Genomic DNA, 101,716 nt, shown 5'->3' with positions numbered 1-101,716 from the left:
GTTTTTCCCTTACACACTCCCACGCCTTGTCCCGTCATAAGTATCGTGGAGCCTGAACGGAACAACACTTTTTGTTCATATTTAAAAAGAATATATCTGTCCTCGAGGCACAGTTGCAAAAAATGCAAAAAATGTTGAATTTGATTCTTAAAATGTTGGTAAATAGAACATGTTGACACAATCATAGTTGTTGTTTTATTTTATACAATTAATTGAAATGGAAATAATCTGGTCCCGAGTCAATATAGTGCTTTGAGTCTGGTTGCCGTTACCATGACAACCAAAGCAGTCAACACAGAAGCTATTTCACTCGTGGAAGCAACGCTTTATGAGCACATGTGTTTTGAAAAAAGCTATACTTTGGATCCATAAAAATTTATTTTTTTCAGCTAATTTTATTCAATTCTTAAAAGTAAAAAAAAAAAATACAAAGGACAAATCTTTTTTTCTGATGTTACATATTCTCATGAAATAACTAAGATAACACCACCTGGATAATTTTTATAGTGGTTAACTTTTCTCTGAACGTTGCCACTGGGAGTTGCTCTCTGATGCTTCTCACATTCCTCCGAGACACTTGGAAAGGATGGGGACATCCCAGATGACAGGACAAGGACGGGACGCAGTGTAATTAGCAAATGGGAAACAGGAACAGTTTGAACAACACACTTTTACATCACACTCAAAGCATCATGTTGAATATTAACATATTAAGTTATGTCATGTCTACGCTACACTTTGAAATGACAACATAGAATTTGGAAGGCCTGTTTATCATGAGTAGAAAGCATTTGAGTTTCAAGCATGTGGGCAGAGTCAGGTGTTAACGTTTGTTGGCTAGCCATAAAACGGGAAACCCGACTCATTCCTGCTCTCAAGAAATTCACTGCTGCCCAATCCCAATTGACATAAAATAACTGTGCTTGAGGATTCCATTTTTTCTTTCTTTCTAAAAAAAAAAAAAGCCTATTCACTGAATCTTGCTGCTTTAATATGTCTCCAAGAAAACAACAACAAAAAAAACCCGAAAACACAACAACAACAAAAACGAGTGCGTTATCGGGTAAGGTTAGCTAATGGACTCGGCGAAGTGACTTTTTTCCCCATGTTTGATGTGTTCCATTCAGCCTTTTATCTTTGCTGCACTTGCCACATTTTTGACGGCATAACAGCATCCAAATGGCATGTCAGACTGGCATCAAAGATGATGATCATGATTGCATCTGGAGAGAACGCGTACGTCCCGGCTCTTTGTCCCACTTGTTTTTATTCCCCCCGTCTCCTTGTGGTGTCATCTTCGCCCTCGCCGTCTTCCCGCCACCTGCTCCCCCGCCCTCCGCCTAACAACAAGTGTCTTATATTTCCAAGATCATAAATCTTGATCACACTGCTGGCTGTTCCGTTTGGCTGGAATAGGAAACTCGAGCAGGAGAGCGGGAGGAGACCATGCGGGATGAGGAATGACTCTCGTTCACCAGCTTGTCCTTTTTTGCTGGCCTTTTTCATTTGGGGCGTGTCGTCAGGGAGTGTTCGCTCTCGTGTGGTGAGAGCACACTCACTATTACGAACCCCAATATTGTTTGTAATAACGTCCACATTTCTTCAGCCATCCTTCATATTTGTCCTTCAAACTTCTGAAAGATGTGAGAGCTTGTTTTGAAGTTGAGTTTTAACATTGTCATGTAATTATACAGTAATACCATAGTAACAATGTCATGTCAATATTTTAATCGTGTAATGCCATTGATACACTCACGGGTCCAATTTAGAGCGTTCAATTAACCTACCACGCATGATGGTGGAATGTCGAAGGAAATCGGAGTACCCGGAGAAAACCCACACAAGCTCGGAGAGAACATGTAAACTTCTCACAGGAAGGCCGAAGCAGGAATCGAACCGTGTACCTCTGAACTGTGAGGCGGCCGTGCTAGCCGGTCGTCCGCCGTGCCACTCGAGTCACGACCTATAATAATTAAATAAATTAAAAAAAAAACCTTAAAGAATCCTGACTATGAGTACAGTTGTAATTTAACGAAATGGAGCATTTTTGCGTGAATATAGTCATGTATTGTGTGTCTTGTTCAGAGGGAACACAATATAAACCACACACAGCACATGTTCATTGTTGTGCTATTGTATAGACATACACCCACACCCACACACTCAGCCATCCTCCCCATGGTGTGGCTGATGTGACCCACAGGTGCACGGGGCCTGTTGAAACCTTAATAAGCACGTGTTGTTCCTTTGACGATGATGACTGGATAATTGTAGCTGGCGTCATTAGAAAGCATCTGCCCCACTCTCTTGCCTCGTTATGTGTGTGTGTTCTTCCTGCCATCAACAGTTTTTCTTCCCCACAGCTGTCGCATCTTTCAGGATGAGACGACCAATGTGGAACTAAAGCAACGCCAAGCTATAGTTAGCAGCAAGGCATCAATGAATGCCAAGTCCCACATCAAGATCCGAAAAACAAGTCTGGACAAAGATCTGCACTGTTCACATCATGTCACCAACAGAATTGGAACTACAATGCCGATGACGTTTTATTCATTTATTCTCTTTCACTTATCCGAGTTTGGCTAGGCGGGGGCAACAGCTTGAGCAGAGAGGCCCAGACTTCTCCTCCCCAAGCCACTTCATCTCGCTCCTCCCAGGTTGTTTCCACAATCCCAGTGGGATGTGCTCAGAAGACCCCACCAGGGGAGGCATTCAGGTGCTAACAAGATACCCAAGACGCCTCATCTGTGGAGGAGCAGGTCCTAAGGGAAAGGCCGGAGACCTTGCGGAGGAAACTCATTTTAGCTACTTGGACCAGGGATCTTGTTCTTTTGGTCACAACCCACAGCTTGTGACCATAGCTGAACGTAGGAACGTAGATCAAATGATCGATTGAAACCGTAAAAATGTCAAATGAAATTAATGATAGTCTGGTATTAAATCATCATGTCCTCTTTTGTGTTTTTACATGTGCGTGAAGAGTTGCAGGGACCTGCTTGCAATTCACACGTTAGTTGTCATCATTTGGATATTTACACTTTTTCACTTCCCAGTAAAAATAAGCACGTCTTTCCTCACCACACAGTTGGTGGTTTGCCACTTCAAAAGAGGAGCGCTGAGGTGGAAACTGTGATAACCATAGGGCACTGAACGCATCAGACAGAATGTAGGCAGTTTCAGAAAGTAAATTTAAACCCTTAACATTTTCATGACACCCTGGCTTGAAATATTACTTTGAAACACTAACTCTGGATAGGAAAAAAATCTGTCCAAAACTATTTAAAAAAAACAACCACATAATATGTAACATTTGCTAAAATTTTTCCATACGTTAAGCACAGCCCTGGGAGGACTTGATCAAAACTGGAATGGCTCCACCTGATAGCAAAAAAAAAAGGTTCCCTGCCGTCGTTTATCAAAGCAGACATTCATCCATCTGCGGTGCAGGAAGCATTGAAGCTCAAAGATAATCTTAAACACGACCTTTGTGGTATTTGCGCTCCGTTAACTAACGCTGTCATGTAAAGGTTGCGAAAGACGAGGTGATTAAGGGATATGGATCAGGACACATGGAGGCATCATCGCTTGTCTCGGGAGTAAACTTCAGTCTGTTCACATTACGTGAGGCTGTACGCGCCAGGCTTGTCTTTTGACTTGCATTTTGAAATTCAGTGAGGAGTAGTACATTTTTAGAGCTGGTTCATTGATTTCTATGTCTCTTCTATTAATTTAAGAAGGCTAATTTTATTCTAGATGAGATTAAGGCTCCTTTTCCGTTGAAGCGGTTCTAGCCCGATAGCCTGTGTGGTCGCTTTTCCAATAGACTTTTTTGAGGCCGTGCGTTTACCATGGAACTGTTCATCAGAACCTTTTCCAACCTTGTTCTAGAACGCAGGCCGAGTGGGGCCATGAAGTCACTGTCATTTGATTGGCCGACAAATATCGTCGTTTCTTTAAGGAATTCCACTGCACACTTATATTTCCTGGTTTATAGCGAGCTGCGCGACCAATTCATAAAAATACATCTTATACAGTAGACATAAATAGTGTTTCACAACAATACTATATTCTCAGTTTCATATGTACCAAAGGATGAAATTGTGAAGCTTTTACTTGAATGGACCCGGTGATATGTGTGCCGTGCCGCTCGTAACATTTTTTTTTTTTTTTTACCCCAGCATGAGATGGATTGTCGAAAGAATACTTTCCATATTTAGCATGTTCACAATATCTTACCGAGCTTTATGGTGAATACAAGTTCTTCTTTTACAGCCGACGTCACTTTACAGTGCAAATAAATGTAGATTTATATGCTACTATAGTATATCATATTGCAGATATATGTCCAAAAAGGCTTTAATAAAGCAGTGCAGCCACCATATCAATGCTCCGCCAGGAGGTCGTTTGTCATGAAATGGTGATCAGTGACAACAAATCAATTCTACCCCCCCCCCCCCCCACACACACACACACGAGGTCAAGGCTGTCCTTATGAGAATTTAGAAAGATTATGCACAGACATCAATACGCACATTGCACGCATCTCCAAAGCCCCAAAAGTGGTATGTTTGTGGAACATTGCATCAGCAAAGATCGCTGGATAATCTCACCCATGTGAACACTGACCAATAGTATTGATTTGTGAATAAAAAAATGAAATTGACCATATTTGGACACTAGATGTTTATGACAGACAGTGACGATACGCCGTATGTTGCAAACAAAAACTCGACTTGGAAATGATAAATATTGCATTATTAGGCTTTATATATATTTTTTAATGTTCTGTCATTTTTGTCCAAAATTGTAAGAGTGTTTCTTTTATATATTATTTTTTTTTGTTTTATGTTGCACTTTGAAGCTTTAAAAATAACCACAATTATTTATAAAAGGATATAAATGTACAGTAATGTATCTCTTTATATATTACATTTTTAATTGGTAAGATAAAAAAACTGAAAAACAATTTAAAAAAATCACCATTTCATCGTGTCGAAAGTAAAAACTAATAATTTTGAGTCTGCGTATGTTCATGGGAAAATTTGAATTCACAATCAGTTCATAGCTTCCTCAATAAGTAATATTTGTATAATTGTGAAACAAACTGTAAAACAACTATTCCGTATGTAACGTATTTAAGTTTTTCTGTTAACTGTGATTGACAAAAACATAATTAGTCTGTAATGTAACGACAGAGTACAAATAGTTTTTTCTGTAATTAAGTAAGAATTTCACATATTCTATGTTTCTGGTAATGTTCAATTTGACTGTAGAATGTTTGCTGTGAAGAAATTTGAGCATTTGAAGTTATAACAAAGCAAAGCAGAAGTCTAATCAATAGTCAGGATTATAAGATACAGTAAAAAAGAAGATAATTGTACTTTATCTCATGTATGGTTGTTCTACTTACTGTACTCCTTTGAAAAGGTGTATAAAAAAATCCAGATAAAAAGCTCGTGTGGATTTTTTAACTCAATTTTCAAAAAAGGAAAACTCCATTTGTCATGATGCGTTCACATTATGAAGCTCCACTTTTCTTCTTCAATTCCCATGAGCTCAAATGGCTGAAGGCATGTGGTTTTGTGTTCTTAGCGTATTGTGGTGCGATTGAAAAAGGACATGGCAACACAAAGTCAGACACAGTGAGCAGCTCTTTGTTTCTTTCAGCAGCTTATTCACATTTATACACGTGTTTCTTGTTCATACCTGCCACTTTGACTTTCTCTTTTACAAAAAGCAAGAAGAAAAAGAAGCACTTCTAGAGACATACACGTACATTATAGGCAGCATAGAAGAGGAATGGTACAGTAGGTCACTTGAAGAAGAGAGAAAGTCCAAAGTCGTTGATTGTCACTCCCTCTTTTCATAGAGTAGTTTGATCTCCTCTACGTTTGCCTTGACTCAAAATGACACCACTGTCCACCTTGTCCATCGGGTAGAAACGATTTGATTGTTAAAAACAAATCAAACCAGAATGTCACACAGTAGAGCACAGACCTCCGCCAAGGCTGGCCGTTAACAAAAGTCAAAGAGAGGAGGAGAAAAAAAATTTCCTGGAGCGCCGCATTTGTGAGTTGTTCATTCTTAGGCTAGCAGGCTACTTCCTGGTTCAGGACAAGAGCGGGTCATTTCTCTTTTCCAAGGGCACAGGGAAACAGTTCCAACGTGACTCCACCAACAAAAAGTAAATTCCTCTCGGAATAGTAAAAAAACAAAAAAAACAACAATCTAGCGAACATATATTAATTTATATCTTGAGCGGGCTCCTTTCCGGACCATATTTTTTTTTGAGAGGGAGAAACACTTGGCAAAAATACAAATTAATTCCTTAACAAAGTGAAAACGTTGAAGTGTTCCGTATTAGTTTTTGTTTGTCAATTGTGAGGCTAATTCATGAATGGGAGATGATGGGACTGTACCATTTTTATAGGGGAAGTCAACTCAAAATTGTTCTTTGCAAGAATATGTTCTATGCAGGCCCACGAGTTGAAACATGACATTTTATTCAATATTATGTTTGTGGAATATGAGTTAAGCAGTAAAATCCATGTTTTTAGCCATCTCAGGGGGCGGCCATTTTGTCACCTCGGTTGACTGAAAATGACATCACAGTTGCTCAGGGCTCAGTTTACGACCAATCATGGCTCAGCTTCACAAAACAGGTGAGTTGTGATTGTTCATTACCCGATCTCTGAGCGACTGTGAGTCGACAGAAGTAGCAAAATGGCCGCCCCCCTGAGATGGCTAAAAACAAGAACAATTTTGCACCTTAATTCATATTCATATTCATTGATGGTGAGGTGGCACATTTGTGTGTGGGTTGCCGCTCAGTGACGGTGTCTATGTGTGCCCTGTGACTGGCTGGCGACCAGTCCAAGGTGTAGTCTGGCTTTTGCCCAAAGTCAGCTGGGATGCACTCCTGTGACCCTGCTCAGCATAAGTGGTGTTGAAAACAGAACACATAATACATGAAATAAAAAGTGCGAAAACAAAATCTGGGATTTTGTTAGAAACAAAATTTCCTGGTTCCTAGAAAACAGTGTCAAATTTGGACTTAACCATTTTCTTTGTGGGGAACAGTACATTGTAACTCGACAAAAGGACCAGAATGGGAAAATCAATTCCTCCATCCACAATTTCACAGGAATTAGCACCAAAACCTTGGTGACCAACACAAAAATAATCAAAACACTACCCCTAGACTTTACACTTTTACACTTGGGGCAAGTAACAAAGCAGTGGCGTCTGACTTTTCTTTTTGTGAAAAGCTGGGTGAGATTTGTTGTTGTAGTTTTTTTGTTGTTTTTTTTTTAACCAGCATGCACTCTGCCTTCTGCATTATTGCCCAGAGTGCTCGTGTGCTAATGCTGTGATAGGCCGGGGATTATCTTTTATCACTTGACCACCTCGGAAAGCATTCAAAGTCTTCATCAGTTTTTACAGCTGCAAAAGGCAACCATGAAAAACAAAATGTACAAAACGCCTCGGACTATTCAATATACTACAGTTTACTGTACAGTAGACCGTATAGCAAATGATTACAAATCAACCCAGTGAAACAATTCATCGAGACAAGTCCACAAACATCAATACCATCAAGTGCTGTTGTCATTAAATGAAGTTTAAGATCTATATTTCCACATTATAGAATCACCATTATCATCATTGTTATTATAATTATTACATGAAGGTTTCCGGACACAAAATGGCTGAGGATATGAATAGATGCTTTTTTTGCCCTTTATAGTAACAAAATTCAAATGAAAATCCTTTCATGCATGTTTTATTTACAATGTGTGGTTGTAACATGCACGTGACTGTATTTGGATGTGGATGTTGATGTGTTTTTTGCCCTTTTTTTAATAATAAGATTTTTTTAATAAACTAAATAATAAAATGTTAAATATTTTGGGAAATTGTTAATTTGGCTTCACATTTTTAATCCGTTTTGCTGACTTTTTTTGGGGAGTGTGGGGAGAGGGACTGACGGACTAACGGAATGTGTTTTGCAATCATGGTTGGTGAAGTATTCACAGTTTACAGGCAATTAGAATTTTTTTGAAGGGGCAAGTGAAATTCTAATAGTTTTTCGCTACTGGAAGAAGAGCTCGCCAGCGTTTACTGTAGATTTTCACGGATCTGATCAGCAGATATTTTGCATTTTATTTAAAATCTGTGATTGGTTGGAACGTCATTATTTGCCGCTTGATCAATAATCAGATCGGCAAAATAAGACATTACAGAAAGCACAATTTTGTTTACTCCAGACATCGCTGACATCGTTATTAATCCAAGGTTTTTCAGCATGTACAGTTGTATTTTTTTTTTCAATTATTTTCCATTATTTTGTAATAATTTTTTGTTTTGGTGGGGTGCAGTTTTTCCCACCCAATTTCCATAAATCTAATTTAGCACCATTTATGGTAGACTTTTTAGGATTTAATTGTGATTATTTTTTTCCCATTTTTTTAAAACCTGTTCAGATTCTTTGTAGTAGGGAATCGAAACCGGTAATATTGTTTTGTTGTTTGTTGAAATAAATGTACATTTGTTTCATGAAAAAATAAATAAATTAATAATTACTTTGAAAGCTGAGTTTGCTATGTATCAAACTCCTCTGTAGCATTACAAAACAGTTCCAGCATAAAGCAACTGAAAAAGACATGATAAATCCTTTGCCCACTCATGGTGCGTAGTGAGTGTGCTGCCACATGATGGATGCTCACTCTCACCGACTCCCCGAGGACGCTCACTAACCCGCGGCGACACCCCACCCTTACTCCTCCACTCCACCGTCACGCCTTCAACCTTTTCCTCCCAACCTCTTGACTCCACTTCTCCATTGCCCCACCACATCTCCTCATCCCTCTCCGTCGCCCTTTCCCCCTGCGCCATAAAACAATAAGTCTTGAATGTCTGCGAGGAGGCCCGCGCTAATGGAGCCCATTAGGCCCCGTAATGAAATATACATTACACCATTACAGAGGACTGCAGCGCTCAAATAATAAAACATGCACAATTCAATTTCCTTCTCGGACCGTCGTGAGTGTCTTTCAGCGAGTGTGTGCGTGCACGCGTGTGTGTAAAGACGGAGGGACAGCAAGAGAAGGTAAACAATTTGTGTAACACACACACTCACAGTTTTGAAGCATGTCTGAGAGCTAAGAGGCCTGAGCATTTAATATGAGTTGACCAGAAGAACCGCACCTGCCACGTATCTGACCCCACATTTGTGTGAGAGTGGGGTGGAGAAGCTTCGTTAGAAAGTCAAATAGAAAGCGGGCAAAAAAAAAAAAAAAACAACCTTTAAATGAATTAAAGACTTCATCTACAGTATTGTTGTGCTGTAGAACACAATTAACAAATCTTTTCTGCTATTTGGGTTGCCATAAAGATGGGAAATGCACATAAACTAGCGGGATCTGTGTTACATTTTGAAGTTTGTAAAAAAATAGAAAGATGAATGGAAAGTGAAGGTGTGATTTGTTTCAGCTACTCGTCACCAAGCAGCTGTCAATCGTTAATTAGAGCGATTAAATTTACAAGAGAAACTATCAGCATTAAGAGGTTGAGCTCTGAACCTCAGTATTTTTTCTCCACTTTTTAAGATATGCAATATTTACTTGCTAATAGGCGAAATTAATGAGGAGTTCAGTGACAATTCGTCCTATTCCCTCTCCTATACAATCGGAGCATTTCCACTCAGGCTTTGTCTTAAGAATTGGTTCCCAACATCTGATCTAAAACCTCCCCATGCTTCAAGCTTCCCCGCCGTCTCCAACGACCCCTTTCACCCTAATAGCCATGAACGTGGTGCAGCCGTGGCCACGTCAATCAATCGACCCCCGACACCAGCAGAAGTGAAACATCTGTTGCCTTTTAAAGTGTGGGTGAGGGGAAGCTTTCGACAGTTGTCATGTTACCCATTATTAAAAAAAAAAAAAAAAAACGCTGAGCAGTTTAGTCACGCTTTTAAAAGATCAACTATTGGAGATGTCCATAAATCCATCTATGGTATTCTATTTTATTCAAGCTTGCTATAGAGACTGTATTATGGAATGTTTTCTTATCTCCAAAAAAAAAGAAATCAACATCAAACCTATAATATTGGGTGAACATAGAACTAGATTGCTGGCTGGTAGAAAACAAATGGAGTGAGGATCAACGGGCTCGCGGATATACTGTAGCATGTTTTTAACAACTCAACTGCTTTCACACTTCGACAAGCTCTTACTTCATCAAGAAGAGTCCCAAGTATGCGGTTTAGTTCCTATTTTGTCTTGTCAGCCTTCGCAAAAGGTGGTCCAGGGTTGAATTTTTGCATATAACTTCATTTTGGATAGGCTTTTCAGTGATGTTTATTCAGGAATTTCTGATTCCATTAAGAAAATCAAAAAATAAAACAAAAAATTAAATTAAATATAAATCAAATAAATACAAAATGAAAAAAAATACTTGCCAAATTGTTTCCATGTTCAAGCCTAATAAATGGGTACTGGTCAACAATGTTTTACACGTTTTTAATCAGAGATGCAAGTACAATTTTCTATATTATTTTTTGTGTTGGTTCCAAACCGGAAGAAGAAGAATAAGAGCAATTATATATTATATAATATAGCAATATAGTCAGTAGTATTTATAAATTAAGGGTTTTTTTTCCCTCTGAAATGTCATTGCAGTAAACGACAACGCATGGTAAAATCTGGATTGTTCAATCTTTTCAAACTTTTAAACAAAAAAAATTTAAATATCACAAAAACTTAAAGTGCTAGAAAAAAAAAGGAAACATTTTTTTTCTTTAAAACTCCGAATCAAAATTATGTTCGGGGACACATAAAGCCACCTCTGTTTACTGTTGACCAGTTATTTCTTTTTCTTTCTGTTATTTCATTCAGCACATGAGGAATTAAATAAATTAAATTAATTAAATGCATAAAAAATAGATACAATTTAAAATATTAACACTGTTTTTGTATTGATATAATTCAATAAATAAAAAACGTTACTTCGACTAAGGATATTTGCTGGAATCTCCATCTGTAATTATCCGTTCCTTGTGGGATGACGTTGAACGATGGAACTATATTAGTGTGTGTGTATGTGCGTGTGTGTCTGTGTCGTGGAGTAAATGAATGGAGAGGATGCGGAAAGAGTGTCATTTGGGCTCAATAACGCATGGAGCCAAAGCCTCGCCTCAAAAAAAAAATATAAAAAAAACAACCGTCATACAGTTTCCTATTTACATGAAAAAGCTCCAAGAAGCATTCCCATTTGAAATGAGTCACTCTGTTAAGTCCAGCAAAGTGTTCCAAAAGCTTTTCCCTCTTTTTTCAGGAAAGATGAGAAGGGAAATAGGGGAAGGAGGTGTTTGGGGGATTCTTTTTTTTTTTTTGATTGCCTTTAGAAGTTGTTTTCACATCCTGTACTGCGCTCTCCTCCTCGTTCATCCCAGTATATCCAAGTAGACGGGCGAAGCTTTGGCCAGGTTGAGAAGCAGGCCGTGGATCTCCTTGATGTTGAGTCTCATGTGGGGCTCCCTCTGCCAGCAGCCCAGCATAAGATCGTAGACCTCTTTGGGACAGGTCCTGGGGCGCTGGAGCACCCGGCCCTGGGTGATGCACTCAATCACCTAGGGAGAGCGGTGGGGGGTGGTTAGGCGGGAGACAAACATGGGTGGAGAACACTCGCAGGAGGCGATGGAGCATCCGCTTCACCTCGCGGCGCAGGGATGGCGTAGAAAAATGTCAGCATCCATGAATTATTAACCGGCGTGATGAAGTCAGACGCTATCAGAACTGACAAGCACACGGATCCGACGTCGCTTCTCGGCGCCGGTACGAGATAGAAAAAAAAAATGTTCAAAGATGCTTTGAAATCAGACACTTCATTTGGTACAGCTACACTGTCTAATTCTTAGAGATGGATCAAACAAATTCGCTATTTGCCACAGATTGTTACTGCCGCAATTCTCTGACAGTGTCAATTAAAAATTTCCATTCTTGCAAAGCCGGTGTCAGTACTAAATGTGGACATTTTTTTTGGGGGGGGGGTTATATTCCCGAGAACATGACACTTGTGGACGGTCCCTAACTCAGACGGTCAGAGCAAATGTCGAACGTCAAGCCAACTTTTCTTGCTTGGCATGTCTGCTGGTTATAGTAAGCATTTTGTTAATGCACAAAAAAAGAAAGACGCATAAAATACATATATGATTTATTTGATGCAATTTCACTTCTGATTTTTTATCTGATTTCGCAATGAAAGGAAAAACGCAGATTACGTGGGACATTCAAGCAACAACTTTTTTAATTTTATTTTTTTATTCTTTTAAGGGTAAGAGCTGGACTTTACAGGATGCATAGGTACAGTGTTGCATTTTAGTGAGAACAGTGCTTTTTAACAAAAAAAAATGGACATACGAGTCATCTTATGTTTGTCACTAATAAGATAATTGTAAGTTTCAGTGCTTATTTTTGTTAATATTGAGTTTGTTTCAGCATTTCATATATAACAAGTAATATAAATGTAATTAGATTGGAAATACGAAACATACTGGTAAAGTAATTTTATTATTACTATTATTATTATTATTTTATAGTTATTATTAATTAAAAAGTAAAACAGTGATTGATGGAACTATGGCCACATCTCAGGACTGGTTTAAGTTTCATGACAAATGAATTATTTTTTACAATTCAATTCAATCTTCAAATTTTCAGTTGAAGGAAGGTAAAAGAAGAACGTTTGCGGCTGTGCACGTGACAGCATTTCCTTCAGACTTTGATGGAGTGCGTGTTGCGTAATAGTTTATGTCAACGTTTAACGGCTATGTTTAACAAATATTAAAAGTTCAATGATAAGCATTTACCATTACGTTGTCAGATGATGTGACTGACGTGTCATCAGTTGAGCATTGTGACAAACCTCATCACTTCCTGTGCACATCCCTTCCAGGTCAAGAGTTGAAAGGATGGATGTAAAAGGGAAGGTGGAGGCCGAAAGGTTAAACGTGGATGTAACCAGAGTGACTTGGAGAGGCAGGAAAATGACTTTCGAGGTCAGAAATGTTGAAGGGCAGGCTGAAGGGCTTCGAGATGGAAGCCTTTCCCCGAAACTGGGCCGAGGCCCAAGAAAAGGCAGATTTGTACATCCTATTAAATATTCAAAAGCCCCTCAATATGTGGTCATAAATTGAGCATGTGAGCTTTTTGCACGTTATCTTGGAATGCCCTTTCGAAGTCAAATGGTAACCACAAGAAAAGCAAATGAATCCAAAATGGAAACAGGCAATTCTACAAAAGCGCTGTTATTACATTTGCACTGGATTAGCTTTTTCGAGCAAGCGATTTAAGGAGAGAGTGATGGAAAGAGAGATAGAGAACGAGACGCCCGTGGGAGTTAATCAGACTATGTATATTGTATATTAGCATAAGCTAATTTATATGACACCATATGGAAAGCGCTTTGTTCCAGCTCCAGCTGTTGTGAAATGCATTATTTAAAAAAAGTTGTATTGCATTGCGCGTAAGATGGTCAATAAGTTAGCAGGGAATCGTATAAAAGAACTTATTCTGATTTTGATGAAACTGGACTATTATGAAGTGTGCCTGTATGACCTAATAAAATAAAAAGTTGAAAGACATCAACTAATTCATACATAGAATGATGAGAAAATTGTATAAAACGACAAACACTATGTTTAAACTGAGCAATTATCGAGAGTGACACATTTTCCACACACACAAAAAACTCCTGTTTACCTGTGTGGACTAACTAGGCAACAAATTTTATCCCAAAAATTTGTAGAGAATATTTTTGTATTATTATTCTTCCCTCATGTAACTAAAACGACAATTTCAAGACATTTCCTGAAAAGCTTTTGTGTTTTAGAACTATTTCCAGACAACGTTAGCACCAGTGCACCAGTAAACGTTGCCAAGATAATTAAAAAACATTTATTTCAATCATCAAAGCTATCAGGGTTTAGTTAGGGCTTGTCCACTGTGGATTCAATACGGTTCTTTCATTTCAATCTAAATTCCTGTTTGGTCGAACTCTGCCCAAAGCATGATGCCAGGATGGCCGAGTGGTCTAAGGCGCCGCGTTCGGGACCCAATCTCCCCAGGAGGCCTGGGTTCGAATCTCAAATTTCCCCATTGTGGGACTAATAAAGGGTAAATTATTAATATTATTAGAAATAAGAATGGGTCACTGTACCTCATTATTGGACAACTGGTACCAGGGTTGTTTGCCGTACGTGAAGATCTCCCAGAGGACCACACCCAGACTCCATACATCACTCTCTGTGGTGAACTTCCTGTACATGATGCTCTCGGGGGGCATCCAGCGGATTGGCAACATGGTGTGACCTCCCACCTAAATTCACACACGCACACACACACAAGGGGAATGAAGAGGAAGAGTATGATGAGATGCAGAGGAAATAGATTGGGAGAGTTTGCAAATACAATTTGCACAGACATCAATTTAAATGTGAATCTGTCAACTGGATGAGTGCATTTTCAACAAGGCTGCAGAATGTTTCACTCCTTCAAAGTGCGAATTGACAATTTTAAGGAAGTGGAATTGGATGGTCTTCATGATTATTGCAAACCTTGCACGGGATCCAAATCAAACTCAAGTACATTTCAGTTCGGCTCCGGAGTACAATTTTAAAATGTTCTCACAAAAATGTAGTAGAAAATAAGCACAAGTTAGTATGTTTATCCCGTAACTCCACATTCTGATTTATGACTTGATTCTAATTGGATTCTCTGTGTTCTCTCACATGTTCTGATAAAAGTAAATTGCCAAATAACCAATTAAAAATGCTTTACTGACAAGAAGGCAATCGCTATTTGTTGCCAGAACTGACCTTTAAAACTCATATTTCTGCAAAGACACACACGGCAAACTAAAACTAAAACCGCCACTTAGTTTTAATGAGCCGAGTGTCACCAACATTTCTGATGAATGCAATGTTTTCAGCAGATGATTGACAATAAAAGTATATTGATAAAAACTGGCCGGTCAAATTTGCCGTTAAATATGCTAGGTGCTAGATAACAGCGTGTGCGTGTTTCTGTGTCTTCGCAAAACATTTGCGTCAATAGCAGTTTAATTGGGTTGTCTCAGGTTAGCAGCGTAAATAATCCAATTATGATTTATTGTCACTGGTGACATCCAGCAGCAGCGTCAGCAAAGCCAGAGCAGCAATCAAGGGCTAATCACAAACTCAGACGGACTTTTGCTCTTTTCATTAAACTCTAATCACAAATGGAGAACATCTTTGCTCTGCGAGCGTGACTGTCACACAGTAGCGCTTGCCCTTACTATACTTAGGAGGGCATAATAATTGCTTACGGGTTTTGTCCATTGTGTGGAATTGATTGCTAAATGACGCCCCCGATTCATCACGACGTAGGCCAAATTGAGTAAAAATCTTTAAAAAGGCTAAGATTCGGTTTAAAAATAATGTTACGTTTGGTGCGGTTGCAGCATTCTCGCTGCCGCTTTCGGTTGGGAATAGGAAGTTGGCTGTGGCGCATGTTTCTCCGTTAGTCCCTTTGATTTTCATCCGTCCATCCATTTTCTATAGCGCTTGTCCTCATTAGGGTCACTGGCAAGCTGGAGTGTATCCCAGCTGACTGGATAGTGGGGAACACCACGGACCAGTGGCCAGCCAATGAGAGACAAACAAGCATTCACACTCACATTCAAAGTGACCGACAATTGAAACTCTTCAATGAAACTAACCGTATGGATTGAGAAGAAAAAAAAAAAACCTCAACAACAACAAGCACACAGGAGTGTTGGGAGATTTTCATTCCAGCCCTCCTGCAGCCACCGAGGTGCCACCACACCCATTCACCAGGTGCGCCATAATAGCGGAAGAGGGAGAGACTTGAGGGAAAGCCAATGAAGACCTTGATAGAAAATATGCGTGAGTCTGGTTGCCATTTTGTAAAATTGCGGTCACTGAAGGTCCAGGTCCGAAATGCACCGCCCACCACTGTTGCTAAACCCTGTTATTAAAAATGGAGTCATATTTTACAATCTTCGTGACACCCGTTTCAATGCATTTTTTTTTGCGCCATTTCCACACAGACAGCATTTAATAGTTTATTCATTTCAGCGTGCGCTATATGAAGACGCAGCACGAGTCTTTCCTCTTCTTCAACCTGCACAAAAGTGAATTAAACCTCGCCTCGTATGAGGCGTCTCCTCTATTGCTCTGAGCGAGCATGAATCTCGCCGGCGATTCTCGCTCCGTCGCACCCCACCGATAGGACAGTCCATTTTCCGAGGTTTATGTCCGTTATTAATGGCCTGCGCAGCGCACTTGGCCCGATTCTGTGCTAGTCAGCGGCTTATTTAATGGCGTCGTAAAATGCGGACGGTCACATAGATAGCCATCAGGTTCTGCTTCCATCTCTGAAGCGCTAAGTCTTCACCAGCAAACCTTTCTTCTTCTTCTCGTGTCAAGTCTCTTTTTTGTTGTTTTTTTTCCCTCGTCGTAATGCGGAGCTTTTTTTTTTTCTTTTCTTTTTTTTTATTATGCGTCCCGGCTGGTTGGTTTACTTCTGCAGTTAGTCTGCTGCTAACAACTGTCTAGCTTGGACGCCAACGTGGATATAATATGCTGCAGCTTTTCTTTATCTTGGGGTAGCATCGGAATAAGTTGTTCGAAGTTTCATCGTCAAGTACAAACTTGCTTCTCTTACTCTTGTTCTCAAACATCGTACATTCACTTACTGTCCATGTCTCAACCTGGTCATACCCATTAGAAGTTTTGTTTTATTCATCATGGCTGATCATTTTCCCTGAAGGTCTGAAATATTAATAACTCAAGTGCTCAGCCACCTTGTTTTATTGTTTGTTACGCCTGTGTTTGGTTTCAATGTTTGTTTGTATGTTACCAGCATCACAGCACGGATTTCCAGTCAATTTCGAGAAGGGGTGTGGCATGGCACAACGAAGAAACCATTACCGTTTGGTGCCAATCCAGTACTTTTTTTTTAATGCATCATACATTATTGAGAAAATTCCACTGTAATGGATAACAGTAACCAAAATGCCAGATCTTTTGGTCTACATCTGAGACGTGTTCATTATGTGATGTTTTTATGCTGTTTTGAGGGAAAATTGGGAAATGGCGAAATTTGGTATCACTGTTTCAAAAGGCAAACAGCACAACGTGTCTGCCTCACAGTTCTGAGGTTCTCGGATTGAATCTCGGCTCACGTTTTTCCCTCTCCATCCCAAAACATGCATGTGAAAACTCCAAATTGGCTGTCGTGTAAATGAATTTTTATTTTTATATAGGTACCCTGCAATGGTGAAATTAATAAAATATTCATATTATTATTATTATTTCCCCCAAATGTGAAAAATGTAATAATGAGTATTTCCACCTTAAAATTTATTCTAAAAAAACAACAACATTTGAATTCAATAAAGAATCAAAACGCACAGCCTTGGCCCCTTCTCCCCTGTGAGAACCGACGCGCTACCAAGTGGTTGTTGGCGGTTCCTCTTCTTCCTTTATACTGAAACGCAAAACACTAATTACATATTTGTCAACTATGGCGATGTTGTTTACTGTGTCTGTCGCATTTTTAAGACCTTAGAACAGCGATTTTAGGGATTAAGTATCATTTTGAGGGATAATTAAGACTTAATTAAGCCTTAATAATGGAAAATCAAATCAGCATCCACAAACACATTGCAGTTGACTGTGTGTGTGCCGTTTAGGCTCATCTTCATATTTTATTTTATTTTTTTTTTATATTTCAAAACCTCTATTTCTTTATAGAACATTTGGTAAGGTACAGAGTTGTATTGCATTCCCATTCAGAAAATATTAGTTAAGGTGCAGGAAGTGTAACGGCCTGCTGCTCAAGCAACAAGCTTCTCCGTAAACAAATACAGTGCCGCTCAAGCGCTGGTTAATGGATATCACGGCAAGCAATGTACTTCTAAAACTCATTCACGAAAGTGAATATCAACACAGCACAAAAACAAACTAGTGCAGCTGAAATGTCGCCTCGCATCATATTTAAACAACTTCTCCCGGGGCTCTCCGGATGAAGCCAAAGCAATAAAAAAAAAAATGCTGTTGGTGTTTTGACAGTATAATCATTCCACCTATTCAAATTCTTCCTGCTTCACTTGTCTGCATTGAGCTTTTCCTAACAAGAAGTCATACTATTGATCGGAATAAATATTTATCCTTTTTCTTTTAATTGTATACACACCGGCTTTGGTTTATTTGCAAATCTTTCGTTTACGGGCAAATTCACTGATAGCAATTTTTTTATGTTTGGCATTATTTTCTTTAATGAAGTGATTCTCAATGACTGTGTCGTGAGGCAATTATACAACCTCCCTTAATAGGTCCATTTGTTTGCTACAAATAATGTGTCATTTATCTATGTTAGCGACGTACAGTATTAATAGACTAAGTACAACTTGGGAGTAAATTGAGAGGCGTGTGTTTGTGGCGTATTTGTTCGGCAGTGTGCCCTGTTGCGAATGTGAAATGAGCCATTTCAAAACCAATATATGTATCACACCCTAATTTTTGGCCTCGCATCAAACGCCCACTACTGTATATCTTTCTTTCTATTATTCCCCGCCTTGCCATATATATCCATCTCTTCTGGTCCCTATCCATTCATCCATCCATCATTGATCCATCTTTACTGTTACTTCTACCCATCAATCTATGCATCCATTAAGAGTCCTCCATTTCTGACGTTCCTGTCTCTCCTTTGTCCTCTCCCTCCCTCTCGTCGCCATTCCGTCTGTCTCTCCCCCCCCGGCTTCGTGAATATGCATCTTTACAGCCTGACGGCTGCCTAAATGTTCCAGGCATGACTAAAGTAAAATGATTTTTGTCACTCAGTGGTGACCACATAGAGGCTAGCGTATCTATGGCAACTAGGACAGTAGAACGATGCAGTGTGGGTGGGGCTTTTGTGATAAACTCCACCCACTCCTTGATACACAGGAACCTTAATTGGCCTTGTAGTTTCCATGGAAACAAAAACGAGAGATTTTTTTGAAAGGTGCACATGTGCCAATGTGTGTTTCTTTATCCTCTGGAGATGGAAATAAGTTGCCCTCCTGATGCTCTCAATTAATATATTGTGATTACGCTTTAGTGATGGAAAAAAAAATCTTATGTAACAGCCAGTCGAAGATTAAATACGCTATTTTAATGAGAGTAAATCTCCCAATTAAAACCTACCCACACACAATTATCATACAGTAGATAAAACACCAAACATAATTAGTTTAATCTCAGGAAGCTTTGTAAAATGTTTTGCTTAACACATGTTTAAGTATCGTCATGGTGTTAATCTGTCATGTGTCGGACAGCTTTCTACACTCTTCTTCGGGAGGGAGAAGAGCTGTTTTCTTTCCACTCAGCTTCTTCATTAAGATGCGGTTTGTTTGCCTTGAAAAGCCATAAATAAATGTAAAAATAAAAAGGGCTCTGTCTTTTCTTTGTTACCTGCAAGAGGCAATGCAACCAAAGCAGACGGTTCATTTTATTGCTCATTTTTATGTGTGATGCCATTCGGGGAGCAAAGTCATTCAAATGACTGTTTTAAAGCTTTTTGGATTTGTTCTCGGAAATTGTTTGTTGAGAATGAAGGCGGTATACAGGGATGTTTAGTATATTCTCAGATGAATAAAATGTATTGCTAAAAATAACTCGTAATAGTAACAACTCAGCACCATTAACCCAAACTTTCTTTCATGGACTTTTCTCCTCTCCACTTGCTCGTCTCGTCCACACCCACAAGGATGCTCAGAATAAACCATTCGATTGGCTGAGTCGTGTTATGTGAGAGGAGTTCTAATGGATGTATGAATCTTCTGTGTGTATAAACTGTCAAAAAATGGCGCTGGTTAAAAAGTTAAAACAGTAAATCCCTCAAAAAATGTCCTGCTTAAAATCAGACATCTTCAACTTCACCCAAATTTGTCCAAGACTGCCAACAACCATACCACAAAAGAAGTGTTAGTTTAATTATGGCTAATGTAAATCCCGCCCCAAATTGTGCATTTAAAAATTACTCTAGCCGAAATCCTGCAAGTTAAAATAAGACTACCAAAAATTGAATGTTGAATTGAGACTACTGCAAATCCCCTAAAGCCACCAAAAGTTGTGCTGAAAAAAATCTAAATAATCAAAACCATCAAATAAAAATTCTTGATCTGTGCGGAACAGTATCGAGGTCAGGTCACCTTAAGCTCGTCAAGCATTTGGAGCACCCGGCTGGTTGGCAAGGTGAGTCCATGAATAAAGCCGACATTGGAGGCATCCGAAGCGTTTGCCAGCTTTTTTTGTGTAAGCGGATGCTATGACGTTAAAACAGCCTCGTCAGTCCTACGCTTTTGCCTCTATTTTTTCCAAAATACACGCATACGTGCGCAGGCGCGCACACACACTGAGGTAGGCTGCTGATTCCTTTATGAGTCATCTTGGCTTTCTGACGTAAGAGCATGACTGAACACGCTTACCCACCCACACGCACACACACACACGCACATGCACAACACATGTCCCACTGACTCTTCTGAGTGGCAAATCACGATTATATTCTTGCACCTTTTCTTCCTCCTTTGTTATTTGTGACAGATGTATTCCTATTTTTTTTTTTTTGCCCTGTTCTCTTTTATTTCTCTCCGGCTATGTTGTCCATTGCCCCCGTCTGATTCTTTATCCTTCCATCACGGACTGCTTTCTCTGCTGGTGTATATTTATTTGTTTTTTGTTTTCATCCCCTCCTTCGCCATTGGACGCCCCCCCCCACCCCGCTCAACACATACTACCCTCCTCCTCCATCTCCAGCGCTGCACCAAGCATACTAAACACAAGTTCCCTGATTACTTTTCTTCAGAGAAAACGTTGGATACAACTCAGCGGCTCACCGGCGCTGCCTTTGTGCGTTGCCATGGCGACAGCCTCAGCACACTTAGCTCTATTGAAGAGAAGAGGGGATGTGAGGGGAGTAGTGGAACAAGGGGGGTGGGGAGATTTGTGGGGAACGATAGTTTGCCGTCACAGTGTGCAATAGAAAGCCAAAGGGGGAATCACCTTTCATTCCACGCAAAACTGAAATTCCACATTTAATTGGGACAACATTTAGACAATGTAAACAAGTAGACTGGCGGTGTAAACTGGGTATTCAGACCTCCTGTCGTTCATGGCGCATTTATTTTTGCACATTACAGTGTAAAACATTCAAGTGTCTGCGTTTGAATGATCTCGTTAAACAGTTTAAATAATTCCGATTGAGTAGAATTCGTTCATTCTCCTCGTACATATTGTGAAAGAATAAAGAGAGGACAATACATTTGTTGGCATGTACTTCTCTCAATTCTTCCATTACAATTGCAGTAAACTGGGGCATGGCCGCTATTCGAGCGGAGGCCAATACGTGACGACATTGGAAACAGCTCGTCCCGTGAAGCAGTGAAATTTTACTTCTACAAACTACAGGCAGAATAAAAATTTTTTTTTTATGTTTAATTAAAAATTCCAATTCAGTGTTCATAAAACTGGCTGTCAAGTTTATGCTACGTTGCTGGCATATGTGGACTAGAACTAAAAACGTAACTTGTAATCTAATTTTGTTACTTTTCAAATCAAGCAATGAGGAACTTAAAGTTGCTTTTTCAAGGTAGCCGTGGCAACACTGATCCTGCACTCAAACAAAGTGTCTTACTGTACCTGCATCGGTCATGCCCATGCAGGTTGGGGGAGCAAAGTGGGGGGCCTCATGCAGCGGGGAGGGAGAGTTGCTGGGGCGAGGAGGGCGGAAAAGTGGAAAAGAAATAAAGTTGGACACATACACCTACCCTGTAGTAGTCAGTGCTGTAGACATCTCTGGACATGCCAAAGTCCCCGATTTTTACCAGCAGGTTTTCGCCCACCAGGCAGTTCCTGATTGATGGCAGACAAAACAAGTCAGGCGAGAAACGCTGTGTGTCAGATAGTCATGTATTGATTTGAAGCTTGGAGGTTGTAGTGTAACTTTTACTTCAATTTTGTTCAAAGGTAGAATGATCTGCATTTTATTGATTAGCCATGGCGTCCACCCTGAATTGTGGGAACAGCTCTTTTAGGGATTTTTTTAGGGAACATTTTAGGGAAGCAGGAAAAAAAAGTCATATTTTGTACTGAGCAGGATTGAACATTTGTTTCCTTCCATCCATTTTCTGCACTGCTTATCCTCATTTATTATGATTATGTCTGTTAAAATTGATTTTCATACAAATAATTCTGATAAAAATACATTTGAAAATGGACTGTTTTTCATGATCCTACTAAATCAGGGGTGCGCAAACTATTTGATTGGTGGGCCACAATGGGTTCTAAAATTTGACAGAGGAGTGCAAGTGCAGATGGATGAAGTGTTTTGGTAACCTCACCGCATCGGAGAAAAAAAAAACATTTAATTTGAAATTAAAGTGAACAAAAGCATGAAAACAAAATATCTATATTTGACACACCACAATATTTAGAAAATAAAACATTACCAAGGTTTATTCATTTAATTTTTCTCAAGTTGGTCGGGCCGGATTAAAACGTTTTAACGGGCCACATGCGGCCCCCGGGCCGTAGTTTGTCCACCCTACATGTGAATATCAAATGCTCCAAACATGATTTCTTGACATATGCTTGGGCTATGATAATACAGTAGGACAATTAGTGGACTTATTCAATATATTGAAATCACTGGATTGAAGACAATTTCGCTGAATTTGGAGTTCTTAACTGAATTCACTCTTTTGATTTGATATAAATCAACTATTAACACATGATGCAGCTCATGTGTTAGATAGTCTTGAGATAAGTGACAAACCTGGTGGCCAGGTCGCGGTGCACAAAGTGTTGTGACGCCAAGTAGACCATTCCGGACGCTATCTGCTGGGCAATGTGCAGCATCTGTGACTGAGTCAGCTCCACTGGTCTGGTGGTTTGCCCTTCTGCCATCAAAACTGCATCCGGACCGTGAGCCCTAAGTGAGGGTGCATGTGGACAGTCCTGTTAGGTTTGTCCTGTCTTTAATGTTGCAAATGATTATTTGGACAAAATTATTATAGTGGGACACTTGGCGTTCAGGATGGGTAAGTAGAAGAAAATTTGGAGTTGTTCTCTTTCTAGCAGCTAGAACAGCATTGAATTTACTGGGCAGGATTTCTACAAGACAAACAGTATGGGGGGGGGAAGAAGATTCATGCCTGAGAAACTTGTTGAGGTCTCCGTGTTTCATGTACTCAAACACCATGATGAGCGGGTCACTCTCCACACACACGCCGTAGAAGGTGACGATGTGCTCGTGCTGAAGGTTGGTCAGCAGCTCAGCCTCACGATGGAAGTCCTTGCGGGCATTTTCACTGGCCTCTTTAAGAGTCTGACACACACACGCACACAGGGTGACATTTTATTAAACTGACAAATGGAAAAACATTATGCCACACCACAAAGAACAATTAGTCATGTCTACTGAATGGCTAAAAAATTGTCCTGCCTTGTAAAAGTGAGTTACGGTAAATTAGACCTCGCAAGGATTGATTACAAGAAGAAATTACAGCTGCGAGCGACGATGAATAGTTATCTGAGAGTTGTGGTCAATGTGAGTAGACAGAGGAAATCAGAGTATCAGGGATGGGGTTATGCAGCTATACATTTCCGTCATTAAGGAGCGCCTTCAAAGTGGGACCTCCATCAAGCACCGGACGTTTTTTGAAGCCGTGACCTTGTGTTGCTGAATTAGTAGCGGCTCTTGTTTTGTGAGCGAGTCATCCAACTTCACTCGCATGCTCTGCTGACATGCATTGACAAATTGCGAAAATGAACAATTTAGCATTGTCCTTAGGTCACATTTGATGGCAATCTGACAAAATAACAAAGGTAAAAAAATACTGTGTGTATTTTTCATTTTTTGTTTGCGTTTGAAACGTTTTTGTAGTTCTACTCATAATACACCCAGTAATCAGAATTCATACTAAGCTAAGTAAAACTGTCTTGAATTTTTTTTTTTCAGCGGGAGTTTTGTTTTTAAAGTACTATATGAATAAAGTTGAGTTGATTTGACCTGAGTTGCCACCTGTCTTGTCCATATTGTTAAAATTTGCAATTATTTTTTTGCAAATGAGTTCTTGAGCCTTTTTTGTGTTTAACTCATCACACCAGTAATCAAAAAGAATCTGGTCCGGTCCCACATCACCTCCTGTTTTCCCTTCAGACTCAACCATCACCACTTTGCTTTAAGGCCTAACAGGTCTACAGAGAACGACATCTCCGCCGTCCTCAACTCAGTGTTGACACACCAGGAGCAGTGCTGCTGCTCTTTGTGGCTTTCAGCTCTGCATTCAACACCATAGTCCCCAACAGACTTGGGTCAGTTTTGTCCAAAAATTCGTCTGCGTCTGTATCACAGGAACTTCCGAATAAACTGCCTCCAGAAGGTAAGAATATACCCTTATGTCTCCACAGGCATCAATCAGGGAGGACAGGAAAACTCGACAGAGGAAGGCCGGAGTCGATCCCCCGATCTCTCCACAGGGGCATTTGTGCAATTTAAAAAAAAATAAAATGAAGACATTTTTGGAAGGTATGAAATTATGGTCAGGGGCCGCCAGTTGCCAATCCCTGCGTTTTACCTTCGCCTGCCCCCCCACTGATGAGTCCGCATACCAGTACAACGTGGAGTGGCTGTCAGCGTGGGGAAAACCGGCCAATGGACACCAACAAAACAAAGGAGGCCATAACAGACTTCACAAGGCAAAAAAAAACAAAACAAATCAGACATCCAGCATCTTGTCATTGCTGGCGACTACGTGGCGAGCGTCTCCAATTTCCAGTTCCAAGACGTACACGCTGAAGAGGATCTGACCTGCCGCGCCAACACCAAAGCCCTCATCAAAAAGGCACAGCAAAGACGTTAGCTCCTGAGGAGTTTCGGAAACAACAAGAGAAATTGCTTGCATCCTTTTACCGCCGCTCCACTGAGAGCATCCTAACATACTGCATCAACAGACAGGAAGACAGGAAAGCATTTCAACGGGTTGTCACCTCGGCCCAGAGGATCACTTGCTACTCCCTTTCTTCCGTGGCGGAACTCTACGATTCTCGCTGCACGGGGGAGGCGAGCTGTGATTGCACTTGAACAATATCAAATTGCCATTATCTGAAGAAAAATTCCCACTTTTCATACTCTTCGTTTCAGCTTAGTGGTCTCTGAGAATTTCTATTGACACGCAGGATCCTCTTGAGTCATTTATGTGTCACTTTTTATTATTATTGTGCGAAACACTTTGAAAGTTTTGTTACAACACCTTTGGAGAGAGCACCTTCAACTTTGTTGTACCTGTCACAATGACAAAAAAATCACTCTTAAGCTTATTCATATGTTGCTGAGTGAAAGTGCCTTCGGGGTTTGAATTAAAAAATATAGATATAAATAAGTATGGAAAACCCCTTAAAATTGTAATTTAGTTAGCCCAAGAATAACAACCATAAAGAAATAAAGCAATTTGAAGAGGGTCTGCATGCTCAGACCCTCATATATGCTGATTACATCCAGACCTTCCCGTGAATCCAATCTGTCATCATTCCCATCAGCCGAGTTACATAACACTTGCGCTTGTGACAGAGCGAAAATACCTGAAATACGCGAGACACGGGAAATGAAAATGATACGGGCTATGTATGCATCTCGCATCCGAGCAGCAAAAATATATGCAATCGCTTTTGCCCTACATGAATAATAGATAGTCTTCCTACTGTAAATGCCACGCATATACGTTCGCCTTTGCACGAAGAAACAAACACAAGCTCTCGTTACAAATATAGGTCCGGGGCACAAGGACAAGTTGCTAAAAAAGCTCCAGGGGGCGGAAAAAAATGACACGGTGACCTCGTGGCAGCTGGAATGCTGAGATGCCAGAAAATGAGATGGACTGTAACCCCGCCCCCACCTGTTATCAACCAATCCAGTCCCGCCTGAGACCATTACAGGCTGTAATGTGAGCTGTCGTGACAACGGAGATAATTACAGTGCAAAAGATTGAAACACAATATTGAGCATTTTTGGAAAATCTGGGTGTGGGGTTGAATATCCTTAGAACGGGGGGGTGTCTAAAGGTTGGAGCAGGGGGACATTTGCACGCCAAAGCATTTTTTGTGTGTGTGTGTGTGTGTGCGTGGGAGGGGGGGTGCAAATTATATTCTATATACTATTGATACAACATATTAATTAGAGCTATGCAATTAGTATCTATATTGATTTTTTTTTTCCAAGTAGGTGCACTAGTTCAAAGCAGACCCCGCTGATGTCCACTTCTTAGACTGCAAATGTATTTTATTTTTGCACTTCAATTCAAAAAGTGAAAATCATATTGAAATATATTGGGGTTGAATATTTGAATCTAATTATGATTACTGTTTGGCTCAGAGCTAACTTAGACCCCTAATTCATCACCACAAGAAAATTTCAAGGGAACTCAGATTTTAACAAATCAGGATTTTAACAAATGGCCGGTTTAATGATTATTAATCTATTTAATATCCATGTTTCAATTGAACTACTGAAATATTTTTTCCATGATCTTCTAATTCATTGTCATGCACCTGTATATTCTACCTTGATTTAAATAAAACTTCATGAAACACTTACATCATAGTCAAGGATGGCCGAGTGGTCTAAGGCGCCACGTTCAGGACCCAGTCTCCCCAGGAGACCTGGGTTCGAATCTGGCTGCCAGGATGGCCCAGTGGTCTAAGGCGCCGCGTTCAGGACCCAGTCTCCCCAGGAGGCCTGGGTTCGAATCTCGAATTTCCCCATTGTGGGACTAATAAAGGCAATATTATTATTATTATAAAAGGTAAGCAGAGCTGCGCGCAAAACATCAGCATTAGGCAACAAGTACTTAAATACTTAAACTTTGATAAAGAAAATGTCCTTTCTATTTTGTTTCTTTCCTATGAGGCAAAATGGTAACAGCAATTACAATCTTCAAGATTCAGCTGTAAAATAAACACAATAGTAAATGTATTCATGTAATAACGGCCTTTTTGTTTTTCCGATTGCGCCCCATTGGTTTCTTAATTAATAACCAAACCGAGCTCGCGTTTCATGATGAGAAATCTTGAACGGCAACTCGGAAACCACTAATGTGCTTTGCGTTAAGAGCATAAAACATTCATGAAAGTGTAAAACATGATTTATTAAATAGTGCGGTGTTGCGGGCTGCACTTGTGTGTTTATTGCTACGACGCATCGGTCCACCGAGGCCGGAGCTATGATGCAGTGAAAAGTAAACTGTGGGATACAAAAATCTGATTTTATGAATTTCCCTTCCAGTAAACATTGTTCCTTTCGCCGTCGGCCATTGATGTGATAACGGTGTGAAACGAGAAGTGAAAAAGAGCTATTGCTTCATGTCGACAATAATAGTGTATGCAAAGTTACGGTAGCGACTACGCAAGGTGACAGCAATCAAACGTGATGACGTCCTGAATGCACCGTCCTAGCCTCCATGCACTGAATACAATACAAGTCATGCGCTCGTGGTGCATTTAGGTCCCGCGACAAATAAAAGCAATCAACATCCTCGGGCTGGGGGGAATGTAGCGACACGCATTTACATGTGTTGAAGGAAGCATTATTGAAAGTGTTCATGACTGATGAGCCGCAGATAGGGAAGCGTGTGTGTGTGAATCTGCATGCTGTTAAAGAGCGCCTGTGATCAGTGGCACCTCACAGGATACTGTATAATACAGGACAAGTCAAACTTGCTTTCTCGTTACGGGCCAGTGGTTGATTGATAGCCAAGTCTTAAATCGGGATTACAAAACTCTGCTGTGGTGTGTTTGTTATTGTGATGTGCTCAACTTGTTTCTGAAGTAGAGCATACATGACAGAGTGTTGTGGTAATTGCAGTAAGTTTGTACTCATGAGGGATGGGCAGTGTTTATAGAAGGGAAAGGACATCGCAACGAATGCAAAAAAAAAATGCAATAAATGCGAATATAACGATGGGATTCATTTCCTATCACCATGGCGATTTTAAAGTCACATTAAGTCACCCAGCTATTTGCTGAAAAAAAAAAACTATCTATTCTGTGTTATTTCTGAAACGCCCTAACAGGCCACAAGATGGCACCAAAGCCTTGTCTCAATAGGAAAGCAGTAAAATAATTAGTCCAAGGGATTAGGGTGAAGTGATAAATCATGTCAGAAAGGAGTTAAGATCATCCTCGGTTGTTGTGGAAAGTCTTGGCCACATGTGCTTGCACAAGCGCACACTTTCTGAATCAATCATTAATCCATAATTAAGGGCAAGGATTGTAATTTGTTGTATCGTTACCGTTTCAACTATTAGGCAATTACCCGTAAACATTTTTTCACTGTCACTGACTCATGTTTTTTTTAATTATTTATGGTGCAGTTCAGTTAATATCCCTGAAAATAGTCATGTAATTACTGAATTATACTTTTATTTCCCATGCGTTTTATTGTTTTTATACGGGGTCGTGTCGTGATCTTAAACAAGCAACGAATGCCCTGGCTTCCGTTTTCCAGCCACTTTGTCAAACCTCTCCCGGGGGGGTTCCTGAGGGGTTCCAAGGTCAGCTGGGAAACATAATAGTTTGTTCAGCATGCCCTCCAATTCATACGTTCATCAATTTACTCATACACAATCTACTGTATATCACTGGCAGACCAGCATGGAAACTTTTCATCCGATATCATTGAAGAGATTAGCTTGGTGTTAAGCGTCACTATTTAATAGCATCAGTCATTTTATGAACAAAAGTAGAAATGTTTAAAATATGACGAAAGACTTACTTAAAAACATCTTCATTTAGTTGAATTGAACTATTTGTTGGTCTGTTTACTACTTTTATTCTCTTGTCTGCACCCAGTTCCCTGGCTTGGGAATTAGGTGACGGCGACCGATTTGGAAGAAACTGTTTTGATTCTACAGCAACTGACCGGTACAAGATCGAAGGCTGCGTTCAGCACCTACACAAAAGAGGGAAGCCTGGAGCAAAGAAAATACACATTCCTTATTGTTGCTTTCAAGTGGTCAAGAAAAAGAATCTGAAATAATGCATTCACTCCAAAACGCGGGAAGGCCGTGCCCCCAATTAGATGGTATTAAAAAAAAAAGTGTTGCTTGAAGCAACCTTAAGGAAATGGGATTAAGTGGCTAATTAGCATTAAATCAGCCTAACATTTTTGAAAATCCCCTCCAATAGTGGCTTGCGCTCTGACAAACGCCAAGCCCCAATTAATCACCAGGTATGGCAGCCACTCTAACAAACACCATGCCCTCATTAATTGCTAGGTGTGTTATCTACAAAGAAAAATGGTGTTGGTTTACGGACCTTACGGTATGTGATTTAAGGGCTAATTAACACAGGGCTCGAACAAATCTAAAATCTCAAAACACATTGCCTTAAATAGTAACCTTATCTTTAAAAGAAGCCATGCCCCAATTACTCACTGGTGTCTCATAGACCAAGAAGAACATTTCTTCAAGGACCCTCCGGAATGTCACTGAATTGCTAATTAGCGTCCTGCCAGATCAAATCAAGTCAAATTCAAGATTTCCTCAAACTGAGGCCTTCTCTCCGTTACACGCCCTAATTACACAAGGTGCATCATCAAGGAAAAAGTGATGCTGTTAGGTGGCTTCCAGTCTATGATGGAACAACCAGAACACCTAAAATGTTAAACAACACATTTCCTCAAATCATACCAGTCATTCAAATATAATCAATGCCTCTATTAATCATTAGGTGAGTCATCACTGAGGCAAAAAAAGAACAACGTTTTCTGGTGGTGTTGCTTCAAGCGTTACTCTCGAATGTGATTAATTGTCTAGTAGTGGCTTGGCCCGAATAGACACTTGGTACCTTCTGCAGTTGAGTAAATAAATACCGTCGAGCTACTAACAGTGCTGTATTGTACTTTGTTTACTCAGCAACGCTACTAGCACCTTGACTTCACATTTCAATGCCAAAACGGTTCATTTGATTGACAATTACATCTCTTGGTTAAAGCCATTTCATCTATTTCCGACAGCCTCGGAATGGTTGATGCAGCAAAAAGGGAGGAGGAGGAGGAGGAGGAACCCTGGTGAGAAATGGTGACTCACAGCATTCCAGCAAAGAGTGGAGAAAGGAGAGAGAGCGAGAAAATGCTACATTAACTAAGTGGATTTAAAAAAAAAAAATCTCAGTGGAGTCCAATCAATGGACGTACTGTAATTATATAATGATGAATGCACATCAGTGAAGCAGCAGTTTTAAGAGCATAACATTGGGTACACCTGCATTTTCCTCATTGAAATGATTCACAATTCAAAAAATCTGTTCACCTTTCAAAAAATATAAATAAAATAAATCAATAAATTTAAGCTTTGCACTGTAAAATCTAAAAATACAAACACAATAAAAACTAATGTTAATAAATTGGTTTTATGTTGTGCAAAGAACCTGTAAGTTACAGACTTCAGCACGAAAGATCTGAAAGCGCATCTGTGACTGTTACACACCTTTTTTCCCACTTCTCTTGAGCGGTGGTTTGAGAGACGTTATTATAATTAATGATCATCAACAAAATAACTAAAACTTCCAAATTAAAAAAACAATTTTAATAATAATTAATCATTTTCCGATGGGTAAAAGTAACTGTAATTATAGCATAAATGTCCTTTGTTAATTAATTAAGTAAATAATAATCATAAAAACAACAAAAAATATTAAAAATGATGATAAAATGATTATAAAATTTTGTCTGGCAACACCAAAGTAAAGCACTGCCCAAGCATCGCCTTGCAACTCAAACACCTTCTAAATTGCGACATTAAAGATTAAGGTTGCACAGTGCTGCTGTCAAAATATAACAATATGTTTTTGGGACTGAAGAAGTAAAGGTAATGCAGGTGAAGAGGAAGTGGAGGATGTCAACTGGATGTGGCGGGGTCTCTTACAGGACATGTATTGTTAATGAGAAGTCTCTCCCAATCAGATTGAGTTTCACTTCCCTGATGGAGCGATGGATGAACGGATACGTGAGGATTTGAAGGGAAGCAAACTGGCTCAATTGGACTCGGAAGTCTGCGGATTAGGTTCTAATTCGACTGGCTGCTGGCGACCAATTGCCATGCGAGGATGTGTACTGGGACAATTGGAAAGCAGAGTAAGGATTACAACGTATTTTTGAATACCTGAAGTACAGTATGCAGTGAAGCACCTTCTCCACTCACCCTTATGTGTGCGGTTCGGCATTCGTAAATGGTTTGTTTGAAACTCATCCTCCGTTGCGCTGTGAAAAATTCACATATTTGCTGTTTTTTATTTATTCATATTTATTATTCTGGGGTGAGGGGGGATTAGTGCCAAGGTTCTATGTTTAAGTAAGTTGAATTTTTTCATTTTGACAAAAGTAGTCCTTTGCCGCTATCTAGCATATGGTATCTATAGGGATATATAAACACTTCTTGGGGGGCTGCATCATTTACAAATTTTCCATAATCGCTACAGAGCTAATTAGTTTCTACCTCCTTGCGAAATGGGAGGCATTCATTTGAGGAGGTGTTTATTCATCTTGGCGACTAACTGGGGCACAGCGGACGGACTTAACTTCTTTTTCATTCAGTTGTTTTATATATTAACGGCCCAAAGGTTAGAGCTATATATATATATATATATATATATATATATATATATATATATATATATATATATATATAAATATGACTTAAGATCTGAGTTAGCAAAATTTAGTGATGGAATTAAGCGAGTTCCGACTTTTCCAGCAACGGAAGTATTTGTGAACATACACTGAATGTGCAAATTTCTCAGGAGACTCAATGTTAAATTCTGTGCAACACTATTTGATATTCCCCAACATGCTGCGAGAATGCAGTTCTGCTGCAAAAATATTGTCGAGCTCTCAATAACTTCCCCCGTCGATAACAACATTACGGGCATTATTTATGTACCAAGAGTCGGCTTCTATCACCGGCTTAATTTGACATGCAGATCTCTTCAATTCCCGGGCTATAAAGACAATAAACAGAATGGATGGTCGGCAGGTCTGAATATTAAACACACGACAAGCAATCCACTTCTAAATTTAATCTTCTCCATGTCCTTGACGTTACCTTGACAGCCACCAGTATCTTCTCCTGGTCGGGCGACAGGTTGTAACATTCGGCGAGGAAGACTTTGCCGAAGGCCCCCTCTCCCAGTTCCCTCTTCAGCACGATGTTGTGTCTCTTGATGTGCTGGACGACTACAGGAGGGGGACAAAAAAGTCCTCTTAGTGAAGAAACAATATTAGCAGGGATGAGTGGATTGTGGGATAGCAAAGGTCGTGGCAAGACGTTTCATACAGAATGTTGTGTCTTCTTCAGACAGCAACCTAGTCGAGAGTTATAGTTGTGCAATTACACAGCATTTTGCCGAAAAAAAATAAAAATCTTTTTCAACATTTTTATTGCGGCCATTACTATTCCTTAGCTTGGGAAAGGCATTATTTTATCTCACTCGGGAGTCTTTTTTGTGTGCGTGATCCTTCACTGACTTCTGCTCGCCCACAGCTGAAACACTCCACAAAACCGCTTTCTGTTGCTTGGCAACCGACGACTCCACGTCAGGCAATTTTGAGAACATTTAATATCTCAGCCTGGTGATGTGTGTTTCCCTTCATTCTGCACAGCACGTAAGAACGTGGCAATGTTGCTGTAACTTCGTCTAGCCAGATGTGTAAGTGGCTGCTTGCAAGTGCAACACCCCACGCGAACACCTCCCCAACACATATGCGCGGAGATTTATCTGTGATGTGATTAGGAAGCACATTTGAAGAAAAGCTGTCCACTCAGAATATCGCATTAAGATCCAGCCGGTCTCTTAGAAGCCGCATCGATTTACACTGAGGGCGAGTGAGAGCGAAAGAGAGAGAGCGAAGCCCCTTCCAGCTATGTGCAAAAGTCACAATTCTAGCACCGTTCTGACGTCTGATGTCATCTAGTTATCTGAAGCGGGATAACCACCTAATGGAGGAAATTAGTTGAAAATTCTGTGGCTCAGCCAAAACTGTATTGAGCCACACGTGGATTTGCACATGTAAAGACTGAACAGGTTTGACAATTGTCGAACTTGACCGTCAGGCCGAGGATGGAAAAACATTCTTAACACACCCCACATCACATGACAATCAATTTACCAGAAAGACAAGAATCGGCTCGTTGCTGACGACGATTGCAAGGGAGGGAAAATCTCAAATTTAGTCCGATTGCCGGTATGTGTGTGACGATGTGACAAGAGACCAGTGTTGCGTTAAAAGTGACATATACGAAGATTAAAGAATTGGGAAAGGCGGCCAGGTTCATGACACATTCACGTGCATTTTAAAAGGCATGGAAATAAGATAACTGTTTTTTTATTGGACGTTCTTGATTGACATTTTTAGTATACACTGAATGATGCAAGGCAGCGATGGAACAGCACCACAAATTTAAAGATGTGCAAAGAACCTCAAGCATTGCCTCGACATCATTGAGTTGCGAGATGTTGATTCAAGATAAGTGGCTTAGCGCTTATTGCTTAATAGTGCGGACTGGCGATGAGTTGATTAAACGGGGGCGGGGATAGTGGCCTGGCGGCTAAGTGGATGTGTTGATGTGTTTTATTCAAAGCTAGTAACGTGCCTAAAGGTTTTTCCGAGACATGTTTGTGAGAATGGTTCGAAAGAGCGAGTGAGGGAGCAATAATGCGAGGTGAGGCAGGGTGCACAGAACAATAAGCAAGCCGAATTTGAGCATTCCACACAAAATTATCTTGTGGCGTGTGATATTTCAAGAGTATTTTTTCTCCCCAATCTTCTTAGAAAAAGGCCAGGGTCAACAATGACAAATGTCAAACTTGTTCAGTATTTCCAATAGCAAATCCGAATGGGTGTGCGGTCAACATCGATTCAGGTCGAGCCACGGTTGATATGAAGGATAGCAAATTATGGAGCGACATAAAGATTGAGTTGTTGCCAGATAAGTGACCCTGTGGCACCATACTGCCCCTCACAGGTTAGTATTTGTACTACAACAGACAGCGCAGTTGTTACGTGTGGTGTGCTTCATTGATCATCTTGAGTACACCACACATTAAAAGTCCCACCGTACATTGAGCGGCACAACCGATTGCTGAAGTGAGGTACGCGGTGTTCGGCAACTACTTTTAATGAGTGGACAACACTCACCAAAAGGTTTCACTGCAACTCAAAAATTGGTTATTGAGTCAAAGATAAGGCCGTATTTGTGTAAAAAAAAAAAAAAAAAATTCCAATTGAATTTTTCTCCAATTCCTGAGATTTTTTTTTTTTTAACCACACATTCATGTACAGTATATTTGTACTACGAACGTATCTTTTAATTCTTTTTGTATTGTAATTTAGCTCTGAAATTGTTGGCCCCTTTTGTAGTGCTATAAATCCATATAAACCAATTATGAAATAATATTTCTTTACATGAATAATGACAATGCAGTATGTAGACATGTAACCTTGAGCCTCTTTGAAACCTGCCACATCCGAGCTGTACAAGAACGTTCATCTGCCTTTGCCTTTCGGAAGTAACCCAGCGAAACACGTGGCAGAAAAATGGTGGTTTTTACTGGCAGCGTAAAAGGTCCTTATGCATCTCACTCTGTCTTTATTGAACATCTTTGTGGCCCCGTTGTTTACTCCCTCATGCTTTTTAATTAACATGCCCCCCCTCATCATTTGCACCCTGCCACATTATCGCGCCAATTCTTCAACTGCAGCAGTCTATTTGCGTCAGGTGTCTGGTGTTTGGGGCAATATTTAAGAGTGCCTGCTTTGACGTTTCCCATCAAGCACCCAGCACTTTTTCAATTATTTTGCCTGTTCCCTTGTGAATATGTAGCCATCTCCACACTCTGTCACACACACACACTTTTCACTCACCTTCATCAACATGTTATTTCCCGAACCCCCTCTCACAATCTCTCTCCCAAATCTTTCTATGACCTGACCTAAAAGAAAATCTGTACATAAAAGTTATTTCAACACAACTCTTTGCCTGTGTAACAGAATAATATACTGTGGAAGGCTCCAAACGTGCAACAGTTTGGACCTCAACGAACATTTTCTGGAGAACTAATGTGTATCTCAGAAGTGGAACCTTGCCGATTACTGGGAACAATTATTTGTTATATCACGAACCAACATCTCTATTTGTCCAAACATATCGTACAAAATAGTGAAAAAGGTTCAGCTCAAATTGACTTTTTTTTCTTCACCAGTGAGGAGCATTTCCAGATGTCAATGGGACAAATAGTATTTTTTTTTTTTGAGGGATGTATTTAGTATTTGCTGTGCCACGCGCACAGCACATTGCTTGGCAACGTGATCAACCCTCACTGTGCATCTCCTTTAAGCTTTCTGTTATAGGGACCTTATTCTGATTGACTTGCTCATATTGGATTTATTAAAATGTGAAAGCAAATCTGCACGTGCCTGTAGCTGAGCCGCACACACTGTCGATGACCTCCGGATGCACTATGGCAGTTAATTTCACAATTTAAATCTGACACATATTTTAAGTGGATCTTTTTTGGAATTCGCATGTCTCGCCACGATCCGAAAATTAGAACCACGCCCAGACTTCACCGAAACGGGCCTCTTTGGTGGTTGCGCAAATATTTCCAGGTTAGGCAGGCTGGGTGCGTCAAAAGCCCAGGCGGGAGAATCTCAGCATCTTGAAAGTGCGTAAGAAATCTGCGCTAGGACTTGACTTCAGCGCCAATGGGAGAATATGCCCCTTATTGAACAGTTTGTCGCCCCCTTTCATCTCATGGCCTTGCAACAATTTGGGCAATATGTTTTTTTTTTTCTATTTGATAATCCCGCGCCCGTCTCCCAATCGTGCCATTGTTATAGATGCGTGAATTTTATTTATTGAAACCCTGACTGCGGGTGGTATAATTAATAATGACACACAAACTCTTGCATGGTCACCCCTGAGCACCCCTCGCTGAGTCGTCGTCAACCATGGCCACCCCACTGGCAACGCTCTTTTGCGCAGCCATAGGAACGTTACTGGTGAAGATTGTGGGATCGTTCCTCAACCCTTGTGACTATATCAAAGTATCCTAGGGCAAGATACTGAAGCCCCAGTTGTTCCTGATCATAAGGTAAATGATGAAAAGTTCAAATCTTTGAATAGCAAAGGTAGAAAAACACTATCCAAGTGAAATTGCCATTTACCATAACTGTGAACATTGAGAGCTTCCATACGCTGACTCATGTCATATCAGCATTGTCAAGTAAGGTGTTATTAATGTTAATGGGGCATTTACAGTATATCAACGCAGTGGATGATCAAATATGTGTCTTGCACGCTACGTTTAAGTGCATTATACCTCAGCCTCATTAAGGTTGCTGACAAATAATATGTCCATATGGACCACAATCACACCCGACTTTTAATGGCTGTAATATACACAATACACGCACACACAATATTGATTAGTATTGATCTGCCAGCTTTTATTATTCTCTTATGTAGTAAATCCTGCTGTATTGCTCGCTTGTGTTGCAGGCCATAAGAGGTCAATCGCCCATTTGCCATTATTATTTACCCCCCCTTACAACTCCCACCCCACTCCACCTCTCTTAGCTAATTTGCTGCACAAGGTCACAGCCTGAAAAAGCTTTTATGACTTGCCAATAATCATAACGTCACATTGATGGAGCAGGTCAATATCTGAGTGTGTGCGTGTGTGTGTGTGTGCGTGTGTGCATGTATGCGTATTCATCTTCTTCGTATTGTCAGGCTTTAGGGTTGAAGCAACCAGTGAGTTTGAAGCAACCACAAGCAGCCGGTGTATGAGTCTCACTTCAAAGCAACATTACGTTAAGTTTTTATGAACGGTAAGACTGCCGAGCGAGTGCACATGGGTCGCTCGCACGTGTGTTCCTTATTTCTATTCATCCCTCAGAATAGAGAGCAGCTGATTTTCTACAAGGTCATTGCCATGACAGCAGCAGCTATTTCGCCATGGCAACTCAAGATAACTTTCACAGTTTATTCAAGCGCTGCCACTCGGGTAAAAAGCCTTCTCTCATTTCGTTGTATTGTATATACAGTCATACCTCAACTTACAAACTTAATTGGTTTGGTGATCCAGTTTGGAGCTGGAATCATTCGGAAGTTGAGGTCACGTTTCCCATTGAAATAAATGGAAACGCAAATAATCCGTTCCAGCCCACAAAATGTTTATATTATATAATTATTAATTAATTTTATATATATATATTTTTTTGTTGTTGTTGTTGTTATATTATATTTTATAATTTGAAAGTAAATACAGTAGAACTTAAAATAAGTGGAGAAAAATACTTCACGATGAAGAAATGATTGTGATTTAACTTTAAGTGCAAAGGAGATCCAGTAAAATCCTATAAAACCTTCACAGGTGAACTTAAAGTTACAGCTAAACTTTGAGTGCACATGCCCAACTGTTCGATGTTTCATTATGTTATCCGCACCCTGCTGTCATCTAACAAAGAGCTTTTTCTAAATTTCCACTTCGAGTCTCTCTGCATCTCTGTTGCAGCCTTGACACTGTTGCACTAAGCTCAGTGGTCGCTTCCTCGAATGGCAAGGACCTGTCATTCAATAATTAGGTGTTGAGTCAAACTTTAAAGACCACGATGTATAGGACTGTTTAAATATTATTTCTATATGAACCAGGGAACGTATTAGACGATCAAACTCAACTTGTGAATTTTGCCATTTAACTCCTTGTTGGAGGAATACAAGTTGTGCAAAAAATATTTATAATTTCGATATCTATAATTTCCCTTGAAAATGTCAAACTCAAACTGCTTTAAGGGTTGATCTCAGCATGCAACTTACAGGTGTCCGTCTTGAGTAAGCTGTTGGAGCTCCTGAAGTACTGCGGGTTCTCGATGACTGGGATCTTGGTCATGCCGATGATGACGGCGTCGGGGCCCATCTCGGAGGAGGACGGCGTGTTACTGCTGTTGGAGACGTGGTGGAGGGGCGAGGCAGAGTCGTCGTCGTTGCTGATGACCGAGGACGGTCCTGGAAGAGGACACAGACAAGCAGATGGTATCTATACGAGAATGGAGCGCCGCTGCAAATGGCCGCCACAGCCACTCTAATTGTATGAGGGGCATGGGAGACTTCATTAGCTTGTTAAACTGTTATTAGCCAAGATGGAGGAGATGAAGACTTAAGGAGAGGCGCTTAAGTTGTGCTATTGATCCGAAGAGGCTCCTGTAGAAAGATGCTCATCACTCAAACGTCCCAACACTTTTTGGGCAGATTCATTCCGTGTTACAATGGATGGATGATTGGCCTCTAAATAAAGATGACATTTTCTAAAATAATGGCCAAATATTCATTAGGTACATCGTCTCCTTCAATGGATAACGGCCAGTCCTCAAATAGATGTCTCTTTTTTTCCCCACAGGAAAAAGTTGCTGGAATTACTTTACCCGAAATTTAGTTGTCAATTGTGACTCGGCAGCATGTTAATTGACAAGTGTAATTGCCACGCAACCATTTTTTTTTTTACATTTAGGTATTATTGCTTTATGTCAGAACAAAGAAAATCAGAACTAAAAAGTAGTCATCGTTTTGAACTGCCACACACAAGGCTTATATTATAATAGTTTGGGAGTTTTCATTACAGTTAGTTTTCATTTTGTTTTGAATTGTATTATTTTTATTTTATTATTTTTTAATTCAGTTAGTTTTAAGAGCAAGTTTCTTAGTTTTTATTACAATGGGCAACACATTTTTGCAAAAATGTTCAATTAAAGATGCAAGTAAACTAAAGAAGAAAATGAAATTATCTGAAAAACCTGAAGTGCTAGAATAGAAGTAAAGACATTTTAGGAATATGTGAAAATTTTGTTTCTTGACATAGGCATCTCTGATTACAATTTGACCAATATTAGTAGTAAGATTTAAAAAATACTAACTAAACTAAAACTAAATATTATTTTTATTTTTTTATGTATATATTTTGTCGAGAGCCAGATATACAAAAGAGCACCAACAATTGTTTAATAAAGTAAGGTAAAGTAAAATTTTCAAACAATTCTTCTTTGACTACTAATATACCGAAATAAATACATTTAAAATGAAGCTCGAAAGCTCATGTGTGATATTAGTTGAAGAGAAAAACAAAGGAAATTTAGCAAATTTATAATAGTGCTTCAGTTTTCTTTTCTTTTTTTTAGAATCTAATTTTTTTATTTTCATTCGCTAATGAAAATGTTTTTTTTCCAATTTTAGTCTTTGTTCTATCATTCGTTTTTGTTAACGATAACGTTGCTACACACTCAACGCACAGTAGGCGTTCAATGCCAAAACGCAGCGTGAACTAGAAAAAAGTGTGCACGCAGCTCAATGTGAGTGTGACAAGTGAAACTGGGAAGAGCGAGCGAGTCATCTTCTGAAACAAAGGGCAAAATGGGTTTGTTTTGGCAAAAGCGTGGAGGTGTCATAAGCATGTAATTAAGACAGTGAAAACAGAAACTTGTTTTCATGCACCTTCTCAATATTGTAGCCAAGTTTGTGCGCTAGTAGCGTGAGCAGCAAACAACATCACAAAATTGGCAGCGAGAAGAAAACTAATTTCAGTTTGGGTTACATCACAGACAGTGAAAAATTATTCCAACACAAACACACATCCATATTAAAAACATCAGCATGGCTCAAGGCCAGTGCATTATGAGCTGGGATTGATTTCCCATGAGCATAAAATGACAATGGATGTCTTTCCTCTCATGCGGCCGTTTCGAATGAATTTTAACATCCAGCTGCAGCCGAGGGGACGTGACAGAGAATAAGGTGTGGATTTGCGTGTGTGTTGTTTGTTTCAAGCTTGACCAGCTGGCTTGGACTTGTACACATCGATGACTCGTGAAGGAGCTTCGATAGGGAAGCGGCATGAAAACAGAAAAGCTGTGTGTTGTTGTGGTGGAAGTCCGTACGCCTATTTTTTAGTGGAATACTTTGAAAGGGCACTTTGATCAAAAAGTACACTAAACTCTCATTTAGTGACCACAAGGAGTGGGTGCCATGGACTCAATCTATAAAATGAGTTTGAACATTTTTAATAGCTGTTTAACGATTAGGGCCTCTTTTTTCTTGCGCTTGGGGAATAAAAACGGAAGCATCTTGATTTTCGTGCAGGTACAAGCCTCCTTTAGCCATGATGGGAAATTGGCAGAACAAGCTGCGCCATGCAGGGTGTTCCGGTGGACTGAGTGTGTCTTTTTTACACTCCCCCGGTGTGCGTGACAATTTGTTGGATGGAAGTGGACGGATCTTTTAAGTGGGTCGAAGTTGTTGTGCAGGTGGGCTAACGCGATTTGGGTTGATTTGATCGAGATGCAGGCAGACAGATTCTGAGGTCTGCGGACACTAGTGGTGGATGTCATTGTATTTCATTCAAAATTATGATAACAGCTGAAGACCCATTGTAGCAATCAATTAATTAAACATAATTGTATTGTCTTTCATATTCTTTTAAAAGGACTGGGCCATGTAGATCATGGGGGCACACTGATTTCAAGGGAATGAGAAGAGCCCCTTCCAATGGCAGTGTTCACTCCCACAACGGTGCAAACACCGGTTTCAACTACGGGCGTCTACCGAAATACCACAAAAAAGCAAACTCATGTTTTATTTCAGGAATAATTACAAACTTCAGTTTTGGAAAATAGGAGTTCTGTGACCACCGTGGAACAAAAGGTGCTTCTGTGTGGGTTGAGGAGGGAAATTGTATTTTAAATCCGTTTTTCACAAAAACACGGCCTCTTAATTCTATTGCAAGTTTCTCCTGAGAACGGAGAATGGAAAATGCTTTGTTACAGCTCCAGCTGTTGTGAAATGCGCTAAATAAATAAAGTTGTATTGTGTTGTAAAAAATAATTGAAGCAGAAAAATCTGCATGAACATTAATATATCTCTTTTTACATACCCCACACTCCCATAAACAATGAAATGATTCTTGATGATTCCATTAATTCCGATCTCTGTTCTGCTAAAATCCAAACAGTATGCGTATTATATGCAACTCTAACAACGTCTTATTCTTGACTCGGTGGAATTTTTAAAGCCTTTCAACAGTGGCTTTAAGGATTAAGGCTGCTCGGATACCTTGCAAATGCCAAAAGATAATGAAGCCCTTCATTTTGGACAATCCATTTTTTCTCAAAGACAAAGAACAAGCACATGGTTCCTAATTCTTTCAAGAAACGGAGACGCTTGTTTATGTCTGCCAGTTAATTGCTCATTTGTTTAGCATTCTGAGGTTGCCTTTGTGTAACAAAAGGAAGGACACACATACGTGCAGGATATTGTCTCTGTCATGTGTGTGGGAGAAGCTGAAGATCATTAACACACAGAGGTCTTGGGGGTCAGATCATTATAAATATGGTTAGGCCAAGGGGCAGAAGGAGGCTGCGTGCGTGTGTGTGTGTGCACATCGGAAGACAGAGTAAGGTGGCGTCAAGTCCACTGGGATTGACTTGGTAAAAAACATGAAGAAGTAGATGCAAGGGTGAGGTGAAAGTATAAGTGGGGTCAGGTTAATAAACACGGAAGCCATTTTTAAACTGGCCTGCCGGGCAGAGAATCACCCACTTAACAGTCAATAAATCAGCAGCGGTCCTGCCTGAAAGCTTGGTGGCCATTGCATGTTATAGTCAGAGGCGTTCATCTTTTTTGACGTTGGCCCAAATGTAGCCTCTGGGGCCAAAAGATGGTGTCATGGAAGCCAATAAACATGTTCCTGGAATGAATTATTTTTATCTTCAAATGTGTGGTCCAATGTGTCAATTGTGGAGGTTTCAAAGCAAGAACTCATTTTTTGTGGCTTTATTAGGCAAAAAAAAAATAGGCTACGGTTTTGATCCCAACAGAAGGCATGAAGTCAAATGTTGATGAGATCTTACTTCATTTAAACAGAAAAATTAATTTGGAACAATAACACAGGCACAAATCATTGTGGAGCAAGTCAGAGTCTATTAGATCAGGTGTGGGCAAGCTACGGCCCGGGGGCCACATGCGGCCCGTTAAGCGTTTTAATCCGGCCCGCCGAATTTGAAAAAAATTAAATAAACCTTGTGAATGTTTTATTTTCTAAATCCTGTGTTTTTTCAAAGGCACATATTGTTGTGATGCTTTTGTTCACTTTCATTTAAAATTTAATGGATTTTTTTTTTCACCAATGAGGTGAGGTCACCAAAACTCTCCATCCATCTTCTCCTGGACCGGCCCCTCTGTCAAATTTCTGAACCCATTGCGGCCCGCCAATCAAAAAGTTTTTCCCACCCCTGTATTATTAAACAGCATTCCACAAGGCAGCATACCAAAAGTATAATAATCTACACATTATTTACAATTCTACACATGTATTTTATATTACTATTTGCCAGTGCTCTTTAGGATGGAATTTTAAACAATCTTATTCACGTCAAGGTAATTTCTTGTCAGCTCTCACTGGATTCTTATTTTTCACCAATGCTTGTCAGTTTTAGAGATTTCATTTCCTCGAGTGAAGAAGCATTTTACTCGGCAGACAACGACAACCATCGTCTGACAGAGCAGCTGTGTTGTGTCAGACGAGGTCGGACGATTGCGGTTCTTTAATCACAGTACATCTTGCTCGCGATCGCACTGTCAAATTAGCACGATGGCATCCTCGCTGCCTGCTTCATCAGAGGTTTGTGCTCAAAATACAATTAGCTGCTTATTAAAAAAAAAAAAAGAACAGATGGATTTTCATACATACTAGGCGCTGCGTTGGGAGTGGCGAAAAAGAAATTTCCAAGTGATAAACAGTGGGTTTAAAAGAAAATAGCATTTATTGGGATTCGCAAACACCCACACTGCGTGGCTCCAATTTCTTGAGGAGGAATGCAATAGATTTGAACTTGAGTAAAGTTATTTAGGTTCTGGTAAGATCATCGAATCAATTAAAAGTAAACAATACTACAGATAAAGGTAAAGTCAGAATTTTTGAAACCGCTTTTGTAGTGGCTCTGATTAGACCATGCAGAGTGACTGTTGAGTCAGCTCCAATGCTGACTGGGTTACGTAGGTAACAGGTTAATTTTTTTCAAATCTTTCATTTGGAGCTGTCGTGATTGCTGTGAGGGCCTCAGGGGGCTCCGGATAAAAAAGGTTTTATGGCCCTTGCTGGAGCCCGATAAAAATAATGACTGTGAGCGGCTACATTGATCTGCCTCAGGCTCGCCGTGTACACTGCAAACAAAGTGCAGCCATTTGCTTGTGCCTGTTGCCCGGGGCGATAGATGTCGAGAGGCTATAGTGGGATTTCAGAACATCAAGGCTTGTCAGTTAAACTCGCAAAGGACAGGTGCATGTTTAATGCCTGGGGAGGAACAAGGACAGTTATTAGTGAATAAAGGTGGATTTAAAAAATTGGAAGATATCTTCAAAGTGTTTTTCAGTGGGGCAAGGGGGGTTAGGCGGGATTAGGTCCCTCCATCACAATCTGTTCAATGATGCTGGAAAGGATTGTTAGCTAGCGCGAGAAGCTTTTCAGTCAGCATTGCAGCTTGTCAAACAGGACAAACAGATGGACTCAAATAGCCATAAAGAACTCCTAGTCTGTTCTACACAAACTTTGTTGAGCGTTTCAAATTCATCCCCCCCCCCCCCGAATTTTCATCACACCCAGAAATTTGACAATGATCTGACTTGCCACTCTCCCAAAAAGTCAACAATTTGCCATTGTGGCTTTCTTGTTGCATTGTCGGCATTCAAGCCCTTTATCTTAGCATCACTTAACTGATGAGATGATGGAAAAACAATCCAAAAGACAATACTTTCATCTTGTCACCAACTTTGGTCCTCGAGGGCCCATTTCCTGCACATTTCAGATGTGTCCCTCCTTCAACACACCTGATTCGAATGATCAGGATGGTTATCAGGCTTCTGCAGAGCTGATATAAACACATTCGGAGGATGAGAAGAATGAGGAGCAGACACTTATGCCACTAAAAAAAGCCTCTGTGACCCTTTAAGCTCTTCTCAACATACACACACAAAACACACACGCACACACACGCACACGGTAACATGAACCCCAGCGGTATCTAAACTGCAGTCACTGCTGGACTGAAGACAGGAAGTAAAGTATTGATCCTTACCAGGGTGGAAGGAAGCGAGGGAGACCAGACTGGGGAAAAGTCTGCCTCAGTGGTGGTGTGCACTGTTCCAAATAGACCTTCTAGCAGTGGTGGGCCGTGCATTCCCCACGTAGGCCTTTAGTGAAGTCCTACTTGAATAAATCCCCTCATAATACCATCATTTATGACACCACGGCTGGACAAATGATATACGGAAACACACTTCACACTTCTGAGCGAGTGTTGGACGACCTAGCTTCTCTTGAAAGGTCAGTCTTGAAAATGCCCTAGCAAGTGTATCTGCAATTAAATCCACACTTTTCCCTCCTTCGGCCATTGTGGTTTGAAAAAGCAAGAATAGATTTTCCATTTTCGAACGGTCGCCATTTACGACTTTCGGGTGTGTTGATTCTGCATAGCGCTGCCTCCTCACGAGTGAATATCCAATCACAAAACGCGTTCATCAACAGGCCAGCGAGAAGGCTCACTGTAACCAACTTGTTATCTAATTGGCTATCGCAAATGTTAATCAAATCTGAAAGCCCCTTGACTTTGACGATTGGATCTGATGGCCTCGGAAAGAATAGTGCGTGCTACTGGTATTGTGAAATCTGCCAGGCAACACAAGCGACCGGAATTCTGATAGGATAAAAACTACCAATTTTTAATCATACACAAGTTTTTTGAAATGGGAACTTCAAAAATGTTATGTAGTGCAACAACCCACAGACCGCTGAAGACCAACATCTGTCAGCAAATTCGGAGAATCCCTTTCCAGATGTGTGGCATTGTCATCACAGACTTAAAACATTTCCTGCACAGGTAATAGAAGTTAGACGCAACAAATTTCCTCATGTCAGATACCGGCGTGAAGCGATGATTGCTCAACCGTCAGCGTGGCGTCAATAGAAGGATGGGGGCTCCTTCACATTTCGGTTAGATAATGACAACATGAATCGGCCTCCTCCACTTTGGCCCTGATGCAGAGACCTAAGGCATTTTCTCCGCACACACACTGGTGAAAAATAGTCATTTCCCGCTCTCTATTCCTGCTTATGGTTTCTACTCTATCATCTATCGCATCTCCACCACCTCACTTTCTTGAGTCACCATCTTGGTTTTTTCTCCCACATCCTCCTCATTCTCTTTATTCCTTCGGTTTGAGCCTCGTGTTGTTGTTTTTTTTAATATTCAGCCCACATCTCCAGTATGAAGACGGATTCCTCCTTCTTAGAGGCACTTCGATTTGATGAGTGTGAGTGGAAGTGAAAAGTTAGTTGTGATGCTAAAAACTAGCATCCGCTATTTCTAGCAGCTGGCCGGCCGGGGTTCCAAATTTTCTTCACTGATCCCGTAATGATCGAACAGCTTTATCTTGTAACACTTGAGGATAGGTGATCAGAAACAACAACAACAAACACACACGCTAATCTTCACTTTGTGTCTTAGATCTGCATGCTGCATCTTAATACTTCAATGTCTCCATTTCGGCTGCAGCAGCCCTTAATCTCCTCTTGAATAAATGCATCTCTATATAATGCACGGCGAGATATACTGTAAAAACATTGGACGGTTGGTATCGTTCATTATTGTTGTTTGTAAGCACCTCTCAATCGTGCTAATTCATTGAGTGCAACGTGGTTTTCAGTTTTCCGCCAATTTTCAAGGAGGAAAACAGAAAGAAGCAGAGTAGATATAATCCAAGGTCGTACTAAGCAGTTGCCAAGTGGCAGTGAGCTCCAAAAATGCAAACATTTCCAAACTCAACCATTGTGCACCGCTTGTAACAGAAACCAGGTAATCGTCAATTTTATAGAGACCGCTTAGGCTATCGCTGAAGGGCACCAAGAGGAAACCCACACAACCACTGCATCAATTATTACAATACCCAAAAGACACATTTCCTTTTCCGCAAGCAACTGCAGTAACACTGCGCACTGTACTAATGCACCAGTCAGCACTGACCTCTACTATGACACGTAACACCTTTTGTTAAAAAAATCATAATTAATAAATAAATAAATACAAAATCCCAAAAGAAGCAATATTTCTGTCAGCGATTGAAGTCTTCACCATAGCACAACTATTCTGAGATTTTTCGGATGCAGGCTTTAACTTTTTCCTCATCAGTTTCCAGTGCAGAACGTGACGTGACGCACCCCCTCGACAGCATATCAACATAGTCTGTGTAAGCCTTAGGCAGATTGTGCACTCGTCGCCGATGGCAACCGCGTTTGCAAGCAGGCAGGTGAAGCTGTATAGTCGATCAGTGACAAGCAACTTTTTCACTGTACATTGTTGCCGCAGTGTTTTCTTGTGAATTTTGTGGAAGTAAAGAAAGGTGCCGTGGGTAAAAAGTGTTCAAACTGCTCCAGTGAATATAAATATGCACACACACAACACAAATAAACAATTGCCTTTATTGAAAGAAATGCCTGGAAAAGAAGGAATATGTTTCAAATAAGCAGCTAAAAGCCCCCGGAAGGAAGCTTTCAAAGGCACAATATGCAGTTTATAGAGGTGCTACAGGGCCACAAAAGTCCTTGAAAGCCTCAAATGTGGATGTTTGTATGCTTTTCCAGGAGTATGACACTACGTCTAAACCACTGCTGATGAAGAGATATAAAATTAGATATGGTCATGAAAAAATTTAACAAGAAAGACAAATAAAGGCAAATCATGAATAAAGAAAACGCAATAACTTGAAAATCTAATCTCATATTTGCAAATGTTAGCATTTTTTTTTCAACAGCTTACAAGTCACGACAATCCCAAATAATATTTGTACAATTGTGTGCAAACAAATGAATTGCAAAACAAAAGCATTAAAGTTCATAATGCTGGGGGAAAAAAAAACTGAAAATAATACTTTTGACCTTTTTTTCCCCCCTAATAGGAGACGTAAAGAAGCAATATTTCTACAAAATAGTGCAGCTCAGATTAGCTTGCCACAGTAACTTTAATGTGGCTTGCGTTTCCATTTAGGAGCTCATCTTTTATAATTCTGTCAATTTTGTACAAATCATTGATGGCAACAGGAGTTCAGAACATTCACAGAGTCTCCCAAGTGTCTTAAAAATATTTGTAAAATAACAGTTAACTAATTGAATAATTGTTAAAATGAAGACGTTTTCACCCATTCCTCATTTCCACTGATGATTAGATGGACTGTTGCACTTCGAGCAAAAAAAAAAAGAAATATAAACACTGAAGTGAGATGCAGCGACTGATATGAACATGGCGCAACCTTGTAAGTTATACTGTAAAGACGTAAATATATTGTAGAGTTTGGTTGAGTTGTTTTGCCACCAAACATTGCGGAATCTGCCAAAATCTGTTGAAAATCGTTCCCACTCTCTCACATAGAAAAATCTAAGCATATCCACCCCACTCGAAAAAAATAAAATCATAATCCACAAACAGCAAATATGCCAAGTGTGACATTGTACCACAAAAACATTGTAATTAGTTAGCCTTGCTACTAATTAGAGGTCACTACTTTTTTGACATTGACAAAAAAAAAGAAAATACATTCAAGTTGCTGATGACTGCAGACTGATCAGATTTCTGCATGTGAAAAAAAATGGATTGATGTCTTCTCATGCACACCCACGAACTTAATGACATCATTTGTCATCTGGAGTATGATTGAATCAATTTTAATCACCTTTTTATTGCTCAAATATTAGGTATCATGAGTTTGGGATACGTTTAGTTTTTTTGGGCCTAATTAGCACTTTGGCAGAGGGATTATTTGCCGCTTGGCTTCCTGGGTTCTTGAGGATAAACAAGATCTTCACACCGCAACCCAAGGAATCAACGATTCCCCTTGCATCTGCCTCCGTCTAAGTTTCAGTCAGTCAACAACAATTAGAAACTTTGCGGCCAAAAGAACTGAAACATTATTTTACAGTAAATCGACAAACAATTCCATATTTCATTTTAGAAACGAGAAAGTGGTAATGGACAATTTTGTCTTTATGTTATAACACATTACGCCGGCCAACAAAAATCCCAATATCCACTTTCAAATGACATCCTGACAAGAGGATGAAGCAAAACAACCAAAGAAAAAAAAATCTTTATCATTTTAATGTAAGCCAAGAACTGTCCTGAGGAAATGCCAATCAATGTCACTTTGTTTTAATGAAAACCAACAATCTTGGTCATGTTTGGAGTACTCAATTAATAATGAAAGTTTTCTATTCACTGATCTGAGTTTGAATTTGTCATTAAGCTATGCAGTGTCAAATATGAATGCAATGCGTATGTCATTTTATCCAGCAACACATTGTTTGGAATGAATCAAATAACAATTTATGCCCCCATCATGGACATGAATGAGAAAAGTCTGTCTACTAACTATGAATTTAGAGAAAAGATGTTGCTATACACCAATTATTTTATTGCACCCCTCCAAGAATCGTAACATACTCAGTTGTCATCATACAACTAAGAAAGCATAAACACTTTCATTTGGGTTTTGTGTGCTGTAAAAAATAACCATTTTGTTGATTTACAGATGGAACAAATGTTGACAAGAGCGGACCTGCTGGCAAGTGGACAAGGGAGGAGCAGCAGTCCTGAAGCGGATGCTCGATATGTTTTTACAGGCACAGTACCTGCAGAACTCATTTGATGGCCATCCTGCAATTTGCGAGCACGCAGGCATTCAGATTTACTGCGACTGCCCTTTAGCCAAAAGACATTTCAGGTGGCTGGATTGCAAAGTGACCAGTGAAATCATCATCATCATCATCACCCGCCACTGAGCTGAGAGAATGAAGCTGCTCCAGGGTGCGTTCTGGGGGCAGGTCAGAGGAGCTATGTGTGGGTGGGAGATGTAGGTTAATGACCATCTGATGTGAATAATTCATTCAATAGGGGGAAAGCCTTTAGATGTCAAGGTTCTCTATGATTGGTTAATGAAGTTCCCTGCGCCTGGAACTGGACTACCTCACAAAGGTTTGAGTGTTTCAGTTGATATTTGTATTTATATGTGTACTGTGCGCATTTCTCTTCTATGCACAAACAAGACTTTTTTTTTCCCCCCCAGTCTTTCTTTTTAGCCTTGTGTGTCCACAGCCATTAGTGTGAGATCCCCTCCACTGGGATGTTCACACATCCTGAAGGGAAACATCAACAAAATGAACATAATAAAAATATGAACAGAAACAGAAATACATTTGCTGATAATAATAATAATTAGTGGTGAGGTCAGTGCTGCTAAAACTATTCCATGTATTAGTATTTGTTATTGACAGAACCTTCTATGGAGAGTGAGAAGAGTTTTCAGTTAATGCCGTATTACTTCTAATACAGGGGTCTCGGGTTAATGATGGAGTTCCGTTTCTATGGTGACATGTAACGCCATTTTGTATGTCAGACCCAAACTAAAAGCGTTGTGGTTTTAGTCTATGACTAAACTATGCTTATGTCATTATTACAGCATATATTTGTATGACAAACATTTAAATATAAAGCATAAATAGAAAACAATCCAATGGAAGACAGGAAGAAGGAGTGTGCCTTCTTGTGACCGCGGATTCTTAGGCTGCTTCACAACTTGGTCATTGCCCGTCATTTATATCCTCAAAATGCCATAATTACAGAAACCATTTGTAAATAAATAAAAATAATAATCATAATTAGAGCCAATTATACGGTGGCCGAGAAAGGTCACAACAATTGCGTCTTTTCCCCTCCCACGGGGAGTTTCGCTCACTTTCGTTGCCTCGGCACTTCCGTTCCGTTGTAGCTTTGGCAATAGCGTTACCGTTCAATTTTGTTGGGTTGTAACTTTTGCATTTACGTTGCGGGTGTATTTCAAGATTGTGGTGTTTTGGCAATAATTATAAAACAATCCATTTAAAAACAAGAAGCACGGCGGTAACTAAGCGTGCCCTCTATGCCATGTGAACATGAATTCGTACACCGCTAGTCCACTGCATGCCGTCTGTAACCTCACAATGTGACAATTGCAGTAAATATCAGTCTGAAAAAAAAAAAATTCTTACACCGCTGTTGCCCGCCTTTTGGCACATCAAAATGTAGCATGCGGTGACCGTCATAAACCAAAGACCGCCAGTGGTTATCCTCTTGTAGATGCTGAAGCCCAAGTAGGGTTAAGGTTAGGTTAAAGTTTTGTGTTAGTGTTAAGGTTAGAGTTATGTTACAAGTGTAGAGGAAATGCAAACCCGCCAAAGCCGTCTATGGCAGAACTATGAGCAAATCAAATGATAAACACATCATCTCAGAGTCTCACCACTACACAACCTAAATTACCTCTTTCATGACTGTGGCTGCGGAGGTACTGTACAGAGATAAGGAAGAACAAGCAGCAAGCGTCACTGCAAGTGAGTGATAATGTCAAGTATATTTATGCATCAATTATTTAGCAAAGGTCAACGTCGCTCTGAGCGTGTTTGACAAAATCACAGCAGAGCGGTGTTGCAGTCAAGAGCATGTTTGTTTGATAAAAAAAAAAAAAGAAAAAAAACAATTTACTCACAGTCGGGGTGAGGTGACCTTTTTACACGGTTGCCACGACAAAGCACATCAATGTCACTCAGGTAAACACACACACACACACACACACAGCAAAACTCGTCTTTAGAGTCTTCCCCTTTCCAATTGCGCGACATGTTTTTTTATTTGTCGCATTTCCCGCCAATTTGTAGTGCAATACCAGGCAACCGGCTTGTAGGATTAGCACCACTTTGACAGTTCCCGACAGAGGTGGCACCCGGGTAGGAGTAGCGACACCGCTCAAGTTCCAAATGCACTCCAAACAGCACAGAAAAAAATGTGAAATTTAAACCGAAAAGTAAACTCTGAATAGCTCAACTTAATTTTATAAATAAAGCACCTTAAAAGCAAACACGGCTGTACGTGAAAGTGGAGTAGATCAAGTAAAAATTTGACATTCAAAAAAACAAAGGCAGTTAGAATAATAAATGAATAACATAAAAATGGTCAAAACTAATTATAAAACCACCATTAAAAATCTAAACTAAATTTAAAAGCATTGTCGACCAACTAGAGATGATTGAGGGAGGAGTGGCTGACTCCAAAATAAAGTGCATGATTGTAATAAAGCCAAGATGTAAGAAAGGCATGGATTACTGTTTCTAAGTGCAGTTGTGAAAGGTGATGCTTTACGTTCGCCAGCTGCCAAAGATATAGAAAAGATGGATTTAACAACAGCACCAAGTTTTTGGTCCAAGTCAACAGGGCCACTGGGACCAAGCGCCATAACTTCTGTTTTCGTTTCATTGAAGTTCAAAAGGTTTAGTCCCATCTAGCCTTTGATTTCCTCCAGACAAGACAAAAGCACAAGTGGGGAACTTTTTGCTTCGTATTTTCAGGAATAATATGGCTTAAAAGCTATCCAAAATTGACCATCAAACATAGTCATGGTCAATGGTGTGGATGACTGAAACAAGTCTTGTTTTGTTAACTAACTGTTATGGGATTTATCTTGGTCAAATATCTCCTGTTTTTGTTCTAATTAGCATTGACTTGAAAGAATACTTAGTTGGACCTGACACTGAAATGTTTTTTTGTCAATAAACAACATTTAATTCGATCTTCTGTCACGGGTGTCGTTTATTTGAGTTCATCTATTTTGACAAGAAAGCTCGCTGACTAATGATGTAGACCGCTACTGTACGTTCTCTTCTCATGCTTGCCACTGATTTAGGTTTGTCACTTGGGATAAAAAAAAAAAAAAGTGGAGCATTATGAAGTATGGATGTGCTATTTTAACATTTTACATCATACTCGTGTTTGACGCACCATTGCTTGCACAGTTTTTGAAGATTTTATAACGATAGCACCAAATATAATTGAATCTTTTTGGAAGGTAGCGGTAACACAGAATAAAGAGAGAACAAATGCTGTCTCTGGTGGTGTTATCACATCAATCCCTTCAGATTGATTCCAGGTGACAATGCACCCATAAAAGTGACTGCTGCTTTGCCACTGTCCTCCGCACACAAACAGTTTTGTCAAGAACGAAACCAAACAGTTGCAGGAGCCAAGTGACGCCACCCACACACTGTCTTCTGTAATTGTTTTACAAAGTACAAAGATTCTGCAAGGACAAAGTACCTCCTCCAGTGCAAATATGATGTTTTACTGTGACGCCTTAAGCAATCCATTGAGCATAAACACGTGGTTATGGCGAAATATTTTAGGAGCAAGTGATTTCAATCGATGAGCAAAAAGATAATGAGATTCTGTCATTTCCTCAGTTTTTGTCTAATGCACGGGGACAACATTTATACGCAATACGACCACATAGCATGAAACTTGCGCAGAAATATCAGTGATTGCATTTATTGCTATGACATATTTTGACAATGGGAACCTACCAATGACATTTCCAGTCTGCAGCTGCAAAAAATGTGGATGGTTTGACGCAAAAAACAAAACAAAAAAAAAACAATTTCACTGCAGTGTCTGCTCAATGTGCAATTAAGGAGCAAGCGCTGTGGAAATGAAGTGGAGGCGAGGTAAAGTAATGGCTGACACGTCTGTCAGGAGGAGAACGCACGGAAGAAAACAACTCCAGGCATCTGACACTTGGCGATAAAAGACATGGTGAGACGAGCCAAAAACAACAACTTGCTCCCCGCAACTCCCTGACGCCAGCTTTGTCATTACTGTTCGGTGAAAACAGTGGGGGAAAATCAGTTTACAAGTTAACAAGGCATACAAAAACATGCTGTCACTAAGACTTGGTGACTGGGAATTTGGAAATTTAACAGACAAGGAAAAAGTTCAAAAGAATGCCACTGGAAGTTCCTACTAGTGATGCAAATTGATTTGAGATGCAGCAGTTTGATGTCACACAACAATGGCCGCACATCCAACAAAGATTGTATCAACAAAGAACATAGTAGTCCAGAGTGAACATTCCAAAAATCAAAGGAAACGCGATGCTTTTTTTCCTCCAAAATTTAAGACACCATCCAAGTCTCTTAATAACCAGGGGTGGGCAAACTTTTTGATTGGCGGGCCACAATGGGTTCTAAAATTTGACAGAGGTAGCAGATGGATGGAGTGTTTTGGTAACCTCACCTCATCGGAGAAAAAATATATAATTAATTGTAAAGGAAAGTGAACAAAAGTATGACAACAATATATGTCTTTGAAAAACCACAATATTTAGAAAATAAAACAATAAGGTTTATTCATTGAATTTTTTTTCAAGTTCGGCGGGCCGAATTAAAACGTCTAACGGGCCGGGCCGCATGTGGCCAGCGGGCCGTAGTTTGCCCACGCCTGGTTAAAACATACATCAAGTGTCTTTGGGGTCCTCATCAGAATCACTCAATCACCATGATAGTTTAGCAGAATCTCAAAACTCTGCGCACAGACCAGTACAATGATAAGTCTCTTAAAATGTTCATACCATCTGGTTTGTTTTTGATGCATATGATTTTGGTATGTCCCACACTAGCTCAGTTGACTACAGTGTGTGTATTGAGTGGTTGAATCATAATAAATAAAAAAAAAAAAAATTATTATTGTCCACACGTTGTGGGAGAAAATTACTCATTTTGATATATATTTTTTTCTATTTTCATAATCATGTGAACATTTTGCATGTGCCCCTATAAATGCTCTCCACCTTCTTCTAAAAGCACAAAGCCCACGATGGAGAATTCCACAAGTGACAAATACTCAGCCAGCATTTCCCAAATCGCTCAAACCGCGGAGATAATCTTTAAGGTGCCCTGTCCTGTTAAGAATGACGTTGACGTGCCAGACTGGAAAGTAACAATCTCAGGTTGCATCAGAGATATGATGCACCTCGTGGGGATTAGCCTCTATGCCACAGGTGTCAAACTCACGGCCCGGGGGCCAGATCTGGCCCGCGACTTGATTTTATGTGGCCCGCAAAGGGGAAATCATGTGTGTCTAACGCATTTATTTCACTTTTAACAACATTGAGATCTGAGATATTGTCGTTCATTTGTTAGCAATATTCCCCCTTTAAGATAAATTGTTGAACAAACAATTATTTCCTGGCTTCTGATTTCAAAACTCGCTAACCCATCAGTTTGTTTCGGTACGCGGTAACGCCATAACGGCCCTCTGAGGGAAACCATAAGTATGATCTGGCCCATCCACAAAAATGAGTTTGACACCGCTGCTCTATGCAAAGCAAAACCAGAGTTCTGGTCCAGATATTCGACTGTAAAAGTGTCTTTTTATGTTCCAGAGGAGTGATTTCTTCATAGTGGGACATAACAGAAGATCAATTGGGGTTGAGAACAGGTGAGCATCTGTTTGTTGTTTGCCTTGGAGTGAGCGAAGCTTGTAAATATTCCCAAATAATATATAACAGACTTGGCTTCGAACGCACTACCCTTCCCACATTCACGGTAGGAAAATACAAATTGTTTTGTCTACGCTTGGTTGCTGGACAAAAATGGAAGGAGTGAATAATATTTTCTCCCCGCAATGACCCATTTGGATAAATGAGAGCGGCAATCACAGCTGAGAAGATCCTCGGTAATGAACACAGCGGCTTTGACGTCCTTTGTTGGCACCCGGGTCCTCCCCAGGTGACGCTTCATGTCCGTGCGTCTGAAGGCTATGATTCACTCCGCTTGTGATCATGATTTCCTTTTTGGCAATGGCGAGGGTTGTCATGGCAACTGCATGCAACGAGGTAACAGAAGGTGACCCAGTCAGCGCCGCACAAAGTCGACAGGCTTCTTTTCTGGGTTTGCCTGATCTTACATGGGCTAGGCTCAGCCGAGCCGGATGTCGACATTAAAAGTTTACCAAATTTAGAAAAGATTCATAAAATATGATCAAACTTCTGCAAGCCTTTATTTTATTTTAAAATACTTTTTTTCCTTATTATTTTTCATTTTACAAGGTCTAGGTCTGTATGAAATGTTCTTGGACTGGTGTCACAAAAAAGATACTTTCCAGCCTAAATTATGAGTTTTCCACGTTAATGTGGGCAACAACAGAAAAGCTGTCGAGTTTGATTCGTCCAGTGCGTAAGATGAGGCTGCTTCATGATAACATGCCTGAACACAATGCCCTGAGCATCTGACAGTTCCTGGCCGACGTGAAAGTTACTAAGCAGGAGCAACCTCCCAATTCACCCAAACTGGCACCATGTGGGTTTTTTTCCCCCTCTTTCTCAAACTTAAGAGGTCATCTACATAACCCGTTTTGAAGACATTGATGAAATCAAGGTGGTCATGAGATTTGAGCTGGAGGATTCCAGGAAGAATCCTTCCAGAATTGCATTAAAGTGTTCACAAAATGCTAAAAAAAAAAAAAAAAAAAAGTAAAAGTAATATTGTTCCTTTTCCTTTTTTCTCTTTTATTTATATCTTAAATCATTGAAGTCATCACATATGCCCGTTTCTAAGAAATGTCTTCCAAAACCGATCGTATGCATGTTTCTTCATTCTGACGACCTTTTGCCCGTTTCATCAGCAAATAAGTTGCATTTCCTTGCCTGCCAGCACAACCGTTAGCGGATGATGTCAGTGGAAGGCAGAACAAATACCGGGCTACATCATCAACTTGGCACCAAACCATGAACAAAGCTACAAGAGGTAAATCCAAGTGACATTTCTCGGAAGTCTTTCAGGACGTGTCCGTCACATGAATATGCAGAAGCAAAACACATAAATAATGCATTGTTTGCCCTCTATCGCTTCTATTTTACTTCATTAAGTCTCCATCTTTCGACACTTATCTTTAGCCTGTCAGTCATTCGTCCACCTCGACACACTAACACACACATACACATGAGCCGAGATGCTTACCTTAGCATTAGCCAATGAGAAGGAGGCGGGGCCAAGATGAGAGACACAGCCTGACGGGCAGCAATCAATCGATCGATCAATAAACCTCTATCTGGCAGAGTGCTGTCTACAATCACTCAGTAGTGCTGCTGCAGTGCATGCGCAGACACGCTCACATGCACACACTCACACACACGCACACACTCTCCTTGCCATTGGCCTACAAATCGACAACACAAAACAAACAGCCACACTAAATGATATTGGCACACATCTTCGCCAACGCTTATCCACATTTAGAGAAGCAGCATGGTGCCATCTGTGTGCGTACATGCGTGTGTGTGCGCATGCGCGCGTGTGTATGTATGTGTCTTGGCCACCCTGGATCTTGCACAACAATGACTTGATCAATAGCCACGGCCTCATTTTCAGCGCACCTTAACGAGGACACCTGCCGGAAAAAAGCCCAGATATTGTCTGGCAGCGCTGACATTTACGCAGGTAGTACTTTGAAGGCCTCCGCACTACACTGTACGCAGCGTGGGGGATGCCATGCTGGGGAAACTTATTGAGTATCTCCTAGCATAAAAGCTGCAGCTGATAGAGTCATGCCATGAATTTAAATGACGGGTATTAAATTTCATTTCCATTTTGACGACATTGAAATACTTATGTAGTCACCAAATATTCCCGGTATGTCGCCAGTCTCCCGTAGTAACACAACATTTGGTAGCCAGTAATAATCTATCACGAGCAGAACCACAACGAAGAAGGTTGGGCAAGAAGTGAGGTACACCCTAAACCGGTAACCGGCCAATCGTAAGGCACATATAAACAAACAACCATTCACATTTACCCGTAATGACAATTTAAGATATGCTTACGGTATACCAAAACTATGGGACACATTGTAGTTTTGGTTTCCCATAAAGGGCTGTTACGACTGTGAACACATAAATGATTACCTCATAAAAGCATATATAACTATAACTATAACTATATTTTAAAATATGATTGCCGGAAAAGTTTGTTTGTTCAACTACTATTCGTTTTATTTTTAAAGTTTGATTAATAACAAAAATGTGAAAATGATTAGCATTTTTGGTATTTTAGCAAGAAACGCGTTTGACGCACAAGATTTGGCTTCATTGGCTTCATAAAATAATGTTGCGGGCCGGATCTGGCCACTGGGCCTTGAGTTTGACATGTGATTTATTGTCTTTAATGAAGTTCTGAGGTTGGGAATTCAGATCTGTGCATGGGTGGAGTTTGCTTGTCCTCACCGTGCCTGCATGGGTTTTCTCCAGATACTCCAGTTTCCTCCCACATTCCAAAAACATGGTTGAGTGAAGCCTCTAAATTTGCCATAGGTGTGAGTGTGAATAATTCAAATGCAAAGTCAAGTACGATAGACAACAGCTCTCCTGCGACCTGCATGAGGAAAGGTTCGAGAGAAAATGGTTGGCTGCATAGCCCAATTTTATTCACTTATGCGGCAAGGCCATTGCAATCGACAAACCATAGCTGACTTGTCTGATGGGAGAGCAAAGGAGGGAGGAGGCCCGTGTGCTGAGCATGCTCAGTAGTACCTCTGGTCTACGGTGGAATCGGGTTGACCTTGAAGGTGTCATATCGATCGATCGAGACTGAGGTTGCGCATGTGCGTCGGGGAGCGAGTGAGGCGGAGGCGTGCAACTTCTCCAAACAAGGAGAAAGCCGAAACCTCCGCTAATGATGAATCATTGATGGCATGTGGACAGCTAAAGCTTTTCTTCACGTCCACTTTAGCACTCGTTCTCGCTTCCTCTATATGTCCCGTTGGCCTCACTTTTTATCATCTGTCTTTTTGTACTTGACCGACTCGCTCCTCCACCGGAATTCCGATTTTGGATCACAATCATGGGCATTTGATCGTTAATCATATATGTATTAATTAATATATTGGTGTGGGGAACAAAACCCAAGATAAAGATTTGCAGATTTCTTTCAAGAAATGGATGTGAATAATCAAAATGGATAACAGACTGTGCTCCACCTGAAAAGTTCCGTTGCATGTCGGCGCTGCGTTGCACCTCGGTGGATGTCACTTTTAGCAACCATCTGCCGCTCGCATAACAACTCGCAAATACACGCAAGATTACTGACAGGGCATAAAAGCGCCATTCAGGTGTGTCAGGAATCGGGCATATCGTGAGAAACAACCTGCTACCAAATGTTGCCCATTTGTTATTGATGAGAAAGGAGCACAATAACGTTGAACTTATGAACAATGTAAACATCAGCGATAGCAGCGAGATGGTTAACGCACACACGCACAGAGGCGCTTTTCTCATACACATCTGTTCAGAATACACGGCGCCACACGCTCGCTTCACACATTCTCACCGTCGACTGCCGTTATCGCTGATGTTTCTGCGTGTGTGTGTGTATGCATCCTGCGATGTGTGGGAAATCAGGGGTACTGTAGGTTATGTAATAATGTTCGGTTTAGATTGCAGCTTACAGAGATCGACTCATTTAACATTTTAAGTTTTTCCTAGGTATGTAACTTCTGGTTCCTTGCTGGGACCAAAACATAGGAAGGTCTTGGGTCGGTAGGCCGGGTCTAGTCCATTAGAGGTGCTGAAGCACCCCCAAAATTTTTAAGATCGTTATATTACATTTTTATTTCATTTTTTTTACGCTGCGTTATTTTTAGCAAGTCCGAAAATTGTGAAAAAAAAACATAGTACCGTATTTTCTGGACTATAAGCCGCTACTTTTGTCCTAGATTGTGAACCATGCGGCTCATACAAGGGTGCGGCTTTTCTGTGGATATTTATTTCACCAGTAGGGGCGGTCTACAGTTCAGAAAATGCGATAAATAAATCTCGATTTTTTTTTCTCTTGGGTCTGTTTTGTTTTAATTAGCAAAGTTGTTGCCGTGTTAAAAGTGTTTGAACAATCTGTTTATGTACCTTTATGTGCATTCACAATACAAAATCGTTCTGCACATGCAGTAAACAACTCTTTTTTTTTTCAACATAGAACACTGCAGCTTATAGTCTGGTGCGGCTTGTATATCTTTTTTTGTTTTTCCACAAAAAATAGGTTCCACAAAAAATACAGTGCACCCCCCTTTTTGCTAAAAAAAAGAAATAAAAATGTATCCACCTCACCCCTCCCACTCCTCCTTTTGAGGGCGAGCCAGTCAAGACCTGTCTGTACCTTCCAATCATGTATAATTTGAAACTATAAATGTACACCACCAGTGCCTTATTATCACTACCAGGCCACGTTTTGCTGCATTTACTGTTAAATCATGGTGCTAGGTAGGAGTTAGCGCAAGTTTTTATATGTGAGTTAGTGCGTGCGTGCATTCATGTGTAAGTGTATAGACAGGCAGGTAGCTTCATGGAAATAGGTTTTTGGACAAGATAGGGATGGGTATCTACTTTCACAATGAACATGTTAGGCTTTGAGTCCTGGTACCTGTAATACCGATACTCAACGGTACCAATTTTCAGGAATTTTCAGTGTGTGTTTATGACAATAAATCTCAACAACAAAGACTGCTGCTATTAAAGTGTGTAAGAGTTAATGAATTTACCATTTTTATATTCATACTGAACTGCACATCTGTGAAATGCTCATAACTATTATTACAATGTTTTTGGAACAATTTACGAGTCCAGATTACTTTCTAGATGAGACACTTTCGGCTGTTTTTTTTTTGTTTGTTTTTTTCCAAATTTCACTATAAAGGAGGAGATTCTCTACGTGAAAATAAGTTGTCCTGAACTTTTACATAGTATTGTATCTTATTAAATCTGTATATAAACATTGAAAATCAGTTTCTCGGCTTTTATGTAGCTCTCTGTGTAATTTGTGCTTGTGTTTAACCCCACACCCTCCAGAGTGCATAAAACTTTGCGACATTGTAACGTGCGCCATACCTACGGTGGGAACAACGCTCATGTCTTTCTCCTCACACATGCGGACATTACAGAGACAGCTTTAAGGTCTTTAAAAGGCCTTTTCATTCTGAATGACCACATTTGTAAGCACCTGGTGAAAGAAGAACCGTCCTGAAAACACAAATACAGATCTCCTACATTGTCCATCTGTCACAATCACCACCTTTCCCCAGAGGGCTATGAATCGTTCTCTGCCAAAATATTCCACTTCAACTGTCATAACTGAGACTCCAGCACACATATTTGAAAAAGTGTTGAGAGTTTACAGAGTGATTATAAAGCATCTACTGTATGCGTAGCTCTAAAAGTTGACGTAGTAAACATGACACATGCATGTTATGTGCAGCAGTTATGGTTAGTTCAGAAAGAATGAGGAATGCCAAGCTAAGATATTAGCTAAATCGACTCACTACATCACATCGAATGGAAGCAAACGCTCAACGAAACTTCATTTGAAAGGAAAGAAATTAAAAAAGGGCTTCTCTGTGGCTGCCACCGCCTGGACTGGATGGATTCATGAACACGCGACCTCTGTTTTTTTATTATTTCAATGAACATTGTGTTTCTCCAATGAGAGCAGCAACACAACAACACAATGGTGACAATTATAGTAGAACTTTTTTTTTTTTTGTAATTTAAATAGAAATATTCAGCTCCAGATTAAAACGAGTTGGTCTGTATCACACTATTTTTCTCTCTCTCAGTTTTAATTAAAATAAATGTTTAAAAAAAAAAAACATCTCAAATGTAAAATGTATTATCTTCACATTTCAGGCTGCAACTGAAGCTCAACACACTATCGGCTAACAGAGCACATGCAAAAGACTGTAACGCACCGTCACAGAACCTCACTTACTTAAATGCGGTGTAACACAAAATGCGGTAAGACAACGTATCATAGTGCAACGTCCTTAAAGCAACGTACCATAATATTACATATGGTAATGGAGAGCAACGCACTGTGCAATAACACAACATACCGTAACACAACTTTCCGTTACACAGTGCAATGCAACGTACTGCATCGTAACATACCGTGACGCAACGTACCATAATGTAACACAATGCAATGCGACACGTTATAACACAACGTACCGTAATACAACTTCATGTATTGTAGGCCCATTCTAAGTATGATAACGTAACGAAACAATTCAAAGCCTAGTATCACAACACGTCCAATGCAATGCACCGTCACAACTTACCCAAACGCAACTTAACGCAATGTAATACATCACAATGAAACGTAATGTAACACAACTTAACACACCATGTCATGTAATGCAACAAAGGATTATGTAACTTAACAAAATCAGCTGCAACGTAACACTACTTAAACAAGGCAAAACAATGCTAAGTATAGGAAAGCTACTTTTGCAAAGCTAAGTAAAAAAAAAACTACAATGACAACTGAACTGAGGTCTCATGGGTGTCTTTTTGTATTTTTGAACTTTAAAAGTATCCTTTTCCTCAAAAGGTCCCAAATGCACGACTTCTGTGAGGTTCCACTGTACAATAAATAGCACTTGTTGAGTATCCCCTTGCGGGAGAGCTGCTATATCGCGTCTTCATGAAGCCATCCATTCCACCCCGGCATCAAAACCTTCCCGTGTCTTCGTCAAACAGAATGGACAACTCGCTGAGTCTTACCTTTGATGCCAAACTTGGAGTTGCCGCCAAACTTGAGGATGGCCAACATAATCAGGAAACCGAAGAAGGCGACGGCGGCGATGCCCACCACAACGTACACCTGCGGGTAGTGGACAACTTAGCAGATATGTCAAGCAGACAGGCCAGATGGAATGTTGATTGAGGACTTACGGCGACTCTGTCCTCTGGTGGGTCTGAAGTAGGTCCATCTGTTAAAAAATACAAAATTAAAGAAATAAATTGTTAAACAAGTGAATGGCCATATGACTTTGCTCTTGTTTTAGACCACATACTAAGGGTAGCACAACTTATTGATAGCAGTACCTATGGGGAAGTCTGCAGCCAAGAGAAGGTGATGTTAAGAAGCAGCAAGAGAGAGAAAGGAAAAACAAATTAGATCACAAAAAAAATGCCTGCATACTTTAACAGTATTTTCTGTACCATGCAGCTTACAAATGAGGCCATCAATCATGTATTTGAGTAACCACAGAAACAACAATCGCACACATGAAGCATGCAAAGCTGTAAAGGAATTTAAAAAAAAGAATAAACATGGGCCACAATGACGAAGAAAGACACACTAGCGTCGACTGTCATCCTCATTGCAAGGGTGTGGAAATATGCGGCGCACACTCCCCAAATTGAGGGACATTAATGATGAGGATCAAAATGGTAAAAAAATAAATAAATAAAATAAATCAAGAAATCAAAAAAGGAAGCACACACAGAGGAAGAAAACATTTTATTTTATTCTTATTTTTTTTTTCTATTGAGACTATTACAAGAATAAATATGTACTTTAAATGAATGTCAAAATTGTCAACTTTCAACATTCTCATACTTAGGTGTACGTTTATGCTCATAAAATGTTGACCTCATCCTTAAAAATATATGTCCATTCACACATATTGTTAAAATAGCTAGGGTGGGGTGGTTGCATTTATTCTCTTTATTTTCAACATAAAAAATGTCAGGGCGGGATGTGAAAAATTGCAAAAGAATGAGTACTTTCATAAGTAATTGTTGTAATGCAGTATTGTTTTTTCTTCTTCTATTCAGTATGGCCCACATACTCATTTTGAACTGGAGAGCAATTCATTCAAGCAAACACTCCTCCATCTATTTCACTCACCGTAGTAGTATGAATCTTTGTCAGTTCCTGCACAAGTGCAATAAAAGATTCAAAATAAAGATTTGAAAGTGAGTTCAATAGGCTATTAAAGACAAGACAACAGGAAAACTTTTGATTTTGCAAAATTCAAATGTGGTGTGCGCCATAATGACCTGTCAAGTGTGGGTCCTCACCGTCCCAGGGTTTGTGCATGAAGTGGGCCTCGACCCGCTTCTGGTCTGTTCCGTACTCGTTTTTGGCCACCAGCGTGTAGAGGCCGTTGTTGAGGTGCGTGGGGCTGTCCAGCTGCAGACAGCCGTGATACTCACGCTCTGTCACATCATAGATCATTGTCTTGATGAATTTGTCCTCCGTCACTGCTTTGTCGTTCAGAAACCACTGCATGCGGGGTTCTGGGTTGCCTGAGAAACACATCAATTCGCTTTTTCATCCTGAAAATAATTTTTGAGTGACTGATATACTTTATTTGTTGGCCTATGAAAAACGCTCCCTATCACATCTTTCCAAACCATCCATCCATCCATTCTCTGTAATGCTTAGTAAAATTTGGACTTTATCTTGTACTTACTATTACTCTTGTCTAAAACAGAACATGTTTTCCTATTTCTATTTCCAAGAAGAAAGTAGCAATTTTAGGAGATAAAATTCATAAAAGTGCGTGATTCATAATAATACGTCATTACACGAGAATAAAATCATTATGTAAATAAAACTCATTTATAACAAAATTATTACGGTACTTAATTCTCGGAAAAAGGTTTTTTTTTTTTTTGCACTTGGTTATGACTTCACTCCTTATAAAATTCTTCTTTTAAAACTTCACATCTCTCGTTATTTGTTGTATGAGAAATATTTTGTATTTTGAGTCATAATATGCCATTAAAAAAAGGAAAAAGAAAAAAAAATGTGCGATTTTACAAAAACGTTTACAATTAATAACAAATTAGTTGTTACAAGAGATATTGGCCCCAATGCAGGTGGACAATGAAATGAATATAAAAATGTATCTGATTCTTCAATGGCCAATACAATTTTTAAGGAAATTAATTCATTCATCAATTTTCACAATCCTGCCGGTCTCTCACTAGTGAGTGTATATGACAGGCAACAGTCCAATCCCCAATTTACCTGCGACACTAAAGGGGATGCACCAGTGGTGATCTGAGATGGCGTCGCTCAGTTTGGTGATATTCGGAGGAACTGAGGAGTATAGCAGAAGCGGACACAAAAAAGAAAATTAGCGCTCGTGAAGCGTTAAAAGCATAGGTCTGTCTTGTCCGGCTCTGCATGGAAGACTTTCATCTAATTGGATTTTTGTACCAAAAAGAGAGCAAACGTACATTGTATGTCCAATAGCAGCGAGGATTCTTTCTCGCCGACGATGTTCTGTGCAGTGCAGCTGATCTTACTGTTATGGTCCAATGATGACAAGTTGGACAACCGAAGCACAGAGATCTGACCTGATGTCTCGATCTGTCAACAGAATGAAGCGTGAAAGAATTTTTGTTGAAATTGTTTTTCTCAAGAGGCTTTTTCCTGTTTAATTTTCACTGTGTTGCTGGTTTCATTTTTACATACATTGTTGATCCATGTAGTAGAAACGCTGCTGACTATTCTTGCTGCTTGTGTTCACATTCACTTCTGCATGTACTTTATTGTATGAACAGTACAGTATTGTATTACATTCATGTTATTATTGGTTTGAAATGTTTATATATGGACTATTTATCGCTAAGTGCATCTACTTTTCTGCTTGATAAATTGCTGCTGATTAGCCTTAGTGCACAACAGCTCATTTATGGCTAATTTACTAATATAAGTATTGTTTTTGCAACACATAATGCTACCTGACCATTCATGGTGCTGTTCATATTAACTTCTACATAGCTAGCTAGCTTAATTAATATCTATTAGCTAGCTAGATCGGTGGAGAGATAGCTATGTAGAAGTTAATTCTTCTTGCTAGCTAGCCATGAGGGACTTATGATTCAATACGTCTCAATACATGGCGTATGTATGTATGTATATAGTACAACTGTAGCTTTTGTCATGTTTATTTACATGGAACAACACGTAAAGGATCTCCTAAGCCAAAGATATTCTGTCAGGTTTCGTATGAAGGTTTGATATGGTAGAGGACCCAAACGCACGGCGGCAGGTTTGCAGGGATGACATGATTTAATTTAAAGAAAACAAAATGGCAAATGAAGAGCTAGGATATGCAAAATCTAAACAAAATATACAATACAAGAATGAAAGTAAGAAAAGCAAACACTGGGAAAACTTGACTTTAAGAAAAAAACGAAAGCAACAAGACTTGGCAAGGGCAGCTTTTGGAGGACAATTGACATAAATAATGACCTGACAAGGACTGAAAAGAAACAGGGAACTAAATACAAGCAAATTAACGAGACAACGAGGAACACCTGGACAAGACACAAAGGATGGGAGGCAGCTGATTCGGCAGCAAAAGGGACTGGGATGACAAGCACAGGTGTACAGATACTATTTTTGGAGCCGTTTTATTATTATTTTTTTTTTAATTGTATTCTTATTATTGGTGTGACAACGAAAAATGTTTGCGTTACCTTGAGTAAAAAAACATTATAATTACGACGATGTGAATCAGAAACTGATTTCAAACATAATTAATGCTTATGTATAACATTCCAAGTCATCATTATAATTTTCTATTGCATTCCTTCAATGCCTCTTCAATATTAAGTCATCTTCAATTAAGCTCAAACAACACCCCAACTGCAAATATTATCAGTCTATTAGACGAGGTAAAGTGCTACAAAGTGTAGATTTAATCCTCTGAAAAGACATTAGCAATTATTCACGCAATAGCACCATTCATTTCCTCACCCTGAAACCATTAGTTTGATTTACCGACGATGAGTCCAAGCAATGAGGCCTCATTGCCCTCGTTTTCATGACTTGTGAGCTATGTACGGTACGTGTCGTGTATGTCTATGTGCGTGTACGGGGGGCTGGAATGTGAGTGTACGGACCTCGTAGTTTGTAACCAGCGACATGTTCCAGATGAGGTCTGGCGAGGGCACTCCGGAGGTGGCGCAGGACAGCTGCATGTTCTCACCCTCCATGACGGTCACTTTGGACGGCGTCAGTGTTGCCATGGGAAGCTCTGAGGAAGATGAGATAGAGGAGAGGGGAATTAGTGATGGAAGGAAATCACTTTTTTTCCCCAACCATTGAAACACTTTACACGTAGACACAAACAGAGAGTCAAAAGAAAGACCTTGGATTCAATCTCGGCGCCCTCGCCTTTCATGTGTGAATGTGCTCCCCAAATACACACACACGCACACACACACGCGCACACACACGAGAAACAGAGAAGCAGTTACACTCATTATCACGGCATGTCTCCAGCAAGCAGACTGCTAATAAACTGATTGTTCCTCTGTGTGTGTCTGTGTGTGTGCATTAACAGGGCTGACCAGGAGGTGATGTGTGCATGAATTTGACTCACCAAGAGAGACCAGACAACAGAAGACAGGTGACTTTTGACCTTATAACAAGCACCTTAATACTCACTGAAAATGGTTTTTGACTTTCAAAGTGTCTTTCCACCTATTAAGGCACTCAAAGCGCTGTTGCATCGACCTACTGATGACATACCACCAGGAGCTTACTCAAGGATACTTTGACATGGTGGCAATGGCCGGGGATCAAACCCACAACCTCTAGGTTGGGAAACGACCACTCTACCACTGAGCCACACAAGCCCCATCTGTAATCTTTCCAAAGTCCAAACAAGTTACAATTTGTTACCGTTGTCATTTTCGGGTTTGTCTTTGTTCATATATCATAGACCTGCTAAGGAAAAATGTCAAGTCAATTTAATTGGCTCGTGTCGTGACTTTGACCTTAGGGAGTGTCAAAGTTCATGGGCAATGGAGGTTAAAAAAAAAAAATAATAACAAATTGTAACGAATCACATCAAGCCAAACATCAAATCAAAGTATCTGGTGTGTACTCCCTAGAGCTGTAAGCGTTGTGTCAATATGAACTCATATGATGCTGAAACAACTGCAAAACCTGCACTTCAACGTTTGAAAATGTCATCAATCTATATGATAATGAGTCCTCCATTTGATTATACAACAGTAATAATTATTCATATTTATTTGAAGTATTTTAATCAGTGCTATATAAAGGGTTCCATTGTAAAAGTGCCGTTACCAAGCTGCTTGTCTAGATCTTAATCAGATAATGAAAGTTATGTCCGCTTTGTGCATTAGTTACTTAGGACCACATAAAAATGAAGAGACAGTCCTCACAAGCCCTAAGCCAGTCGGCCAGAGGAGATGGTGAGACGTTGACAACAATTGCACATTAAACCGGACAGATTTCTCATCAAGTCCTTTTGTCCGTCAGCCTGTCACCACGGCAACCCAGTTATCACCAGAGCAACCCTTTCAATCACCGCCAGAGACAGTAAAAGACAATCGTTTCAGTGGTGCCAGCTGTCATGTTTGAAGAACATATCTTAACAGCCATCCTAAAAAAAGATACTTTCTCCAATTAAAGTGTCTCTACACCTAAACGCGAAGCCAATCGTCGCTTGGAAAACATGAGAGGATTCTGTTGGGAAATTATTTCCACGCTTGGCTTTTTGTGGTGAAACCAGCCGTGACATTTGGTGATTGTAATCCCTGCATTGAGAAGCGTTCAGAAGGAAGAAGGCCTAATTAGCATGGCAGTGCAGCTAGAAAAAAAAAAAAAAAGATGAGTGTGTGTCCGTTTTGGCTGAGTTACAGCCCACCTGCAGCCTGCGTGTAAACATCTGGAAAGGCACAGCAGAGGTCTAATTCACAAATTGCGCTGAAAAAAATAAATAAATATATGGGGGAGGGGGGGGGTCTTTAACAATATTTCTTTATGTGCAGCTGCACTGTGCTATAAACGTCAGCTTTACAGATGCCATATCTGCTGTAGTAACCAATTTATGGTCAATAAAGCAAGAGCATCTATGAACTAGCATAATTACAATTATTACACGTTTATTTTGCTGACTTGAAAACGGATGGATTGATTTTTCTTTGCTTTGTACATTGATCTTTCTATTCTGCATCCATTTGACTAAAGCGTTTGTTTTAGCTTAAGTAGATGATGTGGCCGGCAACTAATTGGGATGATCAAATATTCATCAGTGTTTACACGCACTGGAAGGTGCGACGGTTTTGATCAGCAAAGGCGTTCAAATGAACAACAGCATCTACAAAATCACACCACTGACTGATTTTTTTCCTGATTAGGAAAAGGGAAGCGCCCACTTGATGGAGAGCATTATTTTACTTTAGCAAATGCCACATTGGAAACTGTTTATGACAGGGTATATATTTTTGGGGAAATTTTTTTGTTTGTTTGTTTTTTTAATTTGAGGACGTTCATATTATATCAGCCAAATATGTTAAGGCTGCAATATGACTCTTTGGTGCACGGTGTTCATTTCATTGTAAATCTGCCTCATTGAACCCCATTAGTCTTTATAAATAAGTTTACATGTTTAAAGGTCAGTCGACCTTCCGGTTGAGAGCACCCATATGGTTTGACTTAATGTCATTACTCTTAAAAGACTTAATTAAACATCCACTTTAATAACATTCCCATTCATCATTGTACCTTTTGGTTTTATTTTCCTCCCCCCTTTTATTTCATTCCCATGTTGCCATAAAAAGAATGTAACTATGGCATTTGCATCCTGCTGGTTTAATTTATTCCAATTCAAACCAAGCGCTCTTTTAATTCAAATGGCAGGAATTCATCAAAAGTATGAACATGCTCTGTGCACACTGAAGCCATCTGGTCTCCTTACTGGCTTTGTACTGCTGTTTACTGCCTACATGCCAACATGTGTGCTTTGTCTTTGTACACACCATATAGGGGAAAATGTTGTCTGTCTAAAACTCAGAGCAGAGACGCGCAACGAGGTTGGCATACTCGGTAATTGCCTCGGACCACGAGCTGGAAGGGGCCACGTCTATAGAAATGAATCGATAGATGGATTACTAATTGAGGAACGGCATCTATTAAAGCAGGGATGAGCAACTTCAAAGCTGGAGGGGGCTACAGTTCATCATCAGAGCTATTTGGGGGGGGGGGGGGCACATAAGATTCTGCAATTCCTAACCAGATATATGAAAAAAATAGTTTTTTTTTTAAATATGGACAAATATTTACAAAATACATCCTCTTGATATATTTAATTTATCATAATACATCTTGATATTTTTTTCCCAGTGTAAATGGTTCTCTTGCATAAAACTTACCATCCAAAGACAGCACAAACTGCTGAGCAAAAAACCAACATTAAATACAAAAATCAATTCACTCAAAATATGAATATTGTTGAAATATTATGATTGGCCAGCATATCATTTCAAACAGAACAGGACAAAATAATAACTGAGTATAAGTGCAACCAAGCAATTGCTGCCATCTAGTGGTAATTGGTGATATTACAACATAAACTTAATTTAACTTTGTTCCGGGATTTTCTCCCCCATTTGTCCCCGTTTTTGGTGGAAATTTTTGGGGGGGTTTGTTAAAAAAAACGGGTGGGGGATGCATCTATTTGAGGTGGTGTTTTAGTGTCTTAAGTGTACCACACACACACTGTGGCTAACTGGAAAACTGTATCTATTTGCGTTACGGACAATAAATATATTTATTAGAATAGAGTGTGTCAACATTTAAAAATTTTGGATTCGTATTAATGCACTGCAGAGATGCAAAGAGGAGTATTCCCTGAAGGAATCTATGCAATGGAAAATATTTAAGACCTAAAAATAAAATAGCCAAAACATTTAGATGATCACTGATAAAACACACAAAAATACATAGCCTGCAGCAAAGCCCATCATTATTTACAATACGAGCGAGTATAATGTCAACTTAAGGACCGCGCCGGCCCGCCGCAGACCACAAGCCCTCCTTGTGTGCTTATCACAATGGAGTATATAAACGTCTGCATTTAATTGACACAGTGTTTCTTTGCCTCCTTTATACCAACACTATGAATTTTTCATGAATCGCTCTATTTTAGACACTGTTCATAAACAGGGTCTCATTACGTTTCGGCCCGGTCAGACCCGCTGACGTATTTGGTTTGCATTTGGAAACAATTGTTCCCATGGGAAATAACGGAAATAAAAATAACACTGCTCAACAGCAAATTTTAATCAAGGATAACTAAATATGTCTTTACTTTTTTTCTAGCATATCAGGTTTTTAAGCTTATAAAAGCAAAAAGCAGATTTCACCATGACCTGTAATTTATGGCTACAATATGAAGTTTAAGAAAAAAAACTCCACCTTGTGCTGATCTTTAATTCATAAATATTGCTAAATATCTCACTACTTATTGTATTAGTACTATTATTATATTAATTGTATTATGAAAAACTAAGGCATCTAGAAAAGCTTACTTGCACCTATGATTTAAAAAACATTTTAAAAACAACTTGTGTAATTGAAAACTGTTGACCAACAAAGGTGCAACTACAGATTTCCGAAGTGTTACCAGGCCAAATCTTCTTGGTTCTCTTCTTTCTACTGTTGCAGGAAGTAACATTAAGACCACTGTTGTCTCTTATTGGGGAAAAATGTTGCTCGAGGGTCAGAAAAGTCACTAAATATAGCAAAAACCTCGCTGAGTTGGGTTTTACATTTTATTTTGGCTTCATGGTCTCTGCGAGGGCCAGTCTGATACTAATGCCCCTCGGGAGCCATACTTCGCCCACGTCTGCAGTGATCTCTAACATTTAACACACAGTTTAAAAAAAAAGAAATACTGTGATTTTGCCCCTGTAAGGGACTTTTGCTCAGTGATTGCTTGGAGCAGTTGGGACGTTGAGAACACAAACAATGCCTGCAGGAAGCTAACGGTGTCGTTGATAATTCCTATTGATCTGCTCCCCCCTGGCCCCTGTCCATTAGCGGGGTTTATTTTTGGCATTAGGGGGAAGCCCACCACTCCTCCCTTTGACGGAGTGACACATGAAGAGGCGGGCACGGTCTGGTCGGTGCCCCTGGGCTGTCAGGGTTTCACAGAGGACTTGAAAAGGTCCAGATGGAGGGTTAGCCTTTGCTTTGTCAGGGTTTTTGTCTGTCTGCTGTGTCTGTCGCGTGTTCTACTGTCGGTCTGCCCGCTTGTCAGTGGCAGAACGGCGACCGTGCCCTCAGGCCTGCACTGATCTCACACATACGTCTCACTCTGTTTGTTGCTGTATTTCTATTTTGAAATAGACAAGTCAAGATCATCCATTATCTATAGTGTCTGACCTCTGTCTGGTCTAAGAAAGTAAAGTCCGTCGCTTTAAAACAGAGATGGGCAACTGGCAGACCAAATGCGACGCATGTGGCCCCCGTGACCACAGTCTGAAATGCTCCTCGATTTCTAAATATTAAAGAAAAATAAATAAATAAATAATATATATATAATCACTCGAGAGATTATTTATTTTACTTTATTTTATTTTTTTACGAACCCAAAGAATTGTTTAAAAAAAAGGCTGCTAAACATGAACTCTACATCTTTCACGAGAGACAGATCTAATGGGGTGAAAATCTGGAAAAAGTCCAAAATATGAAAACATTTGTATTAACACGAAAATGAAATCCGCAAATATGCGAATCTACGGTTGCTGAGCTGCAAATATCCAGGGGTCGACTGGAGTTTGAAGTTGTAATATCACCAATCACCACTAGATGGCAGCCATGTCTTAATTGCACTTACACTGAGTCTTATTCTGTCCTGTAGTATAGTGTGGCTAGAAGCAATATTTTGTTTTGTGGTTTTAAAATGATTTGCAGGCCAAACAATATTTCAAGAATATTTGTCCTTGTGCTTCCACTGGGTCTAATAATTATTTGCAGATTTGGAAGGAAATGTAAGACAAACATAGTACCTCTCTACTATGAACGTTTTGATGGAGTTTGATTTTACCCTTTGCACTGAAAAAAAATAAATTATGTGATTAGTTTGTTGTTTGCTTCAAACCCTTTGTAGTTAGGTTACTTTGATGAAAATTTTAATGTAAAAAATATTAAGAACATGTATTTTTCCCATATTGAAAATAGCATTTTTTTTTCATACACCTGGTTAGCAACTATGTGGTCATACAGTGTAATATATATATATATTAATTTACAACTCAACTTTTATTTTAAATACATTATGACATTACGGACATTACTGCCACCTTGAGGTCTGGAGTATAACACTAGTGAGTGAGTGTGTGTGTGCGCTATAGTGTATGCGTGTGCATATGTCCTCACCACAGTTGGCTAGTCTGAGTCTGGACAGAAGGCTGCGTCCTCCACCGTCCTCGATGCAACGCAGTTCTTGGGTGTCCGCCTCCTCCCCCAGCCACAGCTTGATCCACATGTTCTCACAGGAACAGTGCAGTGGGTTTCCTGTCAGGATCCTAAACACATACACATGCACACACACACCCAGACACACGCACATGCACACACACTGCATGCTTAATGCAGACAGTCAAGGACAGCAAGAAGCAGAGCAAGACTAGAAAGTAGGTTTGTTTCTTTGCAGGTTGAGCAAGGACACACTAGGGCCATCGATGAGCATAATTATATTGCATAACATCAATGACAGTGTATCATTTTACCTTTAACCTCCACCCCCGTCAAGCCATGTATCTACTCACATGTAAGAGATGTTGAGGTGTCGGAATATGGTCCAGGACAACGATGACAAGTTGTTATCTTTCAGATTCCTGGCAACAACAATCAATAAATCACAATCAGCCTTATTGAATGCAATGATAGTGAGAATGGTTTTGTGTAGTCTGAACCAGGACTGGTCAAATAGTATTTCTGCAAACACTCAGGTTCGCTCAGTTACTCAACTGCAGATGGGAGTAGGTATGTTAAACAATGTCGCTTGTATATTACAATTTATAACAAGGGGATTTGGAGTTTAAAACAAAATACAGTATAAAGAAGGACACTGGGCAAACGTCCTGCGTACAAACAAAAGGATGCACACAACACAACCCATTTGGAACAGGTGAAGCTTCTATTGCGGAATACAGTTTCTTGACTACAAAGCAGGATGTACGCAACATTGCGGCGAGACCACACTTCACAGGATACTGTAAAGCAAATTGTCATTTAAGAGGCCACCTTCACTTCATGCCAGAGGAAATGTATTCACAATATGCTGTAGGATTGCACACTTATATACACCTTTGAGAGTGTTTGTGTGCCTCAGTATGTGCTGCTGTTTTGGTTAGCAACAGTTGGGCTCAGCAGTTAACTGTAAACGTTATTAGGAGATGGTGATTAAGTTACGACCATTTTTTGGTCAAAGCGAGATTTGGAGTAAAGACTATTTACAGTACCTTGGTATGTGCTGCTGTTTTAGCTAGCAAAAGTGTTCCAACTTCTCTTTGGAGCGTAGCATTCCAGCGCCCCGAGCAGGTCAACATCTCATCCCTGCTTGGGCTCTATGCATGCAGCACTTCAGTGGTTTCAATTACCGTAAGTTTAAAAAAAAAAGTAAACTGCAGTTGAGCTTGTTAAAGTTCCCTTGCTATCTGCTGGAATCACTTTTTAATTCAAGGTTATCGTATCATCGGACATCTTTAATTTTTTCATGTATGTAGTTCATTTTGTCATCACTATTAAGCAAGTTAATTACAAAAGATTTTAAATTGGACTAAAATATTGAAAAAATGTTTTCTGTACAACTCTTTGCGACAGTATGTTAGCGTACCTTTTGCTAACCTGCAACTTGTTTGTACTTACAGATATTGTAATTTGACGTTGTTCTGAAAGGCCAGCTTGGAGACGTACGTCAGTCTGCTGTTGGTCACCGTTCTGACACACACAACAAACATCATGTTTAACACATCAGTGCATAAGTGAGTACTAATTTAAAAAAAAAAAAGAAATGAAAAACTTTTGACAACCCTCTTCATTATCATTTACGTGCTGAAATGTATTGTGACACAAAACAAAGTTCCTGTTTCCCTGTTTAGAACTTTTTTTTTTTTACTGAACATGTGTCTGTACGTTGTTGTTACTCACTATCTGTACCTGTGCCTGCTTTCTTGGACTGGAATGTGAGTCACATCAGATGCTTTTATTAAAAAATTACAGCCTTCACTCGTCATTGTGTGTTTGGATGAGAATATGTGTGCAGGAGTAGGAACCACTTTACTGAGAAAGTGTCTTCCTGTACAAAAGTACAACGTAACTGGATCGTGATCAGCACACTTAAACTTGCTTGCCTGAGGCTAATTTTTGACACACACTCTCACCTGGCATATTATTAGGTCCATCTCTCCAGTCCAGTAATGTGTTTTGTACCTCTTCTTGGATTTGCTTTGGGACTTGAGGAAATTGTCAGTTACAGGAACAGGAAGAGTCCCAAGTTGTTTCCCATGTGAAAATCTTAAACTACAAACTATGTAATATGAAGTACATTCTTCAATTTCTTTATGTACATGTACAAGTTGACCTGTCATTTTATTAGGTACACCTCTGTCGTGTGTTTTGTTCCTCTGTTAATTTGGATTTTGTCTGCACTGTGAGTTTATACGAGACCCTTTTATTAAAGATGATCTTGATTAGTTTTTCCGCGCTCATTTGTATCCAAAACCATTGCTGACAAAATGACTACAGTGTATGTATACAATACAATATGGATTTTCCATGAGTTGTGAGCTGACATTTCATAAAAAAATTCCACCTGCTGCTGAACTTAATTCATAAATATTTACTATTACAATTAATAAATATATTCCTATATAATACATTATATTCTTGTAATGTATTATTATTATTATTATTATTATTATTATTATTATTAATATTAAAACCTGATACGCGGCAGAAAATACAAAGCCGGATTTGGAATCAACCCCAAAAGAAAATAAATTCATGCAAACCCCACAAAGGAAAGCCAGGGCCCGGATTCCAACCGCAGAGCTGTGAGGCGCATGTGCTAACCAATCGCAACCCGTACAAACTCAAGTGAACCCTATGCATTCTAATCTTTTCATCATATTAGTGAACTCCATTAATTAAGCTGTTTCAATAGACTCACAAGTTCCTGAGGTTTTTGTAGTAGTGCAGGTCCTTGTCGCTGATGGATGAGAAGCTGCTCTGGTTGGCGATGTAGCTGTCGGGCGAAACAAACAACATGTCAGGCGGGCCGCCTCATTTGTTCGAGCAGGCAAACATTCCCGAGCGAGACAAAGTGCTGCTGATGAAGGGAGTATAATTATCAGTCAAAGTATAAAAATGAACGTGGGGAGGACAGACGCATGCATGCATATAGAACACAAAGATAAGCACGACTGTCTACAAGCGCGTTTGTTGAGTAGACGTCTTTGGTACAATCGAGAACATTTCGGGTGAGTTCAGACCCATAAACGAGCTCTTACTGTTGACACTTGAGAACACTAACGATCAATGTCAGAACATAAAGAAAATAAATGTTCTTGTCCCTTTTATGTACTCACAAGGGCATCTGAATAGAACGCAACCGCATTGAGAAGACAACTCATTCAAATAGGATTTGTAAAGCTTCCTGAACACAGTGGAAGTGACTAAAAGTCTTAAGGCATGTGTACTACCTCTCGCGACACGCGCACTGTTCAAATTATTAGGTACACCTTTACAATCTAATCCAAATAAGTACAAGAGGTAGTAAAAATACAAAATTGTAAAGCATTAATATGCTTGTAAACCGGTGGATGGCTTTTTTTAAGGTGTGTATGGGTGAGAACGGAGGAAAAGTGAAGTGGGTGCAAGGTTTATATGTTTGTCAAACAGAAACAATGTGGATAGCAAAGAGAATTCAAAATTTCTGGAAAACCTGTTATAGATGACGACAGCATACCCCAAAACACCGGATTTGTGTCCACTATGCAAATTTAACGATTCCTTAAGTGTGATGCGCAAGTGGCCTGTAGCATTTGCGGGAGATTAAAAGTGCATTTGTGGATTTCTATGACAATTACATACAGTATTTGCTTAATTTCCCCAAGCGTAAATGGCTACATTTATGCTACAATGTATTTATTTATTTATTTTTGTGTGTGTGTGTGTGTGTGAGTGCAGGGAAGAAGGCAGTGCGCTAATACTGTCAGCATGTTGAAGGGGGTAAAGTAATTTGGGGAAGGCTGTTGTAGATCGATGATCCCACAGAGGACAATTGAATTTTATCATGCGTTAAAATAATGCATTTGGATGACTTGCCTGCAGGGGATGCACGGAAATAAATGGTGGTCTGGTGTAATAATAAAATCCCTCCAAAAAAATCTCTCTACTGTGATGCGTTATATGGATGAGAACCTGCCTTGTTTTTGGGTGTGTTTGGCTGAGTGCTCCAACACTGCCGGGAAGACATTTGGGGAAGGCTACACAAACAACCATATAATAACTGCATACAATACAGTACGGCTGATTATGCATACTTCAAACGTTTTGACTACAGAAAAAAAAAAAAAACTAAAATGTCAAAATGACCTATTAAAAAGATTTTAGTGTGATTGACTACCCTGGTGAGAAACAGCTTTTGGCTTTTTTCGTTTAATTTTATTGGGCATTGGAGGGAGGCAACTCTGCCACCATGTTAAATGGCTTACATGTTTAGATACAAGCTGCTGTAAATGACCACAGTGTACCCTGGAGGACACCTGGATTTTGCCATGCATTTGAATCGGTTAATTGAAGCAAAAATTAACTGTGATGGAAAATCGCCATCAAATTTGACCATGTTCTCCGCTAAACGTAACTCTATGGCAATGCATGGAGGGAAAACATAATATTCCAGATGTTCGCTGGGACACGTTGCGGTATATATTCACATTGAATTCACTGGTATACCTGAAGTTGTGGTTATGAACTGTTCAAAGTCAGAGAATTTTATTCATCCCGCGGGGCATGTAAGGGCAGTATGATGACGTAGTATGATTGAAAGGCTGCTTCAACAACCAGCTGATATGATCTGCACGGACGTAATGATAACAGCAGTTGTAAATCAATGCTTTTATGCTTGTTTACAGTGTATAAAATATTAGTATTTACTATTTTTTTAAATGTTTTATATACATTTAATCTTAAAGCAAAATAAAACAAATGAGATTAATAAAAACAAAAAACAAACTCCCAAGGACCCCTCCAAGGCCTTAGGATAATAAAGATCCAGCGTTTATCTCTGACAGAAAGTGATCACCGACAAGGCCGTTTATCTTGTGCCAAGTGCGATAACAGCACCCAATCTCTGCTTGAGACGCTTACACCAGTTTATATAATCTGCCTGTCCTCTTGATTTATCATTTTGATAAATAATCGCTTGATCCCGATCGGCACTATCCATCATCTTTTTTCTCTCCCTTTGCACTGTCAAATTGATTTTTCCCCCTCATCTCTGCTGGTCGACTTTATAAATGGACAATCACGGCCATCCGTTGTCTGTGCTAATATTTGGACAGTACACGCTGCGCGGCTCGTGTCAATTTATATGAATGAAGAAGGAATATCTAAAATGATCCATTTTCTATAACGCTTGTCCTCATTATGGGGTCACCGTGAGCTGGAGCCTATCCTACCTGACTTGGTGCGAGAGGGTTACACCCTGGACTGGTCGCCAGCCAATCAGCAGGCAAATAGACAAGCACCAATGAACAATTTTCAGTCTTACATTGATCCTATATAAATATTTTTTTTTTTTTGCAACGTGGGAGAAAGCTACATGCAAGCATGGTATTACTCGCGAGTCTACACAGGGGTCGAAATTCGAATCCCGACCCTCAGAACTGTGAGTCACTCAAAAATATAATGCTTTAAATGACAATGAGCCGGTTATGCAATGCTGGTGCCTTGTTACATTGCTTTCAATGTATATAGATGCTTCTAAAAATACGAGATGGATGCATCAATACAAATCTATGCTTAATGGTTGCTCTGGCTGCAGACGTCAGCTGCCAAGCAGAGGAGGAGACGCGGGTATATTCGTTCGAGTGCGCACGGAGAAAAAAAAAGCCCTCACATGTCCGTGATGTTCTCCATCTCCTCGGTCTGCAGGGTGGGAAAAGTGGCGATGCCCCTCTCCGGGTCCACGCAGGAGATCCTGGTGTTGCTGCAGACGCAAGAGGACGGGCATGCTTCGGCGGACAGCCACGGGTCTCCGGAGCCCACCGCCACCCCGACCGCAGCCAACCACAAGCACAACATCCAGCCCTTATAGCTCCTCCACGGCGTCGGGGTCCACGGAGCCCCACTAGCGCCGGCTCTCTGTGCGCTCATGTCGGGTTGCAAATCTCAGCCAAGGCGCGCCGAGCAGCCCCCACGGCCCGAGCCCAGGACGGCTGTGGGGATGAGTTGAGACAATCAAGGGAAAGGGGATGCAGGGGGGATCAAAGACAAAAAAAATATCCTTTGTTGGACAGGCAGGTCAGACAAGGTGTGAAAAGGCAAGACAATGCTCAGTTTGCTCCTTTTATCCCCTCACACACTGCCTGTGAAATCCTCCTTCTGTGCAGCTGAAATCACACTGTCACACTCAGTGCATTGTGCCAAGAAGACTCTCTCTCGCTCTTCCCTCTCTTGTCGCCCCCTCACCCCCCCTTCGTCCTCTGATTGGATGGATAGATGGATCCAGTAGGCAGCTCACGTCAGAGTCCATTTGCACTTCGTAACGGTTGTCCAGTCTGCAGGTGAGGAACTCCAAGATGGATTACCCTGCAAAGTCTTCTTTTCCAGCAAGAATATATAAAAAAAAATAAAAAATAAATCGGTGTACAATTAAGCAGACCTCCACCCCCACAAAAAAAAAAAAAAGCCACTGTTTCGTGGGATAAAACAAGTTTGCCACAAGCGGTCACAACAACATTGTGTTACAAAATGTTCATGTTTAAAATAAATAAAGCGTCTAAATCAAGTTCCATTGCCACACATGTGTCTCAAAACAGTCATGTCAAAGCATTGTTCTTTACTGAAATGAATGGAAATGCCACTAATACGTTACATTAATGGTCGCAAACTGTTTTTCTTGTCACCATAAAATTTGGAACGTATTCGGAATTTCAAGATAAAACTGTGCAAACATCTTTGCAACCATTTACGAATCCTGATAAAAATATTTGCCACAAAAACAACCTCCCTTTATTCTTCAACAACACTACCACTCTTTCGTCGTTCTCTCGACACTTCCCTTATGGATAAAACGTATTAATTTATAGATTCAAGCTGCTGCCCATATAATAGAAAACATGCACGGGTCCAGTCTGCAGGCCAGTCTGGGACGTAAAGGGTTAACATTTGTCTGCACTGGACTTGCCTTGAGTAGTGAAGAAGGAATGTCCTTGTCAGAAAGAAAGAGACGAGAGATGAATGAGGAGGTCACGTTTGGCTGTGGAGCAGCCACAAAGATGTAGTTTTGTCCCAAACAAAATAAGGTACATCTCTCTATCCTAAATATTCTAGATTTTTTTTTAAACATTGACATTTTCCCACAAAATGTCCTGCAACATACAGAGCTAAAGTTTGTCCCAAATATGCAAGTTCGCCACATAAGGAATGCTGTTTTTTGTTTTGTTTTTTTGTAGGGGTTTTTTTTTTTGCTCTCCAACAATCCCCCCTTTTTCCCTGGTAAATACGCAACTGTTTCTTGCACGGGTTCATTTTTTTCTTAAACTTTTGTTTTTATTCTAATAAAGAAATACAGCAGTGCTTTTTCTTGTTTTTTTATCTAATATTACCTTTCCTAAAGAATACAGCCTTTCTGGAAAGTATTGGGTTTTTGTCTTCAAACAGCTACATATTTTTTTTTCCCCTCTGGAAAAAAGAACGGCTATTTTGCTTTTTTTGCCCCACAGAAATATATCCTTGAGGTGCCTTCATCATTAAGATTTCATAATTTATCACTTTCCCTCCTAACAAATACATCTTTTTACAATTGTCTGAACTTATTTCCACCAATCCAACTGGATTTTTTTTTTGTTGTGAATGTATGTTTTCTTTAAAATCAAACAAAATCTTTTCTGAAATATATTTTTCATCAAATGTCAAAAACTGCACATCTGCTGGCATTAATTCAACACTTAAGGTGTTAAATTTAACAACAGCAAAGTGTCAATGTGCATGTGGAAGAACCATTAACAAAAGTGTTAAAAGTTCAAGACCGAAGAGTGTTCCAGAAAGAAATGTGTTGACAGTGCAGTTTATCGTAGACTAACAACAAGTGCTCATACCAACACTCGACAGTGTGAGGAAAAATACCCATGCCTCCACTACACCACCCAGCTCTTGGTGTTAACCCAACATGATAGGGAGTTAATTTTAACATTGGTAAAGTGTCTATGCATCCACATGATTTGGTGCTAATGTAACAATTTCTTTAGTGTTAAATGTACAGCACTGGGTAGAGTGTTACAACAACAAAATTTAGTGTTGACAGAAGAGTAATGACACTATTGAGTGTTAAATCAAGGTTAGGCAACTCCGGTGCTTGAGGGTCGCTTTCCTGTAGGTTTCAGCTGTCTCCTTCCGCCAACACTCTTGATTCAAATGATCAGGATCATTATCAGGCTGATGAACTGATCATCTGAATCTGGTCTATTGGAGGAGGGACACGTAAAAAAAATGCGGAAAGCTGCCCTCTCTGCGGGAGTTGCCAACCTCTAGTTTAGACACACTGAGTGTTCATGTCAACGCCACAGGGGTCGGAGGGGGGGGAATACCTCATGCTTCCTTCAATAAAACAGGACAAAATTTCAATTCAAAACACTTTTCTTTGATCATATCCATTTCAGACAGCTCATATAAAAACAGCAATAGGGTACAATGAATGCTCGTTGAAACTTTTCAAGTGAAAACGGCCCCTCGTGGCAATAAAATCAGGTAAGACACACTAACAGTGAACAAATCCTCTTCAAGTCCAAATGCATTCAGGTAATGAACCCCAAACCCATAGAGATAACATTTGTGGTCAAAAGAAATGCCTTATCAAAGATGTTACAAATTTTGCTGAAAGGAAGGAGTTTGTTTTCAGGACCCACGCGTACAAACATTCCAATCTGGCATTCCGTTCCATAGTTTTTCCACCCAGGAGGTAGTGGCAACAATAGATACATTTGGCAAAAACCCAACACCTGTTCTAGATATTATATCATCTCTCCATGCTTCAATGTTGCCTTAATTTTGACACTTTGACATAGTTTGCCAAACGTTTCATCATAAATACAATAACATATTACACAAGTTTGTGGTTCTATGTTCAAATGGACACCAAATATGGCGGAATCCATAGCGACAGTGAACTATCTTTGACTTTTGTTGATGACGCAACACCACCATTATGTTTTTAACAGTGGTGAATTTGTAGTGGAGGACTTTAATAGAATTGTTGAAAATATGCAACTAAACAACCCCCCTTCCCAACACAGAAACGAGCCCCACGCCTGCACCAATGAAATAATTTTTGAATCTAGAAAATAACAACACATTTGAATCTACTACCCCCCTCAAATTCACAATTGACTGCTATCCTCCTCCCACTTTCTTAAAATAAAACATTCCCAATGAGCAAGTCAACAGAGGACACAACACAGCACTCAGACACCTGGACTTTGGCAGCAGCCACTGTATGCAAAGATGATATTTGAGGATTTCAGCTCTGCATCTAATACAGTTGTCCATAAACTGGTGACAACTACGAGCACCCAGGGCATCGGCACCTCAATCCGCACCAGGATATTAGAGTTCCTCAGCAACAGAGCCCAGAACATCAGGATGGCTAACAACAATTCCTCCACTCTTCATCCTGAACATGGGGACACCTCAGGGATATGTCCTAAGCACGTTCCTCTTCTCCCTTAACTGCTTTCCAAATCAATGCATCAGCAACCTTGTAGCGCTGATCAGGAACAACGATGAGTCAGCCTACAGGAGGAGGCCCAACATCTCCAGTGATGGTGTGAAATCACAATCTGGACCTGAATTCAGCCAAGACGGAAGAGATGAATCATGAATACAAGAGCATTCAGCACACCGCCCTCTACATCGATGGAGAGTGTAGAAAGCCATACGAGTCCTCACCTGGTCCACCAACTTCTCCCATCAGGTGAGGAAGCATGGCAAAGACTGCACTTCCTCAGGAAAAGGAACATGAAAAGCCAAGCCCAACTTCCTCAACACCTGCCAAGGAATTTTTTTCTGAGTCACCAGGAAAAATCTCCTGATCTACTGCTGCACAAGTTGTTTGGACTGTGAAGGATAGGATGGCCTTGCAGTGGCTTGGGAAAGCAGCAGAGTGGATGACTGAATCCGGACTTTACACATCCTCAGAGGCATCCACACAGGCAGGCACCTGTGCGAAGTCAGTAGAATTATAGACACCTCTAACAACAGATGCTTACTTTTCTCCCCATTTCCCTAATAAAGACAACTTAGCACAACAGGGAAACTCACACTGCAATGCCATTACAACACAGAACTGAAAGCATAAAGTCAGCAACACCCCAAAAAAATAAAATGGAAATAAATGGAAATATACATATGCCCATGCACAAATATGTAGATGTTCACTGTTTAAGTTTTAGTTTGAAGAATTAGTCTGCTACAAAATTCCTTATTTTCCCCAGATCACTTTTTTGCCTGCCACCCGAATAAGAGAATAAGATGTCATTACGTCTCACATCAACTGTGCTCCATGTTTTTTTAAGGATTTTATTGACTCGCTGTGCTCCGTGTTTCACCTTGTATTTGACAGCCAATGACATCACACATCCACGCTCTTCCTCCTCTTCCTGTGCTGTGACTTTAACATGACGTTTGTGGTGACGCACGGACACTACTGCTGAATCGCGGAGTGTAATTATGGAGCTTGCGCGTGTACATGCACACGCACACAAACACACGCATGCATACACGCAGACAGTACAAGACGTGTGTCCATGGCTCTAATTAAAAGGTTGTCACAACAAGAGAATATTGCAACTAATTGTGTCCTCTCTGTTGAGAAGTGACGGCTGCTCCAAGCATAATGAAGTCTGGCCGTACGTCACTAATGTCACTCATAGGTCCTGGCGGATAACACTTTGCAATTATTGCACCAAGAGAAGTGTAGTGGCACTGGTGGCGGCCTCGCACACGTGTATGTACAGTAATGTGTCATAATTCCTGAAAACAAGTCATCCATCACGTCTCTGTGCTCCATTTAGCACTAATTGTATTTGAATTGGTGCAATGCCTGCTTTTACACTTTAAACGTGCAAATGAGTGACACATCAGGGCAGTTATTCTTTGCCCACATTATTAGGTCCACCAAGATAGTTTTTTTCTCTTTTTTTTTTATCTGATTCATGCATGTATTAAAAAATATTGCTCCCCCACCAGTTATGAAGTACTTTTGATGAATGGAATTATTTCATCCATCCATTATCTGTTCCGCGTATCCTCACAAGGGTTGCGGGCGTGCTGCAGCCAATCCCTGCTGTCTTTGAGCAGTAGGTAGGTTACACCCTGAACTAGTTGCCAACCAATCTTAGGGCACACAAAGTTGAGCAACTACACACGGCGAGGGCCAATTTAGAGTGTTCAATTAATCTACGATGCACGTTTTTGTAACGTGGAAGGAAACCGTAGTACCCATAAAAAAAACCTACGCAGGCTCGGGGAGAACATCTTATACACCGCAAAGGAAGGCCGGTCTTTCACCATTCCACCCTGTGCTGGTATTTTTTTTTAATTATTTTATTTTACAGGCTGGAGTGGACAATAAGAATGTATTTGTGAATTTTGGTGTTAGTAGGCCGCAGTTTTTGGACATTTACATGACGTGACAGCAACTGCACTAAAAGTGCTTGACCCACCGTATTTTGAGTAATACATCTATTTTAAGAATACTCACATTAGTTTTGCTTAACGCAAACGTCCTCGATTCATAATTAGAACAATAGCAGTGCCCTAACAACAAAAATGTTTTTGTTCGGCAATCGCTGGTATTCTTCGAGAATTTTGTCATACGAAGAACCTCGAGCTGCCAGTCACCCTTCTAATTCATTGCTTATTTTGCTCAATTGAGATTGTTTTTGCGTTTTTCGGCGAAATACCTCGGTGCAGTGTGGCGATGCATTGTTCACATTCTGGGAAGCATCTGTTTGTGTAAACAAAACAAAAAATAGGGCACGCAAATGGTCCAATTTCATTATGTCAAAGAGAGGGAATTCATATTTGTGTGTATATATACGTGTCTTAAATACTTTACCAACGTCAAGGTAGGGTACCAACCCACTATATCATGCGGTCTCAGTACTAGCAGAATCAATGGAGCTAATTTCACCGTGCGTCAATTACAGCACAGCAGAGCATCGAATTTAAAACAATAACGCAAAGCTAATAACCAGAGTCTATATATCTTGGCAAGTTTTCTTTTTTTCAGGCAAAAATCTTTTCAAGTCGAGAGCAAAAAACGCTTACCTGACAGTTTCGGCTGTCACTTCAGCCTTCGTCAGAGCTGTCACACGTGTCTTAAAACAGCTGATCGAGAAAGAAAGAGAGAAAAAAAGAAAGAAAGGAAAAAAGAAAGAAAGAATGAAATGAATAAATAAATAACATGCATTGAGGTTGTTGTTGAAAAATGTACCATCTCGACTGAAAGATCCCTTTAAGAATGTTTGTGTAATTTATTTAAGTATTTTAATTTACTTGACTAGATATATAACATAGTACATACAGTGTGATATTAGAGATACAAATATGACAGTAGAATACATAATTTTACAATATTTATTCAATTGTACATGTATTATATTTTATTGCATTTGATAATATTAATGGCATCTGTGATTTTCCGTATTTTGTGATAGCTTCATTTTACTTCATTTTTTTTAAATACGTTGTAAACATATTCCAAAATATAAATATGTATTTTCGTAATAACTGTAGAAAATATTGTTTTCAGAATATACATTAGTAAGAATGTTTTCACAATAAAATATATAAAATAATTTTTATTATGTTATAATACTTTATAACTGTATATTATAATATTTAATATTTTATTTGATTAATTTTGTTTAATACATGATATTTTCAGTATCTGGTATACAGTGTTGTGTTGTGTTTAGCTCTGGCATGCCCTTGAACGATCATCCGTGGACTCTTTTGCTCGATTTGACTGTCACTGAGAAATGGTGCGATGCTGCCCTCTTGTGGTGGCTAATGACAGCTCAGGAGCTCGTGGATGAGGGTGGAGCAGATGTATGGAGAAAGGTGCGTGTGGATCCTCCTGTGGTCCCAGTGTGTTCAAAGTGGAGCAGAAATATGATGGAGGTGATTGGTAGGCACAAAGGCGGAAAACACAACGAAGCCTTTAAGGCCCAGGTAGGGCATTGTTATACTTTCTTTCTCCAAAGTAATAATAATAATCATAATAATGCATCAAATTATCGGGTTTTCTCATGAATTTACACTTTTTTTGTCTTGGATGCAAATAACTTTTTGAAAGCATAATTTGTTTGTCTTTTTTTTCTGGAGAATATATGGAAAATTTTCTTGCACAGCAGTCCCTTTTCTTGAAAAAACTTGTTTTCCACTTTGAAAAAGATGCAGCTATAACTTTTTTACTCGAAAAATTGATTTCTCTCGAAATCAAATTAATCAATTTGTGTATTGAAAAATATACATATTTTTTCGAGAGTTTTTGCATGTGACTTGTTTTTTAAAACGTAAACATTTCTCAACGACTTTTTTCCCCCTTAAATTGCTATGCACCTTTTCTCAACAACACATTTTCTTTCCAAATTATTTGACTTTCCCCCTCAAATTTAAGACTTTTCCTCCCCAAATGTACAACTGTCTGCTTGCTGATGTAAAATACAAGTTAATTCTAATGTCTCTCATTTGCCTTTTGTGTCAACAAACTATCCGGACCTTGTGTAAACATAGAGCGTTACAAGTTTTAAACGCATTCTCTTCAAGCTGTGTGCGAATGTGTGTGTGCGTGCGCGTGTGCATGCGTGTGCGTGCGACAGGAGGAAGTTCAGGTCGACATGGACTCCGACATTGATGAAGATGCTGAGAAAAAGTCAAGCAGGCACAAATACAGTGTGTAGGTCTTTTTTTAAATTATATATACTCATGCTGCTTTATTATATACACCATCAGAATCTAATGACATGCAATACAAGAGCTTTGTCACAAATTCAACCATTCTGAATGAAGAGAGCAATACAAATTTGGAAATATGTCATATTTTGGCAGCGCGGCGTTAAGCTCGCCTGTCTCACTGTGCAGAGATCGACGGTTCGAATGTTTCCCCCGTGCCTGGGTGTTCGTTTTCCCAAGTACTTCGCTTTCCTCCCACATTCCAAAAACCTGTACGGTAGGTTGATTGGATGCTCTAAATTGTCCCTAGGTGTAATTGGTTGTTTATCTTAGTGTGTCGTGAGATTGGCTGGCAATCGGTCCAGGGTGTACCACGGCGACTGCCCCAAGGTGGCTGGGATAGGCTCCAGCACTACCCGTGACCCTCGGGATCGGATAATGGATGGATTTAATATTTTGACTTCCAACCATTACACAAACAACTGATCGTCACAAGAGTACTGGAGCCTATCTCAACTGTCGTTGGCCAGCCAATCGCAGGGCACAAACAGACAAACAACCACCGCGCTCACAATACAATTTAGAGCTTCAAAAAGAGAGAGACACGAGATTTAAAGACCAAGTTTGAGGTAACCTTGACTCACCGTATTTTGAGTAATAAATCTATTTTAAGAATACTCGCGTTCGATATACCCATAGCAACGCCCTAACAACGAAAAAGCTTTTGTTCGGCAATCAACGGTATTCTTCTGGAATGACGTCACTCCCAGAACGACCAGCTGCCAGTTGCCATTTTAGTGCATTGTTGATTATTCTGGGAGCTGCGCAACTGCCATTATTCTTGTGTTATTCAGCGAAATGTCTTAGTGCTGAGTGGTGATACATTGTTCGCATTCTGGGAAGCATCTGTTTAAGTGGCCAAAACAAAAAAATAGGACACGTAAATGGATCAATTTCAGTCTGGCAAAGAGAGGGAATTTCAAGCCATTGATCGAGGAGTGTTCTTTGCCTCAAGCACTTTGAAGATCTGTTTTCTCAAACGTTTTGCTTATGATAAAGGGTTTGCAAAAAGGTAGTTGTGATGACGATCCATTTTTCACATGTTGCATGGTTTGTGAAAGCTTTGGTTCTGACTGACGATTGGGACATATCCTTGCTCCATGCAAGGAGCTGAGGAGAACGAGCGGGCGGGTATTAAGTAGATCGTTGAACAGCAAATGTGTATATAGATCTTAAATACCTTACCAACGAAAAGGTAGGATACCAACCCACTATAGCATGTGGTCTCAGTACAGAATAAATGGACCTTATCTCATTTACAGCACGGCAGAGCATAAAGCTAATGACCAGAGTCTATATATCTTACCGTTCCACCAGTCTTGATGAGCTGAGTCTCCACTCCATGGCCGGTCGTTCGTTCAGTGTCCTGAGCATCTGGCTCGTACATGGTCCAACGAACATAATTCCAACAAACTCCTCTTCCTCCAACTCTTCAAATACCCGGATCCCCTCAGATACGTTTGAGATTTCACTTTGTGAGTCCATTTCTGACTGGCTTACTACACTTTCTATGTGAGCTCTGCCATAAATCCCTTGGTGTGACGTCACACATCGCTTGGCAGAATCTCACTTCGGAAAAACGATTATTTTTGTCAAATATCCATCCATCCATTATTGTTGCCGCTTCTCGTCACGAGGTTCGCGGGGGGTGCTGGAGCCTATCCCGGCTATCTTCGGGCAGTAGGCGGGGGACACCCTCAACTGGTTGCCAGCCAATCGCAGGGCACACAGAGACGAACAACCATCCGCGCTCACATTTATACCGAGGGGCAATTTAGAGTGTCCAATCAACCTGCCATGCATGTTTTTGGAATGTGGGAGGAAACCGGAGTACCCGGAGGAAACCCACGCAGGCACGGGGAGAACATGCAAAGTCCAAACAGGAAGGCCGGAGCTGGAATCTTACCCACGACCTCAGCACTGTGAGGCCATCGTGCTAACCAGGCGGCCACCGTGCCACTACTTTGTCAAATATACCAAATAATAAATATTTTTTCATGCTATATTATTTGTATTAGGTGTAATGACTTCACTTGTGACACTAATTTAATTTGGCATTTTTCCAAATTTACTTCACACTTGGTCTTTAAAGCAGGATTTAACAGGAGCAATGACACAAACGAAGGTTGGTTCTTGTTTTGGGCAACATGCAAATTCAAAGGCCACCCCCAAATTGGTGACTAACCTTTTAGGGACTAATTAATTTTTCAACCCTTCCATTCGCTGAGCAAAAGGTCTGGTTTAACCAACACACATCACATTTTCAATAATATATTTTAAAATTATACTTCCAAGAACAATTATTCTGTGAAGTTAAAATTCTATCAATCCAACCGCGACTGATTTTAAACAAAAATAACATATGTACATATGTAATAACAATATGTAATTCAAATACGTGACTCTTACTAAATTCACACTTATTAATCTGATGATTCAAGGTTTGAAAATATGAGCACACAGACATGAAACACATTAACAATATTTGGAACGGTCCTACAGACATTGCATAGACATGACGTTTCATTATTTCATTGCTCTGTTACATTGTTAACACAAAGAATACATCTGCAGTTCTAGTGGTTGACCTTTTGGGGTCGCCAGAGTAACACCGTTGAAATGGCACATCTGTCAATCGCTAAAACAGCCTGGTCTGCCTTTGCTCTTGAGTCTTGATCCTTGACGATCATCATAAGCAAGGGCCTCTATGGGCATGATCAATCTAATTCTGGTGGTTAACATATAAATGGAATGTTTACCGTTCCACTGACATATTCACCACCCGTCTTTGACAAAATCATAAATTCATTAATCCCATCTTGCAAAAACAGCCACAAAGAGTCCACTTTGTGTGTGATGGTGAGAGTTGGAAACTGGCGATAATCATTCCACACTATAATAATGTGGTGTGCATTCTTTTCTGATTAAAAAAAAAACAGTCATTGCAAAAATTAATTTGGGTGCTTTTTTGGGGGGAGATTCTAAAATGATAGAATTAATTTACCATCCATTCATTAAGATGTAAGTGTGGTCATGGAGTGAATTCGACTTTTAAATAAAATGGCAAAGGTTAAATTATTTTTCTTTTTTTTTATCTCATTAGGTATGGGGGTGTATCTAATATTTTTACCTTGTATTTCCTTTTTACCTCATTTTCAATTCTTTCTGTGCATTCAGCCAGCTGATGAGCAAAGTCGCACTACTGAAACGCTTTTTTATCCAACACCGAGGCATACTGGGGCTGCTTCTAAAGCTGGTTGTCGCAGCAGGTGAGTGCTTTCTGTAAGAATATCACTTGAAACACTGGAAAGATGACAACTCAGCTTTGAAAGTAACTACCTTAAGACGTTGGGGTGGGCCGGGGGTCCTGGATCCCTCAGGGTTAACACTAAAAAATGCCGGGTTGTTTTATTGGCCCTAGTGCAGTGTTGTGAAATCACACATTTTGGGTTATTTTTTAACTTGGTCAAAATCCCTCAATCCAAGCGGGGTTATTTAATTTACTCAACTGCTCGGTTATGAAATGTTTTGTCCATTATGAGTATCTGGAATTTAGTTAGCAGGTGTTTTTTTATTTAAATTTATTTAGACTTCAATCCACGCAATCAACTCAAATCTCCTCACCTGGCCAGCTCCGCGAGGGCACAAATTATCACTGGGAAAACCTATCCTCTTAGCAATTAATTATTATTCATTTAATTTCATTATTAATCATAAAATTAATGTTTTTGTGCGCACTAGTTATAGAATTAACATTTTGTGTTTCACTACTTTTTGAAATAATGCCTTAGATTTTTAAGGTTCCTTGGTCCGTTTAGCTGTTATTGAAATACACAGCAATACAGCTTTTAATTTATATTCTCAGCCATTCACTGAATCAGTCAATGAAATTTGTTCAGAATGCCCGTTTTCATGTTTGAGCTTGCGAGCAAGCTACTGTAGATGGTTTGGTTCAACAGCTTACCAGACGGTTAACTTAGCCAGGTAATTAGTCAATTCCAGGAACATAGTTTTGGAATGGGCGGCACGTTGGACGACTGGTTAGCACAATGGCCTCACAGTGCAATGGTCGTGTGAGGGATACCGGCTCCGGCCTTCCTGTGTGGAGTTTGCATGTTCTCCCCGTGCCTGCGTGGGTTTCCTCCCACATACCGAAACCATGTTGATTGAACACTCTATATATACTCGATATTAATTATCCGTGTGCTCCAGGCTGGGCTGCCGCCGTGATCGTTGCCTGCGTGCTGAACTTCCATCGGGCGCTCGGCATGCTGGTCATTACCTTACTGGTGTTCTTCTTCCTCATCTGGGATTGGATGATGGCACGCTACGATGACCGGATACGGGAGGGGCTGCTTCCCGTCAGCGAGTTTTTCAGCAGACATTGGATTTGGCTTAGATGGTGAGAAATGACATCAGCGACATGTTGACTGTTCCTCAAAATATTACCAAGCAGATGTTAATGATCATAATAATCACATTTGATTTTGATTTGGTCTCACCTGACCAACAGATGATGTGTGGAGAGAAATGTGGAGTGATATGTTAAAGTCATTCCTTCCAAGTGCTGCTTTTTAAAGTGACTCCTTTTTAGATCTACCTTGTCCTTTTTCTGCTAAGCCGTGCAGTAGATGCTTTTGCCCAGGTTGTTATTCATCAGGCATCAATTTCGAGTGGCGCAATGTCAAAAATAAAATATTTCAAAATACTATAATAATTTCATACTAGAAACACTTATTGAAACTATTCACCTTCTGTATATATTGCCACTATTTTCCGAAAAATGTTTGTCTTGAGATTATGATTTTTGTAATGAGTTCTTCCTAAATAAGATGAGAAAAAATCTGAAAGGTATTTTTCTTTTGCTTGAAAAAAACCCCCCATTACTTTCTCAAATGATATACAGATATACAAATGTTTCCTCCCAAAAAATGAATGATTCTAATCTTGATACATGCAACTTTTTGGGGGGGAAATGCAGTGGTGCCTTGAGAAACAAAAGACTTCACTTGCAAGTTTTTAGAGATACTGCACAAGCCTATGTTTGGCTGATTTTTGGTTTTAACTTGCAAACACAAACTTAAGATACAACTGCTATGTGACGGCAGTGAACTCAACTTGTTTCGCAACAAGCAGCAGTTTGGCAGATAGAATTCGTGAACAATTCCTCCTCCACCCAAAACTCCAATCCCAATATCCATCAATCATTTAGAAGATTAGTGCGTATTTGAGTAACTTTACATTTTGACCAATAGTTTGAGCTTGAAATGGTACTTGTGGATCACGTGACCCTAACAAAATGTATGAATCACATAAAGGTTTCTGAGATGTAATTCTTTTGGATTAGCAGCAATAAGGAGGGAAAGTATCCATATGTTAGTTGCACACTGAGTACAATGACAATAAAGGGCATTCTGATTCTGATTCTGATTAATGAAAAAAAATGTTTGGGTAGCGTGATCCACAAAAAGGTGGTCCTTGAGGTCCTTGGTCCTTGATAAAAGTCCCAAATACAAAAACATGAGTACAACATGTCCACACACGGGTTAGTCCTGGAATTCAGCATTCCTCTGATGTACGTGGCTGTGCATGATCCCAGTTGTTTGCTTTTGCGGCTCTCCAGGCTGATATACACGTGTTTGCTGGTGGGCCTTGTGTGCTGGTTGGTACTGGACATTGCCGAAGGAGGAAAAAGACAGCTGGTGTCTTTCTTCGGTTTGCTGCTCCTCATCTTTATAATGATGCTCTTCTCCAAGCATCCTTTCAGAGTAGGTCACATACTCGCATACATTGAATATTTCCACCTGAAGGACATCAGTAAAATCACTCAAATCAAAGCTCTTCTCTCCAAACAACTGGGCAATTGAGTTTTCACAGGTCTGGGAAAAAAATCAATCCATCACTTGTAACTGGTACAGAAAACTGCAGCATGAGTTCTTACCCGTACCAGAAAACTGGATGACATTGAAATGAATTCTTTGATGTGGAACTCTTTCAGATAATTCCGGATATTATCAGACTAATGATGGAGATCCCAAATCTGAAAAAGTTGCAGTGAGCTGTAACCAAGTATATACATTTTGGCTTATTTTGAATCCACAAATGTACAATTATAATTATTATAACAATTATTTAATTTTATTATAATTATTCTTATTTAATTTATCCACTTAACCTTCTTAAACAAAATGACAACTACTCCCAACACATCTGTATTTTCATGAAGGTATCTAATTAAGTACTCCGGCTTTACGTCAATGATAAAAACGAGTTTGTGGGGTCTTAACAAAGGCTGCTAAAGAATACCTGGGTTATTCCAAGTGCTACAGATCTATTCGGAAGAGAACCGCTACAAAGGTCTAGTGGAGTATAATTTAAAAAATGAGTTAACCCACTCTTGGTCTCAATAATTTATATGTATGTTTTAGTGGTCCTGGCAAGCGTTGTTCTGCGGACTTGGGCTGCAGTTTATTTTTGGGCTTCTCATTCTCCGGACCTCCTTCGGTTTTAAAGCACTGGAGTGGCTTGGCCAACGTTTTGAGGTATATACACACACACTTAAGCGTGCACACACATGCAAACAAGCGTGCTTGTGGTTACTTGTGTCACCTAATCCAGTTTAACAGGTTTAGTGATCATTAAAACAAGTGTTGTGCTATTATGTCAGCACAGTCTGCTGCTATTCAAACTAGACACAGCAAGACTGCAGACCTCCTCAAAGGCTTTAACATTTGTCGACTTTGAAAATGAGTCACCAAAAAAAATAAAAAATAGAAGAATGATAAGCGGTACACATAATGAATGGATGAATGAATTAATAATTTAAAAATGACAGAGAGACTTTTGCGGACTCATTTTATTTTTTATTTTAAATCGACATGCGGTAGGCCTAGTCATTTGAGAAGACATGCAAAAAAAATACCTAAACTGATGAATACCCAATTAGATATTTGGTTAAATTGAATTATTTATCACTCACATGTTAAGAATGAATTAAACATTTATGAAATAAATTTAAGTACAAAAATAAAAGGTAAATATAGCATGTTTAAAATTAATTATTTTAATTATATTTTTTCAAGTATTTAAAATAACTAAACCAATTATTTATTGGACTGAATTTGAATCAAGGATGGACACATTTTTTATTTAATTTTAAAAATGGACAGATGGGCCAGGTAATTCAGAAATTAGGTTTAAAAAAAAAAAAATAAATAAATTAAAAAAAAGCTTGTAAATCTGTGTCACCAACCTGGTGCCGGTAGCAGCCAAGGACCACATGAGTATCTTGCACTTCCCAGTGATGGGACATTGTGACTTTTGACTGCTAGTGTACATTTTCAGGTCCAATTGATTTTGTGTCCATGAACACATGTCCTCTCCGCAGATCTTTATATCTTTCACAGATGTTGGATCTCGTTTTGTCTTTGGGGAAAATTTCGAGGACCACATCTTTGTCTTCAAGGTAAGTGCGTCATGACATTTAGTCATAGAAAAATGTGATAAAAGTGTTGTATATATATATATATATATATATATATATATATATTTTTTATGTTTTGCATGCAGATGATGCCCATCTTGATTTTTCTGAGCGCTGTCATCTCTGTGCTCTACCACCTGGGCTTCATGCAGTGGCTGATTTGCAAGGTGAGAAAGCAGTGGCGCTGGCTAATGAGTTTGAGTTAGGAAGCACAGTATGCGAGGTACACCCAAGATTATACTTCCTGTCGACAGATGGGCTTCATAATGCATGTTACCATGGGAACGTCTCCGGTCGAATCGATGGCCGCAGCTGCAAATATCTTCTTGGGGCAGGTGTGTCGCCATGACAACAATACGCTACCACCAAATCCCTCTCCTCATCATCATCATGTCAAATCAATGTTTCAGACAGAAACCCCCTTGTTGATCCAACCCTACATCAGTGAGCTCACCTTGTCCGAGATCCACGCCGTGATGACAGGAGGCTTCGCCAACATCTCTGGGAGCGTCTTGGGAGTCTTCATTTCCTTAGGGGTGAGGAAGATAAAGGACTGTGCTTATGAGGAAACAATCCACCCTCGTAGGTCTTATGAGTGGAGGACCTCACTATCATGGTCATTCCAGAATGGGAAGACATTTTCTTTACAACCAATGAAACTTTAACAATTTATGCAGAAAATCTAGAAATATACACTTGTGTAAATGAGTTTTCCTCAGACAAAACTGAAATTTTGTAAAAGCGTTCGCAAAATATTCAAATAACAATAAGCTAGTCAGCTCATTTATTACAATTTTATTTGCATCTCTTTTTTTTTTTTATTGCGTCACTATCTTAAGATAATGGCCTGTCATTTTTTTCGCCTAAAACATCTCATGATGGTGGCCACTTCTAGACTGGAAACCAGTGAGAGTGAAATGAACCAATCAGAGGAGAGTGGACGTTATGTTGAGGGGGGAAAGAAAAGAAGAAAAAAAACGACTTGTTTTGAAATAAATGCTTCCGGTGTCGTCTGCTGCTGAGATTTTAATAACTCTTTGTGTTTCTGGTCATCTAAAACTGACTTTAATGCTGAATGAAACAAACTATCGCCTCTCCCATGCGGCATTTTGAATATTATGAGAACTGACTTCCGCTGCCAAAGAGTGATCTTGCTCACGAAGGATACGTCACAGCAAGTAAACGAATTTGATTGGATGATTTGTTTTGTACTCAGTCCCAGCTGTAGTGCAGGGCTTGGTCTCTAGACCCACTTTCTTAGTGGGTGTGGCTTTTCAGGCAAGGCCACCTTCACTAAAATCGGCTGTATCATTAGTTAACAGATCAATCAGTTAGTTTAGATAGTTTTAAAATAATGGGGCTATTATTAAGTTGACGATATTTTTGATAATAATTTTTAAAAAAAACGTAAATTGTGAGAAGGATATACCAGTATTAACTGAGCTATCATTATATTTATTAATGTTGTATCAAAATTAGGATTGTTGCGCTGTGGAGGACTGGAGGTGGATTATTCATTAATGTTTTCCTTGTTTCTGCAAGGTGGAAGGTTCGCATTTATTGACTGCATCGTTGATGTCTGCTCCTGCCTCACTGGCCATCTCTAAAATGTTCTGGCCAGAAATAGAGAGTCCGAGGACAAAATCAAGTTGCGACGTCCAACTCAAAGGGTAAGAAAACCAAAGTACGTATATCAGTGTGAGATGTTCAAGCGGAATAGGGACAAGCCCTGCCTTGAATAGCAATGAAATGTATTTGACGCACTCCCAAAAGTGCTGACCAACGCCAAATTTTAATCAGGGATGTTCCTATACATATTTTTGGCATTGATTTAAAAATAATAATAATGATAATATTTTTTTCTAGCACATAATGTTTTTGCGATATTTTCATTTTTTATTTTCAAGTTTGACCTATAAAAGCTTGTGTATTACGGATTTTGCCACGTGTTGTAATTTGTAGCTATGATGTTTCTGAAGAAATTTCCACTCGTTGATGTATCTGATCCATTTAAAAAATAGTACTATTACCATATTATATTATTATTATTATTATTATGAAAACCTGATGTGCTAGAGAAAAACAAAGGCAGATTCAGAATCAGTGCAAAAAATAATCTAAACTGTGCATGAAACCTTAGTGACTTCTGATAACAACCTAGGCTAAACTTAGCTCTTCACCGACATGAAAAGATCTTTTAACTGCTGAGATGCATAATTTCAACACTCTTCCTACTTCTCACTGATTAGTACTTTCCAATTATACTGGGCATTGGCACCATCTTGTTATCTGAGGGCACCAAAAAACAGGCCCGTTTTTCAGCAACGAGATGAAAATGGGGTCCTTACAAAAATATACTTTAATACTTTTCAATGACACTACTAGTAGACAAACCTTTTTTTACAATATGTCATGGGAGGGCAGAATGAGTGACAACAATGGCTTGAATTATGATTTTAGTCTTATTGTCTGCCACCCTAGTTAAAATATTATGTGGGACCCAATAGTGGTCAATGGGTAAGGTTGATTCAAAAATAGATGTGGAAATTCAGTCATGGTTAACATGACCTTTGAGGAACTGCAATGAAATGTAAATTGCTCAGGGTTGGATCCACATAAAAAAAAAAACACAAATTGGTGAATAAATGAATAGTCACCGATGAATGGGTGGGGGTCATTTAGTCTTTTGAAATGTCCCCTTTTTCCTGCAGGGAAAGCACCAACTTACTGGAGGCAGCGTCGCAAGGGGCCATCTTCGCAGTGAGCCTGGTGGCCAGCGTAGTGGTCAACCTTTTGGCCTTCACGGCGCTGTTGACCTTTCTCGATGCTGCCGTCTCCTGGCTGGGGAGCATGTTTGACTACCCGCAGCTCAGCTTCTCAGTAAAAGATGCACACAAAATGAGTTTGAATGATGTGAAATCAAGTCAAACTACTTACCATCTTTCAGCTGATCTGCTCGTACATCTTCATGCCACTGGTGTTAATTATGGGAGTCTCATGGGAGGACAGCTTCGTGGTGGCCGAGCTGGTGGGCACTAAGACCTTCATCAACGAGATTGTGGCCTATCGGAAGCTTTCGCTGTTCATCAAGAGGCGCAAGGCCGGCGGGCCGGAGTATGTCAACAACATAAAACAATACATTTCTGTAAGGGTGGCTTTTTTTTCTTTTTTTTTTTTGGCTTTCTGTACACCATAACCCTAAGACTAAACTGCATCATAATGCACCTTGCTGCTCTAAAGTTTGAAAAGCATGTATTTTGATAAATATATTTTACAAACAGATAGATTTCCCTTTCACAGGTCCACTCTGAAACAATCGCCACGTACGCTTTGTGCGGCTTTTCCAACTTGGCCTCGCTAGGCATATCCATAGCATTGATAAGTGAGTGTAACCATATTTCCACATGGTGTAATATAATCACTTGTCCCTTAAAAAATATCCTAATGTTGTCATTGCAGCGTCCATGGCTCCGGAGAGAAAAAGGGACATTTCCTCTTGTGGCGTCCGAGCCCTGATCGCCGGCAGCGTTTCCTGTTTCATGACGGCCTGTGTTGCAGGTGACTGCCTATGCTTTATTCATAGCTCACTTTTTATTAACAATTAATATCATTTATGATTCCACAAATGTCAAAAGAGGTTTCTTGGTAAGTGGGTAACAAAAGATGTAGTGTTGGTTATGCGCAATCACTTCCTACAGTCGGATTTGAATCATCCTATTGGGGACACATTTGCATGAATATTCACACGCATATGTCAGATTAATATGACGAGACTGAAGATATGAATAAATCTGGGCTCCATTTGTCCCTTCTTTTAGTGTCTGTTCTTTGAATTAATTAGTTATTACTCATGAGGAGTTATTGTGCTACGTTTTGGAACATAACAGCCCATAATTGCATGAGTAAATAAAACATCGCAATGAAAATAATAAAGATAAGAAAACATCTCGTCAAACTAAAAATAAATCAGTGCACGCGCCAATCTACAAAAACAGTAGTACAAAAAGTTAATGAATTATATTTACTACTATTATTGTAAGTAAGTAATGAGTAAGTTTTAAAGTATAAAATGAACAAAATATACATAACATGGTCCATTTGATATATGCTTTTGTTGAAAACTTCAACAAAGTCACATTCACTTCAAGTACTGTACCATATTAGCTTTACTTCTTTAGCACATCATCTCACAACAAAACACTCTGCTCAAATTAACTGGCACTGGGCCTTGCAAACCAACACTGGAGAGAAAGTAGAGATGAGAAAAATGCCTGTAAAGCTGATCAAAGAGACCTATTGGAATAGTCTTTGAATTAAATATACTATATATATATATATATATATATTTGGGTATTTTTCATCAATTCCAAGATAATATTCAAGTAAATATCTGTAACAAGCGGAAAAAAATAGTAATTGAAAAATGTGATTAATCGACATTAATTACATATTTTTTGGAATAGGTGAGATCACATGGCTCTATACTGCCTTACTGGCAACCATTTTAACTATTTGAAAAACAAATAGGGTTCTACTGTTACGGATACGAGCTGTGTGTGTGCGAGCGTGTGCGTGCGCGTGCGCGTGCGCGCGTGAATGTGTGCGCGTGTGTGCGTGCGGGTGTGTGCGTGTGCGTGTGCTTTCAGGCACGCTGTACATCCCTGAACTGGAGTGCCCACACTACCTCAGCAGCACATTTAACAGCACTAATGTGACGGTAGCCACACAAGTGCTCACCTGCTGCACACAACTTTACAGCAGGTATGGAATACATGGCCCTGCTACAGTGCACAAATGTTTTGTGGTTTCTGAATGTATTGCAGAAGTATGTAATATTATAAAACTCGTGACGAAAGAGCCACAGTCGCCGATGCAATTTCGGCTGTTTACTGGATACAGAGAGAGCAGTAAAACACAAGTAAATATATGATGCCAGAGCTGCTCTCGGCCACAGCTCATGCCCAGATACTCACACACTGATTCGTCATATACCGCCTCCAGCTCGTGGATGTCACATGTCACTTTGCCACAAGTCTTCAAGACTCATGACTAAAACATATCTAATACAATGCATACAGTATTGTCAGAATCACAATCAGAATGACCTTTATTGTCATTGCACTCAGTGTACAATGAGATTGGATAAAACAACATAACAAATAATTTAAAAAAAACACACATGTCCAATTTAGTATTTTTTTTAAATGTTTAGATTAATGGGATTTCTGTAACTCAGAAACGCCAGTTCACGTACAAATTAAAAAACAAAATTGAAAAGACATACATGTTTTTCACAGGACAGCAATGAAATGTTCATCGATCATAAATTGATGTGTGTGTCTGGTTGATTGTCAGCATAACGGTGCATGAGCCATGGAACTTCACCTTGAAGGAATTCAGCGAGAGCAGTTTGCAAGCATGCTGCGCGCTCACGCCCTCGTCACACTTCAACTGTAGCTGGTTACTTTGATGGAATCAACCCAGTACTGTATGTAGGGGACCTGTAGAAACCGCTAACCCCGTACCAGCCAATGATGTAATAACGACTCATCATGTAATAAATGTGACCTTTTTAAATGTAATAACTGCCCAATAAAGTGATACAAGTCCTATAACTTTTCATTATTACGTAAATGGCCCCTTGGGGGAAAAATGTGTCCCAACTGCCTATGCAGGTGGGGTGGCTTCATGAGGATATATTTGGGGACCCAGATTTTGGTGCGACGTCCATGCCAACGAATAAAATGAAGCACTCATCCAAAAACGTCTCGCCTGTTCATTCAGCTGAGGGACAGCTACAGTCACCGAAAGGTTCCAGTAGAATTTGGTTGCATTATTCCTCACTGCTCTTGATTTTTAAACTATGCACGTACAAAGTACTGTATCAGCATTGACGTTGATAAAGTGGAGTTTTAGCAAGGAACGTGTAGCTATAATGTAGTACATGACCACTGGGTGTCGCTGGTATCCCTTTTTTAAGAGTCCCATGATGACACAAAGGCCTGTTTGACCCTTGGGTTCATCTCGCTTAATTAACGCCACGGAGGACTCGTTCATTGAGACGAGAGCCGAACCACATGACAGTACGATGTCACTATACACACACAGACATCGACTGTCACGTCTCACACACGTGTTATATCACACAAGCGCTTTATTACAGGGGTGGACGACTGCCTCGGGGCCATTCACGGTTAACTCAGTCAGCCATGCAATTAGAAAAACAAACAAATGATTAAATAGATTAATAGAAAATGGTAGAGGGATAGCGTAAATTAGGGATATCCGAGTGTCCCTGAAGGTAACACCACAGTAGATTCTGTTTTGGTGATGGGATATGGATGTACTCGGAAGTATCCGTTTTGATCACTCTATGAGAGAAAAACTTGAGTTGTATAAATGACAAGTAACTCAAGAGAGCCATGACATGTTCTTTACAAGTGTATGTAAACTTCCGATCACAACTGTGATAGATAGGGAGCAGAGATGGGTTTTTTTTTTAAACAAATGGAATGTTTAGAAAGATTGACAGTGATAACACAGGTCAACAGTGAATTTTAAGAGAATCCTCAAATGTATTTTTGATTTAAAAACATTTCTTTATCGGTACTTTTTTAAAATTGACAACTTTAACCGTTTCTGGAACCATAAGGACTTTTAAATAGTGATGGACTCCATATAAACTGGGATGGAATGGGATAGAAATTTAGAAATTTTAGCTTCTTTTTTTTTTTTTTACCACATCAGTCAAAGTTTAGTAATGTGGATGTTGTCTTTGATTCTGATTTACCTTTCATCCCATATATTAACTACAAAGTGAAAGCTGGATTTTACCACTTGAAAAATATCGCCAGAGTCCACACGTTTCTTTCATGAGAAAAGACAGAGGTGCTAATGCAAGCTTTTATCTCCAGTCACATTGATTACGTGAACGCTCTCCTTTCCGGTCTTCCTAAATGAACTGTTAGTAACTTACAACCACTGCAAAATTCAGCTGCCCGTCTGCTGACAAAGTCCAGAAAGAGAGAGCACATTACAACGGCTTTAAAGGCCCTGCATTAATGTGTTTCAGGATTGATTTTGTATGTATATATATATATAATTAGTGCTGTCAAGTGCTTAATTTTTTTAACTAATTAATCACAAAAAAATTTCATGATTAATCTGGATTAATCACATTTTTCAACTATAATTTTTTGCAAAGATTGTAACAGATATTTACTTGAATAATAGCTTGGAATTGATGCAAAATCACCAAATATGAAGTATATCTAATTCAAAGACTGTTCTAATAGCTTTCTTTGATCCTGAATACGATCTAAATGGAGTTATCTTTACAGGTATTTTTCCTACTTTCTCACAAGTGCCCACAAGCGCCACACTCCAGCAGTGCTGGTTTGCAAGGCCCAGTGGCCTGACTTGCGAAAGATGTACAGCTAATATGGCGCAATATTTGCAAAGTATGCAGATTATTTTTTAAGTAAATCAAACTCAGTTGAGTTAAAATATTTAACTGAGTTTAAAAAATTTATTAATCACCTGGGTTAATATTTTAATTTTGACAGTCCTAATATATATATATATATATATATATATATGAATGCAATAAGAAAATTGAACAAATATCAACATTGAGGTGTATTTATTTAGGTCATCTGCCTGTGTCTAGCCCAGCATGGAAGGACTTGCTGGCCCTGACTGCGCACCACTGTGTTTGGGAGAACAAGTGGTTTGGCGGCGTAGGAGACATTAATGGCGTTTAATACATAAACACCAGCAAATGCAACTCGTTTGTAATTCCCAGAAACAACGTGGCCTCTCTTCCCCGCACGCGTACGCATTTTCCTTTCTCGGAACACGCGTGCGTTTAGCGCTGTGTGCCCTCCTTTCTGTGTGAATTCTCCCCTGCTGTGACTGCACACACACGTACACATACATACACTCTATTTATTTACATTCTTTGGAGACAAGGCAGGTGGTCCAGCCAGGACACACGCGCGCTGGGATCAGAGCAGCAGAGCATGATTCCCATTTACCCTGAAACCACCCACTTAACCCCCCAAAGGCCTTTTAAAAGCTACCAAATGCATCCTGAGAACACCCCGGTAAACATCCTCTGCACTCACACTCAAACTAGTAGAAATTTGAGAGTGACTAGTTCTCCCCAAAAAATGTATGTTTTTGTATTTCTCTTTTTACATGTGCTTACATGTTTTAAGGTTCTTCATGTTCCGCTCAGGGTGCACTGATTGTAGAGCATAGTGACGTTT

The 101,716-nt window shown here is 39.8% G+C and overlaps 2 protein-coding genes and 1 long non-coding RNA gene across 9 annotated transcripts; 1 reads left to right on the top strand and 2 right to left on the bottom strand.

Moving 5' to 3' along the window:
- Positions 1-8,277: 8,277 nt before the first annotated feature.
- ntrk2a (neurotrophic tyrosine kinase, receptor, type 2a) lies at positions 8,278-78,357 on the bottom strand. 3 transcript variants are annotated; one of them, XM_088295864.1, is made up of 19 exons: positions 77,844-78,357; positions 74,892-74,966; positions 73,589-73,660; positions 72,487-72,555; positions 72,095-72,243; positions 65,800-65,933; positions 64,126-64,258; positions 63,914-63,985; positions 62,938-63,186; positions 62,786-62,812; positions 61,825-61,862; positions 61,654-61,753; positions 37,981-38,169; positions 32,206-32,336; positions 23,263-23,435; positions 22,884-23,039; positions 21,871-21,961; positions 14,218-14,376; positions 8,278-11,629 (listed from the first exon to the last, which is right to left on the bottom strand). In XM_088295864.1, exons 1-19 carry the CDS (start codon positions 78,098-78,100, stop codon positions 11,444-11,446), a joined length of 2,460 nt encoding a protein of 819 aa, XP_088151990.1. In that variant the 5' UTR covers positions 78,101-78,357; the 3' UTR covers positions 8,278-11,443. The 3 variants fall into 3 exon arrangements, with proteins under 3 accessions (XP_088151990.1, XP_088151996.1, XP_088152005.1); XM_088295870.1 differs by having other exon boundaries at positions 21,877-21,961; XM_088295879.1 differs by having other exon boundaries at positions 62,959-63,186.
- Positions 78,358-80,566: 2,209 nt separating this feature from the next.
- Positions 80,567-90,353, bottom strand: LOC148344281 (uncharacterized). Of its 3 annotated transcripts, none has more exons than XR_015843149.1 (4): positions 90,246-90,353; positions 84,275-84,334; positions 81,893-82,163; positions 80,567-81,789 (listed from the first exon to the last, which is right to left on the bottom strand). It is a non-coding gene; the product is annotated as an uncharacterized LOC148344281 (long non-coding RNA). The 3 variants fall into 3 exon arrangements; XR_015843148.1 differs by lacking the exon at positions 90,246-90,353 and adding an exon at positions 89,928-90,108; XR_015843152.1 differs by lacking the exons at positions 84,275-84,334; positions 90,246-90,353 and adding an exon at positions 82,265-82,312.
- Positions 85,121-99,055, top strand: LOC148344280 (solute carrier family 28 member 3-like). 3 transcript variants are annotated; one of them, XM_088295836.1, is made up of 17 exons: positions 85,121-85,180; positions 85,831-85,898; positions 89,129-89,232; positions 90,176-90,365; positions 91,587-91,731; positions 92,392-92,505; positions 93,351-93,428; positions 93,533-93,613; positions 93,701-93,781; positions 93,857-93,982; positions 94,989-95,116; positions 96,158-96,326; positions 96,394-96,591; positions 96,747-96,828; positions 96,906-97,004; positions 98,093-98,207; positions 98,802-99,055. In XM_088295836.1, exons 1-17 carry the CDS (start codon positions 85,121-85,123, stop codon positions 98,914-98,916), a joined length of 1,953 nt encoding a protein of 650 aa, XP_088151962.1. In that variant the 3' UTR covers positions 98,917-99,055. The 3 variants fall into 3 exon arrangements, with proteins under 3 accessions (XP_088151962.1, XP_088151954.1, XP_088151945.1); XM_088295828.1 differs by lacking the exons at positions 85,121-85,180; positions 85,831-85,898; positions 89,129-89,232 and adding an exon at positions 89,268-89,294; XM_088295819.1 differs by lacking the exons at positions 85,121-85,180; positions 85,831-85,898; positions 89,129-89,232 and adding an exon at positions 89,975-90,095.
- Positions 99,056-101,716: the final 2,661 nt, after the last annotated feature.

This window comes from Idiotropiscis lumnitzeri, chromosome 1 (genome assembly GCF_059441095.1).
Source record: "Idiotropiscis lumnitzeri isolate Australia: NSW breed Sydney's pygmy pipehorse chromosome 1, RoL_Ilum_1.0, whole genome shotgun sequence".
In the NCBI taxonomy this organism is placed as follows: Eukaryota; Metazoa; Chordata; class Actinopteri; order Syngnathiformes; family Syngnathidae; genus Idiotropiscis; species Idiotropiscis lumnitzeri.
The sequence above is the reverse complement of the archived record's forward strand: the minus strand, read 5'-3'. Positions and strand labels throughout refer to the sequence as shown.

What these genes read in the sequence shown, in the direction of transcription:
- ntrk2a (XM_088295864.1), bottom strand. Translation starts at nt 78,100, where the DNA reads ATGAGCGCACAGAGAGCCGGCGCTAGTGGGGCTCCGTGGACCCCGACG. An exon ending in CACCTCAACATCTCTTACAT is followed by an intron (nt 72,244 to 72,486) that starts GTGAGTAGATAC and finishes GTATGTGTTTAG; the next exon opens with GATCCTGACAGGAAACCCAC. An exon ending in AGATACTGGTGGCTGTCAAG is followed by an intron (nt 23,436 to 32,205) that starts GTAACGTCAAGG and finishes TGTGTGTGTCAG; the next exon opens with ACTCTTAAAGAGGCCAGTGA.
- LOC148344280 (XM_088295836.1), top strand. Translation starts at nt 85,121, where the DNA reads ATGATGGAGGTGATTGGTAGGCACAAAGGCGGAAAACACAACGAAGCC. An exon ending in AAAAAGTCAAGCAGGCACAA is followed by an intron (nt 85,899 to 89,128) that starts ATACAGTGTGTA and finishes TTTCAATTCTTT; the next exon opens with CTGTGCATTCAGCCAGCTGA. An exon ending in ACCACATCTTTGTCTTCAAG is followed by an intron (nt 93,429 to 93,532) that starts GTAAGTGCGTCA and finishes TTTTGCATGCAG; the next exon opens with ATGATGCCCATCTTGATTTT.